The 144,179-nt window shown below is 44.6% G+C and overlaps 1 protein-coding gene across 2 annotated transcripts; it reads right to left on the bottom strand.

Annotated features, from left to right (window-relative positions):
* Positions 1-33,840: 33,840 nt before the first annotated feature.
* Positions 33,841-136,820, bottom strand: LOC138259095 (monocarboxylate transporter 2-like). Of its 2 annotated transcripts, none has more exons than XM_069206574.1 (5): positions 136,712-136,820; positions 132,860-133,089; positions 92,710-92,853; positions 67,733-68,602; positions 33,841-34,934 (listed from the first exon to the last, which is right to left on the bottom strand). In XM_069206574.1, the coding sequence occupies exons 2-5, from the start codon at positions 133,074-133,076 to the stop codon at positions 34,642-34,644; spliced, it is 1,524 nt and encodes a 507-aa protein (XP_069062675.1). In that variant the 5' UTR covers positions 133,077-133,089; positions 136,712-136,820; the 3' UTR covers positions 33,841-34,641. The 2 variants fall into 2 exon arrangements, with proteins under 2 accessions (XP_069062675.1, XP_069062676.1); XM_069206575.1 differs by lacking the exon at positions 136,712-136,820 and adding an exon at positions 136,620-136,707.
* Between the last annotated feature and the right edge of the window lie 7,359 nt (positions 136,821-144,179).

Raw genomic sequence — 144,179 nt, 5'->3', positions numbered from 1 at the left:
GCATCATCGACCTCCATTATGTGGCAGTATCGTTCGGCCCTCTTATGGAAGCCTTGCTTCTGTGCCTCAGCCTTGTAGGCAGCTGAAACATGAGAAGACGCAAGCATCAGTATCAGAACTTGGGGTAGGTTGTACAGACATATGGGCCCTCATTACAACCCTGGCGGTCGGTGATAAAGCAGCGGTAATACCGCCAACAGGCCAGCGGTAAATAAAATGGAATGATGACCACAGCAGAAACCGCTCAGACAGACAGCCACTTTAACACACCGACCGCCACGGCGGAATCAACAAGCACCACAGCGGTAATTGCCGACAGCCAGGCGGAAGACAATGTACCGCACACTCTATTATGACCGGCCTATCCGCCACCTTTTCCGGGGTGGTACCAACGACATCAAAAGCCTGGTGGAAACAGATCTCAGAAGTCAAAGGACTCACCTGTGGAGACTCTGGGAACAACCACGACGCCATGGAGCCCGAGCTGCACATATTCCCCATCCTCGTCTACCTTCTGCTTCATTATGAACATCAACGCCGGCGAAGATGACCACGGTGAGTACTGAGTACACACACATGCCACAAGCAACACCCCCGCCCCCAACACCGTACACACAACCAGATGCAGTAACATTACATATTCACCCCGTACCCCTCAGGAACAATGCAAGGACAAAATGACTTGAAGAAAGGCTCACCTATTAGCCACACCCGGTGCCTCTGGAATTGGGCCATCACATATGGGATGCTGCTATTTCGCAGGATAAAGGCATCATGCTCAGACCCAGGATACTTTGCATTGACATGGGAAATGTACTGGTCCGCCATGCACACTATCTTCACGTTCATTGAGTGAAAGCTCTTTCGATTTCTAATCACCTGTTCATTTCTACGGGGGGGCAAATGCAATTATGTGTACCATCAATAGCCCCAATGATGTTGGAAATATGTCCCCATTGCATAGAAATCAGCTTTCACTGTGGCCAAATCCTCCTCCTGGCGGAAGATGATGTAGCTGCACATGTGTTTAATCAAGGCAGACAACACTCTGGTCAGCACTATTGAGAACATTGGGTGTGTGATTCCTGCTGTCAAGCCCACTGTCACTTGGAAGGAACCAGTTGCCAGGAAATGGAGCACAGATAGGACTTGCACAAGAGGGGGGATCCCGGTGGGATGACGGACAGCAAATATCAGGTCAGGCTCCAATTGGGCACACAGCTCTGTGATTGTGGCCCGTTCCACTCTATAGGTGAGGATATTGTGGCTGTCCTCCATTGTTGTCAAGTCCACCAGGGGCCTGTACACAGGGGATGTCTCTATCTCCTATTCATCCTCAGTGGTTGCAATCTAGGGGGCAAAATGGTGAGTAGCTGTTCAGTGTGCCATATTTCCAAACAGTACACTTCATTGCATGTGGTGACTGTTACAGTATGTTGTTTGATAGGCCCAAATGGTGCTTATGTGTACTGTGACGCAGTTAGGTACCATGGCCTTCCCCCCCCCTGAAATGGCGTCCACCTGTCCCATTAGGAGGGACATGTGGAAATGAGGTAATTCTGCTGACGTTGTGAGCCATTGTGGGAGGCGGTTGAGAACCGCCATGCAACTCCTCATTGATTACCATTGGGCCCTATGGGTTACAGTGGCCAATGGTGATATACGCTGGTGGTGACGGTACGCACCGCTGCAGATGTGACAGCCATTTTCTATCTGTTCACTCACTTGCTACCTGACCTTCACCAGGAGAAATCCTACACTGCAAGTGCTGCTGTGACCGGTGTCTGGAACCAACCATGGCTCGTGTCACTGGGGAAAGGGCCCCTGCATTCACCGCGGCTGAGTTGGAGAGACTGGTGGATGGGGTCCTTTTGGGGCCTCCAGACCAGCAGGTGAGTACACTGGGAGCCCGATTCATGGGGCATGAATGCATGGACTGGTGTGTGTGTGTGAGGGCCTCGTGTAGGGGGGCGTTGGTGGAAGGTCCCGGGGCAGCGTCTTGCATGTATGGTGGGCCATGTCTGTGCGTAAGGGAATGTGAGGGCTATGGTGGGCCATGAGTGTAATGGGCAGAACGGTCTGACTGATACCTTTTCCTATATGTATTTCTCTGCAGGTCAGCACCCATCAGAAAAAGGGTATATGGCCTGCCATCACCAAGGAGGCGCGGACCCTGGGGGTCTACAGCAGGCGGAGCACCCACTGTCGCAAATGGTGGGAAGAGATGAGACGCTAGGCACGGAAGACGGTGGGCGACCAGCTGAGGATGGCCTCCCAACGAGGAAGGGGTGCCCGTCGAACCCTGACCCCCCTGATGGCCCGCATACTGGCGGTGGCCTTTCCGGAGCTGGATGGGCGCTTGGGGGCATCACAGCAGCCACAAGGGGGTGAGTACAGTGCTGCAATATACTACTTGCACCTGGTGGGGTGGCATCTGGGTGGGGGATGTGGGCCTTTGGGGGCCCCTAGGCCAGGCCGGACATTGCAGGGTAGGTCCCATGTTGGGCAGGGTCTGATGTAAATTTTCTCCAACCAAGCTAGTAGGCATCCACTACTGGGCAGGGGTCTGTGGGTCTCAGGTATGCTGCAATTGGCGTTAGGTGTCCCTGTCCATGGTCTGGTGACTGGCATTGTGACTGTTAGTGCATTGCCTAATGCGTAGGGCTGTTCCCTGTGTGTGTGTGTAGTGTACACCAACGGTGGTGGTGTTGCGGCCATTGACCAAGTGTATCCTTTGTCTCTCTCCCCCCCCCTTTTTGTTATGTCACCCTGTCCTTATGTGCATTAGCAACATCTGGCGGAGGAGCAGAGGGACCGGCGATGGGGAGAGCTGCATCCCACAGGGCCCAGGAGGCTGAATCTACCGATGGTGAGGGCACCAGTGGGACGGAGGGCGAGGGGAGCAACACGGCAGAGACAGGAGGGGACATTTGGACAGTGATACTGCCTCCGATGGAAGCTCCCTGGTGGTGGCGGACAACTCTGTGCCTACCCCAACTACAGGTACAACCGCCACCCCCCGTACCAGCACCGTCCTCCCAGCAGCTCCTCAGCATGTTTCCCCTGCCTGCTCACCCAGGAGGGTGGGCATCTCCTTCGCTCCAGGCACCTCAGACCATGCCCCAGTTAGCCCTGCTGCCCTGAGTGAGGAGGCTATTGACCTCCTGCGATCCATCTCTGTTGGGCAGTCAACCATTGTGAATGCCATCCAGGGGCTGGCAGCCCATTTGCAACAGACAAATGCATTCCTGGAGGGCATTCACTCTGCCATGGCAGCCCAACAGAGATCAATCCATGCTCTGGCTTCCTCCCTGATGGCAGCCATTGTCCCTGTTTCTAGCCTCCCCCTCCAACTTCCTTTACCCAATCCCATTCCCCTCAACCCCAACCTATCCCAAGCACACAGGCAGACCAGCATGCACACAGGACAATACACAGGAGTGGTTCAGGCAAACACAAGCACCACACATCATCCCACAGACACTCACACAAACACTATCCAGATGCAGACATACCAACATCCACTGCCTCCACTGTGTCCACTACCACCATCACGCCTATCAGTACACGCCCCTCACTGGCAGTCACCACCCCCACATCCATGCACACATCCCCTGTGTCCTCTCCCACTGTGTCTGTGCCCCCTCCTCCCAAAGTACTCAAACGCAAGCACTCAGACACCCAACAGCCATCCACCTCACAACAGCATCCAGCCCATGCACCTGCACCCAAAATCAGCAGACAGACACCTCCTACAACCACTTCCTCTTCCTCCACTCCCAAACCTTCACCCTCTTCCCACCCCAATGTCCCCAAGAAGCCTTTCCTCTCCACTGTTGACCTCTTCCCTACCACTCCCCCCGTCCTACACGTCAGGCTAGGGTGGTCAGAACCGAGGCGTGCACCTCAGCCACCCAGTCCACGGCCACAGTAGTGTCGACAGCTACTGCAGGAGGGAGAGGATCCTGGGCACCAGTCAGCCACACTGAAAGGTTGCATGCACAAGGTGCTTCCAGGAAGGCGCAAGGAGGATCCACCAGCTCCGTCTAGGAAGGGCAAGTAGACACCACCAGCTGCTACAGGGAAGGGCAAGGATGCACCCCCAGCTGCAACAGGGAAGGGCAAGGAGGCACCCCCAGCTGCTACAGGGAAGAGCAAGGGGCAAACCCCGGCTGCTGACAGGAAGGGCAAGGGGCCTGCACCAGCAGGCAGGAAGGACAGGAGGCATGGTGCTGGGACTCATTTGGAGCCCCCACCACCAACCATGGTGGTTCAGCCGTCCAAGGCTGCAGGGGAAGGACTGGAGCCTCCCCCCACCACTGGCAGCACCAGCACCGCAACCAGCACTACTGCCAGCAGCAGCAGCCCCAGTGGGCAGCCATCTGAGGCTGCAGAGGAAGGGCTGCAGCCTCCCCCCACCACTGGCAGCACCGCCACCAGCACAACTGCCAGCAGCAGCAGCAGCCCCAGTGGACAGCCGTCTGAGGCTGCAGGGGAAGGGCTGGAGCCTCCACCCACCACTGGCATCACTGCCACCAGCACATCTGCTAGTAGCAGCAGCCTTAGTGGGTAGCCGTCTGAAGCTGCAGGGGAAGGGCTGGAGCCTCTGCCCACCACTGGCAGCACTGCCACCAGCACCACCACTGCCACCACTGAGCAGCCGTCACCGCCAGCGGGCAGTGTGTAGTCCTGCATCCATGGGCTGTTGTTTGACCTGGGCCCTGCAAATCCTGTGGGTCTGACACCCAGGTGAGAGACTGTGACCTTGTACTCCCCAAGATCTGCATCACTGGGCACAAAGCCTCCTCCAGAACCAGTGGAAGAAGCCATTCATTCACCACATCCTTCCCAAGATGAAGCACACTGGGCACAATGCCCCCTCCAGAACCAGTGAAGAACCCATCCACTCACCCCATCCTTCCCAGGATGCACACTTGGCACAATGCCCCCTCTAGAACCAGTGGAGAAGCCATCCACTCACCCCATCCTTCCCAGGATGAAGCACACTCGGCACAAGGCCCCCTCCAGAACCAGTTGAAGTAGCCACCCACTTGAGAGACTGCGGCCTTGCACTCCCCAGGACCAAGCAGTGGGCAAACCACCCACTTGAGAGACTGTGGCCTTGCACTCCCCAGGACCAAGCAGTGGGTAAACCACCCACTTGAGAGACTGTGGCCTTGCACTCCCCAGGACAGAGCACAGGGCATGTTGCCCATTCCAGGACCAGTGGCATTGTACCGTCTTCCGGCAGAGGTGCCCCTCCATTCCCCGTTCCCCTGAGGTGCCTGTGTATTTTTGACCTGATGCCCCTTCAGTGTTCTCTCCGTGGTGTTGCAGGAGTGAGGTGGGACCTTGGCCTATGTGATATGGCCCTGTGGCCCAGGGACACTGAGGACTGGGCAGTGTCCCTACATTTGTAAATATGTATATATGTTTGTATTTGGATTCACTTATTCATAGTATTTTATCGTATTACACTCAACAGTGGATGTTGGTGTATGAGTAAGGTGTGGGCCCTAAGGGTTAGTTTCTGTCTAACAGTTGTCCTTCGATATTTGCAGGTGACTCTGGTTACCCCAACCTCTCATGGCTACTGACCCCTGTGCGGAATGCCAGGACGAGGACAGAGGAAAGTTACAATGAGGTGAACAAGAAGAATCATAGAGAGGACATTCCGCATCCTGAAGGCCAGGTTTCATTGCATCCATCTAACAGGTGGATCCCTGTACTACTCACCCAAGAAGGTCTGCCAGATCATCATGCTGTATGTTGCAAAACCTTGCCTTACGTCGATAGGTGCCTTTTCTGTAGGAGGATGAGGCTGGAGATGGGCGTGTTGCAGCAGTGGAACCTGTGGACAGTGAAGATGAGGAGGCAGAGGATGAGGATGAGGACAATAGAAGTGCAATAATTTTACAATACTTCAATGACACGCAGGTAGGACAGTGTAACTTCACTTTTAATTGACAGCTTTGTGTTTGACATTGTCACTAGCAGGCTGATTTTCCCACTTCTATGGCCACTTACTGTACCCTTTGGCATCTCCATTTGCAGATATTTTTGCCTCACTCTCGCTCCTGGTGTGTTGACTGCAGCCAATTACAGATCTGCAGCCAAATACAGTTGTATTACAGTGTTTAAAGCTTGTTAAACAAATAAATAGTTCAATCATTTGACAGACTCCATACTTGTATTTTTAAAAATGGTGTTTATTTAAGTGCTAATAAGTAGAGGGGGATGTGCAATGGGCTGGGTTGATGGTGGAAGAAAGTCCAGGACAGAGTCCAGTCTATGTGGATCACAGGTGCATTGTCCAAGGGGGCATAGGAAGGGGAGCATTGACAGTTCATGATGGACAGGGTGACAGGGTGGGACATAAGGGTGACAATCAGGAGAGTGTTATTTTCTGGCAGGGGTCTTGGCAATAGTCTCTGGCTTCTGCCTGGATCGCAGGGAACGTTTGCGGGGTGGTTCTCCTTCTGTACGGGGAGGGGTGCTGGTGGTCTTTTGGTCCTGTAGCGGGGTATCTAGCGGCAGCGGAGGTGGAGGGCTGTTCCTATGTTTGGCTAGTGGTAGGGGCCTGGTGTTGTGCCACTGCCTACCTCATAGTGTTGGCCATGTCTGTCAGCACCCCTGCAATGGTGACCAGTGTGCTGTTGATGTCCTTCAAGTCCTCCCTGATCCCCAGGTACTGTCTATCCTGCAGCCACTGGTTCTCCTGCATTTTGTCCAGGATCTGGCCCATCGTCTCCTGGGAATGTTGGTATGCTCCCAGGATCTTGGCAAGTGCCTCCTGAAGGGTTGGTTCCCTGGGCCTGTCCTCCCTCTGTTGCACATCAGTCCTCCCAGCTTCCCTGTTGTCCTGTGGCTCTGTCCCCTGAACTGTGTGCCCACTGCCACTGACCCCAGGTCCCTGATTGTCCTGTGTTTGTGGGATGGCCTGGGGTCCCTGTAGTGGTGGGCACACTGCTGATTGACAGAGGTATGGGCCCGCTGGGTGGGTACTGTGCTGGTGTTTCCTGAGGGGGGAGGCTCTGTGGTGGTAAGTGGCTGTGCCTGGGTAACCGACTGTCCGAAGAACCCTGATGGGCCAAGTTGGTCATCCAGATCCAGGCATCCAGATCTGCTATCATCACTGTGGGCCTCTTCTGGGGGGGGGGAATTGGATGTTGCTAGCACCTTCTCTCCAGTGACGTTGGCTGGGGGACCGGTGGGGATGTAAATGCAGTGCTATTGTTTCTGCGTGTGACATCTTGTGCATGGTTGTGTTGCCCTCCATGGTTGTTATTGCCCTGGCAGCTTTGCCTTGTGTGAGTAGCTATTTTGTGATCTTGCTGTTTCCCTCTAGTGTGCATGCTTTAGTGATGGGTGTCCATGCAGGTCTGTGATGGGGGACAATGCATCGGTGTTGCATGCAAGGCTTGGTATTGGGAGGGGTGGGTTGTGATGGTAGGGTGTGTGGGAGGTGGTGGAGTGAGGGTAAGGGTGGGGGTATGTGATGGCATGCAAGTAGGGGAGGTGATAGTTATAGAGATATGACTTACCGGAGTCCAGTCCTCCTGCTACTCCTGCCAGGCCCTCAGGATGCATGATTACCAAGAATTGCTGCTCCCATGTTGTTAGTTGTGGGGGAGGAGGCGGGGGTCCACCGCCAGTCCTCTGTACAGCTATTTGGAGTCTTGCTGCCACGGAATGCACCTTCCCCCGTAGGTCGTTCCACCTTTTCCTGATGTCCTCCCTTGGTCTTGGGTCCTGTCCTACGGCGTTGACCCTGTCCACGATTATCTGCCATAGCTCCACCTTCCTAGCAATGGGTATCTGCTGCACCTGTGATCCGAATAGCTGTGGCTCTACCCAGATGATTTCCTCCACCATGACCCTTAGCTCCTCCTCTGAGAACCTGGGGTGTCGTTGTGGTGCCATCGGTGTAGGTGGGTGAGGGTGTGTGAGGTGATGTGGTGGGGTGTGTGATATAAGGTGCATGGATGGTGTATAGGTGATGGTGGTGTGTGGCTGTGGACTTGTCTGTGGTCTTGCTATCTCTCTTGTGGCACTTAGTTGTAATCGTAAAGGGTTATGGATAATGTGGATGTGTGTTTTATAGTGGTGTGGGTGTGTGGGTGTGGTGTGTGTATGGGTGTCAGGTGTGTGTTATTTGAATTATCCAATGTAGTGTTGTTTTGTTTGTGTGTGTGCATTTTGAGTGCGCCGGTATGTACTGCCAATGGTTTACCACCATATAATGTCCGCCGCAGTGATTCGTGGATCATAATGTTGTGGGCGTAGTTCTGTTGGCGTAACAGTGTGGGTTTTGCTACCACCAGATTATCACTGACCTTTGGGCTGGGGGACTTGTGTGTGTGGCTGTATAGTGATGGATTGCTATGTGTGTGTCATAATATGGATAGCGGTAATTCGCTGTGGCAGCGGTATGTTGGCGCAGTCAGCATGGCGGTAAGCGATCCTTACCCCCAATGTTATAATAAGGGCCATAATGTACACTGCAACTGCAGATAAGACATACAGTCCAACACACATTCTTCAAAAATTACATACTCCTCATCTATGACTATTTCCTACCAGCCATCATCAGTATCATATTCAACTCACTGGGATGACGTAAATGTACTTGAAACAACAGGGCCCAGAGCTTAGTGGACAATATTGTCCATGATCAACATTTGTGTCTTCTAGCTGGGGAGGATCAAGTGCCCCAGCAAGTACGGATTTCCTGTGTCCCTGTGCATAAGGGGGGTTGTGCATGCAATGCATCACCTCGATACACCTGGTGAAACCTCAATGTTTGTCCATTCATCATGGAGGCAAGGTGTGGACCATATGATAGAGGGTGAGGTAACTTTCCACCTGCTAGTCAAAGGTTTGGTTAATCAACATCTACTGAAACGTCACATAAAGTTTGGCTTTAAGCCTCAGCTGCACGTCAGAGTTGTCAACACATTCCAGAACTGAAGCCTCCTACCCCACGCAATTTAGTGCTACATGTGATAAACGGCACACACATGGTGGTTTTATGGGTGCCTTTAGGGCCACTGTGAGTTTGGCACCGCAAAGTACCAGGTACGCACACAGCATTAACATAATATGCATATGTGATGTCACCTACATCACTCACAAATATCATGGTGGCAGGACCATGTTGTGAAAACTGTTTGGGATCTGGTGTGGGAAGAATCATAGACTTTTCATACAACCAACTGGAGGTTAGTTGTCTACTAAATGTGTACACTACTGATTGTTGTACAGCACAATATGGCTCCTTGGAGTACTACAGACTCATTATATCTGAAGGGTACTGAGGCAGCTGTAGTATATGTGTCTCCTACATAAGTCCCCTAGAGACCTCTGCAGATGTCACCCACATATGTACTGTCTTGCCAGTAAGTGTAAGCTATGTGTGACACACTGTGCTGACAATAGTGCTGTGACAAAGTGGCTGTAAACAGGCATGCTATGTACATAGACACCTGCCCTGAGACCTATCATGGTAGACACCAATGACTAACTGGTCAGCCATGACAATTCCTGTTTCACACAATTCCATGCCAGCGCACGTTGCCCCTTGAACTACATGCAAGCCATTCTCATTGAACAACATTCCAACATACATGATGTCACCATCCTTTCTCCAATGATATCAGATCATTGGTTAGACAAAACCATTTTCATGGCTTTCCACACTTCAGACTGACTCACACCAAATCCTAGATTAGCAACCATGACGCACAAGATGACACTTACTGGATGCATCAGGGTCTTTGAATTGTGCAACCTCTCCCACGGTGTAGGGAGCAGGTTCCCCCTGCAAGACATTGATGGAAAACATTGGTTAGTGTGATTTGTACATTTCAGTAAATGGACAACATTGTATACTGTTAACTTGTTAGGTGTGAGAAAGTAGCCTCTTTCTAGCATGGTTACCCCCACTTTTGGCCTGTTTGTGACCGTGTGTCAGTGTGTTTTTACTGTCTCACTGGAATCCTGCTAGCCAGGACCCCATTGCTCATAGTGAAAACCCTATTTGTCAGTGTGTTTTAACTGTCTCACTGGGTTCTTGCTAGCCAGGACCCCAGTGCTCATAGTTTGTGGCCTAATGTGTGTGTTGTCAGTAGTGCTTAACTGTGTCACTGAAGTTCTACTAAACAGAACTTCAGTGCTTATGCTCTATCTGCTTCCAAATTAGTCTCTATAGTTTAGTGGCTTAATTTACCAATTCAAATTGGTACACTGGACCCCCCATATAAGTCCCTGGTATATGGTACCAAGGTACCCAGGTCATTGGGGTTCCAGGAGATCCTTGTGGGCTGCAGCATTTCTTTTGCCACCCATAAGGAGCTCAGACAAACCCTTTCACAGGACTGCCTCCGCAGCCTGCGTGAAATAGTGCACACACTATTTCACAGCCATTTTCACTGCACTTAAGTAACTTATAAGTCACCTATATGTCTAAACTTCATTTACTGAAGGCTAGGAGCAAAGTTACCAAGTGTGAGGGCACCCTTGCACTAGCAAAGGTGCCCACACGCTGTCCAGGGCCAATTCCCCAGACTTCGTGAGTACAGGGATACCAATGCACGTGTGCACTACATATGGGTCAAAACCTATATGTAGCTTCACAAAGGTAACTCCGAATATGGCCATGTAAGGTGTCTAATATCATGGAATTGTCCCCCTATTCCAAATCCGGTACTGGGGGGGCACTCCCATGCATCCTGGGGGCTCCACCATGGACCCCAAGTACTGCCAAACCAGCTCTCTGAGGCTTGCACTGCAGCTACAGCTGCTGCCAATTCACAGACAGGGTTCTGCCCTCCTCTGGGCTGAGCCGCTCAGTCCCAGGAAAGCAGAACAAAGCATTTCCTTTGGGAGGAGGGTGTTACACCCTCTCCCTTTGGAAATAGGTGTTACAGGCTGGGGAGGGGTAGCCTCCCGGAGCCTCGGGAAATACTTTGAAGGGCACAGATGGTGCCCTCCTTGCATAAGCCAGTCTACACTGGTTCAAGGACCCCCAGTCCCGACTCTGTTGCGAATCTGGACAAAGGAAAATGGAGTGACCACTCCCCTGTCCATCATCACCCCAGGCGTGGTGCCCAGAGCTCCTTCAGTGTGTCCCTGGCATTAGCCATCTTGTTTTACAAGGTGTGAGGACACTCTGGAGATCTCTGAGTGGCCAGTGACAGCAGGTGGCATCAGAGACCCCTACTGATAGGTGTATACCTTGGTAGGTAGACAATCCCCCTCTCACGGCTATTTAGGGTCTCTCCTGTGGGTTCCACTTCAGATTCAGCTTGCATGTTTCCACCAGGAATCCTCTGCAACTCCTGCTTCATCAACTGACCGTCGGATCAACCACAGACTGCTCCAAGAACTGCTGTAACTGCAACAAAGTATCAGAAAGTCTACTGTGACCCTGCAACTTCAGCTCCAGCAAGCAAGTGCAACAGTTTCCAAGGAGTGCACGCTCTGTGGACTACCTGTCTTCATCTTGCGCCAGAAGGACCGAAGAAATCTCCCGTGGAGTGACAGAATCACTTCCCTGCTCCAGCAGGCACCTTCTAAGACGACGACCAGTTCTCTGGGACTCCTCTCCTGGCAACGAGCGTGCTCCCTGAAACACAGGTGGTGGACCCCTTTGACACAGACTGTCGTAAGGTCCAGCTGTCCATATTTGGCAGAGGTAAGAGCTTGCCTACCCTGTTTGCGACAGTACCCCTGTGCACCACGTCATCTCTACCTTCTGAGGCTTCTGTGCACTATTTGCAAGAATACTTTGTGCACAGACTGGCCCAGGTCCTCAGCACTCTATCCTGTGATGCTCAACTTGCTGAGTTGTTGTCCGGGGGCGTGGGACCTTCTTTTGTAGTGCTGCAGCAACTGCAATTTGCACCTTCTTTGTACCTGTGTTCTGGGACCTCTGTGGGTGCTGCATGGTCATCTGTGAGTTTCTTCCAGTGTTGGGAGCCCCCTCTGCCTCCTCAGTCCGAGTTGAAGCCCCCCAGGTCCCTCCTGGGTCCAGGCAGCGCCAACATTGCTTGAACCAAGGCTTGTTGGACGAATCTAGCACTGAAACTCATCTGCATCCAACATCTCGACTTGGGACATCCTTTGCATCATGCAGGAGCCTGCAGCCATCTTCTTTGGTGCTCTTCTGCAGACTTCTTCCAACTGGAGAATCCTCTTTTGCACCATCTTCTAGGTTGGCAGGGGCTCCTGTCCTTCCTGGAATCTTCTGCAACTTCTGGACTTTGTCTCCTCTCTCTACAGGTCGTCAGGTCCAGGATCCACCACTTGTAGTTTGCAGTCTTGCTTGGTTCTTGAAATAACTGTAATCATGACTTGTAGTGTGCCCTAAGGAAACTTGCAGTACTCTACTCCTACTTTTCTGGGCTCTGGGGTGGGGTATTTTACTCACCTTTGTGGTTTTCATACACTCCCAACGCCCCTCTACACACTACACTTGCCTTGGGGGAATTCGTGATTCGCATTCCACTTTCTTAGTATATGGTTTGTGTTGCCCCTAGACCTATTTCTTCCTATTGCATTCTATGTTTTTTTCTACTTTTTGCACTATTCTGTGACTATTTACCTACCTGATTGTGGTCTCTAGTGTATATATTGTATATAATACTTACTTCTAGAAGGAGTATTGCCTCTAAAATATTTTTGGCCTTGTGTCACTAAAATAAAGTACCTTTATTTTTGGCAACACTGATATGGTCTTTTATCGTGTATAAGTACTGTGTAACTATAGTGGTATTGCAGGAGCTTTGCATGTCTCCAAGTTCAATCTTGGCTGCTCTGCTACAGCTACCCAAAGACAGCCTAAGCTGCTAGAACACTGCCTACATTTCACTAATAAGGGATAACTGGACCTCGTAGAAGGTGTACCTTAGGTACCCACTACAAAACAGGCCAGCCTCCTACAATGACAATCTTGGGTTGTGACTCCAGGGCCTGGGTACATTTATGTTGATCCCAAAATGATGGTAATGATTTAGGTAAATGGGTTTGTGGTCTGTATTTGAAGCAGTGTTCTATTATTAGATGGAACCTACCACCTCCTAGCACCACAATGGTCTCAGATGTTAAAACACCACAGTTGCCCTACAAGGCCAGACTGTGCCATCCATGTTACCATGTGACAGTACGCATGCAGTGTGACCCTTTGTGGCAGATGATGGTTATGCCAGCCATCAAGTGTACATGAGTGTGTATAACACATTAATAGGGTGATGTAATTTGATGCAGTAGTATCTCCTAGCTTCTAATACATGATTTCTGACAGACACTTTCTACACCTGCACACTGCAGGCTTTGGGGGGGGGGCAGCTTTTTTTAACCTGTGTCCCTTGGTACGGTGCATGTAAGGTCAGGTATGTCCTCTATACTCCTAACGAGTCCTACTATGAAATCCATGATTGTTGGTGTTGTTTTTAAAGACTCAGCACCATGGTGGACCACTTCTGGTATTTGAAACGGAACATGGTGTTGTTCGGGGCACTAGGGGTGAGTATGAGGTGGCCCTCGAATAGGAGCAGCCCCATTTCTCATGATTCAGACCCATGGTCTTTAATGGCAGGTAATTTTGTATTTGGATGTGTGCGACACAATGCAGCAGACAGGTGTATGTGTACACTACAGATATGTCAAGTATGTGTAGCTGACATATACATTTGGTTACGGCACCACTTAGGTGGCATTTGATTTAGGTTCTGCCAGAGGCTTGCACACCATGTTTTATGCCGGACTGTGCCTATGTGTGACTTCCCCAAAATGACCATAGCCTATGCCACAGACATGCCTGTGCGCTTCTTTGTTTGGTGTAATGTGTGTGTGAGATTTGTATTTAGCTGTCAACCTGTGGACACTTTTAGTGGTTTGCGAACAGCTTCTGTATGCAGAGGGAACTTAGTTCTACCTGTCCACACTGGTGTGCCAATCAGGGTGTGGCTGTATTATGAGCATTTGTGTGTATGTGTTTGTGACATGCAATGTATGCAGTGTAGTGAGGCATGTTGCATATGCGTTGTTGCCTGTACATCTCTGTGGCCCTGCCCATGTGTTTTTAGTGTGGTGTTTGTCTTGTTTGTCCTAGATAGTTGGTGTGTTGTGTGTAATAATTGGTATGGTGGCTCACCTATCAGTAGCCCATTCCCATATTGGCCATCCTGGAACTGCTGGTTAATGGGGCAATGATGAAAGATGTATGCATCATGGACACTGCCAGGATATTTCAAAAGGATGTTGCTGAAGAGCCCACGGTGGTCCACGATGGCCTGCACATTGATAAAATGTGTGTGCTTGCGGTTCCTATATAGGTGTTCTGTTGCTGCAGGTGGCACCAGTTGGACATGGGTCCGTTGCACCCAGCTCATGTGAAATCCCACCAATTTGATAGAAACCTTGCTTGGTCTCCTGCTGCAGATGCTGGGTGTTTGGGAAGCAGATGTGGTGGGGTGTGAGGCTTAGGATTGCGTCCAGGATCTTTAAGAGAAAGACAGAAAAGGGTGACTGAGAGATGCCAGCCACTTGCGCACCCGTTATCTGCACGCTATCATAAGGAGGACAGCAAGGAGTTTTGTCATGGGTGTAATGTTATGGGGTGTTTGCACCCTTGCCATGATGGGTGGTGTAATATGGTGCAGCAGGCGTACAATGGACTCCTGGTTGAGTCTGTATATCTGGACCACATCTTGTTTCCTCATTCCAAGGATGGCTGTCCTCTGAATATTCTCTTCCTCCTTCTGTGCTGCCTTTGTGGCTGCTGTGGTGGTGTTTAGGGTTGCTGTGGTGGTGGTGGAGGGATCTGATGTCTTCGCAGATGTCTGCGGTGTGTACCCAGCTGGAGCACTAGACTTCCATGTTGTCCTGGACGTTTCCAAAGCTCCTTCTGTGTGTTTTCCTTGAGTGGTGGTGTGTGAGCCTCTTCTTAACGCATGTTCTGATTAGGCATTAAACCTTGACGCTAATTGGACTTAGTGCCATTTTTTTGAGTCCGCTTCCTTAGTTAGCGTCATTTTTGCATTGGCAGTTATATATGGCTCGAGGAGGTTAGTGCTGTGTTTAGGACAGGAATGCCTACCTTGCTTCTCATTAACACAAGGTGGTTTCTTGCATCCTAGAAATGGCGTTAACCCCAATATTTTGACACTAGACGGGTCTAGCATCAAAATATAAATATGGAATTATGGTTAGCGCTGCTTTGGCATTAAAATAAATGGCGCTAAGGCGACGCTACCCATCCATATATATGGGCCTATATCTCTGGCTCTACTCATTGGCTTTTTTGTCATTTTGGTGTCATTTTTCTTAGAAATAGGGTCTTTGGTTGGCAGTCAGGTTACCCCCTGTCCAAGCAAGGACCCTCACTCTAGTCAGGGTAAGTCACACACAATCCAAATTATCCTGTGCCCACCCTCTGGTAGCTTGGCACTGAGCAGTCAGGCTTAACTTAGAAGGCAATGTGTAAGTATGTGTGCAATAAATCATACAATAACACAATATAGCACCACGAAAATACACCACACAGTGTTTAGAAAAATATATAATATTTATCTGGATATTTGCAGGTCAAAATGATACAAGATACAATAAGAAAATGTAAATATATCACTGGAAAGTGATATAAAGTGTCTTAAGTCTTTTAAAAACAAACAAAGTCTCTTTCAAGCACAAAGTACCTAGTTTGAGTGAAAAATCTCCGCAAAGGGCCGCAGAGGAGGACATGCGTGGAAACTGGTGTGTGCGTTGGTTTCACCCCTTCACACACGGACTTGCGTCGTTATTTTCTATGCGGGAAAGACGTTGCGTCGATTTCCGGCGTGCGGACGGGCCTCCTCTTCGGATTGCGGGGTTTTCAAACACCCAGGGGTCTGTGTGTGGAATCCTGGGCTTGTTGGCAAGCTCTGCGTCGTTCCGGTGGGCGATGCAGGGAAATTTCTCCCTCACTGCAGGCGCTGCTGGATTTCCCCTCTGGGAGTCGAGCGGCGTCATTCCAGGTTGGCTGTGCATCGATCTGGTGGGCCGTGCATCGAAGTTCCGGTCGCACCGCAGGCGCCGCGTCGATCTTTTCCTTGCAAAGTCGAGTGGCGTCGTCCCGGGTCGGCGTGCGGTGAATTTTTCACTGCGGAACAAGCTGTGCATCTAATTTTTCGCCACACAAGGAGTCCAGTTGCAAGAGAGAAGTCTTTTTGGTCCTGAGACTTCAGAGAACAGGAGGCAAGCTCTATCCAAGCCCTTGAAGAGTACTTCTGCAGCACAGCAAAAGAGCAGCAAGACAGCAGGGCAACAGCAAGGCAGCAGTCCTCTGTAGAAAGCAGTCAGATGAGTCCTTTAGGCAGCCAGGCAGTTCTTCTTGTCAGGGTGCAGGTTCTGGTTCAGGTTTCTTCTCCAGGGAGTGTCTGAGGTGGTAGGGCAGAGGCCCTGTTTTATACCCAAGTGTGCCTTTGAAGTGGGGGAGACTTCAAAGAGTGGCTTAGAAGTGCACCAGGACCCCTTTCAGTTCAATCCTGTCTGCCAGGGTCCCAGTAGGGGGTGTGGGAGTCCTTTGTGTGAGAGCAGGCCCTCCATCCTCCCAGCCCAGGAAGACCCATTCAAAATGCAGATGTATGCAAGTGAGGCTGAGTACCCTGTGTTTGGGGTGTGTCTGAGTGAATGCACAAGGAGCTGTCAACTAAACCCAGCCAGACATGAATTGTAAGGCACAGAAAGATTTAAGTGCAGAGAAATGCTCACTTTCTAAAAGTGGCATTTCTAAAATAGTAATATTAAATCCAACTTCACCAGTCAACAGAATTTTGTATTACTATTCTGGCCATACTAAATATGACCTTCCTACTCCTTTCAGATCAGCAGCTACCACTTCAATAATGTATGAGGGCAGCCTCAATGTTAGCCTATGAAGGGAGCAGGCCTCACAGTAGTGTAAAAATGAATGTAGGAGTTTTACACTACCAGGACATGTAAACTACACAGGTACATGTCCTGCCTTTTACCCACACAGCACCCTGCCCTAGGGGTTACCTAGGGCACACCTTAGCGGTGACTTATATGTGGAAAAAGGGGAGTTTTAGGCTTGGCAAGTACTTTTAAATGCCAAGTCGAAGTGGCAGTGAAACTGCACATACAGTCCTTGCAATGGCAGGCCTGAGACAAGGTTAAGGGGCTACTTAATTGGGTGGCACAACCAGTGCTGCAGGCCCACTAGTAGCATTTAATCTACAGGTCCTGGGCACATACAGTGCATCTTACTAGGGACTTTGAGGTAAATTAAATAGTCCAATTAGGTATGATCCAATGTTACCAGGTTTAGAGGGAGAGAGCATATGCACTTTAGCACTGGTTAGAAGTGGTAAAGTGCGCAGAGTCTAAAAACCAGCAAAAATGAGGTCAGAAAAACAGAAGGAGGTAGGCAAACAGTCTGGGGATAACCCTGCAGAAGGGCCATTTCCAACACACTTTTACTATGTTGTGTCTCTAACTTTGTAACTTTTTTAGTACGTCTAAATGCTTCACACATTTTCTCTAAGTCAATTCTATCTGCTTTTGCCACAGTTAACGGGAGCTGAGTTCATGTTTAATGTACTAGAATCTTTGACTGGACCATACAGGTTTGTGACTTTATTAATTGCGGTGGACTACCATCCACCTGAGTTAACAGTTCACTTTCTCACAATTGGATTCAATGGCATTAATGAAAAACATTTGGATTCCAATAATACTAAACACAAGTGTTAATTCGCAAACCTAGCCCATTAAGGCTGAAATGTCCAGAGGGGATGTGGATGCATCAAACACAGTTTTTTTTATAGTAAATTGTAATTATTGATGAAATCTTGGTTAATTACTTGTATGATACATCATATAAAGTTATGTAGTCAAGAAAAACAAAGAAGCCACAAACAATAATGTGGTGATGGCATGGTGTTTTCACAATTATTGAAGTTGGAAAATCTGTGAAATGAATATTAATATACAGTTTTTGCTGTGTGTTAAATTGTGGACTGTGGAATCAAGTGAAGGGAATTTATCAATCAGAAATGATTTTCATATTTAAGAAATGCAGTCCTCAATATACGCAGTAGGTGTTTTGACCACTAAACAGGTGGTTGTGTTTTTTTTTACTAAGACAACAAGTCAGAGCGAACTCAAAATATACTGGTCAAAACCCTAGCATCACGCCTAGCGCCCATGACACCGGGCTTGGTACACCCGGATCAGAACGGGTTTGTACCTGCAAGAGATACATCACACAATATTAGGCGGCTGTTCCGTGCCATGCATTATTTGAGACGAGACTGGCCGTTGGCAGGATGCCTTGTCCTCGACCTTGAGAAAGCTTTTGATTCTTCAGAGTGGCCTTACCTTTTTGAGGTCCTACAGTGGTTTGGCATTGGGCCCCTTTACCTTTGCATGGTTAAACTACTATACACTAATCCTCAGGTCCGGGTTAAAGTGGGGGGGACTATCTCGGAAACAGTGAACGTGCGTAGAGGCACAAGACAGGGTTGTCCTCTTTCCCCGCTGCTGTTTTCCCTTTCCAGGGAACCCTTGGCGGCGGTTCTATGCAACAGGGGCTCCTGTTGGTGAATTGCCTTAGGATATGGCCTGCATGTAGCATCACTATATGCTGACGACCTTTTGCTGTATTTTAGAGATGTCACGCGTGTCCCTCCAGAGGTCGGGACCCTACTGCAGCAGTTTGCCTTGCTCTCTGGACTCAGGGTTAATTGGTCTAAGTCCGGTCTCTTTCCCTTTGATCCCACACTTCCAAATCCAGAGCTTTGCCTCTCCGGTAACACTGTTCCTTGGCAGCCCCACACATTCAGATATTCAGGCATACGCATTTAGCACCATAAGGAAGACTTATTCGATGGGAACCTCAAGAGGGCGGTGTCCTCCATTAGATCCCAAATGGCTTTCTGGCAAACGCTGCCACTGTTGGCGGCAGGTAGGATCGCACTGTTGAAAATGATCGTCCTACCACGCTTATTGTACTATTTTTCCAACCTCCCACACTATATTCCGCCCACTTTTTTCAGGGGCCTGGAGCCCAAGTTGAGAGAATTTATCTGGAACGGGGGGCACTGCAGAGTTGCGCTTAGGAAGTTATACATGCCGCTGGAGAGAGGTGGTCTATCGGATCCTAATCTGGAACATTATTACTTGGCTTCACAGCTCCAGTGGGAGTCCAAATGGCTAGCAGGCCTTCATCTTACTGATACGGCGACTACTGGGGGCCCCTGGTCCCTCATGCAGGTGACCACCTGTTTCACCCTCTCACGCGCCCGGCGCCGCCGGGGCAGATCTTCCTTAGGGTGGCCCACAGCTGCTACCGAAGGTCTCTGTGCCTTGAGGGTGAGACTGTTCCATTCACCCCAGCCTTGGCACTGCTGGGTACTCCTCGTGGCTCCAAAGTCATGTCGGGAGCTGAATTATGCGAGTGGCATGCAGCAGAGTTGTGCACGTTGGGTGATCTGTATGATGGTAGGCTGCTCTCGTTCTCCGAACTGGTTCGGGAAACGGGCCTTCCCGTGGGACAGTTCCTGCTGTATAACTCGCTTTTGCGATCTTTATCATCTAAGTGGGGAGACCTGTCGACCGCGCCCGACCCATCTGCTGGTACAATACATACAGGTGGTGGGGCGAGGACGATACCTGATTAGGTGGTTCACAAATGCGCTGAGTATGCACACGACCCTAGAGTGCGGCACACTGCGCACGGCTTGGGACAATGATTCGGCTACCCCACTCACTGAGGCACTATGGAACTCTGTTCTTTCCAGCCACATTAATATACCCCGCAACTCCAGATCTTGCCTGGTACAATTCTATATCATTCACAGGGCATACTTAACGCCAGCTCGCATTAACGATATTTCTCCCGTTGCGATGCAGCTTGCTCCCGTTGCCATCACATTAATGCAGATATGATTCACATGTTATGGTCCTGTCCCTCCTTACACGGTTACTGGAGAGCAGTAGTAGGCTGCTTGTTAGAGTGCATGACACGTTCAATTCCGTTCACATGGGAGGTCTGTGTGCTGGGCCTCTTCCCTAGGAGCACACGCCACAAGGCTGCTGCAAGATTTTTGGACCTGCTTTTTGGTAACGGCTAGAAGGCTGATAACTCGTAGGTGGAGGTCTGCAGAGGTGCCAACTGAACTGGCTTGGAAGCGTTCGTTTGAGATCTGGGCAGGTGCGAGGGGGGAGCATTGAGACAGGCGGATGCACTGGGGGTACGCAGGTACCCATTGTCAAATAGCTGGGAGATGATGATGGTGCACTTGCAGGGCCCAGGAACAGGCTCAGGTATAGAGAAATCAGACTAGTAATTGTGATGGAAATGCGCCCAATCCAAGCATAGGAGCACACAGTGGTTCCTGCCTGGGCACCAGCCGCTAGTTCTGTTTTTGTCTTTAAAGGTGTAAACGGGGACAGGCAGCAGGTATCTGGTGCTTAACCATGTTTCCATCATATGTTAGCGCGCACATGAGTCATAGAGGGACTTCCGAATGCACGAAGGCATGTTTGTATAACTGTCAACCATTTGAAGATATAGTACTCCATTGTTTGAAATTGTTATTATTGTTCTCTGTTGCTTACTCTAGGACCAGTACTTACATGAACAACTCTGTAAAAATGTATTGATCTTTGCGTAAGGACTAGGGGGGCACTGTGGCATCTATTGCCCTACATGTCGTACCAGAGACCCAAAATTTTCCTTGCATGGATCATCCGCACTTGGTGTGAGTGTATCCTGCTGTATGTAAGATTTAGTAGAGCACATTTGAGAGCTCTGATTGTTAATAGTCAGTGTGTTTTGATACCTGCTTTTCATTGGTATAATCATGTAACATGACTGGCAATAATGAATATTTGCTGTACTAATGTTGATGCAAAAGTCCAAATGTTACCATGTGGCTGAAAAAGACACAATAAACAGATTTCTGACAAAAAAACAAGTCAGAGGGAACTCAGAGAAGCATCCCATAAATTAAGTAGACAGGAGAATCTAGCGTGTTTTAGACAGAAAGATAGTGAAGCAATCGGAGTTGGTGTTTAGGAAAGGGAAAGTATACCTCTACCAGTATGTCATACAAGGCAAAGTCTAAGACATATGAAAATGTATGTGCCAAGTGACAAGAAATGTTACATAATTCACAAATGCAATCCAAACAAATAAAAAACAAATCTGGCTCCTATCAGGCAGTCAACTGTTAAAGACAGACCTGTATTACAGAAATAAAATCAGAATAGTGGTGGAGCCACATAGAGAATCTTCAGATAGGTAGGGGCAAAATAATTTCTTAGAGAAGTGCAGCAAATATTGATTCGGAAAAGGTGGCAACTTGTGGACCAAGCTTCTATGAAAAGCAGTGCCTACTTTATCTGTAATCTAAAATAAGCAAGGCACTGTCTCAGTCTTTTGGCATCTGAATGATGTGAGAGTATATAAAGACAGAATATCAATAAACCTTCATGAAAGATGGCCCTGCACAGGAGGAGCACATCAAAATGGGGAAATGTAACTGTAGGCGGACAAAATGTCAAAACAGTTCAGTAAAAGAAATCTGCACAGCAATTGCTGGCAAATTAGAGCAACATGCAAAGGTGTACAACAACTTTGTAACTACTGTGTGGAGTAACATACCCAAAACCTTTTACAAAAATTTAAAGAGGGCTTGGAATAGATGGAAATGGGGTAGAAAGTGGATTGCCTGCTCTCCGGATCCCCATTGGCCTTCCAGCGCTATTGATAGTGCCAAAGTTGCAGAGTCGTCTGTTACTAGACAGTGTAGTGATCCTGCCACAGCTGGAAACTGGGGAGGCAACCATTTCCTTCCCAACCCACAATTTTGGTGCTAACTGCCAGAATTCCGGCCGCAGCCAACAGCAATACCTGCCACCATTTTGCACAGCCTGTGCAGCACCCAGCAGCAATGCTTAACAGCCTGCCTTGCCTATCCTGACAGCACTGTCATCGCTATCTCCGAGCCCGCCAAGACTACATGAGGGGCTGAGACCTCACCTCCGCTTCAACATCAGCACTAGGTGAGAAGATTCCTGTGGGCTGGCCTGTGGCGGCTTTCCTCGACCGTGATTCCTTAGCGTGGACGCCAGAGAGGGCATGCCTGAAATGGTGGACTGTGCCACCAGTGCACTTAGAGACCCAGCTCTGAGCCAAAGACTGACGCTACACACCTTCAAACCCGGAGCACTGGGTCATCCGCACAGGAGTGGCTCTCCCGTCCGGTGCAGCTAGAGATGCCCGGGTGGCCTCAGCCTGAAAACTCAGGCCTACCAGTCCTTCTTTATCCACTTACACTCTCCTCTCCAGCAGGCCACGAATCGAGGGGGTGAGAACCGCACCACAGAACTGGAGTGGCCCACTTGCTACAAGAGGACAGTCGTGGGCTGCCAACTACTGTTTGATCTGCTGCTGAACGGAGGGCCCTTAACGGTGGTGCCTGAATCTTCCTTATGAGGATTACTCCAGCAACAGCACAGAGCACGAGGTGAGAAGACCCCACAGCTCCCCAGACATCATCTAGTTTAAGTGAGGTGGCATTTTGACTATGCACCACAGGCAACTGGCATTACCAGCACTTCTTCAGAATACCTAGGCAATTACGGGGCACACCGAGGGGGGGATTTATTAAAAAAGAAGCTGAGCTGTCAAATCCTGAACCTACTCTCCTTAGAGAGCAGTGCGGGCTTCTGTTACTCTAGAACTGTACTGAGGTCTATACCCATGAAGGCTGCTCATGCATGCTTACTCTAAGAACTACCCTTACAGCTGGCCCCCTAGGCACCCTCTGTGACACCACTTTCCTGACTGTGCTACTCCTGTGGCATAATAGACAATTTGCAGCTGTGCTGGATATTGCCTGTCACCTATACTGGACCCACCACGGTCCTAAGCACCTGCATCTACTGTTATACTATCTAAGGCTGTGCTAGCAATTGTCCCTTTGGTCCTTAAACTGCCCAATTGCTAGAAGGGAGCAGAAGATGTAAGTATTTCACCCTCATAGTGAAACGGCCTAGCAATTCAACTATGCTGTGCTCTAAATCAACAAAAGACTACCCAGTGACATCTCTCTGGAGCATGGTCTCTGTGACGGACTCTGATACACAGCCCTCCTCTCAGGCACTGACACATTGATGAAATTGAACGCACAGTTGATGCTCAATCCAAGAGACTCTGTGGCGAAAAATTCAAATCCATGAATAGCAAAAAATCAAATTACAAAGCAAGCATAAAGACTTAGAAAATAGAAGCCGCCACAATAACATCTGTATTACTGGGGTACCCCAAGGTGTGGAGGGCATCAACATCATGACCTTCACAGAGGAACTTCTCCACGCCCTCTGAGGAGACGGCGACGGCACTTGCTAGGGCCCATAGAGTGGCATTTGCTCAGGGATCCCCAGAAGCGGTGCCAGACAAACACACAAGAGTACACTTCTTCACGGAAAAAGAGGCTATTCTTAAGGCCACCTGGGGCAAAACTGATCTGCCATACAAAGGGAATGCCATTCAACTCTACCAGGACCTCTCACCAATCACTCTGGGAAAGCGACAATACTTCATGTCTGTCCTCGACAGGCTGTGAGAATTGGAAATACGTTACCAATGGGGTCACCCATTTGTTCTTCTGTTCTCCTGGGAGGGTAAATGCAGCTCTGTACGCTCACTTACTAAAGCAAAACTCCTAGTGGGCCTTGCAGACGACTCTCAAGACAAGGAGGATTCTACCTCCAGAGGATCCAACAGGGAGAACCATCTGGACTTAGGTGAAAACTTGAGGATTTTATTTTGCACCTCCACAATTTGAGATACTTCCACAATGCCTTTCACTGCAGGCTCAGGGTAGTCACTGAGGCTACTCCTTGCCCTGAAGTGATTGTTTATACACAAAGATACTTGTGGGTCACAACTCCTCCTCTGCTGATAGTGGCACTTGACCGTGGGGAGCTGGGGGGCCTTACCACCTATCTACAAACCACAGGCCCTGAACTCCACCAGATCACCAACCCCCGTCAACTTATGCCCCAGGAGGGTGACTCCTCTAGCGGGACTAGAGCACGTTGGTGCCAAACTCCACTGGACATGGAAGTTGTTTTTGGACCTAGTTGGTCTGTTGTAATTGCTTATCTTTCTAATCGTTTTTTTGTTTCAGGTCATCCTACATTATTGATAGGCACCACTGGTCTCCATTTATAACACTCAGTGTCCTGAGTAGGAGGGTGCAGCATTTGTGTATTCCTTACCCCTGAAAAGCCTCCTGGACTACCATTCTTCTAGCTTCTACCTACCTTTCCCACAGCTGGAAGGCCCTGAGATTGGTTGGTGACAAGAGAGACTACACCTAACTTTGCCCCTACACTCCCTACTCTATGAAGGAGGATATACATCCATGATACAGACAATATTTGCCTCTGCTACACATGACTTGACTGGGGAACACTACGGGCCAGATTTACACTTTGACGCAAAACTACGCTAACTGCGCTAATGTACCACCAATAGAAAGTCAGTGACGTCACATTACAACTGGCAAAACACAGACACACTGATTGTACAATATCTCATTGCAGAGGACGATGGCTCTCCTGTGGATTTGCCTGTCCTGGACTACCCTGATGACCTGGATGACCAGCTAACAACCATCAGCCAGGAAACCCTCCAAGATGTCCTGGGAACCCACCAGACACCACCTCTAGTCACAAGGAGGAGCATTCATGTAGCAGCCATACCAGAGGACGCACCCACCACCCCAATAGTATGACCTGCCAGCTCACACACAGCTGAGGACTCTGGTGACAGAGGGACCACCTTTGAGAGGACAGTGGGAGCTGGCCAAGGAGGTGCGGGTGGGGATGCAAACTATGGCAGCCAGCCTTGAGGGGATGCGCATGTGCATGATGACATCTGCAGAACAGACAGCAACCAAACAAGTCACACAATTCCTACTGTGAAGAGTCCAACAGTGTGTGAGGTGCCTAGCCACTGCCGTGAGGGAGTTGCCGCAACACCTGCACTCCCAATCTTGCTGCTGAATGCATGATGACAAGCAGGACTCCATGCACCAGGAACTGGCCTCCCCCAGGGCAGACATGGCTGCCTACCATAGGGATGTTGCTGCCATACTCAATAATCAGCAGCTCCTCCTTGCTCCTGTGATGCCATATGTAGTTCCACAGATGGCAGCTGCTGGGAATTTGGTGTCCACTTCTCCAACCACTGAAGTGTGTGTGGCACCCTCAAACCCACCACCACCACCATCAAGGGCAGAGGATGAAGATGTGGAAAAGATCATCTTCACCCATAGGAGTACCTGGCAGCACCAGCCCATGCCACATAGGCAGTGATTTCCCTTGGTCCTGTGCTTGACAACATGCCAGTGTTGCTACAGTTGGTGACATGCACTCTTCACCGACTCACTGTTAACCATTCCACTATGGATTGCAATTGTCTCTCACTACTCCATTGGCAATTCATGTTCCCCTGCACGGAACAACACTTCACCTCAGCATGTCCAATGACCTGTCCTTCAACCTTGCACTTGTCACAATAGAATGGTTTACACTAATGGGGTCACAGACTTGGACTATGTAAATAATGCTCTACAGCACTTTAAAATAAACAGCACCTACACAACCACTTTGTCTCTGTGTAACATGACACATCTACTCTGCTGGAGTTTTGTGATGCTTGTAACATGTCTATGGTCACAGAGTGTCAATACCAGAGTGCAGAAATAATGTGGGCAGATATCTACGCCCAAGGTATCTACAAGATGGACATCAATGCTGGCCAAATCCCCTACAAGCAAGTCACTGTGTATGTGACATTTGCTTTAAAACGTACATGCCTCACCCACAACATACAGCAGGAATGGCTGTGTAAGAGTGCTCTGCCAATAACGTCCGCTGTGTAAAACACATTGGCATGAAATTTTTATTCTTTACCTCATCTGAAATTGGCACTACTCAGTTTGGCAGTGTTGTCATGAACTTCAGGCTACAGGCAGACGTTCCACAGTGCCCAACAACACGACACAGGATCAAAAAAATTATAACTTAAAAAGCACACCTACCTGTCCAATAAATGTGAACTATGGTCACGTTGAGTGGTGGGTACAATGGATGGCAGATGCATTGGGATTTAGATTTATTGTAGCTGCCAATGTGACAGCTCAGTCGAAAGTGGGAATTAACATGTCAAGAGAGGGATGTGGATGCAGGACGGAATTCACAGGCCAACAGACAATTGGCACTGTACACTCATGCAAAGACCCTGAGCCCCAAGCATATGACACATGCAGTAAGAGAGTACCTAATTTTTTATTATCTATGTACGGAACAGAACTTAAAACTATGTAACACACCTATACTAACCTAATCTATCCTAACTATACATTACCCACAACTGGCCCTAACGACCTTATGCTAAGCTTACTTACCACATTTAACAATGGCCCCCACCTCCCTTATATGACGTATCACATGCAATACATCATCACAACTGTTGAGGACAACCACAAAGGCATGTCCACTTGTACATGGATTTAGTGAGAAAAACACATGTGAGGAGGACTGCCACCTAGGAATAAGGTATCCACAGGTCATTCACATATATATTCATGTGTCCAGTTATAGACAACCATCAATACCAGATCTGCCAACACAATTCCCAAAACACCCACATTGATGCCGGCACATGTCTGGCCTTGATCTGCATGCACACCTATTACATACCACATAAGTGTCACATAAATGGAGTACAACTTATGGGGCTAGATGCTGGGGGACAGTTACCCATACAGTCCTACATGTAAATTACAATACAGGGATGCACAATTTTGTGTGGAAAACTGATGCATCAATGTGTTGTGAGAATGATGGTATGAGGCTGTGCCAATATACTGACACTGGAGCATTTCCAAGTCACATGTGGGCCTACATTTGGCTAGTAATCACATGCTGCTGCCTATTGCACAGCACAAGACTCCCAAGATACGACTCTCTGCCTGTGAATGTGTAACCCTTGCACGGAACACTGTTTCAACATCCAGCCGAGTAAGACATCAGATCAATTGCCAGCTCATCATGTCTTGCAATGAGTGCAACACACAAGAGTCACTCACACAACAGCTGCAATCACTACACGGGACAGACATTATCACACTTACTGGATACGTCTGGGTCCTGAAATTGAGCCACTTCCCCGATGGTATGGGGGCAGGTCTACCTGTAAGACATGGAAAGAAAATATATGCTCAATGTCAGATCACTGTACAAACCGGTGGACAACATATCACAGAATGTAAAATTTTACATGAGGGAGCTGGTGAATCCGCATGTAGACAGTACAACAGACATACCACTGCAAACTCACACTGACACTCCAGTGAGTGATAGCCACACATCTGCACGCATGCACTGGGCCTAACAATCATGTGGTGCTAAACCCTACTACAACCATTTGTGGCTAATTTATTTCAGATGGTCCTCCATGCCATGATTTGTATTTTGGTGACATATTCCTGGTGCACTGCAATACATGTGACTCAGGTATAGTGGCTTGTGCATCAAGGGACAATGAGTTACTGTGTAATGGCCATGTGGCTCAATTTTCAGTCTGCGATTATCATGCATTCAGTGGTCCATGACAGATGTGGCAAAGTTGTATGTAGGTAACAAATGCCCCATTGGCAATGTCCCCTAAGCTGTGTATGCCCCCTGGCAGGGATCATATCTGTGCAATGATGACAATGTAGTGCTAAACATGGATTGCCCACTTTGTTGTCCTGATGCAGTGAAATGTGGTATGCTGATAGTGTCTTACCTGATCATCATTGACAGAATGCATGGGCACAGGTGTTGCCATTGCACATGAAATGTGTGACTAAGGGCCACATGTACAAAGATAAGGTTTTGTGATTCGCACATTGCGAGACTTAGCAACTCGCAATTTGCGAGTAGGATATTCTGATGTACAACACTGTCAATGACACTGTTTGCAAATCACAAATGGGGTAGCAAATGACCTACCTCATGAATATTAATGAGGTAGGCCTCATTTTGCAAACCCCTTGGGATTGGCGGCACTCACAGGGATGCTGGCCTGCTGGGCTCAGCACACCACCATGTCTGTGACTGCTTTCAAATGAAGATGTATTTTCTTTTTTTAAATGCAGCCTTATTTAATTAAGGGTAAACAGAAAGCATGTCAAAAACAAGATTATAACTTTTTTTGAAAGCAGACAGTGGTCCGTAGGACCGCTGCCTGCTCTCAAACAATTTTTTGGCATGCATTCACAAAGGGGAAGGGATCCCATGGGGACCCTTTCCCTTTTGCGAATGGGTTAGCATCAACTTGAAACTGGTGGTAACTGCAATTGTTTTGTGACGGCATTCGCGGTCACCAAACAATCAATCAGCGGACTGCAACTCACAAATAGGAAGGGAACGCCCCTTCCTAAATGCCACTAGCAAACCCTGTTTTGTGATTTAGCGATGTGATTGCAGAATGGAAAGTTGGGTATGTGCATTGGAATAAACATTTGTTCTTGACGTAAACACACAAATTCTGAAAGCTAGGCCATTTGTGACAATTAAAAATAGCTTTGTACATGTACCCCAAGTGAGTGTCGTACATGACTCAGCAAACCTCAGGCCTGCATTGTAAACATGTATAGACATGTGGGCTCCATCTCATTACTGGGACATTAACACTTTGTTCTGCTCGCATTCAAAATGGCCACCAACAGTGCATGCTGCACATTAAGACATCTGCTACTGTCACTCAGGATCATTCTACTGTACACATTTGTCAATGTGATACTCACCAACAGGGCCACCGATCACCATACCCATGTGGTCCAGCAGATCCTGCTCTCTTGCCACCAGGTCAGCCCAGTGATGCTTTAGCTAGTGCTCATTCCTGCTTTTATGGTAGACTCTCTTGAGGTGGTAGAGCACCTTGCCCCACTGCAGCCACTTCGCCTTTGTGTGATACCCCTGTATCACCCGCCCACCCATCTCCAGCATCAAGGGAAGGAACAGGGAACAAGCCTCAGACTGGTGCAAAGGCTGGAACAGGTCTGGAAAACAGAAAGCAGGCTCTGGCAGAAACAAACATGAACAAGGCTGGGAAACAGGGAGCAGGCTCTGACTGGAACAAGCAGGAACAGGACTGGGTAAACAGAGAGCAGGTTCAGGCTGAATCAGGACTGCAACACAATCCAACAAGGGGTCTGGAACACAAAGGAATCACACTCCAATGCACGACGAGGAGCTTCAGGGAATGGCAGCTTATAAGCAGTTCTAGGCAGCAGCAAGGCCTGGGCAGAGTCACATGGCTGGGCTACACAAGAGAGGTCACAGGTGTGTGCAGTTTCAGTCTCTCACAAGCCCTGGAGGAGAGAATCCAGTATAAAGAGACAACCAGACTTTTCCTATAGGAAGCAATGGACAGAAGATTACAGGTCTTACTGACTACCAGGCAGTGCATTATGGGACCTGAAGTCCATGCAAGCTAATGTAGTTCTTCTATAGCATGCCATACGGAAAAGGGAAGCAAACAGGAGTCAGAAAGGGACTCTGGGTGAGTGTTAATGATGATTTCCAGGGTACAGATAGTCCGTTTACAGCGCCCCATGGAGATGGGAGGGCTGAGACGTAACACATGGCAGTGGCAGGACTTATTTCCAGAGATGGACTGCGCAGGGCATGTGTTGTGAACATTGCTTGTAATACCTTGGACACTCATGCTATCCATTTTCACAAATGATGCCCCCCTTGTCACACAAGCTCCTTGCAGAGATTGCAAATGTCACACTTACTAATGTCAGGGGTCTGTTCATACATTCCTGTTTCCACTGATATTTCATATCCACTGCCTCATGTATGGGGCGCTTATTTACATTATGATTGGAGATGTCATAGTTGTGTGTATTGTGCTACAGTAGACCATGTTGGCAACTTGGATGTGAGTCATATACTGTGGTCCATTGATTTTGTCCTTCATATTTGAAATTCAAGAGATGAGTATTTTGTGTATGTGTGTGATGTTTGCGGTACAATCATACGCATCACATGTGATGTTGCATCAGAAGTAATCAGATTTGTCTTTGTAACGTGCTCCCTGAGGTAATTACTCACATTCCTAAGGAACATGTGATGGAGAATGAAGAAACCAGAGGAGGATTGTTTGATCAAGTAAGGTGTTTATTTACATATCTTAACAAGGTGTGTAGAGAGACTATTGAGTGAAAACATTTTGTACAATTTGCTGTCTGCGGTGCATTCCTGCAGCTGTGTTCTGCTGTTTCCCCTCATTTTCCCTGCCACCATCCTGCTCCTCCTCCTCCTCAGGCAGTTCCTGCTCTGGCTCATATAAAGGGATGTTCCTGCTCACACAAACATTGTGCAGGATAGCACAGGTAAGTATACTTTTACACACAATGTGTGGAGCATGTAGGAGGCTGCCTCCTGTGATGTCCAGGCACCTGAACTGGACTTCAGGATGCCAAAGGTCCTTTTCACAATAGTGATTGTCCTCCGATGTGCCTCATCATAGGCACACTCTGCTGCTGTATTGGGTTGGGGAATGGGGTCATGATCTATGGCTGGATCCCGTAACTCTGATCCGCTGCAAAAGATAATAGGAGTATTTTGTTAGTGCTTGCAACAGGAATGTCATGTAGCATGGCAGTTGATATCTTGTGTCGTCTGTGACTCATATGTGTTTGTGGTATTGTGTGAGATCTTGGGCTTCTGTGAGGTTTTTTCTACAGTGGTTGTTTGACTTGACAACTTGTGTTTGGCTCATTGAACTGGGATCTATGATTTTTTTTCCAAACTGTTGGTCAGTATGCATGTACCATGCATTGTGTAGTGTCCAACATGTTTTAGTGTGTTTACACTGGAGAGGACATGATACTTCCACACACACAATAGACTTAGATGTGGTGGTAACATGGTTGCACATGGCCTGGACAAACCATCCACTTAGACATATGTTATTGCAGATGAAATGCAACAGTTAGGCCCTTAGATTTGGCTAGGTGACAATGCACAACACAACTCCATAAGTTGGCAGCACTGAGGTGTTCAGTACTGACAATGCACAATTGTCCCATGTGTGACGTGGTTCTAGGCAAACCTTTGTTGTTCCCTCTGCCAGTAGCTCATGTGCAACCGTGCACCTACAAAACCGAACTTGCTCCAGGGAACCTGGCTAACTGCCTTGTTGAGGTGGATGTATCTGTGCAGGAGGGGCCATCTCCCTGTACATATGCTATTTTGATGTGTGTGCAGCATTGTGCAGTTTGCATTCATGCCACATCAATATGTGTTCTTAGACCAGTCCACTGCCTTATTGCAACCTGGCAACCGCACCTCAGGAGTGATGTATGATGTTGAGACTGCCTCAGTATTTCCGTGTCACCTACATGTGAGTCAGCATCATCATGCTATGTGTCTTATGGTGTTAGACCTGCAGCAACACACATTGCACACACCTTCCACACTACATACTGCTTGGGAGGGTGTCCGATTGACTATTTGGCCTAATGTAATTGTAAATGGTTCATCTTCCAAGTTGTACTTCCAGGGCAGGCCATGGCAATGTCACTGTGGGCTTTGACATTGGTCCCTTGGGGCTCTAGAGTGGCAGCTAATGTTTGTGGCAGCTGTCATTTGTCCAAAGCTCTGTATCCCATTGTGTCAGGGTGTACAACATAACTACCAGAGTCACATCTCAGTTGTGTCAATGTAGTGGTGTATGTTTTGTGTGTCCTGCAGGGTTGTTGTGCTGTGTGTATATTGCTAGGTTTATTGACTTACCAACAAGAAGGCCATTGCCATTTTGTCCGTCCTGGAAGTGCTGATTGATCCTGCTGTGCTGGAATATGAATGAATCATGGACACTCCCAGGATACTTGGCCAAGATGTTAGTGAACAATCCGTGGTGGTCAACTATGTGCTGCACATTGAAGGAATGCGTGTGCTTTCTGTTCCGGAATAGGTGCTATGTTGCCGCAGGTGGGACGATCCGGACATGGGTGCAATCAATTGCACCGAGCACATGCTGGAAGCCATGGATTTGGTAGAAGCCCTGTTTTATCTCCTGCTGCTTCTGCTAGGTGTTGGGGAAGCTGATGTGGTGGGGTGTGAGAGAGATTATGGCGAGAATGAAGGCTGTGATACCCCAGTGACCAGGGAACCCGTTGTCTGGAAGGAGCCATTTGCCAACATATGTAGGACAGGTAGCAGCTTGGTCACCAGTGGTATGCTGTGTGGTGTCTGTAGATTAGCTGTTAGTTGTGGCTCAATATGGCGCAGCAGCTGCTGTATGGCTTGCCGGTTGAGTCGATACCTCCGGATGATGTCCTGATCCCTGAGGCCATGGAGTGTTGTCCTGTTCCTGAAGACCCTCTCCTGCCTTCTTCATTGCCTTTGTGGGCTGCGTTGGGGTGGCAGTGGCTGCTGCCGTTGGTCCTGTGCTCAAGTTGGTTTGTAAGCTACATCAGTAGCACCTCCATGTTGTCCTCTTCGTCTGCAATGTTGCTTGTGTGTGTTTTCCTTAAATGGTGTGTTTGCCTGCCCTGACCCAGGCGTTACATTTTGACACAAATAGAGTTTAGTGTCATTTTCAGGTCACCTCCCACATGTGCATCATTACTGCCCTGTTGGATAAATATGGCGCAAGGGTGTTTGAGTCATTTTTTGGACGGGAACGCCTACCTTGCATCTCATTGGCGCAAGGTGGTTTCATGCATCCAAAAAATGACTTTAACTACAATATTTTGATGCTAGACAGGTCTAGCTTCAAAATATAAATATGGAGTTAAGTTTGTGCTGAATTTGCATTTAAAAAATTGTGCAAATTCAGCACAGAGTATAAATATGCCACTTTATTTTTCAAGACTTATCAGACATGATAGAAGAATTACCCGCTTTACAATTACCTGTATAACCAATGGTTTTTATGTATGTGTTTTTGTCAAAACTATTCAAGATGTTAATAGTATGCTAACCAATAAAATTATAAAATTATTTTTAAATATTCTGACTCGTGAAATGAGTTTGAAAATAGTCTTTTTATCACCAAAAACCCTGTGATTTTGCTGACAGCAGTTTGTGACAGCAAAATTGCTTGCTACAACTTGCCCGTAATACAAGAGGCACAATTAAGCTAATTAAGACAATAGCTCAAGTCAAAAAGTTGAATCAACAGCATATGTTGTTCTATATGCCTTAATTGTGCACTCAATGAATCCGGAACTTGCCATAGCTTGGGTCAAAGTATAAATACATTTTTTATCATTTTATGTATGAGATGAACTACCCATTTATTCAAATTATATCACAACATATGAAGGATATATGTACACTCCCCTAACACTTTGTAGAAAACAGAGTTTACTTTCATTCATCTCTAAATTAACCTGTTTTTGGGAGAGTATCTAAGATTATCCTTAAAGATGGACAAACATTCACTTGCTCTGAAATCTCTATGTTTTACTTATACCAGGGTACGGGGGAAGGGAAGGCAGAAGGTGCCAAAAAGGCTTAGGATGCAAAGCACATTCAACGTCTACATATCACAATAGAACAGAAAGTACAGTTTCTTCAGTCTGTGTTAATTGGTGTCCAGTCCTACAATGTCATATATTAAAATGTTCAAACCTTAACGAACCCTCTTCTTCCACAGTTAAGTAGGTGGAAAGCAAATGGTCATGTTTATGTATTTTTCGAGGGAAAACGTTAACCTTTACCCACCTGCAAACTTAAAAACAGCAGCAATTCAATTGCTATGTTTTATTGTGTAAAAGAAAACAATTTTAGTATTTTTTGGTTCTTTATGCAAGCAACCAGGAAAACCTAAAATAAATCCTAATGTCTACCATAATGATTTTTAAAACAGGTACCGGATTAAAAAAAATATTTGTAAAGGTGCACTTCCGTTTCACACATTTGCATGGGCGCGTATTACAGATAGCATTACTCCACAGACCTTTCCAAAAGTACTCACAGAAACAAGCATAAATTACACATCTCCAGTACTCCTAAAAAAAATTCAAAATTCCTAATTAGGTGCATGCGAATGCCTTTGTATAATTGCAGATATTCTATGAAATGCACACAGGAAAATGGCACAAGGTTTTTGTAGTTGCATTTTTTCCTTCACTTTTTTGCACCCGTGAGGAAAATATTTATGTCCGCGAAGAACCCCCTTTTCCACATCCTCGCCAGCTTTGTGAGCGTTCAGTTGCTAGTCTAGATTTGGAACGGAATAAACTCCTGTTGTGGACAATAGTAAGCCTCGAACCCATTATAGGGGTGGGAATGAGTCAAAAACAAGTAATTAAATACACCAAAACTGTCAAGTTTGTGGGCGGTGCCTTTCAAAGCACTCCAGCTGTGGAGTAGGATTTAGCAAGGTATAATATTACTCCATTGTGGTGTATTGTTAGGAATGTGTAAATCAATATACCAGCGCAAATTCACATTGTCATTTCCTTCCAATCAAAATGGCTGTGTGAAAGCAGTTCATGATGTTCAATTTAGATGGTTTCATTGAGAAAACGTAAACAAGAGACATTTTCATGTACCACTGGCTTCTTTTTGAAAACTCCCCGATTGAGGAACGGCACTTGGCACTTCATTGCAGTTTTGTACATATTCTTTAAGCAGGTGTGTTTCATGTTGGCCAGCCTGCATGGCTTTGCCGTTCTTCTTATATTTTTCCTGGCCTTTCAAAGAGCCGACTTCTTCCTTTTCAAGCATACGATAGTTGTAGTAATTCATGATGAAAAGAAATATCCCAGCAAGCAACATGACCGCTCCACATTTATAGTACAAGTATTTATAATCTCCAAATGTATCCACAAGGGCCCCTGTAAATTAAATAAACATACAAAATTTAGTTTCAAAATGAAAAACTAGGAAAGGCAAAACAATACGTGCCACTATTATGACTACAAGAGTCATGAAAAAAGTTTTTTTTTTACACGAGTAGTCAAACACATAGATATACAATTGTAATTTATCAAGTTTCGTTCTTCTTTTCTTAAGTGTGTAAAAGGCATTCTGAAGTCAATGGTCTAGCACAGTGACTCTTTGTAAAAACGCACACTTGTTTGTTCACACACTCAGCACCAGCACGCTGGAGTTAGGCTGAGTTGACAGGATAATTTTATTAGCGTTTAGGGGCATATTTATGAGCCCCTAGCGCCAGTGGAGCGTCACTTTACGTGACGCTCCAATGGCGCTAACCTCTGCTCCATATTTACAAGGAGGTGTAATGCCATTTTTTAGGGCGTTACACCTCCTTGTAAATATTGGCCCCTTCAACGCAGTTATTTGCATAAGAGGGGTGTGCAATGGGTGTTGCTGTAGGTGTGCCACAGCACCACCCATTGCATTTTGACCTGCCTCAGATTTACAAGATTTTGTAAACCTGAGACAGCAGCAAAATGTAACACCACCCACAGGGTCAGATTAGCAAGGCACAACTAGGAGGAATACTTTTATTCCTTCTTGTTTTCTGCTTTTTCTATGCAGAGCAACATGCCAGAAATTATTTTTCACGTGCGGGAAGGTGTCCCTTCTTGCACATAAACAATCATTTGAAAATGGCGTGATGGCACTTCTGTGTATGCTGCAATCTGAAGCACACACAAAAGTGCCAAAGTGCCATTAGTGATTGTTTATGTGCAGGAAGAGACACCTTCCTGCACATAAAAAAAAATCACACCCCTCAACGCAGACATCCTTGCACGATGGTACCAGGATGCCTGTGTTGGCGCTGGCAGCTAAATTTAGCACCAGAGCAGGGGACAACACAGGGATGTGCCGTATCCACTTAAATACGGTGCATCCCTGCATTGTGAAAATGATGGAGCGCAGCGCTGACAATTTTGGCACAGCGTCGCGCTCCGTCATTTTCCCATAAATATGGGCCTTATTGTCTATCGCACGTACTATTGACACTTCGGATCAGTCCTTTTCTAGTGTTGTTTACAGTATTATTCAACCGAGAAAAGTCAAACACTGTGTTTTGTTTGAAGAGGAGTAATGCTAAAGTGTACGACGTGAATACTGTCAAACGTGCACATGTTCACTAAGCACACACAAAATGCGCCTTGTGTTCCCAAGTAAAGCGTCCGGGGGCGTGTATATAAGGCACCAACAGGCAAGTGTTTCTTCTTTTTCGATTGATTTTGCAAATTGATGAATAGCAGGCTGACAAATTCACCCATCCCTCCATGCCCCCCGCCCAATTTAAAGCACTGCCCCAGATCCCTAGCCCCATGGAAATCCAAGCAATTTGATTCCTAAACTCTCATGCACATGACTATTTGTTTCACACATTTGTTAGATATGCCTAAATCAAACTAATTTACAAAACATACAGATATTGATATTATTAAAGAAAGGCTATGATGCTGTAGGCACTCTCAATCATAAAGCACATGGGTTGCTGCCTTCCATAGTGATTTGTTTGATATTTCGATAAGCACTGAAATTTAAATTTGTTAATGCACTTGCAGGATCAGACTGTCCTTTAGGGCAACCAGGCAGTGCCAGGGTCAGCTTTTGCATGGACAGCGCCCTGAGCAGAACCAAATTTGGTGCCCCTTAATCCCTCCCTTTTCACCCAAGTTGTAGCCTGTAACCTGAGACACACAAGGAGCAAATCATGATCTTCTTCAACTTGGCAAATAAGGGTTTTATGCATCCTGGTATTCGTAGTCCTATATTACTACTACTAGACTAAGTACTAGACTGCAAAGAAAAACAGTAGTACTTTATTTGAACATTTTTATATAGTGCAAACTCAACCCTTTACATGAGTACCAACTACATTACACAAGGTCAGATTTATTTAAGCATGAGTGATTTGCCCAGAATCATGAGATGTTGCACTGACTCTGGGACTCGAGCCTGGTTCGCCAGTTCCGATGCCATAACGTCATATCCTCTTCCTTAATAAACTTAATAAAAAATACCAGTAATCGAGTAACAGTAGTTTTGTATTTACAATATTGTTACCAGAAATATGTAAGATGTTTTACGTTTAGAAAACAATTATTCGAATTTTGTGTTAGAGGATCAGCAGCTACAACTGAGACCTTCCTGGCAGGCTGTCTGCTGTCCTGGCCATCAATTTCCTCCTTATTGTTGTTACTAAGTAAAGTGTTCTGGGAGGGGAGCCTGGGAAGTATTGAACTCAGAGCTCCCCCATTTTCATCTGAATCACCATCAGCTCAGCTTCTTCCTGCCAGATGAGGAGGGATGGAGGGTGTTAAGGAAATGAGAGGGTGACAGAATTCTAATGGGGTGCCTACAGCCTGTACAGGAATAAATCTTGATTAAACACAGTGGGGGCTGAATTGCAGAAGCGAGTTGAGAGTTTGGGTGATGGATGACGTGCATGGAGTCAGTTTCTTGCGCCTCCAGGAGTGTCAACTTATTCAATACCTTGCAAAAACACTTATACGGCATGTCTTTAGAAGTATAAAAGTGCTCCAAAATGGAAATGTGGGTCAGTTTTTTAGCTATCAGATTCACAAATGGTGGCCACTTTTTGTTGGTGTTCAGGGCTTTTTTCTGCCCCAGACTGAATGTTAGAAATGGGATCTCTAGTTGGCAGAGGCATACACCCTTGTTCAAATAGGGACCACAATCCTAGTCAGGGTTAAGTCACAACACAATCCAGTTTATCCTGTGCCCACCCTCTGGTAGCTTGGCACTGAGCAGTCAGGCTTAACTTAGAAGGCAATGTGTAAAGTATTTGTGCAATAAATCATACAGTAACACAGTGAAAACACCACAAAACATACAAACAGGTTTAGAAAATTAGATAATATTTATCTGAATAAAATAAGGTAAAACAATGAAAATCCAATGTACTCAAGCAGAGCTATGAATTTTGAAAAACGAAATCCAATTAAAACGCCTAGAAACACAATAGCTCCAAATGGGGCCATCACGGCGTCGCTGACGGGGTCCTTCCCAATAATCCGACACCACCAGTGACAGGTATGGAGTCATGCTGATTCCCAGGTACACTACCTTTGAAAAACACAGAACAAGGACACTGCACCGAGTCAGAAAGAGGCGTCGATGGAGTCAGTGCGGCGTCAGTCCCTTGTGGCCTCTGAGGAGATAAGGCGTCGGTTCCATCCGGATGCGGGGGAGATAATGCTTCATCGTCCGCAATGCGTCGATCCTTTGTGTCCCAGCGAGGTCGCTGGTTCCGGTCCGTCAGGATGTGATGTGTCAACTTCACAGTGTTGCGAGAAACCTGAGTGACATCAGCAGAGTCGTGGTAACGTCGGACTTGCATTGTAAGCTGCGGTCGTTGGGTGCAGTGAGGTCCACAGAGCGGGAGCAGGCTGTGGCGTCGCTGAAGTCGTTCCAGCTTCACTGAAGTCGGACACTAACAAAAGCTAGATGGATAAGTCTTTTTTAGCCCTGGGACTTGAAAACAGGAGGCAAGCTCAATCCAAGCCCTTGGAGAGCACTTTTGGGGAAGGCAGAGTCCTTTTCAGCACAATTGGAGGCCAGCAGAGCAGCAGGGCAGCAGCTCTTCTCAGCAAAGCAGTTCAGATGAGTCTTCTGGGCAGCCAGGCAGTTCCTCTTAACAGGTTGCAGGTGTAGGTCCGGAAATTGTCTGAGTTGGTGGGTCAGAGGCCCAGTTTATATACCCAAAAATGCCTTTGAAGTGGGGGGGGGGGGGGGGGGGGGGACTTCAAAGAGTGGTTTTGAAGTGCACAATTCCCATTTCAGTGCAGTACTGTCTGCCAGGGTCCCAGTAGGAGGTTTGGCAGTCCATTGTGTGAGGGCAGGCCTCTAGCCTTTGACATGTAAAAGTCATGCTCTCCACCCTTCCATCCCAGGAAGATCCACTCAATATGCAGATGGATGCAGGTGTGACCGAGTGTCCTTTATTTGTGGTTGTCTGGGTGAAATGCACAAGGGAGCTGTCAACCAGCCCAGCCAAGATGTTATTTTGGAAATAGGCTGTAAGGCACAGATGGTTTTAAGTGCAGAGAAATGCTCACTTTCCAAAAGTGGCATTTCTAAAGTAGTAATATAAAATCCAACCTCACCAATAAGCTGGATTTTTTATTACCATTCCGGCCATACTAAATATGACCCGGTTACCCCTTTAAGATCAGAATCTACCACTCCAAAAGTATATTAGGGCAGTCCTAATGCTAGTCTATGAAAGGAGCAGGCCTCACAGTAGTGTAAAAAGAATTTAGGAGTTTTCCACTACCAGGACATATAAAACACTCATTTGCATGAACTACCTTTTACCTACATAGCACCCTGCCCTATGGGTTACCTAGGGCCTCCCTTAAGGGTGAACTAAAGGGGAGTGTAAGGCTTGGAAAGTACTTTTAAATGCCAAGTCGAAGGAACAGTGAAACTGCACACACAGGCCGTGCAATGGCAGGCCTGAGACATGGTTAAGGGGCTACTTATGTGGGTGGCACAATCAGTGGTGCAGGACCACTAGTAGCATTTAATTTACAGGCCCTGAGCACATGTAATGCACTTTACTAGGGACTTATAAGTAAATTAAATATGCCCATTGGGTATGAGCCAATGTTACCATGTTTTTAGGGAGAGAGCCAAAGTCCTAAAGCCAGCAAAAATGAGGTCAGAAAAAGAGGAGGAGGATGGCAAAATGTTTTGGGGTGACCCTTCAGAGAGGCCACTTCCAGCATCGACCCTGTGCACTTGGCATACATGACACTGAATAAACTCTGTTTTAGCCCATCCATTGTGTTGGTTTAGGTAACACCAACAGGAAAGAGTTTTATTTCTTTCATACTTAAACTGTATGAATATGTAGACGTAATGAACTTTTTATAAGTCCAACATTTTGGCACTACCTGATCTTCTGTTAATATTACCTACAGTGATATAGTGCGTGGGTCAGAGTTCCCTTAAACTACAATGTAATGCAATACTCGTATTCTCTAGAAATTATTTGTGGGAGGTTTCTTTTTAGCCCATATGTCTCATTCCTTTATCTGTTCATTACTTTTCCCTCCCCTTTCACTTCCACCTGTCTTGACTCCCCCTACTTTTTTAAAACAAATGGGAAAAAGTGGCTGCAGAAGAAGGCTTGTGGTTTTCCCCCTGAAAATGGCATCAACAAAGGGTTTGTGGTGCTAAACTCAGCAGCTCCCAGCTTTCAGGAACAGGCAGAATCAGACAACCCAATTTTTCAACACAATTCTGGCATTTTACTGGGACATACCCCATTTTTGCAATTTTTTGTGCTTTCAGCCTCCTTCCAGTCAGTGACAGAAATGGGCATGAAACCAATGCTGGATCCCAGAAACCTAAACATTTCTGAAAAGTAGACAAATTTCTGAATTCAGCAAGGGGTCATTTGTGTAGATCCTACAAGGGTTTCCTACAGAAAACAACAACTGAAAAAGAAAAATATTGAAATTGAAGTGAAAAAAAACATAAATTTGTCTCTACATTTTACTCTGTAACTTTTCCCTGCAATGTCAGATTATCGAAAGCAATATACCGTTACGTCTGCTGGACTCCTCTGGTTGCGGGGATATATAGGGCTTGTAGGTTCATCAAGAACCCTAGGTACCCAGAGCCAATAAATGAGCTGCACCCTGCAGTGCGTTTTCATTCTATACCAGGTATACAGCAATTCATTTGCTGAAATATAAAGAGTAAAAAACGCTATCAAGAAAACCTCTGTATTTCCAAAAAGGGCACAAGATACTGTGTTGAGGAGCAGTGGTTATTTGCACATCTCTGAATTCCGGGGTGACCATACTAGCATGTGAATTACAGGGCATTTCTCAAATAGAGGTCTTTTTTACACACTCTCCTATATTTGGAAGTAAAAAATGTAGAGAAAGACAAGGGGCAATAACACTTGTTTTGCTAATCTATGTTCCCCCAAGTCTCCCGATAAAAATGATACCTCACTTGTGTGGGTAGGCCTAGCGCCCGCGACAGGAAAAGCTCCAAAGCGCAACGTGGACACATCCAATTTTTTAAAAGAAAACAGAGGTGTTTTTTGCAAAGTGCCTACCTGTAGATTTTGGCCTCTAGCTCAGCCGGCACCTAGGGAAACCTACCAAACCTGTGCATTTATGAAAACTAGAGACCTAGGGGAATCCAAGATGGGGTGACTTGTGGGGCTCTGACCAGGTTCTGTTACCCAGAATCCTTTGCAAACCTCAATATTTGGCTAAAAAAAAAACACATGCTCCTCACATTTCTGTGGCAGAAAGCTCTGGAATCTGAGAGGAGCCACAAATTTCCTTCCACCCAGCGTTCCCCCAAGTCTCCTGATAAAAATGATACCTCACTTGTGTGGGTAGGCCTAGCGCCTGCGACAGGAAATGCCCCAAAGCGCAACATGGACACATCCAATTTTTTGAAAGAAAACAGAGGTGTTTTTTGCAAAGTGTCTACCTGTAGATTTTGGCCTCTAGCTCAGCCGGCACCTAGGGAAACCTACTAAACCTGTGCATTTCTGAAAACTAGAGACCTAGGGGAATCCAAGATGGGGTGACTTGTGGGGCTCTGACCAGGTTCTGGTACCCAGAATCCTTTGCAAACCTCAAAATTTGGCTAAAAAAACACATGTTCCGCACATTTCTGAGGCAGAAAGTTCTGGAATCTGAGAGGAGCCACAAATTTCCTTCCACCCAGCGTTCCCCCAAGTCTCCCGATAAAAATGATACCTCACTTGTGTGGGTAGGCCTAGCGCCCACGACAAGAAATGCCTCAAAGCGCAACGTGGACACATCCAATTTTTTGAAAGAAAACAGAGGTGTTTTTTGCAAAGTGCCTACCTGTAGATTTTGGCCTATAGCTCAGCCGGCAAATAGGGAAACCTACCAAACCTGTGCATTTCTGAAAACTAGAGACCTAGGGGAATCCAAGATGGGGTGACTTGTGGGGCTCTGACCAGGTTCTGTTACCCAGAATCCTTTGCAAACCTCAAAATTTGGCTATAAAAACACATGTTCCGCACATTTCTGTGGCAGAAAGTTCTGGAATCTGAGAGGAGCCTCAAATTTCCTTCCACCCAGCGTTCCCCCAAGTCTCCAGATAAAAATTATACCTCACTTGTGTGGGTAGGCCTAGTGCCTGCGACAGGAAATGCCCCAAAGCGCAACGTGGACACATCCAATTTTTTGAAAGAAAACAGAGGTGTTTTTTGCAAAGTGCCTACCTGTAGATTTTGGCCTCTAGCTCAGCCGGCACCTAGGGAAACCTACTAAACCTGTGCATTTCTGAAAACTAGAGACCTAGGGGAATCCAAGATGGGGTGACTTGTGTGGCTCTGACCAGGTTCTGTTACCCAGAATCCTTTGCAAACCTCAAAATTTGGCTAAAAAACACACATGTTCTTCACATTTCTGTGGCAGAAAGTTCTGGAATCTGAGAGGAGCCACACATTTCCTTCCACCCAGCGTTCCCCCAAGTCTCCCGATAAAAATGATACCTCACTTGTGTGGGTAGGCCTAGTGCCCGCGACAGGAAATGCCCCAAAGCGCAACGTGGACACATCCAATTTTTTGAAAGAAAAGAGAGGTGTTTTTTTGCAAAGTGCCTGTTGATTTTGGCCTCTAGCTCAGCCGGCACCTAGGGAAACCTACCAAACCTGTGCATTTCTGAAAGCTAGAGACCTAGGGGAATCCAAGATGGGGTGACTTGTGGGACTCTGACCAGGTTCTGTTACCCAGAATCCTTTGCAAACCTCAAAATTTGGCTAAAAAAACACATGTTCCTCACATTTCTGTGGCAAAAAAGTTCTGGAATCTGAGAGGAGACACAAATTTCCTTCCACCCAGCATTCCCCCAAGTCTCCCGATAAAAATGATATCTCACTTGTGTGGGTAGGACTAGCGCCCGCGACAGGAAATGCCCCAAAGCGCAAAGTGGACACATCCAATTTTTTGAAAGAAACCAGAGGTGTTTTTTGCAAAGTGCCTACCTGTAGATTTTGATCTCTAGCTCAGCCGGCACCTAGGGAAACCTACCAAACCTGGGCGTTTCTGAAAACTAGAGACCTAGGGGAATCCAAGATGGGGTGACTTGCGGGGCTCTGACCAGGTTATGTTACCCAGAATCCTTTGCAAACATCAAAATCTGGCCAAAAAAACCCTTTTTCCTCTCATTTCGGTGACAGAAAGTTCTGGAATCTGAGAGGAGCCACAAATTTCCTTCCACCCAGCGTTCCCCTAAGTCTCTTGATAAAAATGGTACCTCACTTCTGTGGGTAGGCCTAGCGCCCACGAAAGGAAATGGCCCAAAACACAACGTGGACACAACATATTTTTTCACAGAAAACAGAGGTGTTTTTTGCAAGGTGCCTACCTGTGGATTTTGGCCTCTAGCTCAGCCGGCCCCGGGGGGGGGGGGGCAGAAATGCCCTAAAATAAATTTGACCACCCACCCCCCCCCCCCCCCAAACCCCCCTGCCCGGGAGCGACCCTTGCCTACGGGGTCGCTCCCCCTGCGTGACATTGGCGCCAAAAAACAAATCCCCGGTGCCTAGTGGTTTCTGCCCCCTTGGGGGCAGATTGACCTAAAATCGCCCAATCTGCCCCCAAGGGGGGCAGAAATGGTCTAAATACAATTTGCCCCCCCATCACCCCCCACCCCTTGCGTGATGGCGCAAAAAAAAGATCCCTGGTGCCTAGTGGTTTCTGCCCCCCTTGGGGGCAGATTGACCTACAATCGGCCAATCTGCCCCCAAGGGAGCAGAAATGGGTCTAAATACAACTTGCCCCTCCAGGGGAGCGACCCTTGTCCAAGGGGTCGCTCCCCATCTGTAAAACAAAAAAAACAAAAAAATCCCTGGTGCCTAGTGGTTTCTGCCCCCCTTGGGGGCAGATCGGCCTCATCAAAATAGGCCAATCTGCCCCCAAGAGGGGCAGAAATGGATTAAATATAATTTGCCCCCTAGGGGAGCAACCCTTGCCTAAGGGGTCCCTCCCCACCTAAAAAAAAAAAGAAAACCTAAAAAAAAGAAAAAAAAAAAAAAAAGATCCCTGGTGCCTAGAGGTTTCTGCCCCCGGGGGGCAGAAAAGGCCTTCCCAAAAAAATGCTGCCCCTGGTGGCTCCCCTTGCGTGAAATTCACGCAAAAAAAAACAAAACTCCCTGTTGTCTAATGGTTTCTGCCCACCTTGGGGGCAGATTGGCCTCATCAAAATAGGCCAATATGCCCCCAAGGGGGGCAGAAATGGCCTAAATATAATTTGCTCCCTAGGTGAGCGACCCTTGCCTAAGGGGTTGCTCCCCTCCTAAAAAAAAAAGAAAACATAACAAATAGAAAAAAAATAAAAAATGTTCCCTGGTGCCTAGGTTTCTGCCCCCCTGGGGGCAGATCGGCCTAATATTAGGCCGATCTGCCCCCGGGGGGGGGCAGAAAAGGCCTTCCCAAAAAAATGACCCCCCCTAGGAGCAACCCTTACCCAAGGGGTCACTCCCTATTGTCAGTTTCAGAGGAAAAAAAAAAATCCTTGGTGTCTAGTGGGGTTTCAAAAGCCGGACTGCAAGCAATCCGGCTTTTGAAACCCTGGGAGAGACTTCAAAGGGAAGGAAATACATTTCCTTCCCTTTAAAGCCCCTCCGGGCCTCCCCCATGGGATTGAAAAAGAAATGCTTTGCATTTCTCTTTCAATCGCGCTGGAAGCAGAGCTTCCAGCGCGATGGGGAAGACCCTGTGACTAATCAGCGCGCGCTGACGTCAAGGGGGGGTTGGGGGGGGTCGAGGGTGGAAGGGGAAGGGCTTCCCCTTCCATCTCTGACTTGGGGGGGGGGGGGGAACCCCACAGAGGGAGCGCTAGCGCTCCCTCTGGGCTCTGTGCACAGGACGTAATGGTTACGTCCTGGGCACAGCAGCACTGTGCCTCAGGACGTAACCATTACGTCCTGGGCACAGAACAGGTTAAATATTCTACATAGGTGTTAGAAATGGGGTCTCTGGTTGGCAGTGGCTTGCATCCCGTTCAAGTAGGGACCCTCACTCTAGTCAGGTTCAGGGAGCCACACAGCTAGGATAAGCCCTGCTCACCCCCTTGGTAGCTTGGCACGAGCAGTCAGGCTTATCTCAGAGGCAGTGTGTAAAGTATTTATACGCACACACAGTAACACAGTGAAAACACCACAAACATACTCCACAACAGTTTGGAAAAATAGCCAACATTTATCTGAGTGAAACAAGACCAAAACAACAAAAATCCAACATTCACAACTAAAGATAAACATTTTTAAAGATTAAATTACGGTAAAGTGCTTAGAAACACAATAGCTCCTACTGGGGCTACTGCAGCGTCTTGATGGAGTCACTCCCAACAGTCCTATGCCACTCATGAGGCAGTTTGGGGGGGGGTCACAGAGCCATATGGACCCCAGGTACAGTACCTTGGAAAACTATGAGGAAACAAAGACGTTGCATGGAGTCAGGGAGGCGAGGCGTCGCTGGAACCAGTGTGCCGTCTGTTCCTTACTACTACCAGGGAGGTGAGGCATCGGTAGTTTATGGTTGCAGTGGTGGTGATGCAGCATTGGTGACGAGACTACAGTTCCTTATGACTCGGCAGGGTTGATGAATCTGGCATGTCAAGATGCAAGGAGTCGACTTTGCGGTGTCACGGTCACACCACTGGGTCACAGGTGCTGCAGCAGAGTCGGAGTTTGATGTCACGGGCATCAGTGACAATGTGGCAGCACTCAGCGGGTACCACTGCTCCAGTGCAGGCAGCGGCACAGAGTCGGACAGCAGCGCCGGTTCTGAAGTTGCTCTTGAATCGATGTACTTGGTTTCTTTTTGGTTGTACCAGCACTCACTCCCAAGGGCCTAGAAAATGGTTTTGGCACCACCGGTCAGGACTCCCAGCAAGTGAACCCAGGTGCTGGCAGATGAAGTCTTTGATGTCCCTGGACTTCTAAAAAGGAGGCAAGCTCAGTCCAAGCCCTTGAAGAACCTTTGGAAGCAGTATGTAGAAAGCAAAATCCAGTCCTTTCACTCCCACAACAGAAGCAACAAGCAGCAGGCCAGCACGGCAGAGTAGCAGTCCCTCCAAAAGCATCCAATTCCTCTGTCCACAAGGATTCTAACTATGTGGTGTTAGAGATCCAGTACTTATACCCATTACTGTCTTTGAGTAGGCAATCTTCAAAGAGAAATCTTTGAAGAGCACAAGACCCTACCTTTCCTGTCCTGGCCCCAGACACACTCCAGGGAGTTCGAGATTGCTCTGTGTGAGGACAGGCACAGCCCTATTCAGGTGCAGGTGTTAGCTCCAGAGCAGCAGCCTGTTGATGGGCCATCAGGATATGCAGGGTACACCTCAGCTCCCTTTGTAAGACTGTCTAGAGTGAATACACAAACAGCCTAACTGCTATACTGACCCAGATGTGTATTTCATAGACAGGCAGAGGCACAAAGTGGTTAAGCAAGAAAATGTCAATTTTCTAAACGTGGCATTTTCAAACCCACAGTTCAACAACCAACTTCACCAAAAGATGTATTTTTAAATTGTGAGTTCAGAGACCTCCAAACTCCATATCTCTAAATGTTCCCCACGGGAAATTACACTTAAAAGATATTTGAAGGCAATCCCCATGTTACTCTATGGGAAAGATATGTCTTGCAACAGTGAAATCCAAATGTAGCTGTTTTACTCTATCAAGACATGTAAAACACACCAGCACATTCTACCTTTTAAATGCAATGCACCCCGCCCATAGGGCTGCTTTGGGCCTTCTTTACAGGTGACTTTCATATAGTAAAAGGGAAAGTTTGGGCCTGGCAAGTAGGTGCACTTGCGAGGTCGAAATGGCTGTTTAGAACTGCACACACAGACACTGCAGTGGTAGGTCCGAGACATTTTTACAGGGCTACTAAAGTGAATGGCACAATCAGTGATGCAGGCCCACTAGCAGCATTTGATTTACAGGCCCTGGTCACACATGGTGCACTATACTAAGGGCTTACTAATAAATCAAACATGCCAGTCATGGACAAACCCATCACAATACAATATCACAGAGAGCAGTGGTAAAGTGTCCACAGTCCTAAAGCCAACAATAACAGGTCTGAAAAAATAGCAGGAAAAAGGCAAAATATTTGGGGATACCCCTGTAGAAAGGGCCAGGTCCAACAATAATAGACATATATTTGCTCACCAGTCTTCATCCATTGGTCTGTTTAATGGTCATTCATATTTTGCTCTCACCCAGTACAACAAACAGCATAAGGAAATGGGTCAGCCCACTTCAGACACTCGCTACACTTGCTGTGAGTGACAGCATGTTCCCTCTGCGCATTATTGGCTATCATATTTTAAGTGGTGCTCTTCCATGCTCAGGCGTGTTTGACATTTTTAGTTTCATTAATTTTTTTAAATATTTATTCTAAATGTTTGTGGTTGTTTATTTTTGTTGGGCAGACCCATCTACTGTGTGCACTTTGCTTACATGCTTCTCATTCCTCGTAATGTCTTACCTTTATTGTACACAAGTTCAGAATAAAGATAGGCAGGACCAGTGATCTCATCAGGAAACTAGTCATGGGCTGCATCCCCTGGTTCTTTAATGGGCCAGGCTAGCAGCAGTGAAGAAATTTGCATTAGTAACACTAACAGCCCTGTGATACTCTCCTTGTCCTGGACTCCTCTCTTTGAAAAATATGATTTTTTTTATTCTTTTATGCCGGTCTTTGCCTTAAGTATCCTATGGAGTCATTCAAATATGTCCAATGTGCTTTTCTTTGGGCTGGCTGAGGCTTAATCCATCTTCAGTGTTCACGTACGTCCGGCAAAAGGGGCCCTTGCTCAAGTTTTATTATTCCTGTGACGCTCCCAAAAGTTATACCTCACTGGGAGAACCATAGAAGCAAGAAGTCTACCAATCGGTAGACACTTGGCAGGCATTTTTATATTTTTCATAATCTTTCAAACAATCATTATTTCTCATTTAATGTGATCCTTCCCCTTCAGTGACCAGGTAGTGGGAAGTGGGTTTATTTATTTTCTTTATTTTATTTCTTACTTCTCTGAGGACTGGGCAGGTCACAAAATGCACAACTGTACACACACTTTGATACTGTCAGTCTCCTGCTGAATAGGCATGACTCATTTGCTACATTTGTTCTTTGCTGACACTTGGATTGTTCCCAGTCCTGGTGACTGCAAAGATGCAATGTTGATAGCAGCAACCCCACTCTGAAAATTGTTCCAGTACCACTGCCTATAATGTTGTAAATAGGCACCTTTTGACCTTTTGCCGTTATAATTATTCACTAGTGTAAGAAATCGGGCTACAGGTTGAAGGGGTGAAACTCCACTCAAGCAGCAACCATAATCATTGTCAGGGTGAGGCACAAGCAAACCCCAAATTGACCTGTGGTCAACTAATTGATAGCTTAGCACAGAGCAGTCAGGCTTAACTTAGAGGCCATGTGTAAAGTATTTATGCAGCCCTTCAAACAGTAATAAAGTGAAACCACAACATAAGAAAAATCCCACACCAATTTAGAGGTATTAGAGTAAAATATAATAAATAAACCAATATTACAACAACAAAAAACAAATCAGTAGAATCAGAGATATGCAATTTTTAAGAGTTCATAGAACATAGTGCAAAAAAAGCATAAAGTGCCAACTGTGGCAATCTGGATGCACTGGACCAGGACAAGGTTCAGCCGCACTGCGACAGAGCACCCGCCAGCTGCAGGGGCCCAGTTAGGCTCACTGAGCAAGAGTACCTCATGTCCTGGCTGTGGAGCATTGTGAGGTCCTTCATCGAGGATGTGTCATGCAGCTGAGCATATGGGTTGATTCTGCGGAGCAATGGTGTAAGGTCTTGCATCGTCATCGAGGAGCCAAATGACGAGGGCTTGCGATGCAAAGTCTGGCACTGAAGATGCGCCACGCAGTCGAGGCAATGCGTCAGTTACAAAGAGCTGTAGTGTGAGGTCCTGTGTCATTGGGGATCCCATTGACAAAAATGTTGCAGAGCAAAGGCCTGCGTTAGTAACCATTGCACAGTAGTAGTTCTGATGTAAACTGCAAGGTTGGTGCAGAGTCCTTGCGCTGAGAAAATCTTTGCAGCAGAGACGATGCATTGGTTTTGCTTGGGTTTGCCCATGCAGCAGTGGAGATAAGTTGGTTCTGCTGGATCCACAGATGGACAGGAAGAGCACCTTCAGGCTCACTTATAAGGGTCCCGGACTGAGGTGGCACCACTTGGCAGAGTAAGCCTCACAGATGACAGAGTGCAAGTGCTGGGGTCAAGTTTGTTGGAGTCTTCTGTCCATGAGACTATTGTCAGTAGGCCAGCCAACTAACCCATGGAGTCACTCTGGGATCCTGGGTTCAACAGATGCAGTCTTTCTCACCCAGGCAAAAGGACAGCAGTCAGCACATCAGGGCAGCAGGCACTCAGAGTAGCAGTTCAGGAGAGTGGCAGTCCTTTCAGCTACTCAGCAATCCTTCTTCCTGGGAGAGTCTCCAGTAGTGTACTTAAGAGTTGGTGTCTGTCATTCAAAATTGTACCTGGGCCTTCCTTTGAAGTGGGAGACACATGTAGAGATTTCCCTTTTAAATCCACAGCCGTCCTGCCTTACCTGTCCTGACTCTGGACTAACAAAAGGGGCTATGCAGCCCTTTGTGTGGTATCAGGAAACAGCCTATTCAAATGTAAGTAATGCTGTGCCCAACTCTGTCCTCTGATCCTGCCAGTGATGGCCCATCCAGTCATACCTAAGCATCATATCATGTGTGGCTGTCTAAAAGGAAGACTCAAAACCCAACTGTCAGCTACACAATGTCATGTGATCTAGAGACAGGCTGCATGCATTTAATGGCTAAGGCAGGAAAATGCCAACTTTCTAAAAGTGGCATTTTCAAAATTGCAATTTAAAATCAGACTTTACCATGAGAAACGATTTTCTTTACAATTCCAAGATACCAAACATGAACTGGTTATATTTGGAAATTATAATTTATTAGGTGCAATAAAGTAATTCAAATGTTAGCCTTTACTAGAGGTAGGCCTTTCAGTACCAAAAAATGAATTTAAGAGTTTGTTTACTAGCAGGAGGTCTAAAAATAAGAAGTGCATGTCCCACTGTTTAAATACACACATATGCAGCAAAAGCAGACCTAAGTAGTGTTTAAGGTCCTAGTTTAGTAGATGGAACAATCAGTGCTGCACACCCACTAGTGGCACTTTACTGGGGACTTATCAGAAAATTAAATATGTCAATTGGGTATAAGCTAATTCTACCATGCTTTAAGGAGAGAGCACAATCACTTTAGCACTGGTTAGCAGGGGTAAAGTGTGGGCACTATTAAAGCCACCAAAAACAAAATCAGCAAAAAAGAGGGTTGAATATGCCAAGGGTGCCAAGGACTAACAACTACCATTTGTCACAGGCGTAGCTTTTGGGAGGAGGAATGGGGGGTAGGGGGAAGTTGGGGTGTTACATCTCCTCATAAATGAATAGTTTGGTACAGGTGCTTTCAGTTGGGTATAGTGAGGTGTCTGTCGAATTTCACCTAGAATTTTCACAAGCATACACAGACAAAAACATACACATACATACACTCCCTCATGTTTCTGTTTTGAAGTTCTTAAAACTGTTCACTTTTTTACAACATATTGTGTTTTATGTAGCCCTAACATTGTGAAATGCTGTCCCTTTACACTACCACTTAAGCCCCCTCACGCCCTGCTTCTCAGGTAAAGTATTTTACCATTATAAGCCTGCGTGATTATTGGGAAATATGAGGCTTACAACCCCCCCCCCACCAATCATACTGACCAAGCTTCACTCCTGTTTGTCCAGTGGGGATAGTTTACAGAAAGGTAGTTAACAAGTTAATGTGTAACAATATGCATTACTGAACAGAGGTATCGTAAGGTAAACCCTGAAGAAGTGTGATGGATTTGAGCTGTCGGACGTGAAGCTCCTGTAGACGGAACTGAGATTTCCTTCTAATATCTTAAATTCCGGGTTCCTGTGGGGCTGTGATGTTGTAGGGCAGCACCACCATAGGTGGTGGAATGAGCTGCAAATCACTAGTCAGCTTACAATACATTGTGAAACAGCAAAACCAGATAATACTCCACCCACATTTGCAAATCTTTGACAGTATCTGTTCTTGCCAATAAATAACTACTGACCTACACTGAACAGAGACAGATCCCAGGACAATGAAACCATCAACTGTGGTAGTGAATTTCTCCCGTCTGTTAAACGAACATTCCTTGAACGAGGCACCTGATTGTTAGACCTGACAGCCTTAGGGTGGTCTTCCCCTAACTTTTTGCCTGCCTCCCTTCATTTTTCTGATCTCTTTTTTGCGGTTTTTAGGACTTTGCACACTTTACCATTGCTTACCAGTCATAAAGTGCTCGTGTTCTCGCCCATAAACGTGATAACATTGTCTCATACCGAATTGGCATATTTAATGTACCTGTAAGTCCCTAGTAAATTGCACTAGATGTGCTGAGGGCCTGTAAAATAAATGTTACTAGCGGGCCTACAGCACTGGCTGTGCCACCCACATGAGTGGACCCTTAACCATGTCTCAGAACTTCCATTGCAAGGCCTGTGTGTGCAGTTTCACTACTTCTTCAACTCAGCATTTACAACTATTTGCCAACTCTTGAATTCTGCTTTTCTTCCATATAAGTCACCCCTAAGGTAAGCCCTAGGTAACCCACAGGCAGGATGTTCTGTATGTAAAAGGCAGGACATGTACTTATAGGTTTTACATGTCCTGGTAGTGAAAAATTACCAATGTTGTTTTTCACTACTGTGAAGCCTGCTTCTCTCATAGGCCAGCATTAGAGATTCTCTTATATGGTTTTAAGAGGTAACTTCTGATATGAGAGGAATAGACTTGCCATATTTGGTATGGTTGGACTAGTAGAAAGTCATCCTTCTTACTGGTGAAGATGGATTCTACATTACATCTGTGCCTTACAGCCTGTCTCGAAAACTATGCTGGTTGACAGCTCCCCTTGTGCATTCCACCCAGATAGCCATAAACAGGACACTCAGTTGCATTTGCACTCATCAGCATACAGATCGTTTTCTCTGGGCAGGAAGGGTGGAGGGACTTTCTCTTACACTTTAAGGACCACTGGCCTGACCTCACACAAAGGACTGATAACACCCCACAGGGCTCCTGGCAGACAGGGCTGGATTGAAAGGGGGACTTGTGTCGTTCAAAACCAGTCTTTGAGGTTTCCTCACTTCAAAGACACTTTTTGGTATATATACTCAGACACTTCTGGACCTCCAACTGGACTTTGTCAGAGGGACCTCTTGGCGCCCAGAGGGCTCATCTGGACTGCCTTGCTGGAAAGAATGCTGGCCTGCTGGTTGCCCTGCTGCTGCTGACCCCTGACTCTGCTGGAAGGACTCTGCCTTCCTCTTCAAGTGCTCTCCAAGGGCTTGGATTGAACTTGCCTCCTTTTCTGAGGTCTCAGGGCTATTAAAGACTTCTCTAAAGAAGAGAAATTCCAGTGCGTCAGAAAATTGACGCAATGCCTTCAAAATTTGACGCCTGCCAGATCGACACAGCGCCTCCTTCGTGGGTGAAAAATCACTGCTTCGCCTGCCAGAGCGATGCAACTCTTGTTGTCTTTGTTCAAAGTGTCTTGGTTTTCCATGCATCATCGTTGGGCATCAAAATATCCCTGCATCACAGTGAGGAATCAAGTCTGTGCTCCTGGAAACAGACAGATCGCCTTGCAGGATGGAAAGAACCAACACCTTGCAGTGTGGAAACAAACAACACACCACCTTTGCCTCGCTAATAAAATCGACAAACCACTTAACTTTTCAACACATCTCCTCCTCTGCAGCCCCTCTACGTTGTTATTTTTTACGCATTCCAGGTACTGTGTGTTAAGAGGATACAACCACTTATTCCTAACGATTGAGACTCATTTAAACTTTTTAAAAGTGATAGCTTGACTTGTACATATTGGATTTTTGTCTTTTTGGTCTTATGTTATTTTGGTAAAAATTATCTATGTTCCTAAACTGGTGTGGAGTACTTTCTGTGGTGTTTTCACTGTGTTACTGTATGAGTTATTGCACAAATACTTTACACATTGTTTTCTAAGTTAAGCCTGCCTGCTCTGTGCTCAGCTACCAGAGGGTGAGCACAGGGTAAATTAGGTTGTGTTGTGACTGACCCTGACTAGGATTGTGGTACCTACTTGGACAGGGTGCATACCTTTTCCAACTAGAGACCCAATTTCTAACACTGATGATCTCTAGCCACCAACAGGGCTTGATGTGAATGGATAATGCCAACTTGTACTTAAAGTGAAACAACTACATGTCAGTTGAACCTCCTCTACTTTTTGTGTACGAGGCTATAGGCTCCCCTTACTGTTGTCTCACTCCACAGACTACCATAGACAGAGATCTTGAAAATATACACAGGTAATAAGTAACAAGATTTCAAATGCATGAAAAGAGAACCAAATGTGTGGTAAATAAAACAACAAGGTTTATATTTCTTGTTTTCAATGTAGTATTGGTGTTTTTGATTAGAAATCGAACAAAGGCACTAGCTGTACGAATTACAGCCATTTCTTCTTGCTGTGCAGACCACGCATGCCTGAACGATGCAGTTGGAACAACGACTGCGTAGTTTCATCTAATGCCTTTACCACGCATGCCTTTACAATGATTTTTCGTTGGAAAGGCATGCCTAGTAAAGGCATGTGTGGAAAAGCATGCATGGTTTTTGCATGTCATCCCTGCCACCGGCCATATTAGCACAACTACCCAGACCCCCCACCCGCCCTAAAAATACAACTACCCAACCCGCCCTAAAAATAAAACTAACCCAATATCCCCCACCCATCCTTAAAAACTACCCCGATACCACCCACCCACCCTGAACCCTAAAACCTACCCCAACCTCCCCACCCGCCTTTAAAACTACTGACCCCCAAGACAAAATTACCCTGACCCCCACCCTGCACTAAAAATAAATCTATCCTGAAAAAAAACAACCAGCTGTAAAAATAAAATTACCCCGACCCTCCACCCACAAAATAGAACTACCCCAACCTCCACCCGCCTCAAAAATAAAGCTACCCTGATACCCCCACACACCCTGAGCCCTAAAACCTACCCCAACCCCCACCCACCCTAAAAACAGCTGATCCCCACCCCCAAAAATAAAACTACCCTGCCCCTAAAAACAAAATTACCCCAACTCCCCACCCCACCCCTAAAAACCCAAGCCCTACCCATCCTGAATACCAAATGACCCCAACCTCCCCACCCCCGCCCCTATAAACCTGACCCCCGCCCCCAAATATAAAACTACCCGACCCCCCAGCCCACCCCTAAAAACCCGACTCCCCCAACTGCCATAAATACAAAATTACCCCGACCCTCCCCCCGACCCCTAAAATCCTGCCTCCACCTGCCCGAAATACAAAATTACCCCCACCCCACCCCTAAAAACAAAATGACATCAACCCCCTCCCCGCCCTAAAAACCATAGTACCTCGGCCCCCCACCCCACCCTAAAAACAAAACTACCCCAAAAACCCCACCCTGCCTCTTAAAAAAACAAAAAAAACAACCACCCACAACCATCTTCCAGCACCACTTACCTGACCACATCCTACCTCGCCCCTAAAAACCAAAATTACCCCAACCCTGCCCCTAAAAACCCGACCCCACCCACCCTAAATACAAAATTACCCCGACCCCCCCACCCCTACCCCTTAAACCCTGACCCCCCACTCGCCCTAAATACAAAATTAGCCCACCCCTAAACACAAAATTACCCTGACCCCCAACCGCCCAAAAATTCAAAATTGCCCCTACCTCCCACCTCAGCCCCTAAAATTAATATTACCCCGACACTCCCATCCCCGCCCTAAAAACAAAACTACTCCCAGTCCCTCTTACCTGACTGCATCCTCTCTCGCTGCTCACTCCCTTTTTCACTGCCTTAACCACGCATGTGCTTTGTTTAGCACATGCGTGGTTAAGGCAGAGAAAAAGGGAGTCGTTGTTAATCCAAGCATGATTCCGCTTGCGTTAACAACATTGTTGTGGTTCCGGCGTCGTTCCGAATGTTTCCTGTGAAAATGGCTTCCAGTGGGCATGATATTGAATCTGACTGAGTTAATGTGTAACTAATATCTCAGGAATCCGACGAGAAGTAAATATGGAAAACAGCTTTAGCAAGGATGAAGTGAATTTAATAAATATGCTTGAGATTAGTTACTTTGAATGCTTTTTAATTATCCATTACAATCTGGCCACCTATGGGTGCAAGTGCATAAAAAAGATTCAGAGATGCCCATCTGTATATATGTGCACCTTGGCATTATTTATTTTTCTTTACCATTCCAGAAATGCTGATATTGTTTATAAATGTGTCAGCTTTCTTCAAACATTAAATAATTTTAAAAGGTGCGATTTTAATAATATAGAATGCCAAAGCAAACAATCCCTGAAAAAGTCAATAGCCTTGTGGTTAGATAATAAACACCAGACCGATTGACTTTGCCAATGCTTGTTTTACAAGTCAATAAAAAGGGACTGCCAACCCCAGCACCCCTTCCCCCACCCACCCAGCAAATTCAATCACGTAAGCCCTAAACTGAGCAATGTCCACTTTCATGAGGGGCCGCAAGGTAAAAATGTCCTTGTGAACTAGTGGGCCACATGAGCGTTAGTAAGATGTGCAGTATTTGTATGCACAGCATGTGTATCTGCAGCTACACATGCCATCGAACATAAGTATACATATGTGAATGGTGCAGTGACTGTGGAAATGATGCAATAGTGCTCTCTCATTCTTCTTGTGTCATCGTTCACTTTTCCTTGTAAATTGACTAGAATGTGAAATAACAATGACTGTTGGGAGGTGTCACGATATATGAAACAAACGCAAGCAAGCTAAAAAATATAATGAGTTTGCACCAAAGTATAACTTAAGAACGCCTACTGGGAGCCAGCACTGTGCAGGCATACTTCTGAGCAGGTAGATTTAAAAAACAAACACAATTAGTTTAGAAGTGGAAGTTGAGCTCTGGGTATTACCTTCACATCATATTCCCTTTTGGCTATTGCTGTGGTTTGATAGGAGGACATGATGGTGCATCGCACTCATAGTCAAACACCCTATCGCCACTCCTTTGAATGAAAGGATACTTACTGTACATGCTGCTAGACACTAGGTCACATATTTTGTGTGTTCATTGAAGTATTTAACTGTGACTGCTGCCAATATGATTCACGTATTATATTCGATTCACTATTTAGAATAAGTGATTTTGCAGCTAAATGAATCAAATCAATGTCGCTGTCTCTTTCAAGACAAATCCACAGTTTTAACATAAAGAAATATATATGTGCTTCCTATGCGTGTGCAAGCATATCCTCGATGTTGTGCTGAGGCAAGTGAGAAAAGTAGTATGTCATTCAGGCTGGAGAGAGAGAAGAGTGTGAGGGAGGGATGGAGCACCCCTTGGAGAAAGCGTGAATCTGTACTTCACCAGATAGGATGCGTAGTGTGGTAGTGCACAAATGGGCGTTGTAAGAAATTTGATAATTAGTTGAGAGGGGTGAGAGCCCCCACTCAAATGATTTACAAAATCCTTGTCAAGGTGAACCATACCAGTAACTAAATATACCTGTGCTTAATCTCTGGTAGATTGGCACAAAGCAGTCAGGATTCGACTTAGAGGCACTGTGAGAAGTATTTATAGAACATTCAAACCGTAATAGAGTGAAAACACAACTCAAACATCTCAAGTCAATTTAGAAAATTAGAGTAAAATAAAATAAATAAAATCACACCAAAACAACAAAAGTCCAATAACTAGAACCAGAGTCATGAATTTTAAAGTTCTAGGTTAAAATAGTGGCCAAAAACACAAAGCATCTTTCAAAGGTATCGATTGCACTCAGCTGGGTCAAAAGTCACAAATTCAGGCTGACAGCAATGAAGGACAGGTGGGATACAAAGACTCGGTCCACTCCAGTGAAGAGTTTTCCCTCTCACAGTCCAAGTCAACGTGAATAGTCTTGGCCGGAGCTTTGCTTTGACAGGAGCTGCAATGAGAGCATGTTAGATTGAGGAGCAGCCATCACTGGAGATATCTGTTGGCTGGAAACATGAGCTGTTGCAGTTTGTAAAGAACAGCAGTTTACCAGCAAAACTTTGCATCAACAGGAAGCGTGTGATCGTCGCTGTGGCAAGGAGCCTTTTGTGGTTACGAAGAGGCCCAAATGTCTGGATTTTCACCTGCAGTCTGGTTTTGAGGCAGGAGGAGTACACTCTGATGGATGACGAGGGTTCTGCACCTGGGGCACTTCTTGAGGATAAGGACTCACTCCAGCAGAGGTCAGCAGCAAGGCTCAGGCAGGTCCAGTTGGCGCTGGTCAACCGGGCAGTTGCAGGGAAGGCATCTGGCAGCGTGTTGTGTCCCTACAGCTCTAGCAGGACGTCTGCCAACTAATCCTTTAAGTCACTTCTGTTGATCCTGGGTTGAAAGCATGCAGGTCCTTTTTTACTTCTTCTTTTTATAGCAAGGCAGTCCTCCTGAATCTTCCACAGGCCCAGGAGTTTTCTGATGAGAGGTTCTGAAAGTGCCACTTTTATACCTAGCACAAATCTTTGTGTGGGGGACAATCTTGGGCCTACCCCCAAACTTGTTCTGGTCCATTCTTCCCCTTGGTTTGGCTCCAAACTGTCTAAGGTTGCAAAGGCGAGGGCAGGCCAGGTGTCAGATCCCTTTGAGAGGTGTAGAAAAGGTCCTTTAAAGTGTAATCACAGCAGGGCACAGCTCCTCACCAATCATCCTCTCAGGAAGTTCCATTCACTCTACTTTTAGGTCCCTTTGGTCCCTGTGTTTAGATAGAATGCACAACACACCACAGGAGAGACATTCACAATCATGCGACCCTGGAGATTTGGTTTAAACAAACATATGCCAACATTCTAAACATGGAATTTTCAGAATAGTTACATTAAATTTGACTTCACAATTGCAAAGGATAATAAATTACAATTCAAATGAGTGGGAGAAACACTGCTATATCTGTTCCCCAGCTTAAGTTATCACTTATTAACTTTCATAAGGTAAACTAGTGTTAGTCTATGGGAGAGATAGCCTTGCTACAGTGAAAACTGACTTTAGAAGTTTGTCACTGTAGTTTTAGTGGATTATTTTTCTAAATGGCCTGAGGTAACTTTTATGAGGGAGGTGAAAGCTGACAACGTGATTGATTTTTGTGAAGAGGTGTTTCACAGAGAAGGTTATCCGGAACGTGTAGTTACTGATAATAGTCCACAGTTTGTGGCAGAACAGTTTAGGGGCTATTTGGAGAGTTGTGGGGTGGAACACTACACTACTGCTGTGTATAATCCCAGAGAGAATGGTCTTGTTGAAATATTTAATAGAGTGCTGAAGGAATGTGTGCAGTTGGGTGATTAACAAGGCATGGATTGTAGAGGGGCTGTCAAGGAAATTATATGGAATTATCGTAATAGTCCTCATTCGGTTACGGGTGAGACCCCTTTTTGCTTGTTAAAAGGAAGAGTGGCTGGCACAAGATTGACACCTGCATGGATGAATAGAGCAGGGGTCAAGACGACGCGCAGAAGTGATATTGAAGAGAAGGTTGAGAAGTATTAGGACAAATATGTTGAGAGACACAATGACGTGTGAGGAAAGTTTGTCATAAGTACAAAAAGGGGGACTGGGTAAGGTCGTTTGTGCCGTACAGTCAAAGAAGGAGTTTATCTAAGTGGTCTAAACCTAAACTAGTTAATGGTGTAAAAGGTAATAGTGTGTGTTTAAGTGATGGTAAAAAATGGAATGTGTGAAGATTGACTAGTTGTAATAAGATGGAAAGTGGGGCAAAGTATGAGGAGAGTACCAAAGAAAGTACTGGTGACGTGGATCGCTGTGTGAGTAGTAGCAGTCAAGTGGATCGCTGTGTAAGTAGTAGCAGTTGAGTGTCATCTAAACCGTCATGGATGAGAGATTATGATTAACAGTGGCCTTTTGTATATAGTGTGAGTGTAGTTTTAGCATATGCAGTGTATTTTCCCGTGCACTTCCTTTGTTTTTTCAGTTTTGTTTCAAAGTCTATTTTGTTGTGATGAATTAAAGGGGGAAGATGTGCTGTATCCTAGCAACTTCAATAGAGTTCCGTTTTAGATTGTTATGTTTGAAGTGTCCTGGCAGACCTCGGACAGCTTGGATGCCTTCGCAGTGATCTGGCAGGGGTTGTACTCGCATGCTTAATAAAGAAGTTTCTAATCTACAATTCGAGTACCTTTTTATCTCTGAACAGCAAGCACTGCGTAGAAAGACAAACTTCCAGTGCATGTTCCAAAGAGCACCAGAGGCACGGAAACACGGGCTGCACACAATGTAAAACCGGTCTGAATGACAGAGACCAGTCACACTCCAATTGCTCCAGGACTGTTGCTCCACAATACTGCATCATGCTTTCACGACACAGCTGCGCTGATAGGAGCGATATCGTTCCTTATAGTTGCGGTGGGGCAGCAATTGCGCATAAAAAATAGCAACAGCAAAACGCCAACTATTATAACTAAAGTTATTGGAAATCCCCCAAAAATAGTGGAGAATATTGAGCGGATGGCTGATGGTATTAAACCAATTATGGAGGAGAAGGTGTGAATGAAACCAGAACCAACCAATGCTTCTTAAATCTACTTGTCACTTAAGTGCCATGTAGTGCGGTGACAAATTATGGCAGCAATCTCATATAAGAGCTCTGATAATAGCCTTTCTATGCCAGGGCTAACACTATAGGAGTGCTTGAATACTAGCAAATTCAAGCCCTACTAGAGCAATTTCCTTAATTTGCCACCTTTCCACAGATCTACAGTTCGACATATGTGGCTGGAGGAAGCAGTAAGCAATAGTTCAAGGGCTGGAATGACTTTTAGGCTGTGCAAACCTACTAACTTGCATGTTTTAATGATTTTCACCAGTTCTTCTCTGATCTTTTCCCAAACTGAAAAAAGGTTGGAAATGTATTCCTGACAATGGCAGAAGCAGAAATTCTTCCAGGGTTGGGAACAAAATGGTTAAAGGTAAAGTGTACTTGTAAATGCTTAATAGATTTTTGCATAAACAAACCTAAACATGCATATTTGCTGGTGCTAAAATACAGTTCACAAATATTTTCTAGGAGTACGATTTCCTGGTCTACTTCTGTAAATTCTTGAGAATCCATGAATGGAAAGACATATACTATGGGGTTCACTTTTGTGACTTTCTTTGAGAATCGGGCCCCAATTACCTCTGGCGTTAACCAAGACATTTTGTTTTTATTAAATTCTATTTACCTCTCTATCAGTCTATCAGCTGACTTTACTGTGAGTGATAGCATTCTTCTCTTCCACAAGGAACATATTGGCACACAAAGTAGTTTTGTTCAGTGCCGGGAACTCCTGTGGCAATGTGTGCTTTTGGAGACCAACAAAACATTTTTATTTTTACTTTTTGCCCAAGTTTGCTGCATTGGTGAGGCCCTGGCAAGTCCCACAACAATAAAGCATTACAAAAGCCACGTCAAAACAAGAAACACATTGACAAAAGACTGACAACCAATCTTGGATTGGTTGGCTTTACCATGTTTTCCAATAATTTGGTTGAAAATAGTTACACTGATTTTCCACTATAAATACTTTTTGGAAATACTAGCATGAATCAGCACATTTAACTAAATGATGCTTCAAAAATTAGTACCTAAAATTTCACAGTAATTTAGCAAAACGTTTTTTTTTTTTTTTTTTTCTGAGCATTTTAATTCGAAAGCAAAGAATCATCAATCTTGCTTACAAGCTTCTGCATACATTTACATCCAATAAGAGAGCGTTCTGGGAGCATTATATGTAGCCTCTTATTGTTAAACGTTTCAAACATGTGAGTACATTTTTTTTTTTTACTGGAACTACTGTCAGTAGAGCAGTGTGACCTTACAGTGTATATTTAGAGTGCTCATCCTAATAAAAAAGCCTTTGCATTAATGAACCATAAATAGAGGTCCGAACAGTTTTAACACATAAGCACAAATATTACCTCAAATGCCGACAGATCCTTTCACTGTAAACTAGTAACCAAAGAGTTTGTGCTGTAGGGAGTTGGGCACACTTGTCCCAAAGACAAAATAAATATGAAAACTTGCTTTCCTTGACTTCAAACAATATGACATGGGCATCAGGCTATCAGAATTCCACAAACTTATTTTAGCGATATCACTCCATATGATGTATACCTTTAGACTGCATTTTAGTACAGTAACTTTCTTTATGGCATTGCCAGCAGGTTCTTAGCCAAAGATGTGTAGACTTCCAAGTGAAGCTTTCTTTATCTTCAAATGCTTCATGCCAGCTGGAGCTACGCTTTGACTCCACATGCCAAATGCTGACTCTGCACTTTGACGGGGGCACAAGTGGCATGCACAAGCAGTGGACCACAGCAAACTCTCTGGGAGAGCACTGTTGATCTTCGGGTTACTTATCTTCTATCTCATCGCCACTTCTAGCATCTTTCCCAACTGGGGTACCTGTCCATAACTACGCCATATGGAGCTGTCTGTTACACATCTTTATTTGTCTGCGTGTAAGTGCAAACTCAACATTCTAAATCTGTATTCACTTCACCACGTTCCAACAATTACGTCCCAATTCTACGGAGTCCTTCAGGGGCCAAGAGGGTTCAATCATTTGTATCTCACACAAATCTAAAGCAATCATTCGTTTATTTCATATTTTTGATTAGCTGAGATAGTTATTCATCCTGGGCTAGAACAGTTTCAGCTGACAGTATTTGAACTTTTCGTTGTAAACGTTGTAAGCAATATTCACGTTTGTTGTAAAAAGTGCTAGACCTGTCTTCCCCACACTTTTTGCATTCATCCTCCCTTATTTTGCAGAGATTCGTTTTTGCTGGCCTTAGGACTCTGTGTACTTTTCCACTACTAACCAGTGCTTAAGTGATTGTGCTCACCCCTTAAAACATGGTAACATTGGTGCACTCCTAATTGGCATATTTAATTTACTTATTAGTGGTATACCGTATACCCAGGGCCTGTAAATTAAATGCTACTAATGTGCCTTCAGCACTTTTTGTGCCATTCTCTCAAGTAGCCCTTTAGCACAAGTCCCAGGACTGCTTTTGCAGCCTGAATGCAGTTTTAAACTGCCAATTTGACTTTCCAATATATACCCTTTGCCAAGCCTTAAACTCCACTTTTATTGCATATAAGTCATTCCTAAAGTAGGTCCCGGGTAGCCCATATGACAGGGTGCATTGTAATTAAAAGACTGGGCATGTACTTTTAAGTTTTACACGTACTGGTAGTGAAAATCTATTTTTTTTCACTATTGTGAGGCCTATCTTTCACAAATGATAACATTGTGTTGCCTTACTACAATTAATAACTGCCAACGTTTAATGGTGAGCAGGTAAATATTTAATGTTTGGTGTCTGAGAAATTGTAATTTAAACCCCTTTTTAATGGCAAATTCGGATTTTAAGTTACTATGTTGAAAACAGCACTTGTAAAAAGTAGGCCTTTTCTTGCCCTATTAGGTGCCTGCAGCCTGTTCCTGGTTCACATAACTGGGTGTAATTGGCAGTTGGGCTTTGTTTATTCCTCACAGACAGCCACACAAAAGAGGGATTAGGTGTGTCTGGATGGGCGATCACTGGCCAGATTGGGGGTGGAGGAGAAGGGTACGGCCCCAATTGGAACTGAATAGGCTGTGCCTTGCCTTCACACCAAGGAATTGTCACCACTTTATTCTTTATACTGACAGCCAACAGCCAGGGTAGAGGAAACTTCAAGTACTTCAAGGGGAATTCTCTAGAAATGTCTCCTACTTCAAAGAAAGAGCCAGATATGAAAACAGGACCCTAAGACCCACTTTTCAGTTTGCTTTCTGGATCGATGAAAGGACTGCCAAAGGACTGCATGCTGTTGTGGCCTGCCATGTACTGCACAAGACTGCTTTGCTGCACCTGGAAGGGCTGCTTTGCTGCCTGGAGCCTGTCTTGTACCACCAGAGGCCTGCCCTACTACCGGAGTCCTGCTTGAACCCAGGACTACCAGAGTGACTCCAAGGGCTAGTTGGCAGGCATCATGATGAATGGACTGGAAATCCGCCAAATTCTAACTCAGGCCCTAGGTCTAAATGTAGAAATCTTTAACATGACTTCATCCAGCGGCTCTCCAACAACAACGTCTCCTCCTCAGACACCACGTACAGCCTTGCAGCACTAAACTCCTAATTTCTCAGAGACTTTTTCTCCAAATTTCTTTTAAGGCCAAAGGTATGCATCATGTGAGCCCAATCCAATTTTTGAATCCAACTCGAGCACCATCGCGGTCGGCCATATTTTACGACTTCGACCCAGACTCACGTGATCAGATGTCTGTCGCTTTGATCTTTTAGGCCCTAGTATTTACTTTAAAATTTAACAATTAATAATTTGTGTTCTCCTTCTTGGATTTTTGCTACTTTGGTGTCATATAATTTCTAAAACTTTACTCTATTTTTCTACATTGGAGTGGGATTTTTCTTTTGTTATGTTTTCACTTTATTACTGCTTGTTTGCTGTATAAATACTTTAACACCTTCGCTGCCAGGCCTTTACCCCCTCAGGTGCCAGGCCTTTTTTTTGGCTATTTGGGGCAGTTCCCGCTTAGGCCTTCATAACTTTTTGTCCACATAAGCTACCCCTGACAAATTTGCATCCTTTTTTTCCAACATCCTAGGGATTCTAGAGGTATCCAGAGTTTGTGGGTTTCCCTGAAGGAGACCAAGAAATTAGCCAAAATACAGCACAAATTGTGGGTTAAAAAAAAAAAAAAAAAAAAAAAAAAAACTTAAAAAAGGGCTGCAGAAGAAGGCTTGTGGTTTTTTCCCTGAAAATGGCATCAACAAAGGGTTTGCACTGCTAAAATCACCATCATCCCAGCTTTCAGGAACAGGTACACTAGAATCATAAAACCCAATTTTTCAAAACAATTTTGGCATTTTACTGGGAAATACCCCAATTTTATGTTTTTTGTGTGCTTTCAGCCTCCTTCCAGTTAGTGGCAGAAATGGGTGTCAAACCAATGCTGGATCCTGGAAAGCAAAACATCTCTGAAACACAGACAAAATTCTGAATTCTGCAAGGGGTAATTCACGTAGATCCTACAAGTGTTTCCTACAGAAAATAACAGCTGAAATAAAAGAATATTGAAATTGAGGTGAAAAAAACAGCCATTTTTCTCCATGTTTTACTGTGTAACTTTTGCCTGTAATGTCAGATTTTTGAAAGCAATATACCATTACGTCTGCTGGACTCTTGTGGACTCTTCTGGTTGCAGGGATATATAGGGCTTGTAGGTTCATCAAGAACCCTAGGTACCCAGAGCCAATAAATGAGCTGCACCTTGCAACGGGGTTTTCAATCTATACCGGGTATACAGCAATTCATTTGCTGAAATATAAAGAGTGAAAAATAGGTATCAAGAAATCCTTTGTATTTTAAAAATGGGCACAAGGTAAGGTGTTGAGAAGCAGTGGTTAATTCCACATCTCTGAATTCCAGGGTGCCCATACTAGCATGTGAATTACAGGCCATTTCTCAAATAGATGACTTTTTTTTACACACTGTCTTACATTTGGAAGGAAAAAATGTAGAGAAAGACAAGGGGCAGTAACACTTGCTTTGCTATTCTGTGTTCCCCCAAGTCTGCCGATAAAAATGGTACCTCACTTGCGTGGGTAGGCCTAATGCTCACGACAGAAAACGCAATATGGACACATCACATTTTTACATTGAAATCTGACGTGTTTTTTGCAAAGTGCCTAGCTGTAAATTTTGGCCTCTAGCTCAGCCAGGCACCTAGGGAAACCTACCAATCCTATGCACTTTTGAAAACTAGATACCTAGGGGAATGCAAGATGGGGTGACTTGTGGGGCTCTCACCAGGTTCTGTTACCCAGAATCCTTTGCAAAGCTCAGAATTTGGCAAAAAACAAACACTTTTTCCTGTCGTTTCGGTGACAGAAAGTTCTGGAATCTGAGAGGAGCTGCAAATTTCCTTCCACCCAGCATTCCCACAAGCCTCCTGATAAAAACTGTACCTCACTTGTGTAGATAGGCCTAGTGCCTGCAACAGGAAATGCCCCAAAACACTATCTGGACACATCAAAATGATCAAATACAAAACTGCCTGTTTTTGCGGGGGAAGTACCTACGTTTTTGGTCCTGGGCTCAGCAGCCATCTAGGGAAACCTGCTAAACCCAGACATTTCTGAAAACTAGACACCAGAGGAAGGTGTGACTGCGTGGACCCCCCAAAGTTTTCTTACCCTGAATCGTCAGCAAACTTCAAATTAGCTTAAAAATCACATTTTTCACACATTTCTGTGTGGGATCACCGCACTGGGACAAATTTCCTACCACCCAATATTCCCCCGAGTCTACCGGTAAAAATTATACCTCACTTGTGTACGTGGGTCAAGTGCCTGTGACAGGGAAGAGCCAAAAACATGTCAAAATTGAGGGGGAACCAAAGCAGGTCCAAAAGGGCAGTTTGAAAAAAAACATTTAGGCTGACAAGTGCAGCAGAATTTTTATCGCTATAGATGAGACAATGTTGGGTGGTAGGAATTTGTTTTAGTAGACTCTCTGCCCCCCAAGCTGTGGATCAGGAGTAATTGCCCAATCTGCCCAATGGTGGGCAGAACACCTTTGGCCCAATTTATTTGGGGTGGGGGTATGGCCATACTCCCAACCTCTTATTTTGAAAATAAATCTTCCCTGGTCTCTGGTGGCCTTTCTGACACTTTGGGGGCAGATGGGCCTTCTAAAAATAGGCCAATTATATGGCCAACAGTAATGTGCCGCCATGGGGAGCGACCCTTGTCCCAGGGGCTGCCCCCCAATCAAAACACACACATACACACACACCAATCCCTGGTGTCTAAAGGTTTCTGCCCCCAAAATAGGCCGATCTGCCTAGAAATGGTCTAAATACAATTTGTCCCCCAGGGGGGCGACCCTTGCCTAAGGGGTCGCTCACCATACATAAAAACATAAAGTAAATATATATATATATCCCTGGTGTCTAGAGGTTTCTGCCCCCCCCGGGGGCAGATCAGCCTAATTATATTAGGGCGATCTGACTCAAGGGGGGCCAGAATAATGTTTTGCCCCCCCTGGGGAGCGGCCCTCGCCCAAGGGACTGCCCCCCTTATGCATTAGTATTAAAAAAATCAAAATTCCCTGATGTCTTTTGGTTCAGAAATGGCCTAAAAATAATTTGGCCCCCTGGGGAGCGGCCTTTGCACAAGGGGCTACTCCCCTATGCGCAAGTATGATCAAAAAATCCCTGGTGTCTAGTGGTTTGTGCCCCGATGGCCTAAAAATAATCACCCCCTCCCCGGGAGCGACCCTTGCCTAAGGGGTCGCTCCCCACACAGAAAAAAAGAAAATGAACCCAAAAAAAATATCCCTGATGTCTAGTGGTTTTCTGCCCCCAGGGGCAGAAATGGCCTAAAAATAATTTGCCCCCCTGGGGAGCTGCCCTTGCCCAAGGGGCCGCTCCCCTTATTGAAATTCACTTAAAAAAAAGATCAGGCAGCAGAAATGCTGTGGGAGATAAGAAAGGAAAGGGAAGAAAAGGTCTTTCCTTTCCTTTCTTGTCTCTCCCACCCCACCTCCCAGTCGGAAGAGAAATGCAAAAGCATTTCTATTCCGGGATCGCGCTGGAAGAATGTTTCCAGTGCGATCCGAGGTGACCTCTGATGAAGTCAGCGCGCAGTTTGCAAGCTGATGTCATGAAATGTCACTGGGGGGGTCGGGGAGGTTGGGGGTGGAAGGGGAAGCGATTCCCCGTCTATCCTTGACTGGGCGGGGGTGGGAGGAAGGCCCACAGGGAGCGCTAGAGCTCCCCCTGTGGGCCAGGTGCAGGACGAGCTGGTCCCATGTGCCTGGACGAGACCAGCTCGCCCGCAGCACCATAGGGGTTAATCATTGCCTCTAAGCTTAGCCTGACTGCTTTATATCAGTCTACCAGAGGGTTAAACACAGGTTCATTTAGACTTTTGTGGTTCACCTTGACAGGGATTGTGGCTGTTGTTTGAGCATAGTTAACACCCCACTCAACCAACAACCCAATTTTTCACAGCTGGTGAATGAAAAACTACTGGCAAAAATGAAAAATAAGGGGGCAATATGGTTCTGCGTAGTGCTAATACAGTGCACTATATAATTGTAACACTTACATATTCGAGGATCGCAGAAACAAAACTGTTTTCGTAACCAACTACCGCCACCAACGGATAACTGTTGGTGGTTGTGACTGGTTAGTTTAGTCTACATTACACTAAGTTTGTGTAGTGAGTTAGTGTACACCAAACTAATCAGTGTAATATAAAGAATGTATCCATCCTAATAACATGGCAATAACTAGCTTTTATCAGACGTCATTGAAAATCTACTAGAAACAATTTAGATTATAATTATCTATACCATCGTACTAACATAAAACATCATATCGGATCCGTTAATATATTCCACAACAAATATAATCAACATTGAAGAATGTGTAAAACTTACCGCCTAGAGGTGGTCCAAGTAGAATAGGAAAGCACTCTACAATTGTCACAAGTCCGACAGCACTTGAAAAACGTTGTGCTCCAACGAGGTCCATTAAGGTTTCAAACAGCATTGCACAAACCATCCCGAAAGCCAAGCCATAAAATATGGCGTATATTATGAAACCCGTATAGTCTGTGGCAAAAGGACACATTAAATGACAAAAGCCATTAAATGCAATTGAAAAACTAAAGAAATATTGGATTCTCGGTCTAACCCATTTACTGTTTGCAATAGCACCTGTGCTCGGTCTTGCAATCATGTCTACGATTCCCATGATGGATAGCAGGAATGCAGAAGAATATTCATCAATTCCAGTATGTTTGGCATAGGGTGCCAAAAAAACTACGGGGGCAAAAAATCCAAACATCATTATCACATTCCCAACGAGGTAAATGAGAAATCCTCTATGTTTAAAAAGTGTTAAATCCAAAAATGTGTTACAATTTTCAAAGCAGGATTGTTTTTTCTTATTTTCACTGGTTGCCAACAAACTAATAGCTTGTTTGTGGTCTTGGTCAGCTTTACCGATTTCTTGTTTTTCAAGTGTTGTACCTTCGCTGGGTTTTTGGTTTTCATGATGGCATATCACTGGCCCAATAGGTCTGAAGAGAGCTCCAGCCACACAACAGTTTAACAAGACTGCCCCCAATATGAAAAAGCTACCTCTCCAGCCAAAGGCATCAAATAAAAACTGGTTAAAAGGTGCAAGTGTGCAAAGTAAAACTGGACTCCCAGCCATGGCAATGCCGTTGGCAATTGGTCTCCTTTTGGAAAAGTATTTGCCAATAACTATGACTGATGGTTGAAGGTTTAGTGCAAGTCCAAATCCTGAAAAAGAAAAGAAGGATTCTTTAAAGAATGTGTCATGAATAGAAACTACAAAAACAGTTATATGATTAAGCCGCACCGATACCTTATCCACAGACTTCAGTTCACAAGTTCATCATTATAGGCCCAGGCATTATATTTCTGGGTATGTGCCAGAGGGTCATTCATTTACACATAGGCTCATGCCTTACAATTACCATACATACATAAAAGGATATAATGTTTAATGCTATCGGGCGAAGGTGATGAGAGCTAACTAAAAAGTAAATAAATGCTTCCACGCCGAAAAACAATGAAAGAGCAACAGCAACACTGGGGAATCAAGTATACATATTTTTTCATTTCAAAATTATTTACGTTTAATGCAAATTTGATATAATTTTTTCTAAAGAAAATACACAAAGCAGCCAATTACACCAATATGATCATTCTTCACATTCATATAATTTTGTAAAAACATTTACAATTATTTTGATGACAAGAACATTACTACTATTCCTGTTATTTTGTCCCCTCTATCCCCCAAAAAATGATCTACTAAAACCCAGCCTTATCTAAAAAATGCCGGGGAAAATATAGTGGGCTATTCACGCACAAGAACAATGACACAACCTGCAGCCATGGACGTCATTTAAGGATCACAGGGGTCGCAGTTGTGACCCCCTGGCTTGTCCCTTGCGATCTCTGGCACTGATTTTGCTGCCCCTGGCCTCAAGAGTGCCAGGAACACAGGGGCAGCTCGTTCGGAGTCCACTCTCCTTGTTTTCTGACAATTCTTCTATTTACACTTATAGTGAATAATATTACATTATTCGCTATTAGTGTAATAAAAAATTAGGTACAATTAGCTGGAATATGACCTTCCGTGGTAGCTGAGGTAAATGAAAAAAATGATTTTAAAAGTAAATATTGTGCATGCTTGCTAGTGAGAATGCGTTTATATGAGAGAGCGTGTGTGAATGTGTGTTTATGTGTAACCATGTGTGTGTGTGAAAGAGAAGGTCAAAGGGCGTATGATGTCACTTTCCGCAACACCTGCCATTTTGGTGAACTGACGTCCATGCCTGCAGCTCTTTTCTTTAAGGTTTGCATAATTCTACAATCTCATGGCCAATACGTTTTAATATGATCAGACCTAAACCAGGTGAACATTGTTCTTACTGCTGGACCTTCAGGTGTGCTCAGATGGTAAAGGAAACACATTTTGAGCATACAATGTTTTAGGACCTAAAGTATATGGATCATCAATATTGGAATATTATCTTCCTGCTGGACCTTCTAGTGTGTTCAGATGGTAACGGAAACACATTTTGAGCACAAGTTTTAGGACCTAAAGTATATGGATCAACAATATTGAAATATTCTCTTAAGGGTTTCTTTGCTTGGCTCTTGGTTTGTTCTCCTATAGATGCCTTTGTTGGTTCTTACAAAAACTGCAGCCTATCATAAAATGCCTTTCTCAGACTCAGAACGCCTATTTAATATGCAATGTAACCTGGCTGAATTCATTCTTGGCAGTATGAGGGACCTGCCAACATTCTTAGTTATGTCCCAGTCCAGCACAAAGTGAGGGATTGACTCAGAGCTGGCTTTTGGCATGGATGAGCTAGTCCCAGGGCTCCCTCCACTCTCCAGAGGGGGCGTAAGCAGGTGTCTGCTTTAAGGTCATACTGACAGCAGACTACCCGTCACTCGTTACAGTGCTGCAAGTGCTGGTTTTAATACCCTATCAACCTGCTTTATTGTCCTGCCATCTCCCTTTCACTTCCTGCTGCCCACACTATTAAAACCACCCCCACCAACAAACAACATGACACCAGTGTGAGAAGAAAATCCTCACACTGTTGACCTATAGAGGTGCTGATATGTTTGTATTCAGGGGTCTGTCACAATTCCGATACAGACACCCACGGACTGTCCTCTGGACACAAAAGGGGATCCCTTCAGTGTTCAGAGGTCATTTTATTCACTTTGCATTCACATTTTATTCACAAGCAGCTGCGAGTGCGCCACATTTCTTTCCTTCCAGGGCTCTATTATGGCAAAGGCTGCCTGGTTTGACGTCTAAACACCCAGGACTTTTCTTCAAATTGCTACATCGAGAGCACCAATGGTATAATATATGTAAAGGAGCCAATTGGGAGTGCATGAGAAAGGATTGTCTTCATCTTGCCATTGTAGCTTTTTGATGAGTAACTTTTTTTTGGATGACAGCTTAAGTTGGATGTGTTCTAAAAAAAAAATGTACCCACACTTTGCCCCCCATTAGGGCCGCTGTCTTTCCCTTGGCCTTTCCTCCATGAAATCCTGCTACCAAAAAGTGTTGCTAATCATTTGCGGGTGTTGTTGCAAATCAGTTTACCACCATTTGAATACATTTCACCTCTAAACCCCGGGGCACTAAAAGTTATGTCTTGATCTTATTTAAATATATTAAGAATTTGTTTACACATGCAACTTTAAATTAATGTGTTCACGGCTAACTGGAGGCATGGAGCAGTAAAGCTAAGACTTGTGGTGGCACTAAATTTTAGGGTGAAGCAGCTATCTCTCTTGAACTCCTGATCAACATCGCACATTGATAAAATTCAAACGGGGAGAAGTAAGTCTAAACCCTAGCAGAACCCGCCATTGTAGCATGATAATTCCCTGACTGGATTTATCAAGCACCATGGGGCTTCAAATTCAATAGTTTTTTCATAGCAAATTACGCCCGATCTTAACAAAGGTGACAGGAAAGTCCATGAATGCACAATGAAACCGTCTGCTCTCAATCATATGGCCCTCCAAGCCACCAACATAGGTGGGAATGCACTGTGTATCATGATCAAACCATACTGAAACCCAGTCTATCGTTTTACAGTAAAGTATTAAGTTCACTTAAAGAATTCTCCAGCCAATATTTTTGCACAGATCTTCGATGAACTATATGGCCCATATATTCTGCACTTCGAGGGGTCAATTTATCGACATTTTATGGGTACATGATTTAAATCTGAACTTGGCCAGTTCATCAAGGGTTTACAGGCTACTGTCACACAGTTTAATAACACCTTAACCAATGGAGCCTAGCTATATAGCTTAGAATTTAAAAAGATGCAAAGGCCATCCAACCCCCAGGCCGAAGCTTTCAATATATCGATCAACTCAGCAATAGCATCAAAGTCAAAATTCTGACCTAGAGGTTTTGAAGTGTCTCTGAAAGTGGTATTTGCAGACCCAGAGCTGCTATAAAAATAGATACCATATGATTACACTAAGGTCTTCATTATGAGTTACAAGCCAAATTCCGATCTCTGTATAAACAAGTTATATAATAATTATCACACCCTCGCAGGTTCCGCTGAGAATGAGAAATTCCGGCAGGTCAAACATGCCGAAAATTATCTGGGGAAAAGGTCAGGTAAAAATTGATTTTGTATGTCCAATTTTCTTTTTTAATAAGTCGGAAAAGAAAGTATTAATCACACATGCTTATTACCACACCCTGGTAAATATCCCTCCCAAAATTCATAATGAGGAGCAACGTGTCTAATGGAACAAGATCACCTGAGCCTCTTAGGATCCCGTTTCCTAACTTAAGACACACCAAACTCCAAAACATCTTAGCATTCTTGTTCGTGATAGCCTCATTGAGTTTCATCCAACCATTGTGTTTCATATGCAACGTTATATATGACCAAGTTTGTATTCATCTTTTATACTTTAAGCAGATTACATACCAACTACCTTATAGCAGAAACAACAACATATCTCAATCTCCTTACTGTTCTCTATAAACCTGTCCAGCACAATAGTACCTCTGCATCACCACTGTATCGTATACTGGGATTTACCCAGCATGCCCTTTTTGTACAGACACGTATCACATTTTACTACTTTAAGGAGGCCCACGTGATACAATCCATTTAGACTTCGAACAATTCTGTGATAATTGTATTATTCTTCAGACCGAAAAAAACACTGGCCATTGACTAATAAAAACCACAGTCGAAACCTAGGAGGCTCAGGATTAATTTAAATAAGCACTGGCAAAGCCAATAGTCCTCAGCGCCAAAAGGTCAAGCTATTGAATTTTCCAATGTTTTTTCCCTAGCTATGGTATACTGGATGGTCAACTTTTAAATATTGTACTACTATAATATTTTAGAAAAAATGTCGATGACCAAAATATCAACAAGGTAAGTACAGATTTACTGTAATTAATTCCACATATATGTATTTACACAATAGGTATGCCTTCAAGATACATAGTTATGGAGTTAGGACTAATAAATATATACTTACTGTAAGAAATTGAGTTATTAGTTGTGAGGCGTGGAAGCCCTACTCAAATAATAAACAATCCTTATCAGGATGAACCACAAGAGTCACTAAATATACATCCACTTAAGCCTCTGGTAGTGACATTTAATAAATAAAAGAATCCTAAAACAACAAAAACCCAAATCAATAGAACAAGAGTATTACATGTTTAAAGTTGCAAGTGCAAACAGCACCAAAACCACCAGCGGGAATCTAGTCACACTGAACCAAGTCAAATTTACAAGTTCAGGCCAAAAGGTATGGAACTTGTATCGGAGCTTTGGAGATGAGGGACCAAAAGGGTGGGGGCGATAAAGAGGGACTACTGGCATACTGTGTTGATTTTAAGAGAACTTTTATAAGATTTGCAGAGGTTCTTATGATATTTACTGTAATGTAAGTCAAAGTTCTTCACAAGCCAATCTAGAGACTGTCACTGTGTTATCTCCTAACAGGATCCAAATGAGGTCAAAAGGAGTCCGCACGCATGGGCTCCCACTGACCTTGGTTTGATCCGTTCCTGTTGTAGACACAAGGCCAGCCATTTCATTGGTACAGGGTAGGCAATGCTGGGTGGCAGGAATTTACTGGATTGCTATAGATTCAGGAAGTATCCATCACATAACTGGAAGAAATATGTGTTGATTTCAGGCAAAGATTGAGGTTTGCAGGGCATTGTGGCAGAACTTGAAAAATGATAAAATGTTACAAAAACTGCCAGTTGGGTAACTTGAATAATCTACTCAACCTAACTGTAATGTACTTGACCAATAAACGGTTCTCAAATTGTGTGATCGTAGGCAAATATTTTAGTTTACAGAGTCACCTTTTTCTTCCTTCTCACGAATGCACCTTCAAATATGTGAGCTCAACATTTCTGCTGTACAAAGAAAACAGTTTTGTTTGAATAAAGAGACTAAGGCCCTCATTACATCATTGGCGGTAAAAGCCACTTACCGCCGTGCAGAAGACCGTCAACACACTGCCACGGAATTCCGCCACAGCTATTATGACCCACAGCTCGGAATCCGCCAAAATTCAGACACCCACACAAGTCCACCACACCAAAGGTTAGTGATAATCTGGCGAAAACAAAACCTCCATCGTCACGCCAACAGAAATACTCCCACACTATCACGACCCACAAATCCACGTGGAGGTCTTTCAACCGTGGTATTCCACTGGCGGTACAAACCGCAGCGCTCAAAATACACACACATTGACAAAACACTGCCACATTGGACAATTCGAAACACACACACCTGATACACATACACACACCACTCCCACACACCCATTACAATATAAAATACACCCACATCACCCACAAACCCCTACGACCACAATTACCGAGAGAAGGCCAGAGAGAGACACCACAAACAACTACCAAGCATCCACAGGCACACAATACCATCACCCACATAACTTCCACGCACCTCGCACAACACACCACTAAATATCACCCCACTTATCACTACACACACCACCCCACACATCACCCACACCACCCCATGGCACGGCAAAGACACCCCAGGTTCTCGGAGGAGGAGCTCAGGGTCATGGCGGAGGAAATCATCCGGGTAGAGCCACAGCTATTCGGATCACAGGTGCAGCACACCTCCATAGCTAGGAAGATGGAGCTATGGCGAAGAATAGTGGACAGGGTTAACGCAGTGGGACAGCACCCAAGAAATCGGGATGACGTCAGGAAGTGGTGGAACAACCTACGGCGTAAGGTGCGTTCCGTGGTCTCAAGACACCACCTTGTGGTTCAGCGGACTGGCGGCGGACCCCCACCTCCTCCCCACAACTAACAACATGGGAGGAGCAGGTCTTGACGATTCTGCATCCTGAGGGCCTCGCAGGAGTAGATGGATGAATGGACTTTGGTAAGTCAAATCTTTACTATTACACCCCCCACCCTACCTGCATGCCATCACATACCCCCACCCTCACCCTCACCCCATCACTCCTACTCCTCACAAATGACCCACTATCACAACCCACCCACCCCAACACCAAGCCCTGCATGTAATAACAAAGCATGGCCACTCATCACCAAAGCATGGCCACAGCACATACTCATACCCCCCCCTAAAAAACCATCACACAAGGTCCCACACAGGAATGCAAGCACTGGGGTACACGGTCACCCACCTATTGCACACCATGGCACACAGAGATATAATAAACATCCTTTTATACCCCTGCAGGACCCCTACCCAATGTCACTGGACAGCAGGGTACACACATGTCCACACCACCAACAGAAGAGGCTCACAGTGATGACAGCAGATCTGTCCAATTGGATCTAGATGACCAGCCCGGCCCAACGGGGACCTTGGGACAGTCTGTTCCCCTGACACAGTCACAGGTCACTACAGAGCTTCCCCCCTCTGGAAACACCAGCACAGCACCCACCCAGCGGGCCCATACCTCTGTCCCCAGGACACGTCAAGCAGCAGTGTGTCCACCACTACAGGGAACCCAGGCTAACCCACCACCCCAACAACAACAGGGACCTGGGGGGAGTGGTAGTGGGCACACGGTCCAGGGGACGGAGGCCCAGGAACACAGGGGAACTGGGAGGGCTGCTGTGCGACAGGGGGAGGACAGGCCAAGGGAACCCACTCTCCACGAGGCCCTCTCCAACATCATGGGAGTCTACCACCACTCCCAGGAGACGATGGCAACAGTACTGGCCAAGTTTCAGGAGACCCAGAACCTGCAGGAGGAACAGTATTTGGGCTTTAGGGAGGAACTCAGAGCCATCAATTCCACCCTGGGCACCATCGTAGAGGTGCTGAAGGAAATACTCAACACCAGGAGGGACACTGTGGCACAACAAGGGACCCCTGACACTAGCCTGGACGATGAACTGCCCACCACCTAGTGGACAGGAGGCACTGCCACAGGACCACAACACCAGCACCCCACCCCCTGCAGAGGGAGAACCACCCCGCAAACGGTCCCTGAGATCCAGGACAAAGACCGAGAACGATGCCAAGACCCCCGTCAAGAAATGAGACCACCCTGAATGTCATCTTTCTGTCCCACTTTGTCACCCTGTTCTTCCTCAAACTGCCCCAGCTCCACTTCCTATGCCCATTTGGGCAATGCACCTGTAAGACTAATAGACTGGACTCTGCCATGGACATTCCTCTACCATCACCCCTCACCATTTTACAAACCCCTCCAATATTGAGCACTTAAATAAACACCCTTGAAGCACAAAACAATCTGGAGTCAGTCTGTGATTTTGAAATAGTGTATTAGCAATTAGAGTAGCAAAATGCTCTTTCAATTTTAATGTCCACATACCTATGTCACACAGCTCTAGTCCATGAGGAAACAAAGCAGATGTCACACTGTAGGACACACATCTGTGATATAGTAAGGGAAAGTGACAACTCAGTGACCATACACTGGGTGAAAACGACAGACAGTAGAGAGGTAGTAGTGTTAAAGTACATGTAGCAGGCAGGTTTGTAATCTTACCTGTGTCTCAATGGAAATATTGCAAGATCACCGAGTTCCTGTTGGCCATGTCCTCTTCTTCTGCTTCCTCATCTTCACTGTCCACAGGCTCCACAGCTGCAACAACTGCGCCATCTGGACCATCCTCCTGCAGAAAAGGCACCTGTCGTCGCAAAGCTAAGTTGTGAAGCATACAGCAGGCCACAATGATCTGGCACACCTTCATTGGTGAGTAGAATAGGGATCCACCTGTCATATGGAGGCACCTGAACTTAGCCTTCAGGAGGCCGAAGGTCCACTCTATTATCCGCCGAGTTCGCCCATGGGCCTCATTGTAGCGTTCCTCTGCCCTTGTCCTGGGATTCCTCACTGGGGTCAGTAGCCATGACAGGTTGGGGTAGCCAGAGTCACCTGCAAATGGCCAGGGACAACTGTTAGACACACACTTACCTGTAGGGATATCCCCAGGCCCAGACAACCATTCCCACTGACTTGTTTCCAGGTGCTCACCTAATAGCCACACATGGTGCCTCTGGAGTTGACCGATCCCATAAGGGATGCTGCTATTCTACAGGATGTAAGCGTCATGCACTGAGCCAGGGAACTTGGCATTAACATGGGAGATGTACTGGTCCGCCAAACACAACATCTGCACATTCATGGAATGATAACTCTTCCGGTTTCTGTACACCTGTTCACTCCTGCGTGGGGGTACCAAAGCCACATGGGTCCCATCAATGGCACCTATGATGTTGGGGATATGTCCCAGGGCATAGAAGTCACCTTTCACTGAAGGCAAATCCTCCACCTGAGGGAAAACAATGTAGCTCTGCATGTGTTTCAGCAGGGCAGACAACACTCTGGACAACACATTGGAAAACATAGGCTGGGACATCCCTGATGCTATGGCCACTGTTGTTTGAAATGACCCACTTGCAAGGAAATGGAGTACTGACAACACCTGCACTTGAGGGGGGATTCCTGTGGGATAACAGATAGCTGACATCAGGTCTGGCTCCAGCTGGGCACACAGTTCCTGGGATTGTGGCACAGTCAAGCCTGTAGGTGATGATCACATGTCTTTCCTCCATTGTCGACAGGTCCACCAGCTGTCTGTACACCAGAGGATGCCGCCATCTCCTCACATGTCCCAGCGGACGGTGCCTATTAAGGACAACAGCGAGCACAGAGTCAACCAACTCAGAGGTACGTACCCAGAGCTTACACAGAACACTAATCAAAATCTGAAATTTGGCCTGTATGAGTGTTGAGGCAAGGCCTAGGTATGTGTGACGCAGTTAAAAATTAAGCCATGTGGGCCCCTGAAATGGCGGCTGCCTGACCTGTAAAGTGGGACAATGGGATGTGAGGTAACTGCGCTGGCGATGTACACCGTTGCAGTAGGCGGTCGAATACCGCAACGCAATGCTGCAATGGTTAACATTGGACCCTATTGGTACCAGGAGCCAATGACGATGTACGCCGGCGGTGACGGTACGCACCGCCGCGGACGTGACCGCATTTTCTATCTGTTCAGTCACTCGATACCTGATCTTCGACAGGAGAGCACCTACACTGCAAATGCTGCTTTGACCTCGGTCTGGAAGAGACAATGGCTCGTGCGTCTGGGGAAAGGGCCCCTACCTTCACATCGGAGGAGTTGGAGAAACTTGTGGATGGGGTCCTCCCCCAGTACACGCTACTCTACGGTCCTCCAGACAAACAGGTAAATACACTGGGAGCATGCTGTATGGGCTATGCCTGTGTGGAGTGGGGTCGATGAAAGATGGGGGGGGGGGGGATTGAGGCGTGCATGAAACGACGGTGAGTGCATGTGCATCATGGCAAGGGTAGGGATAGGGGCCAATGACTGGGACGGTGCATTTGGTAATAACTTTCTTTTCCCGCTGTACAATTCATGTAGGTCAGCACCCAACAGCAAAAAGAGATTTGGCGTGCCATCGCCAAGGACGTCTGGACCCTGGGGGTCTACCACAGACGGAGCACCCACTGCCATAAGAAATGGGAGGACATTCGCCGCTGGAGCAAAAAGACGGCGGAGGCCCAGCTGGGGATGGCCTGCCAACGTGGGAGGGGTGCCCGTTGCACCATGACCCCCCTGATGCTCAGGATCCTGGCAGTGGAGTACCCGGAGTTGGATGGGCGCTTGGAGGCATCACAGCAGCTACAAGGGGGTGAGTACACTCTCTTTCTGCTGATTGTGCGCGCAGTGGAGGTGTCTGGGTGGGGGAGGTGGGCTGTGTGTTTCCCTAGGCCAGGGCGAGTGTGCTAGTTAGGTCCCCTTGTTCTGGCAGACCCTGTGGCACCCCACCCCACCTGTGTACAGTGCCAAAGTACACCTAGCCAGGCTCCTGTGTCATCCATGAGTGCAGATGTCGTCCATAGCCTTGTAGGCCATGTCTCAGGGAACAGTGGAGGCCAAGTGCACGGCGAAGTGCAGGGGGCTTCTGTGTCTGTTGTGTCCGCCAACGGTAGCGGTAATGCATGCACTCAACATGTCTTTTTTCTGTTGTCCCCTCCCTTTTTGTGGTCTCCCTGTTCTTGTGTGCATTAGCATCATCAGGCGGAGGAGCAGTGGCACCGGAGCAGGAGGGAGCCGCATCCCACATGGCCCTGGAGGGCGACACTATGGTCTCGGAGTTCACCAGTGGGACAGAGGGCAAGGGGAGCTCCACGGTGGGGACAGGAGCTGACACCAGTGACACGGACTCGTCCTCTGATGGGAGCTCCATTGTGGTGGCGGCAACATCTGTGCCCCCCACATCTACAGGTACAGTCGCCACACCCCCACCAGCACCGCCCTCCCAGCAGCCCCTCAGCCTTTGCCCTGTGCCCGCTCACCCAGGAGGGTGGGCATCCCCTTCGCCCCAGGCACCTCAGCCCCTGCCCCAGTCACCCCTGCTGCCCTCAGTGAGGAGGCAGTTGACCTCCTCAGGTCCCTCACTGTTGGGCAGTTTACCATTTTGAATGCCATCCAGGGTGTAGAAAGGCAGTTGCAACAAACAAATGCATTCCTGGAGGGCATTCATTCTGGTCAGGCGGTCCTTCAGCGAGCTTTTAAGACTCTGGCCTCAGCACTGATGGCAGCCATTGTCCCTGTCTCTAGCCTCCCCCCTCCAACTTCCTCCACCCAGATCCAATCCCCTCTACTTCAGCCTATCCCAAGCACACCTTCAGACTAGCAAGCACACACATCAACACACAAGGGAAGCTCAGGCAAACATAAGCACCACACATCCCACAGGCACTCACGCAAGCATCACACACATGCAGACACACCAACATCCACTGCATCCACTGTGTCCCCCTCCTCCTCTTCCTCTTCCCTCCCAGTCTCGTCTCCACTCACATGTGCATGCACTACATCTACAGCCACTACTTCCATCACCAGCACACCCACCACCACACCCTGCTCACGTGCACTCACCACCCCCACTGCCATTCACACACCCCCGGTGTCCTCTCCCAGTGTGTCTGTGACGCCACCTCCCAAGATACACAAACGCAAGCACACACAAACCCAACAGCCATCCACCTCACGACAGCCTCCTGGGCAGTCACCTTCACCCAAAGTCACCACGAACACCTCCTACAACCACAACCTCTTCCTCCACTCCCAAACCCCCTCCAGCTACCCGTCCCAGTGTTCCCCAAAAACTTTTCCTGTCCAACCTTGACCTCTTTCCCACACCTCCCCCACCTCGTCCGTCTCCTAGGGCCCGACTCTCCAGGTCCCAACCTAGCACCTCAGCCACAACATCTCCGGGACCAGTGGTGCCTGTAGTCACCGGAATCTGGAGTGCACCGGCCACCAGGGCAGCCAGTGTGTCACAGAGCCACAGCACGGACAGTCTCCCACTTGTCAAGCATCAAAAGTTGGCCAGTGCCCGGCGGGAGAGGGGGAAGACTCCTGCCACCAAAGCCGCTCCCAGGGGTACAGGTGGGAGTGTGGAGTCAGCTGCGACACCTTCCAAGGTGGGGAAGGGCCACAAGAAAGTCAGCAAGTTTGGGAAGAGCAGCATGGCGGAGAAGACCGCCATCAACCCCGCTGCCCAGGAGGCGACCGCCACCAGCCCAGCTGCCCAGGAGGCGACCGGCACCAGCCCTGCTGCCCAGGAGGCCACCGCTACCAGCCCTGCTGCCCAGGAGGCCACCGCTACCAGCCCTGCTGCCCAGGAGGCCACCGCCACCAGCACTGCTGCCCAGGAGGCCACCGCCACCAGCACTGCTGCCCAGGAGGCCACCGCCACCAGCACTGCTGCCCAGGAAGCCACCGCCATCATCCCCGCTGCCCAGGAGGCCACCGCCACCAGCCCTGCTGCCCAGGAGGCCACTGCCAGCACCAGCCCCGCTGGGCCAGACAAGACCACCAGCACCAGCCCCGCTGGGCCATGAAGGACCGCCAGCACTAGCCCTGCAGGGCCAGACAGGACCGCAAGCACCAGCCCCGCTGGGCCATGAAGGACCGCCAGCAGCGAGTCACTGCAAAGGACCCCGCCGCAACAAGCACCGCTAAACAAGGCACCACCGCAACAAGCACCACTGAACAGGGCACCACCGCCACAAGCACCGCTGAACAGGGCACCGCTGCCACAAGCCCATGAGCGCCAAGGGCACTGACGCTACTGAGTCCGTCACAAGCAGGATGAAGCACTCTGGGCACAAAGCCCCCTCCAGAACCAGTGGAGTATCACATCCACTACTTGAGTCCTTGACAGGATGAAGCACTCTGGGCACAAAGCCCCCTCCAGAACCAGTGGAGAAAGGCATCCACTACCTCAGTCCTTGGTAGGATGAAGCACTCTGGGCACAAAGCCCCCTCCAGAACCAGTGGAGTATCACATCCACTACTTGAGTCCTTGACAGGATGAAGCACTCTGGGCACAAAGCCCCCTCCAGAACCAGTGGAGTATCACATCCACTACCTGAGTCCTATGCAGGATGAAGCACTCTGGGCACAAAGCCCCCTCCAGAGCCAGTGGAGAAAGGCATCCACTTGAGAGACTGTGGCTTTGCCCTCCCTAGGATGGAACAGTGGGAAACCCACCCACTGTAGAGACTTGAGAGACTGTGGCTTTGCACTCCCAGGATTTAACAATGGGCATGTGGCCCCTCGTGGATTTGGCGCCATGCACTCAACCGGATCAGGTGCCCACCCTTTCCCTTCCCCCTGAGGTGCCTGTTTTATTGCTATCCGATGCCCCTGCAGTGTTCTCTCCTTCATGGTCGGGGATTGAGTGTGGGCCTCGCCCATACCGTGTAGGCCCAGTGTTCCACGGACTTCAATGGAGCACTATCTGGACTACTATTCTTGGTGTATATTTTGTTGATAGTTTATATATATATATTTTTGCCTACTGAATTTTAAGATATTACAATGGTTACACACATTTTCTTTGGTCTTTGCATTCTTCCAGGGGGGTTGCGGGGTGTAACTGTAATGTATCAATATGTCTTAGTGTGTGTGTTGTTGTGGGTGAGGGTGGGGGTGGGGGAGTTGCGTATTGCATGGGTGTGTCCCTGTTTTTTCCCTCCCCCGTGTCGCAGGTGCAGTACTCACTGTGGTCTTCGCTGCCGGCATTCGTGCTCCTGGTAGAGGAGCAAGAAGATAAGGGCTAGCAGGATCTGCAGCTCTGGTTCCATGGCGTCCTGGTTCCTCGTGGGGTGGGTAGAGTTGAGTGTTTTTGCTTCGAAGTCCTGTTTCTGCCGTGTTTTTGTCCGCGGTGAATCCGCCCCGGAAAAGGTGGCGGATTGGTAGGTTGTGATACTGTAGGTGGTACTTTGTCCTCCGCCTGTCTGTTGGCGGTGACCGCCAAGCTGTTTGTTTGTACCGCTGTGGCGGTCGGAGTGTTAACGTGTCTGTCTTTGTTGCCGTTTTAACACCGTCCGCCAGGGTTGTAATGACCACCTAAATGTTTGTTCCATGTATATTAAGATGTTAGCCCACATATGGGGAACACATGATCCATGACTTTTCTAGTTTACTAATAGAATTGACATCAGGGCAGGAGTGTTTCTCAGTTTGAGTTAAAACATTCACTTTTTATAAATAAATTACTAAAGCATGATGTGGTTGCACACAGTAAATTTCCAAGAAATGTCAAAAAATCTTCCCACTAACTTGCTGCTTTACTGATGAAACTACATAGTGTACTAACAATAATCTGTGAAAATTGGGTTTCAGAAAACATTTATCCTTTGCACATCACCAAGTAAAGTGCTCTGATTTGTTTTGGTCCTTTTAAAATATTCTTTCATCACACAGAAGTACAAAAATGGGCTTTCACAACTACTAAAATATATTGGTTTGTAGACTTGACGTAGTTATTTAAATGTTGTGTGTTAGGAAAAAAACTACACTATATATTCTTTCATTTCACACTCTTTGTACAGCAGGTCAGACAGTTCACCTTACAAAATCCAGGAACTCTGTACTAAGAAGGAAAATTAATTGTAAGAAGGCAAACTGACTTTTGTTCTCTGTCTCTGAACACAGAGCAAATGTGACAAGAACAAGATTTAAATGTGTCTTTATTGCTCCTTCACTTTCTGACTGAACAGAACACCTGTTCTTTGTCAATTCACCAGAAGGGGCGAGTAGGTCCTAAAAATAGATCGGCCTGATAAAATATGACTCGCCCTAGACAGTCGGCGAGCAGATAATAACGAGGCCTGTGTGGGTAAAGAAAACCTTGTGGGACTCACGCAAGTCACCCTATCCTGGATTCTCCTAGGTGTCTAATTTTTATAAGTGTACAGGTTTGCTAAGTTTCTCTACGTGCCACCTGAGATAGGGCTCAAAATCCAAAGCTACCCACTTTGCAAAAAAAAAGGTCAGTTTAGAGTGGAAAAACGTGCTGTATCTACACTATGTTTTGGGCTGTTCCCTGCGCAGATACTAGGTCTATCCACACAAGTGAGGTACCATTTTTAGGTAAAGACTTAGGGGAATGCTAGTTGCAAGGACGTTTGTGGCTCTTCACAGATTCCAGAAGTTACCATCACAGAAATATGAGGACAATGTCTTTTTAGTCAAAGTTTGAGTTTACAAGGGATTTTAGGTAAACTAAACTGGTGAGAGCACCCAAGTCAACACATCCTGGATTACCCTAGGTATCTAGTTTTAAAAGATGTACAGGTTTGCTAGGTTTCCCTTAGGTGTCGGCAGAGCTGGGGCCCAAAATCTACAGCTATCCACTTTGTAACAAATGGGTCAGTTTGAATGGAAATGTGATATAGCCAAGTTGCTTTTTGGGTTGTTTTCTGTCATGGGTATTAGGCATACCAACACAAGCGAGGCACCATTTTTATGAGAAAACTTAGAGGAATGCTAGGTGGAAGGACGTTTGTGGCTTCCCACAGATTCCAGAACTTTCCATCACAGAAATATGAGGACAATGTGATTTTTAGTCAAGGTTTGAGCTTTGCAAGGGTTTCTGGATAAAGCAAACTGATTAGAGCCATGCATGTTACCTCATCCTAGATTCCCCTACATGTCTAGCTTTAAAAAATTTACAGGTTTGCTAGGTTTCCCTTGGTGCCGGCTGAGGTAGGGCACACAATCTACAGCTACCCACTTTGCAACAAATGGGTCTGTTTTTAAATGAAATATGATGCAGCCAAGTTGCGTTTTGGGGTGTTTCCTGTCATGGGTACTAGGCCTACCAACACAAGCAAGGCACCATTTTTATCAAAAGACTTAAGAGGAATGCTAGGTAGAAGGACATTTGTGGCTTCCCACAGATTCTAGAACTTTCCATCACAGAAACATGAGGGCAATGTGTTTTTAGTCAAAGTTTGAGCTTTGCAAGGAATTCTGGGTAAACCAACCTGATGAGAGCCATGCACATTACCCCATCCTAGATTCCCCTACGTGTCTAGCTTTCAGAAATGTACAGGTTTTCTAGGTTTCCCTAGGTGTTACATGCACTAGGGCACAAAACCTGCAGCTACCCACTTTGCAACAAATGGGTCCGTTTTGAAAGGAAACGTGATGTAGCCAAGTTGAGTTTTGGGCTGTTTCCTGTCAGGGGTATTAGGCCTACCAACCCAAGTGAGCTACCATTTTTACCAGAAGACTTAGAGGAATGCTAAGTGGAAGGACATTTGTGGCTTCCCATAGATTCCAGAACTTTCCATCACAGAAATATGAAGAAGTGTGTTTTTTTGTCAAAGTTTAAGCTTTGCTAGGGATTCTGGGTAAAACAACCTGATGAGAGCCATGCAAGTTACCCCATCCTAGTTCCCCCAACATGTCTAGCTTTCTAAAATATACAGGTTGGTAGGTTGCCCTAAGTGCTGGTTGAACTAGGACCCAAAATGGACAGCTACCCACTTAGCAAAAATGGGTCACTTTTGAGTAGAAAAATATGATGTATCCATGTTGCATTTTGGGCCGCTTCTGTCACAGGCATTAGGCCTACCCATACAAATGAGGTACAATTTTTATGAGAAGACTCAGGGGAATACTGGAGGAGGGAAGCTTGTGCCTCTCCAGAACTTTCCTTAACAGAAATGTGAAGGAAATGTGTTTTTTTAACTGAAAGTTGGAGGTTTGCATAGGATTCTGGGTGAAACAACCTGGTGAGAGCCACACAAGTCACCCAATCCTTGACTTCCTGAGAAGGCTAGTTTTCAGATCTGTACAGGGTTGCTAGGTTTCCTTAGTTGCCACTGAGCTAGGGCCCAAAATCCAAACACCTAGCAAAAAAAGAAAATGTCATATTTGAATGGAAAAATGTGATATATCTATGTTCCATTTTAGGCCTTTTCCTGTTTCAGGCACTAGGTCTATCCACACAAGTGAGGTACAATTTCTATCAGAAGCCACGTGGGAGCATAGTATAGTAGGATATTTGTTATTAACAATTAGATTTCTCTGCATTTGTGTCCTCCAAATGTAAGCCAGTGTGTAAGAAAGAAGACATTTTGTAAAATAGCCTCTAAATCATATGCTAGTACTGGTACCCACACATTTAGAGTTGTACTGTTCCTCAACTTCATATCTTGTGCCCATTTCAGAAATACATAGGTTTACTTGATACCCATTTTTCATTCTAACTAATTTCACTATATGAATTGGTCTTTACTATTGCATTGTGAAGCTCAGTTGTTGGCTTTGGGTACCTTGGATTCTTGGAAAACCTACAAACCCTATATATCATCTTGAACAAGAAGTGCCTAAGGGACCGAATGGTATATTGCTTTTTTGACAAAAAGTTACATAAAAACATCACAAATTACAATTTTTTCCTACTCATTTTCAGTATTTCTTTATTTAAACAGTTAGGGCCAGATGTAGCAATCTTCCAAATTGCGACTTGCAATTTGCGAGTCCAAGCGACTCGCAAATTGCAACTCGCAATTTGGAATGCAGAAAGGTGTCTCAGACACCTTCTGCGAGTTGCTATGGGGTCGCAAAGACCCACCTCATTAATATTAATGAGGTGGGTCGCAATTTGCGACCCCATAGCGATTCAGGGCACTCACGGGGATGGTGGCCTGCGGGGAACAGCAGACCACCATGTCCGTGACTGCTTTTAAATAAAGCAGTTTTTTTTTTCAAAGTGCAACCCGTTTTTCTTAAAGGAAAACGAGCTGCACTTTGAAAAAAAAAAAACGAAACCTTTAGTTTCGGTATTTTTCAGGGCAGGTAGTGGTCAATTGGACCACTGCCTGCCCTGAAAAATTATTTTTTGTGCCAGACACAAAGGGGAAGGGGTCCCATGGGGATACCTTACCGTTTGCGCCTGGGTTACCATCCACTTCAAGTGGATGGTAACTGCGCTTTCATTTGCGACCGCAATCGCGGTCGCAAATGAAAATGCATACCATTGCGACTCGCAAATAGGAAGGGAACACCCCTTCCTATTTGCGACTCAGAAATGCATTTTGCGAGTCGGCTCCGACACGCAAAAATGCATTTCTACATATCAAAGTGGCTTTAGCGACTCGCAAACGGCGATTTTCGCAGTTTGCGAATCGCTAAAGCTTTGCTACATCTGGTCCTTAGTTTCTTTGGGAAAGCCCTGAAAGATCTGCACAGATGACCCCTTTCTGAATTCACAATAGTGTCTACTTTTCATAAATCTATAGCTTTTCTGGATCACCCATGGGTTTGCACTGGTTTCCACCACAAACTGGAAATAGTTTGAGAGCACAAAAACAGGAATAATGGGCTAATCCCAAAAACTGTGGTAAGAAAATGTTTTTTTTATTTCAGCTCTGCATGTTCCTGAAAGCTGGGAAGATGATAACTTTAGCACAACAAGCCATTCACTGATGCCATTCTTAGAAAAAAAACAGACACTTTTGTCTAGGACACTTTTTCCTATTTTTACAGGAAAAAAATCTAAATTTAGCTATATTTTGCCTATTTTCTCAGTCCCCTCCATGGGATTCTACAAACCCCTAGGATGTTGGAAAAAAAGACACAAATTTGGCATGAATTCCTTAAGTGGAAAAAAAGTTATGGTTCCCTAAGCCCAAAGTACCCCAAATAGCTTAAGAAAAAAGAACTTAGCACTGGGGGTTTGGGGGTGGGCTCAGCAGCTAAGGTGTTAAAATAGAGTAGAAAAAAGGGACAACTTTCTGTTTTTATTTATTAAAGCAGCTACTCCAATTATATTCCATTGTAACAGCAGAACTCAATTGTAATAACTTATATAATAGTCTGGTTTGACTGTAATAACTTCTAATATTTGAGTTCCAGTGTCTTTTCTGTATAATCAGTGACTGTGTGTGTCAAAAGTCGGCAATTATAAAGAATTTAGGGCCAGATGTAAGAAGGCTTTTGCGCCTCGCAAACGGTGAAAAATGCAGTTTGCGAGGCGCAAAAGCCCTTACGCGATGTTGAAACACATTTTGCGAGTCTGTACCGACTCGCAAAATGTGTTTCAGACTCACAAATAGGAAGGGGTGTTCCCTACCTATTTGCGAGTCGCACCGTGATGTAGAGTTGATTTGTGACAACGAAAGCGGTCGCAAATCAACTCACAGTTACCATCCACTTGAAGTGGATGGTAACTCATTCGCAAATGGGAAGGGGTCCCCATGGGACCCCTTCCCCTTTGTGAATGCTCACAAAAAAGTTTTTTCCTATGGACCTATGGACCACTGCCTACTCTGAAAAAAACCGAAACTAAAAGGTTTCGGTATTGTTTCTATTTGCAGCTCGTTTTCCTTTAAGGAAAACGGGCTGCAAAGAGAAAATAAAAACTGCTTTATTGAAAAGCAGTCACGGACATGGTGGTCTGCTGTCTCCAGCAGGCCACCATCTCCGCGAGTGCCTAGACTCGCTATGGGGTCGCAAACTGCAACCCACCTCATAAATATTTATGAGGTGGGTCTTTGCGACCCCATAGGGAGTCGCAGAAGGTGTCTGAGACACCTTTCTGCATAACATTTTGCGAGGTGCAAATTGCGAGTCGCTGGGACTCGCAATTTGCACCTTGCAAAATGTTTTCTACCTACATCTGGCCCTTAGACACTGCCCTTTATACAGGGATTACAGAATTCCATCTATTATAGCTCAACTAGGGAATAGTCCACAAATGTGATGAACCACAGACAGTGAGTTCCTGTACCAGCAGGCCAGCAAAGTTGAGTACCTTTATTGGGTAATAGTGGCATCTGCAATTTACAGCGCCATATGCTAAAATTATATTATTGTTAAATTCAGATTGCTTGCAGACGTTGCTGCCAATAATGTATGAGAACAAGGAAGGTTGGCTGGTAAGCAGGTGCAAGACTGACACCACGGCGATGAGGTGAGAAGTATGACATTTCCAAATTGTTCTAAGAATTGGGCCCTATGAGTTTGTATCATAACAGATGGATGTGTAGAAAACAGAATTATATTGGGTGTGGCTGAAAGCAAACTGTAATCAAAAGCAACATAGTTTTCTCAACTGATGTGCTCCACTTGGTCAATGGAAGACATTGTTATTTTACCTGAGGCAATCTGGGGATCGTAAGAATCATTTATGTCTTAGAAGCCATACAATGGAGTTTGCGAATTTGCAGAGCCTCATGGCTTGCAATTTTGCATTCTTTTTTTAGGAGTAAAGGTACCTATTCAAAGGGTTTAGATATTTATAGGTTCGGAGAATTTCGAGAATCACACCTCTCTGCACCCTCTGAACCCCTCATTTACACTATATTAGCCTGGCTGTTGAAACGCCAATAAAATTAGCCACATCTGCCGAAACTCAGCCCTCTGCTAAGAGCACCTGGACCACCAGCCCACCTGCAGTAGAGAAGGAAGCTGTTCACGAACAGTTAAAATGGCCTGCTTGAAAAAGACACCCATGTACAAAGATAACACATGGAGGGCTTAATTGGGCAGTCCCGTGGCGTGGTTGTGTTAAATCTGCACCTCTGGATCCAATGGAACTGAAATTTCCATTACCTGCGGTGTGTACAGAAGCACATGGAAATTCAGGTTTTATTGAGGAAATCCCCTTATTAACGAGGAATTGCAGAAGCATTGGTAACCTCAGGTCCAGTTCCTGTGGTGCTTTGCAATTCTCCACATATATTGATCCTCTGAGAGTTTGGCTGATTTCAGCAGAAATCTGCAGGGAAAACATGAGAAGTCTGTGGTAACTCTGCATACTTCCTAATTTCTGAAGGTCCAGGTAACAAACCTAACAGGAATTACAGGCCTTTCATATAAAGGAACAAGGACACAAAGATAAGCTCACATGCACAGCTAATAAGCAGCAAGAGCACCCATTTTCATGTGTGACACCTCCAGCCAGTTCTAAGTATTTGGCCAGAAATTATCATGCTAGAATTTCTAAAAAAATAATAATACTTATAACGAAAAAAGACAAACTGCAAGTCTAAGAAGGCAACAAATGGTCTGTTGCACAAAAGTAAGAACTGACTGAAGGTGCCATACATAGCATGGGACACTAGGCAGCCACACACAAGTGTATTTTAATGTAAAAATACATGCCTGCTTCATGGTCCTGAAACCTGCACTTCTTTATGACTTTATGCTTCAGCACGCCATTGTGGTAAATGCCATTCAGTAGAAAAAAAAAATTTGAGTACCAATTTAACTTTATTCAATCATTCTACTCCTCTCAAAATCTTTGGTGATCAGTCTCTATATTGAAAGATTTTCCAATGCAGTGGAGATGAGTACCTTGCAATAGAACACTGTAGCCATTTGTGTTAAACATAGATACTATCGTTCAGGTAATGCACTGCCTAACTCAAACGATTTCTGTTAAGACTACGAGTTGACAAGCAAAAGTATCTTCATCATACCTGTAAAGAATTCAATTATTATTTAGAGTGGATGCCTGCACTTCACAGAATAATCACAACCCTTGTCAGGGTGAACCCCACTTAGCTGACATGAGCTCAACCCCTAGTAGCTATGGAAAAGAACAGACAAACTTAGCTTAGGGTCTTGTGAAAGATATTTATGCAATACCGAAACAGCAATAAAGTAAAAAAGGCAAACAATAAAATTCCAAACCGAATTAGAAAATAGAGTAAAATGTAATAAACAAAATGACATAAAAATGACAGAAGTCCTATAAGGGGAGCAGAAGATTTGAACTTTTAAAGATTTAAGTAGAAACAATAGAAAAAAGTGCTAAGCACCAATGATAGTCTACGGTCGCAGTAGACCAGGAGCTATGCTCAATTTCAGGCTGAAAGCAATGGGTCAGAGGTTGGATATACCAACTAGGTTCATCCTGCTCAATGATTGTATCTTTTGTCTTTTAGGTTCCACATTTTCAGAGATTGGGCGCAGCTCCTAAGGCTCCCTGGACTTCAGGGGAAGGACCTAGGGGACAGGATTCACTCTCACAGAGGCCACCAGCAAGAATCAGTCCAGGTTCAGTTGCTTCTAGTCAGCTGGGTACTCTAGAGAAAAGGCCTCTTGCAGCTTACTTTATGTTCCTGTAGACACACAGGAGGTTAGCCAACTGACCCTTGGAGTCCACTTCTTTGTCCTGGGTGCAGGGGGAGCAGGTCAAGTCCTTCAGAGCTTCTCTCGGGTTTCATACATCAGGTCAAGCCCTCCTTTGTTCTTCCACAGGCGTAGAAAGAGTTTAGAAGACAGTGCCTGCGGATGCCATATTTATGCTTGTCACCAGCTATTGGGTGGAGATGACTCCTGGCTCTTTCCTAACCAATGCTGTAAAATTTCCAAGGGGTTACCCTACCCAGTTTTGCAGCTTCCAGAAAGCTCAGCGAAGTTAAGGATATGTTTCGAAAAGTTACTTTAGCTTAATATTTATTATAAATCTGACTTCAACATTGAATTGGATTCCAATAACTATTAAAAATAGCAGTTATTTCTAGCTTGTCCTTTTCCCCAGTTAGCAGTACTATGATTTTAATCTGCACTCTGTTTTCCTACATAGGACAGCTAAGCCTAAAACAGTGAAAAAAGTGCTAAGCTAGGTCCTTTCTCAAACGAAACACAAGCAACCCAAGACTGGTTTCAACTTAGTTGGGAATCTTCAGTCGGGTGTAGCATGCTTTGAGTGGCACTGTGAGCACCAGTACACATCAGAGCATAGCCTTGCCACTGACGGCATAAACACATAAAGGAAGAGCCCACTCAGGAAGAAACCGGTCTTGTGTTGCTTGTATTACAATTCAGGGAGGAGCTGGACTGGCAGTCCAGGCTGGACTGATCCTATTGGCGCACGGTCACGAGTGGTTTGCATATGGCTGGGTCTAAACTCAGGTGGTATGGTGGGCAAAAGAATGATAGGGTTAAATGCCCCAAGCAATTACCAGTGGTGAGACTTATTGAAAGGATTCCTCCCCCCATCTTTTTGTGTCTGATGCACCACTGCCCTAATTGGCAACTGTATGCACAGAGGCGGTGCTGTGCTCACTGTGACATTAGAGCCAAGCTACAGGCAACTGACTAGACTCAATCAGGGTGAGACCGGTCTTAGGTTGCCTGTGTTTTGGTTCACAGAAAACCTAGTCAGGCAGTTCAAGCTTAATTGCTCCTCTGGAGCAGAGTTGAGACTGATTTTCATATTGGTGGGTCCAAACTGAGGTGGCGTTGTAGGCAAAAGAACGATGGGTTTGAATGTTACCTCGAGCAACTGCCAGTAGTTCCTCCAATGAAACTTTGTGTGTTTGTGTGGTTGATATTCCGTGCAAAACACCATGCATGTGTTATTTAGCAATCACAATACAAAGAACAATTAATATTATTGAGGCAGTATGTTCCGAAACCCCCTGAAGTTTTGTGACGCAATATATTAGTACATGGGTTGCAGTGCAAAATAACAGACAAAGTCGGTGTAGGATTTGCACACACTACTAACAACCTGGCTGTTAGTTCATCTAATGTTCAATTACAGTACAGCAATGACAAGATGGATTTCCAAGGAGTTGTCTTTTCAGAAATGGCAGTTGCTGGTTATCAACAGCCTCTTTACACATAATGTACTCATTTTGACAATTGAGTGCCGTACACTCCATCTTATTTTTTTTTGCTGCCAGAATGAGTCAATTGACAGCAAATCTGTCAGATTACCCCAAACAATAATAGCACATCGTTGACTGTTTTGGGTGCCATGGATTTTGTGTACATGATGCAAAGGGTAAAGTGGAATTTGCTGAGGAATCTCTAAGAAATCTTTTTTAAGGAACTTTCCCCGTAATTGGATAATGGATATTAAATGTCAAAGTGGTTGTAGGCTCCAATGTTAGGTGACCTAATTTGTAGTTTCAAAGTACAATACTGCAACAGTTATGTATATTAGAGAATTAATAATTCCTATATACAAATTTAAAAACAGTATCTACGAAACAAGTATTGGCTGGGTGGAAGCAATATAGATTGAGGATTGAAGGCGACTGACAGTGGGCCAAACAATATGAACCAAAGCAAAAATGTTTGAATGAAGTAATGAGATATGCACCCTGACTATTGAAGCTGGAATATCGAGGTATAAGAATATCGAGGACAAAATATTGAATCCAAATTACTGAAAGGTAAGTAAGTATAGATTTTTTATATGTAATTCCACATATATGTACCTTGACAATACATATATCATCAAGGTACGTAGATGTGGAGTTAGGAACAGTAAATCTATATTAATTAGCACCCGCACCACTTCAGCGCTACAACAGGAATACATTATGAAGCCAAAATATAATTGCTATATTCAGGGCAAATAGCAGATACAGCATTTAATATAACCTTCTTAGTTATACATTTTCAACATTTTCACAAAGGTGATAGAAAATACAATTAATGGAGATTCTTAGAATAAAACAACTGATTTGGTGAAATTGTTTACTACCTCCAATTAGTCCAACGCATATGTAGAGCTGCAGAATATTTGTACAGAACGATGCAGATATCATCCCTGTTCCACAAAGGAGTCCTCCAAAGATAACAACAGGCCTGCTACCAAAACGATTCACTAAAACACTGCTAATGGGGCCTAGTGAAATGCAAAAAGATACACGTTTTAGTTTGATGTATGCATTTTGTAAATCAATGAATACTTTATTTTCACAGTAATCAATTGGTGGTAGTCGTTTTAAGTAAAGTATTGCAACTTAAAACGTTATAAATGGCATCATCACATGACAAATTTGTAAAATGACAAAATATGAAAAAAGTTCTTGCCTGACAGCCCAATGTACAACAAGTAACACCAAATCTACAGAATACAAAACGTAGCACAGTTCGGCTTAGTCTGCCCCTTTAGACAGCGCACTGATTTCTGCAAATGGTTCCATTGTCATTTTGCATCGGCAACTGATTAAGAAAATAGTCCAAAGTGATTTCTTGCAGCTCTCGCTGGGTGCTCCAATGAAAATCTGAGTGCCAGGCAGACCCCATTATACTGCCACAATACTGTCACCTTGAAGCCTCCTGCTTCCTCAGCTGGACTGCTCCTGACTAATTGAAAACACCCAGAGGGCCCCCTGGTTAGGCAATGTTCTATGGCAGTGCCCTGCTCCAAGGTAATGAGAAAATAATTAATAACAACAGCTAAACCACGGAAGACCTAACAACGAAGGGTTTATAAAAATCAGTCTTTACACCAACTGTTTTTGCAACTAATTTTTTCACTATGAATATGCTTTTACCACGGATATCTTGACAACGAATTTCAAAGTAAAGACATGAATAGTAAGGCATACTTGCGGTAAAATGTTTAAATATATATATATATACATATATATATATATATATACACACACACATATACATACATACACATTTTATATATATATATATATATACACACATACATACACACACACACACACTAACACACATTAGAGGTTAGGGTGTGTATTTTTAGGATTTAGAGTAGACATAGGGTTTTGGGTGCAAGATTATTTTTAGGGTTTTGGTGGGTATAGGTTTTAGGATGGAAAAGGTATTTTTGGGATTTAGGGTGGGTATGTGTTTTTGGGTGGTAAGGGTAATTTTAGGGTTTAAGGGGGGTATGGGTTGTTGTGTGGTTAAAGTATTTTACGGTTTAGGGTGGGTATGGGTTTTTTGGGTGGGAAAGGTAATTTTAGTTTTTAGGGTGGGTATGGGTTTGTGGGTGGCAAGGGTATTTTTCGGTTTAGGGTGGGTATGTTTTTTTTGGGTGGTAAGGGCAATTTTAGGACTTAGTGCGGGTCTAGATTTTGGGATGGCAAGGTTATTTTGGGGGTTTAGAGGAGATAGATATATATATATATATATATATTTACACTTACTTGTTTGTTTTTACCACAAGTACGCCTTTAGCATAGATGCTTTTACAATGGAAATTTATACTCACATTTTATATGTAAATGGAAAAAAAACTTTTTTTATATTTTACAACGGAAATGTAAGTATCCTATAAGTAAAAATAAACTCAACCCACATTTAAAGGTATATCTATATGCTCTATATGTTTTAAAAAGGGCATAAGGGTAAAATACTTACATTTTCGTTGTAAAGGCATTCGTTGTAAATGAGTCCTGATTCTGTCATTCATTCCCAAGGTAAGCTTGGTCATTAGTTTGAATAGCAGTCATGTCCCACACTACTACTCATGCTCCCGCACCCCAAAGTGCCAAAACTGTCTGCTAAGAGCAATGGTGAAGCACGCTCCCCTAAGGGGTCTCACCAGATTCATTTCCTACTACAAGGGCACTCGTTGAGGCCCTCGCATTGTCTAGGCAGCCCTGGTCTACTGCTGCTCCAGGAAGTGTATGCTCAGTAGCACATGTTCACTGTCAGAGTGACTGTAGATCCCTTTTGGAAAGAGGTGGGGGTTCAGGTTCAGCTGCAGGTCTGTTAGATGGCACTGCCTGTGTGTTTTGATTCAGATAGCCCACACTTTTCTGGCATGTCCCCTTCGAGAGCTGATGCCTGCATTAAGGAGGAGAATTGTAGTGCTGAACCATGAATCTACCCCTTCAGGGTAGATTGATGGGGTAGATTTCTGTGCGTTGTGGAGTATTTCATAGGCAGCATGAACTAAGTAAGGTTGTTGTATGGCTATTTTAGTGATGCTTTTAGGCACGTTATTTTAGCAACTAGGCCTGCCGCTTGTGCCCTTTAACCCAATTACATTTTATTATGCTTCATTTTTAATATTTCAGAATCAGCCACACTCACAGCGCTGTTTTATTTTCTTTATCTAGTTGTTATTTTGCCTAGGAAAGCATTGTGTTTCTGAACAAGACATTCTTTTCACTTTGTGCTTTCCTTAAGGCTGCAGTGAGATAGGGTTACGGGTAAAGTGGTACACTGCGTCTCCAACATTTATAGAAACACACACATCTTTACATGGGGACATTTTCTCAGAACAACAGCTGTTTTATTACAAAAACACTTCTCTGTCCCATGCATGTTAGAGGGAGATTCCAACCAGATGACCACAAGCGTATGCTGATTGACTTTGCTACAGCTGCTTGCTGAGACTACCCCTCCTGTAAGATCACATGGGCAATGTGATTGTACTGGACTGAAATAAGGCACACCCAGCCTGGTTGGGGTCAAAAAGGGAACTGCGTCAACGCAGCCCTAACTTTATTAAGAGACCTCGGTTCCGCCCTGCGTCAGGACATGCGGAACCTGGTCCCAGCAAAAGGGAGAGCCCGGGTGGCTCTCTACAGTTCCCTGGCCTACATGGCGATGGTGTCTCTATGGGCAACAGGCTTCCTTGCTCAGGTATGGGAGATGATACCTTCCCAGAGGGTAACCCTGAAGTGCGGATTAGGGCTTATAATGTTGTGCTCTAGCATAACTTAAGTAGGAACCACGCATATTACTCATAGTGACAGAAAGGTGGAATGTTTCACTTTTTGTTGTCTCCATTCTGCTTCTAATATGTTTCATCAATCTAATTATGGCAATTCATGCAATTTTATCTAAGATGCAGCTGATTCAATAAACCTTATTGAACCATTTTCTGCGTCTGTTTGTCTTTGCATGTGTGAAACTAATGTAACTGAGAGAAAAGGATGAGATCTGATCCACCACGATTTCCCTGATAAGTAATGCACCCGGTTGCCACAAATCATCCCTGTTCTTTGGCAGAGATAAGGCACTGCTAGTTGTCAGGAAACGGATTAGGTCGACAGTTGTCACATGGTGAGGGACTGGACTCAGTTCCCCACAATTCAGGTGATGCTGCCACCCAAACCCAGCAGCCTCATTAGTATAATGAGAGCCCACGTGACATCACACTGCCAACGTTTGGTAAGGCACTTACTTTTGGATCCTCTTGATTATCTCGGTCTCACAACGTGCTAAAGGCACCGCAATACTATCTACGGAGACGTCTGTGGTATTGAGGATTTCCTTATTAGCTAGGTAGGTAGTACCTCTCCAACGCTATAGGTTGTTCAAGCTTGAGAAATAAACTGTATAGCTTTCTAAAATACTTGTAGAGGAATATGTCCTCCATTGTTGTTAAGTTTGTCAACTGAGAGCACTCTTTACAGTGCGCAATGTAAGACATGATTTGCTTTAGGATATAATACCCAGGTAGCTATCTCTGACCCATCTTCATATTGCAGTATTATTTAAACATCCAGGCAGTCGTTTTAAAAAGTAAAAATTAAAATGCTGCCTAAGTGTGCAGCCCAGATGGAGGCTCTCATAGGTAAAAAAAAACTGGTTTTGGCAGGCTAGTTTTGTTGATACACCAAAACAATTATAAAAGTTACAAAATAACCTAACCATAAACTGTTCCAACGTTAGGTTTACTTGTGCAGTACAGACACAAACGTTATAATGAGATGGATCGTATCAAATGGAAAAATATTTAATGTAGATCTAGAGTGATAACTTGAAAATGTGCAATTTTCATGGGAATTGGGTGTGGTAACTGTTTTTTTCAGTTATTATTATTTTCTTAAGCACACTCAGGGGACAACACATAATTCAGCAGTATTCTTTCTTCCTGGAGTAACAGATACATGTGGCATCAGTATTTCCGTACAATTTAGAATGAGAGCCATAGAAGTTAGTTGTCATGAGGTCTTCTGGGCACACTTTGGTTCTCCATTTTAGTTTTACATTGTTTAAGCAATGTTATTTTATATGTTTATACTTGCAAAATATTATTCTGGGAAAATGATGTACATGTTGTTTGTTTTCAGTAAGCCTTTCTCGCCATGTAGTCTGTACATTCTGTTCAAGACTAGGAACACAGAACAAGATATCCTAGTGCTTGCGTTTACTGTTTGGAGACAGCTCCCAGAATCTAGACATATCAAAGCATCAGGGCTGTGCCTCTAACACAGTGTGGTTTTGAGGATATAAACAGTGCACTGCCCTACAGAAGACAGAGGAGCACTCTGGCCATGATTGTCCTGGAACGGATCCTGTGTTCGATGTGCTGCTCTGCAGACAGACTCTTCAACTTCTAGAGAAGGCTTGCCAACTTCACCCGAGTCCGACTCCCTGACAAAACTATCCAGGTATGGGGGAGTTAGGCTATCTGTTGAGATCTGGCAGAGGGTACATCCACTATGTTCTCAGAGTGTAGGTAGTGATAGGTAGGAAGATACATAACTAAGATTGCCATGGTTGGACTATTCATTCTTTTTACCATGTAAGTAGTGCTGGTTAGGATGCTTTGTTCTATCTACTTAATAATCGCAGCTCATTCTCTCTACTCAAGAATACAATGGTTTCAAGAAATGTTTGAAAACCTTTAATTGTATCTTTCTTGTGTTTATCCTGGGTATGCATAAGTGAACAACGAAAAGGTAAGATCTGTTTCCACTGCTTCCATGATAGTCAGAGTGTCATGTTCGAGGTTGCCAAAACCATTCTTTACCCTGGAAAGGTTGGAGGTTTTGGTGAGGCATTGTGAGCTAGCCAGGAATTGGGAGGACATCTCCTGGTGGTGTAGATGGGCTATGGGCCAGATGTAGCAAAAGAACATTTTGCGAGTTGCAAATTGCGAGTCAGACCAACTCGCAATTTGCAACTCGCAAAATTGTATGCAGAAAGGTGTCTCAGACACCTTCTGCGACTCGCTATGGGGTGGCAAAGACCCACCTCATGAATATTAATGAGGTGGGTCGCATTTTGTGACCCCATAGCGAGTCCATGCATTCACAGGGATGGTGGCCTGCTGAAGACAGCAGACCTCCATGTCTGTGACTGCTTTTTTAATAAAGCAGTTTTTTTTTTTTATTGCAGCCAGTTTTCCTTAAAGGAAAACGAGTTGCAATTCAAAAAAATAATGAAACCATTTGGTTTCATTTTTTCAGAGTAGGCAGTGGTCCATTGGACCACTGCCTGCTCTGAAAAATAATTTTTAGTGACATTCACAAAGGGGAAGGGGTCCCATGGGGACCCCTTCCCATTTGCGAATGAGTTACCACCCACTTCAAGTGGGTGTTAACTGCGAATTGCTTTGCGACCGCTTTCGCGGTCACAAAGCAATTCTGCATCGCGGTGCGAGTCGCAAATAGGAAGGGAACACCCCTTTCTATTTGCGAGTAGGATTCACATTTTGCGAGTCGGTACCGACTCGCAAAATGTGAATCGGCATCACGATGGTCGTTTTGCATGTTGCAAACTGCGTTTTTCGCAGTTTGCGACATGCAAACCGGTTCCTACATCTGCCCCTTAGTCCCTATTTTATGAAGTTCTGTCATCCCAATATGCAGTCTTACGTTTTTAGTGGGAACAGTAGAACAAAGGAATGCTTGCTTCACTGATATTTCAGTATTTCTATGACCTCATTTCAAAGCATTCCTTAATTACACTTCCTGTTTCTGCATGTAAGTACCTCACTCCACACTAACATTGTCAACCTGGATCATCTTCCAACCAGGATTAAATTCAAATTACTCTACATTACATAAAAGGCTGTGCCCAGTGATAAACCTCATTAAATCACAAAGAAAGTGATGATAAATTGGGCGCACCCACCACGTAAGTAACAGTCACAGTGGACATCAGAACATTCAGAAAACAAAATATTTGCAATAAGGCCTCTTATTTAAGTGTACTAAAATTCTGGAACCATCTCTCCCTTCATATCGGAATGGCCACACTCTTGAGAATTTAAAACCCAATCTACCCTTGTTCCTATTTCCAATAGATTTATTTAAGAGTTTTTTAAGGCATAGTTGTAACTTTAAGCTAACTTGATGCCCTGCACTGGCCTAGTCGAGGGTTGAAAATGACTAACCTGCTTCCTTTGATCTCATTACTCAGAAAACTGGATCTAGGCATATGATTTCTGGAAGCCTCCAGGTTTGCAAAGTTTCTTGAATCAAAAGTGATTGTGTTCAGCCTTGGCATGTATATTCACAGTATTTTGATGGTGGGGGGGGTCATTTGTTGCCAATGGAGCAACATCAATGCTTCTGCTAGATTTTAGGGATGTTGTCAGGTGATGTGCAAATAGGTGGAACGAGGGTTATTGATTGGGGTTGTAGTGTTCAGTAAGCAGAGTTAAATATGCTAGGTCATGGTGCAGTAGGTCTTTTTGATAACACAAAGTGGCTTAGATTTGATTCAGAATATTTTACAGCTCACTTGGCATGGCCATTTATTTGCAATTTGAGAGACATTTTAGAGGTTTAATTTTGAAATCTATCAAGTCTGCTACTTAGGTTCTTTGGGAGGTGTGCAAAGATATCTCTGCATTAGTCTAGGTGACTACTGACACCATAACAAGATCTTTGATTTGGTGGGAAATGAAAGGTCTAACCTGAAAACGTTATTCATAGTTTTAGCTTTCACAGTGAAGTGGGAGTAAGTCCTAGGCCAGACAGGCAATTACATTTGAGAGAAGTAGTGTAATGTAATGTCAGGGATAAAATGCTAATTTTTAAAAGAGAAACCAAGGAAACAGACCAATGCAAACGTTATACAAAAGGGACAGTGTTGCACTTTGTTGGACACCCATTTTAATCGATTATGAAGCATTTGGAAGAATCCACTCTTACATGTGGAGTTCTACCACAGAGGAATTAAGTAATTCAGTTGAAGAACTTTAACAACTTCCAAAGATCCTGAACAATCCTGTCAACCTTTCCATCAGTATGTTGAAATCAATGGTGTCCTGAGCAGTAAAGAGCTCAGAGCATCTTGCTAGACTTGGTTGAGTGGGGTAGGGAGTGCCACTCTGCGGGCCACCAGAGCTGATTCTGCTCCTTTCTCAAGTCAAAGGTGTGGTTGGAAGTGATTCACATACTCTACTACTGTTCAACATATAGCAAAGGTTGCATATTGGGTGATACTTTTTCAGACCTTGGGGTTTGTTGTGGGTTTCTGTTAAAGAGGGGTTATTCTTTTGTATTTCAATTAACTATGGACTAACCTTATCAACATAGACTCATTATTCATCAAGGTCACACCAGTTGCAAGAGTGTAGAAGACTTGCTTCAAGCTGAATTCAGAGCAAGGTTACATTGTCAAGCTACATTATTTAGGGCATGATTACAACTTTGGCGGAGGGCGTTAATCCGTCCCAAATGTGACGGGTATCCCGCCCGCCGTATTACGAGTCCATTATATCCTATGGAACTCGTAATACAGCGGGCAGGGTATCCGTCACATTTGGGACGGATTAACCCCCTCCACCAAAGTTGTAATCAGGCCCTTGATCTTTAATGCCTAGTTATTTCTCACTCTGGAAGGGTTTTCAAAGTTGTGAAGGGGTATTTCAGATTAATAATTGTGAACATGTAACTATGGAGATTAGGGAGTATTATGTACAGTTCAGTCATGGTTCTTTGTTATTTTGATTAAAAAATAAAACTCCAATAGATTCCCTATCTGTACAGAACTGTTAAAATACTTGAGTGAGACTAGGTTTGTTCGCATTTTCAGTTAGATCTAGTGGAAGGCAGTTGTTTTGACTATGAACCCAAATGGTGAAGTCTCCTATTAGCAGGAAATTTGGTGCTAAGATTTGTGTATGCAAAGTGAGTTCTAGTGTTTCATCTAAGAGTTAGAAATTGTGAAATTGTATATTTTGCTTTTTTTTTTTTTAGGGGCTGTAAGAAATGATCAGGGATAATAGTGCTAAACCTTTAAATGAGGAGTAGAATGGAGTGGGTGTTTCCATGCAAGTAAGATTAGCCGAGTCAATCAAAGCAATCTCCCTCTCCATTTTGGGCCCCTAATTTCATGGGCATTTTTTAATCTTAGATGGGTGAGATCACTAGAAAATACACATATCCGTAATTAAACCATTTCTCATTTGTATTATATGACTGTTGATATAGGAAATTATGACACATACATCAGTAGCATGTTTCAGAGGCAAGTGGGTATTTGTAACTCTTAGTCTGAAAGTGGTTGAAGGTTCTCAGAGTTCCAACTATGATATAATTTAAGGCAGCAGCAGTTCCTCCATTGGAGCGGCGGAGCTGAGCACCCCCCCACACTTCTGCTGCAAGCATGAAAAATAAAATGATTTTATGCCCATTTTATTTGTTATGCTTTCTGCCAGCAAGTGAGTTTGAGGGCAAGGTGGGGCCAGTGTGTCACTGCTGCCAGCAGTGAGGCGTGCCCACGTAAATTTGAAGTGTGTATGTCGGTTTGGCCAGCTACCTTGCTACGACCAAGCTGACATGCGCACTTCAAACCTCTCCAACCCGGCTGTTTTAGACAGCTGGATTAGAGAGCAGGCACTGGTGTACAGTGACTTCTGGAGCGTGGAGCCAGCCCTCTCCAACCAATCCTGATGCTTCTCTCATGCTGAAAACATCATGAGAGCTGCTGCAGGGTTGGTTAAGTTCCAGCAGCCTCGAAGATAGAGCGTTGCTGGAGCTCTTGGGAGACAGTGAGAAAGACTATCATCACTGGTTGTCTGCAAGCTTTGCCTCGTGCATGGCTGAAATTCGAGGAACGAAGCAAGGTAAAATGGAAAATTTAAGAAAAGTTACTTTGCTGCATTGTTTGTGTCAATGTGTGTGAGCTCTATATTGCGTGGTCTGCGTTAGTACTATGTTGACTGTAGGGCCCCGTGAAGAACAGGACGCAGTCCAGTCTCTTCACAGGAGCTCTCGGGCCGGATGTAGATGGCCGGGGTGAGGATAGGCTGAGGAGTGGGTGTGGGAGGGTCCTCGGGGAGGGTACAAAGTGGGGTGGGGCTGGAGGATCGGCCTCTTTGGCGGCAGCAAGTCACGCTGGCGCAGAGGTTGGCCACCCGCCTGCCCTACATGTAGGAAGAAGAGAAGGATGGGTCCGGTGTGAGAGTGTATGAACGGGATGGGGGGGGGACTTTCATTGCCAGTTTTAGGGCAGGTTGCCTGGTGCGGGCAGTAGATGGGGGAGGGTGGAGAGTCAGAAGTGGGCTTGTCCACCCTTCCAGGGGCGAAAAAGAAGCAGGTGAAGGATGACAGACTGGGGAGGCCTGAGTCACGCAAGGGATAAAAGGAAAAGGGGGATGTGTGGGAATGGAAGTGGAAATTGGGTGAGTGAAGGATAAGTGGTGGATTGACGTGAGGATGGAACAAGGGGAGTTACAAGGTTAAAGATAAAAAGTTGTCATTTAAGTTCCGGTTACATTGATGTTTTATTATGATGAGCAAGCCTGTCCTGATAAATAGCCTTTTGCACTAAAACAAGGGTGCTGGAGTCTATGTCTCGATGTGTGTTGTGTTATCCCTGCCAGCGTGTCTGATGTGTTCGGTGTGTCCACTGTGACCGCCTTTTTCTGTTAGCATTATTTCTACACCGCGTGGCACTTTATTCACCATATTTTTTAGCGCAAAATAGGGAAAATGTAAGTGTGATAGAATACACAACTGTCTATGTATTTTAAAATTTAAAGTAAGGTGTTAAGGCACATGGCTGGTGAATCTCGTGAGCACATGCAGCCCACACCAGAGGACTGTGTCTTTTGATCATTTGCTGACTCCCTAATAACACTGTTTGTCCCTGTTCCTGATTCTTCTTCGGTTAGATGGGATTGATCTCACAATTATTAAAAATGGATTTTGCAGACACACAGAGCGACAACCTCTCCCGGTCAGGTCACCTGTGCCTGTCATTAATGACATGATTACCCCTTCCAGCGTGACTCTTCCAGTGGAGTCTTCAGTGACACAGCACGAGTCTTAGGAGTAAATATTTACAACTCAGCCAGAAGGAACAGTATGCATTTTCCTACCAGGCTAATAATGTATATTATTATTCATATGGTTACATTATTCACGGAGATAGTGCATGCAAATGTGCTGAATTATTGCATTGAATCTCTTCCTAACTTTGACTTAATTAATAAGTCTCTTTTAGTAAATCCATTACGTAGGCTAATTTATGTTTTTTATCATAATGGCATCTAACAGCGGTTGGGTCCTATGCAGAATGTCTTTGAAGTTCGGCGACTGCTCGAGGAAATTAAGAGAACTTTTCAAATTAACTCAGTGCACTTAGACTTCTTCCTGATCACTTCACCAAATAAAGAGGGCGCGCAGACGCAGATTCCCTGCCTGTGGCAGACCTCTATTGATAAACCTGGAGGCAGATTAGATGTGCAAAAAAACAAGGGGCAGCATTTGAAAGCTGACAGGGAACCAGTTTGGTGCCAATATTGTGAAAAACAGGTTCGGATTCACAAAAACCAGAAACCATGATAGCGATCTTAAAATCCCGTCTGGATTGGAGCACCCCCCCCTTTCTTAATCCAACGTAGAATGAACAAGTATTTTATGTTCCATCGCTGTGCTGTACTTTACAATCATTTTAAAAGTAAATTATTCTACTGGATAATTTGCATGTCTGTTTGTAGCGCCTGTTACCGCGGTGCTACAAAATCTAACATAGGAGCTGTTGGTTTGCACAGAAAACAAGATATTGATAGATCATCCATGCGTTTTTCTTTGCGTCAGGTATATAAAGTGTGACATTTAATGGGCCTTGCAGTTCTTGCCTGCTCTACTACCGCTTGTGATCTTTTCATAGTTGGACTTCCTCACTTCACTCGCTCCCTATATAAAACTCAGCCCCAACTTTTATGCCCCACCACTTTGAAATGTCACTAGCCACCACTGATCTAAGGAATGCTACCCCGAGGACAATGTGATTAGCAAGCATCTGTCTAAATTGTCCACAAACTGCTCAATAGAATGTACATGCCCACGTCTTAGAGTCTTCTTGTATCCAGTAAGTAATTCATCTGACAGTATGAGAAAAGAGAGCCGCCAATGAGAATAATTTGTGATGTGACATAGCTCCCGAGCAGGGAGACTCATATACATACCAAATTCTACCAAGGAATGATCCCCTCTTCATATTTTAGTGATGGAAGCACAATTGAAACACATACACTTTCACAGATGCAAGGTTGCTTAGCAATACTGTAAGAAATGGATTCTATCCATTTAGCCCCTCTGGATTTTTTGCTTTTGACTATCTAGTTTTTGAACTTTTACTGTGAGTGAGTCTCATTCACAATACTTTCACTGTACCTGAACTAAGAATGCTAACTGGCAGTGTGTGACTATTAAGATAAGGGCACTGCTTTGCAGCTGGGATAGGATTTTCTGGGTGGATTGCACACAAACGCAGGCATGTATGCACATGTTCAGTCTGTAAGTGTGAGACTATGGTCTTGCCCAGTATCTGCAGAAGGAACTCTTCAGGGATTGGCGCTTACCCAGGGCAGGCCTTATAATGTGAGTAGGCATTCAGAGTGTAGGTCTGCAGTGCTTACTGAAGGCCCCCGGAGCTTATGCTATGTACATTTTAAAGGCAGAATCAGCCCTAAATTACGGTTTTGCTTCATTTAGGCCTATGAGGTCAAGCAGGGTACTAATATGGTGATAGCATGCATCCCAAATGTGAATTTCGAGTCCCCATCATTCCACATAAACACCTTAAGGCACTTTAAGATTTGTCATATTTTTCTTGCTCTGCTCAGAATCAGATTCCAGGCCTTTGTCCCCCTCTACTGGAACCAGCTAATTAGTCTGTTCTCCAGCAGAGGGATCAAATGTCTCCCCACACAATAAGGAAATTACAGTGCTTAACCCAGTTCCTTGGAAAGGAAGGTGTGGAGAGGAAATCTGCAACTGATAATTAGCTTGTCTCAATGCCCCTGGGTTGGGCCAGCCCAGGCCCAAGAATAAAGATGAAAAGCCAGACCTCTAAAGCCATCCCAAAAGGAGCAGACCTTAGAAGTGTTGGGGGGAAGGGACTGGGCAGCTGTGTCATCAATGGGTGCAGCCGAGGCTCTGAGGGAGCTATTTTTGCAGTCAACTTGATGTTGCTATATTGATTACCCCTCAAATCCTGAGTGGGAGGTCTGGGACAGTGGTGGACAGATCTTAGAATTAGCCAGGGGTGCCTGGCTTCTAAGACTTTCCAACTCCCCATAATTGCCCTTGTACAAGGGACAGACAGATGAGAAGACCTGTGAGGGACGATGGTGAAAGGATATGCCACTGATGCACTGCAAGGATGTACTTTGGGACTTTGACTCTAGCTGATCCCAAAGGCTAGGATGGGTCTCTCCAGTATTAGTGATGCCGGACCACTTATGGCCCCTGAGAAAAGGACCTGCTGGGGGACTCTGAATGGTTCCTCTGGACCTTCTGTGGGCTGCAGGAATGTGAAATACCTATAGCCCAATGCCCTGGACATATTGTTTGGGGTCAAGGACAACATGTTTTCAAGTTTATTTTGCACAAACCCTTTGGCTGCCCATTTACAATACCCCATATACAGAGCAGGGAAAGGTATTGTCTGAAGCTGAGGTAATATTTGTGTCCATATGGTAATGCTATTTGAACCTGTATTTATGGTTCATTAATGCAAAGCCTTTACTTTTAGAGTGAACAGTCTAAATAAATGCTGCAAGCTCAAACTGCACTACTGACAGTGGTTCCAGTAAAAAATAAACGTGTACACATGTTTGCAAAGTTTAAAATATGAGTCTATGTGTAATGCTCCCAGAATGCTGTCTGATTAAATGCAAATATTTGCAGAAGCTTCAATGCAAGCTTGATGATTTTTTGCTTTAAAAATAAAATGTTCACAATAAATGCAACTACGAAGTAAACATTTTGCTAAACTACTGTGACATTTTAGATACAATTTCTTTGAAGCATTATTTAGTAAAATATGTTTTTACATGCAAGTGGTTAGTGACTTGTGGGCATTGGTGGTCAGTCTTTTGGGTTTGTCAGTACGTGTCTGTTTTGACATGACCTTTGTAAAATTTATTGTTGTGAGAGCTGCTGAGCCCTCTGCATTGTAACAATAATAGCAAAAAGCAAAAATATTTTTAAGTCACAAAAAGCACACTTTGCCACAGTAGTTCCTGACACTAAACAAAACTACTTTGTGTGCTGATATGCTCCTTGTGAAACAGCTGATTGTGATTACTGTAATGTAATTTAATATGGATTTGTAGAGCGTGGAACTTGTCACGTGTAAATGTATTCAGGTGATGAGCAGGTGCGGTTTCTAAAAGTAGGATCAGTAACAGTGAAGCCAGCTGAGAGATAGATAAAGATAGAATTTTAATAAAACAAAAAGTCTTGGTTAACACCAGACCTAACTAAGGGCCCAATTCTTAAAGTCACAAAAGTTCATCCATGATGTTTTTGCATTAGTGCAGATGTGCATATTTTAGGAATTCATAAGAATTTACAGAAGTAGACTAGGAAACCGTAGTCATAGAACATATTTGTGAATTATATTTTAGCACAAACAAATATGCAGGTGTAGATTTGCTCGTGAAAATCTGTTGAGCGTTTACAAGTTCACTTTCTCTTTAACCACTTTTTCCCAATCTTGGAAAATGTTTTACTGGTCAGGAGTACATTTTCAACCTTTCTCAGCAGAGGAAATAATTAGAGAAGAGCTGGTTAAAACCCTTAGTTCATGCAAGTTAATAGGCCTGCACAGAGTAAAAAAGGCATTCCAACCTTGGAACTATTGCTTACCTCAGAAGCACTACCTTCAGAACTGCTATCTCCTGCAATTATCAGAACTCTTATATCATGAGATTGCTCACATAATTTGTTGTTGAACTACATGGCACCAAAGGGACAAGTAGATTTTTATACGGGACAAGTAGATTTATGAAGCAACATGGCCCATGGACAAGTAGATATGTTATTACATTCCACACCCCTTTGGGGAAAAAACATGTTTTGAATTTAAAGCTTTATTGGCAAAAGACAATGTTAACAATGTAATGCTTAAATTAAAACAAATGTCTTTGGCCTACTGAAACTGTGCCCATTCATTCTAATGGTGATTCAATGTGGACACATGACATATGGCTGCTTTCACTGATGCTAATATGGGGACACCCTGACAAGGCCCATAGCCTTAAGTACAATGACACCTGCTTGAATTGTGATGTTGTATCTGGTGTAAGTGGGGGTATTTTGGTTACATGGTTCAGGACCCAATGGGGGTATAATGTGAGATATGAAGGTGTCACCAAAGGTATTTCCATGTACCTGATAAACATATTTGCAATTTAGTTTGTAGATTTTATTTCTGTATGTAATAAAAGTATTTTCCTTTTCTCAAAGAACAAAAACACTGACTGGACAATTATTTATTGAGAGTTGTTGTGTACCAGTGAACTGGGGATACTAGCCCACACCGCCTCCCATGAGTAGGCCTTGGTCTGCCCTGCTTCACTACCCTGAGGGAGTCAAGGGCTACAATAGTTTACTTGGTTCCCAGTAAAAAGCTGATTGCATATTTATTGCTTGTGAAGGGCAAAAATCCTTCACAACGTATTACCCAATTTCTTGCAAAAAACAACTCAAATATTAATGCAGGTGAGGAATAAAGAAATTAAAATATGCAAAGGAGTATTTTATAAACACAGTAAACGTGTAAGAATGATATACCTAAAAAATGACAGGTTGTAAAACAGAAGGCTGGAAATCAAAAAAGAAAATAAGTAAGTTTAAATACAAATTGGCAAAGAGTAAAAAATAATGCTTGCACAGGTGATAGTCAGATAACCAGTCTGGCTTTAACAAAAACAGACCCTGCAACCACAAGTGCAAAAAAGGTCTGATTTGGATACACATTTCGTAAGAATTTACTAAGCAATTTAACTGAAATGGACGGGGAAGTTCACCAAGAAAAACAGACTTGACAAAAGTGTCCAATATTAAGGAAGGGAATAGGTAATGTTGCTTGGTCCATACCAATTCCATGGAGGTGGTGATTGAGCAGTAGCTGCTGTACTACTCAAATTATGTTTCAAATACCTTTAATACAGACTATAGACTTTACTAGCAGCTTCAGAAATCCTCTAACCTCTGCCTAGGTGTAGAGCTAAGGGCACAGCTCCTTTCTTAAGGGTCGTCTTTCTTGTGATTTTTCTGTTTCTGTAAGCTTGGACAATTACCAACAACAAAAACAGTATGCCAGGCACCTTAACCCTCAAAGGAAAAAGTCTGGTAACAGTAGGTCAAAGATCTCCACTGGGCTTTGAAATGTGGCAGAGAGCAGGAAGAGGCAACTTTGATATCAAGTATTTAGGCAAGCAAAGATGCAGACAGGAACAGCCCTTCTCTTCATAGCAGGGGGATTTCACAGGTTCCAAAAGCTTATAAGAAGGTGAGTAGGACTTGAATGGCAATATATAAGGAAATACATCAGATTAATGCACATGCTAAGCCAATAATGCAATAATTATTAGCTGGCCTACACTCATCTCTCCACAACGTGACAATCCAAAATTCAGAAAGAGTAATTTGCCGTCACGTCTGTCAACATATTCCACGTTAATTCTAAAAAATGGTAGACATCATTGCTTGAGAGAAAAATCTTTGTCCTCCTTTTTACTTATCCTCTTATTCAACCGGAGAACCACTGACAAATCAGAAGAGAGAGAGAGGAAGCTACATATGAGGATCTTTGGAGCCCCACCCCAGGTTTCAAGCTAGCACAATTGCCTTGGACTCTGTAAGGATGAAGCCTGTACTACTTGGCTAAATAAAGTCTAATTGCTTTCTTACAAAGGTCCATTAATCCAAAGATATTACTATTTAAACACAAACATAGCTTTAATGGGAATACCCATATCTTCATTTGTAATAGATCACCAAACTAAATCCAATCTAAGATATTTAATCAATGTTACATAAATCTTACATTCTCAGGTAAATCAGATCTGCTATGTGGAAAGTCTAAAATATCAGCTGACTCACTGATCTATAGGTTTTAGACACTTGGCATATATATAAAAAGTGCCTCAATTATGGTAAAAGACTAGCATACAGACAGACTAAAGTACAGGAGAAAGAAATAACATTTTTAGGCTTTTAAAGATAGCATTGGGCTGTCAGAGGTCTTGAGACTACTGGTAATTTCATTAGCTCAGGCTTCTAATGTACAGACCAGTAGCTCGAAAGCTACTGGTATCAATAAGTGGTTCATGGATATTGAGCACAACCTTTTACACCAATGAGAGAGTATGGAACTGAGCACGCTCCCTCATGACATATGGAGAAAGCAGCACCACTCAATCTCTAATTCTCCGAATACCAGCCAGCCAAAACAATGGTAGGGTTCCTTACTCATGCAGACTGTACAACTGACAGCAGGTGGCTGTAACTAACCACTTACTAAGCAGGATGCTGAATTGTCATGTTGCATATGGCCATGCGGTCATGGACACTTTGTGGAGGATGCAGTTGTGTAGATGAATGTTGTCATAGCCAGAGAAGCACAAGAGTAGGATTGCATGAGTGAACTGAAAGGGTGCAAAGCAGATGAAGAAGTATCCAAGGAGCAGAGCAGGGACAGGAGAAGAGCATGAATGTAGATATGTAGGTGATTCACTATATGAAAGATGGGTGATGGATGATTATCTGTTGTTACATTATATATACTGGGGCTTACTCCCCTCGTGTTCTCCTATTATGAAAGCCTTTCTTGCAGCATGGCAGAAGTCCCCTCCATGCCTTTGGTGCAGTGGAGGGTGCAGGGCCAGCTCTTAAGCAAATTGCCCTTTGGTTTGGAACATGTCTGCCTTTGTTCTCTCCCTTCTAAGGTATTTTCTGTTTGAGATGTGATTGGTATTTTGCTCCTAAAATATATATTCTCCAAATCAAAACTTTGGACCTTTGCAGACTTCCAAAAAGAGTTTCACCGCTTAAGTGCTGAGGGTTCCTTGTCCCTTTCTAGCTACCTCCCCCCATAGCTGAGCACTTTTTTGTTTTGATATTTGGGCCAGTTTCTGCTAAAGCCTTCAGAACTTTTTTCACACAAGTTATCCAGGAGAAATTTGTTTCCTATTTTTTTCCACATGTTGGGATACCCAGAGTTATGAATTCCCCTTGAGAGAACTTAAAAAATAGCCTAAATTATGCTGGTATTTTGCAGAGCTTGGAAAATGGAAACAAAATGTGCTGTGATAAAAATATGTATTTTCTAGGAATGGCACCAACAAAAGCTATAATATGTTGAGGTCTGAAGCAAAATGGCATAACAAGCTGATTAAAGATTCTCCAGTGAGGCTGCCCTGATCCACCACAATTCTGCCAATTGTAGGCAGCCAGGCACCCTGAGAGCGGCAATGTACAGGAGTCAAAGATCAAGGCCCCAGGAGCCCGCCAGACCAGAGAAGACCTTTGGTGTACAATCAAGATGGTAACCGGAGCTGGGAGCACAAACCGGTCACAGGAACCTTATGAAATCAGCTATGCAGCAGGACAACAACCATCAATGCAGTCACCAGCCCCTGTGAGAGGGAAGGTGAAGGGCAGATAATTGTGGCGCCACCATGGCAGGAGCCAGACAATAAGGCACAACGAAGAAACACCTTCCGGCCCACTGGCCTAGTCTGGAGTGGAGAGGGGGTGGCAGAAAGAACCCCCCCTGAAAAAAAAAACTCCCTCCACCCCCGAGTTTGGCACTGGCAGAGGAACAAGTAGCAGCAGGGACTGTTGGAGAAGAGACCTAGAGATATAAAGTGTAGGAGACTGCAAAATATCTCTTGGGGGCACAGAACAAGGGGGGTGAGGGAGATGAGAAAAACACTGAATTGAGACCCCGAAATGCTAAGTCAAGCAAGCAATAGCTATTGATCCCCCTGCTTGATCAAGAAGGGCCTGTCAGGTAGATGACCCAAGGATGTGAAAATTTGGGCTGACACAAGCAATGAACAAGGAACAAACAAACTAGGGGGTGCCAGAAGGTCAGGGAGTTAAAAGACACCCTGGGTAAGTACTGAGAGACACAGTGAATATGCCTTGAAGGGAGCAGAGAGAGTGAGACTGGGTCCGATGACCGCCACCGACCCATGTGGAACATACACTGAACAGGCAAGAAGATCATATGATCACTCAAGGTTCCTGAGATGCTATCGGATTTTCAAGGCAAATGATTTCAAGGCAATGATCACTGCCCATACATTACCTACTGTATGGGACCAGCCTGTGCAAGTAAGAAGGTCAGGAAGGTTCAGAGTTATTCTTAGCTGCTAGAGAAGTCAAGTCTTTTGGGTAATAGGGCAGGATAGGGAGACACACCAATATGAGAGCAACTAGGATAAATGGCCAGCCATCAGGGACACTATAATTCAGTATACACCAACAACATGAACTTAGATAACATGCAGGCACACATAGCACAAGTAATAAATCACTATAGACTTTTGGTAGAATATCTGAGCTCAGAGTGAACTGGAGGAAGATCAGCTTGTTTCTAATATACGGGGGCTAGCTTCCAGTGACAAGTGTCACAAAGATTAAGATAGGAGGCAACCACATTGAAATATTTAGGAAAACAAATACGTAAAGTGGAGTTAAAAATATAGTAGATGGAAATGTGAAACATCCAATGGCAGCAGCGAGACTAAGGATTCATTTCCGGAACACACCATTTCACTTTGGAATATAGCAATTTCTAAGATGGTGAGCCTTTTAAGTCTTTATACATGTTTACAGCACTGCCGATAAAAATACCTTGAGACATTTTCAGGTAGCAAAATAAAATGTTCACTGACCTGATATAAGGGTGAGCAAAATGGAGAATAGCATTAACAAACTTAAATTACTGACAGAGGAAGGAGATCTAGCAACGCTAGACTATGAATTATATTACGTAGCTGTACAATTGCTATAAGTCACGTAGTGGACGAATGAGAGACTAATGAGGCAGATAGTACATAATGGGATACACTATATCAGACTTAGCACCTATCCCATTGAGCATGAAACAAAAAGCACAAACTCAACCAGCAAACCTAGCCTCTGTTGACTATAGTTGGCGTGTTGCCTAAATATAACTAGAGCACAAAAACCTTACACACCGGATGTCCCACTCCGGAGACTGATGGAGCCTTGACATACGGAAATATGTGATGAGCTGCATAAATGGGATGAAGAAGGAGTGACTCAATTGGGGGATTTCTTTGAAGAAGTCGTGATGGGACATATTCAGGATCTGGTTGAGGAACATAGGCTCCCCATAGGACAGTTCTTGCTGTATAGAGCAATCAGCAATATCATATGAAGAGTATGGAAAACAAGAAATGAGGAATCCCCAATACACAATGGGATGCATGTGATAGGCATAAGAATGGGCAAAACCAAAACACTGTTGCAACTAAATAAAGCCATGCTACAGAAGGTGAATGTGACATTAGGCAACCCCAAAATAAATGGGAAAAGGATATATATGATGGGAGTCAGAGGATGCAGAATTGGGACACACTAGCCAACACTGCCCACGTATCCAAAAATGCCAGGTTCAAGTCAAAACAAGTGACCCCTGAATGAACAAACAAATACTTCCTGAGAATGAAGGCAAGTTGACCTCATGCTGGTTCTTTTCACATGTCAAGGGACTGCCCCAGTTTTCAAAATTATTGGAAGTGGAGCACAACCCCCACACAAAAGCAGCAAGATTCACAAATAAATCAATTGCACTGTCGATCGTGTTGGCAAAAGGCAAGTAGCAATGTCCCGAAAAAGCAGGGAATCTCCATCAGTCATTATGTGGAGACGAGAAGTAGGTAAAAGGACTGAATTGGAGTACAATTCTACAATGGATTTTAACAAAATGCGCGGAAACATAATTTTGCTCAATCATAGGATGCCACACTCCTAGCTTTCAGGGAGGTTGAATAAGTGACTTCAAATATCCCTGGGGGAAAGAGTGGGAACAAGACAGTGAGCTGGTGATCCTGAACACTGTTCACTCCTCTCAGAGCGCATGTGTGTTTAGTGGGCCATCTCCGGCTGATCAAACACACATGTGCAGTGTGCTCTCTATGTTGCAGGGCTGGAGAAAGCAAGGACAGGCTCCCAGTCTGCCTGGAAGTGCCCTGAGTGGGCGCTCCCAGCAAATCCTAATGCTGCTCTAAGAAGTGTCAGGATTGGCTGCAGGGCAGGTTGGGAGCCTGCCTGGCCTGGTTCAGAGATGACAGAGGATCGGGGCGTGGCACGGCACAGGGGTAAGTTTTTAAGAAATTTTTTATTATTGTTATTAATGTTCCCCCTATCCCCCTGCGCGAGCCACATCACCCCCTATAACCCTCCCCAGAGCCGCAACTGCTTTTAAACTAAAGTTTGGTGGCTGTGCTTTCTTTGGCCTTTTAGGTATAATTAATGCCAGATGTCGCAGCACTGCATTATAGGATCTGAATTAATGGGTGAATGCAAATTAAAACGCTTATGTATTATAGAAAACAAATGTTTAAATCCCTATTGTTTTACCCTGAAACCACTCACACCCTAGTGAGGCACAAGGAGCAAGGTATTCTAAGTATTTGTCATCGTGCAATTAAGACCTCTTTTATTGTGGATATGATAATGGGCTAATCCCTACAAAGTAGTTTTCTGAGACACCTTTAAAGAGGTTTAAGATTGTTTAAAAAACATATCTTTCAATCAGGCTCTCCTGTGACAAGCTATGCTCTAGAGATAGGTATGTTGCCAATATTATATGTAAAATGTAAAAGTGGATAGAGTCTTTGAATCTGGAATCCCTTGCATTGACACCTACAGGTAACACTTTGCTCATAAAAAGATACGATGCTGCCAGACTTATTTGGAGACTACAGGTGTCTTTTAGCAGTTGGAGACAGGTTACTCTACTCCATCGGAAACACAATGGATATCCTATCTGCCTTACTACAAGTGTATTATACCCTACAGCACGTGTAATAAGGTGAATGGGATATCTGTATATCCATCTATGCATTCTCTTGCACATATTCACTTTATACTAAACTCAGTCTGGGGTATACCAATTGGTCATGTGATCAGGTAATGGAGCAATGTTCTAACCCAGTCACAAACTTGCTTCCGTCACAATAATGAGATTGATATTACTTACTTAAAATCTCTGTATGAACTGTAAAAGAATTCTTATTGCGAAGAAGAGCTCAAACAAAAGAATGCTTTAGATTTGAAAGTCCTATGCTTTTAGGCTCCAGCTTAGAATTCCCTTAGCAGACCTGTAGGCACTAAACTGGTGGGTTTTCTTCGGCAAGAAAATGTATTGGTTAAGTGTGACCCCAAGCGCAGAGGTGTCAGGACCAATATGATATTATCAACAGATTAAAGAAGAAATGGGATTTGGCTCCGCCCATATGTCTATTGCCTTCAATACATCATTTATTTTGGCATCCCTCCTTCCTGTACAGCTGGCATAGTACTTCCCACATGTCCAGGGAATGCACAGCCTCCCACAAACAACTAATTTCACCTCACACACGAGAACCCCAGGTGCCACCTGACAATACCACTTGGCCTATGTCCAGCTTTGGAGAGAGGAGCCATTACAAAAAAACATGTACACAAGTCCCCAGGCACACCATTACGCAAACCGCCTCTCACAGAAATCAGTAGGCAATAATAATGTCCATGTCCCACAGCACTAAAAGAACACAGACATGCACAAAGACTTGCACATCAAGCTACTCAAAATAAACCACACATTGGGGGTTATTACTACTTTGGAGGAGGTGTTAATCCGTCCCAAAAGTGACGGTAAAGTGACGGATATACCACCAGCCGTATTACGAGTTCCATAGGATATCATGGACTCGTAATACGGCTGGTGGTATATCTGTCACTTTACCGTCACTTTTGGGACGGATTAACACCTCCTCCAAAGTTGTAATAACCCCCATTGTGTCACTTCATCATACACACATGTCCCTCGACCTGAACCATTGCTTATACTGCAGGTTATGGTACAGTACACTCCTGTAGTTCCAGCTTGACACCCATTTGTGCTGAATACATACTGCATAGTTGCTAGGTTTCCCAGGTTCATTGGTGACTAGTTGCTTCAGTTCATGTTTTTTTGCTTTGCATTGTGGGACTTGTATTCCTGGAACTGTAATCAGATAAACAAGAATGCAAGCCCCAGAATGCACAGACAAAACATGGACTGAAGCACTTCAACATTCAACATTCAAGGATCTGGTTAATTTGGCATGGCTGCTACTGTCCATAAAATCAGGTCTCATATGAGCCACTTGTCCTTTGTTGCCATCTTCTTGCCAGCATGATGTCATTTCTAAAGCCAGACCGATGGCCATTGCCAATGTTTGTTAACCCCTTGGATGCCTGGGATGAGCTGGTCTCGCCCTCGGCCACGGTTGCCATGTACCGAGGTTGAGACCAGCTTGTCCTGCACCTCGCCTTTTCTGCCCCCTTTGGGGGTAGATCGTCATATTTTAATTAGGTTGATCTGCCCCAAGAGGGGCAGAAGCTACTGGACCCCAGGGATTATTTACTTTTGTTTGTTTTTTACAGGAGGGAGCAACCCCTTAGGCAAGTGTTGCTCCCCTGGGGGGCAATTTTATTTTTGGCCATTTCTGCCCACCTTGAGGGCAGATCGACCTATTTTTCTTCAGCCAATCTGCCTCTAAGTGGGGCAGAAACCACTAGACACCAGGATTTTTTTTGGCGCAATTTCACGCAAGGGGAGCATCAAATTAGGCAAGTGTTAGAAATGGGGTCTTAGGCTGGCAGTCAGGTTACCCCCTGTCCAAGCAAAGACCCTCACTCTAGTCAGGGAAAGTCACACACAATCCATATTATCCTGTGCCCACCCTCTGGTAGCTTGGCACTGAGCAGTCAGGCTTAACTTAGAAGGCAATGTGTAAAGTATTTGTGCAATAAATCATGCAACATAGTATAACACCACATAAAAATACACCACAGTGTTTAGAAAAATATATAATATTTATCTGGTTAAATGCAGGTCAAAAGTATACATTGAAATATCACTTCACAGAATGATAAAAAGAGTCTTTAGTCTTTGAAAAGCAACAAGTGTCTCTTGCAAGCACAAAGTACCTGGTTTGCGTTCAAATTCTCTGCAAGGGACCGCAGAGGAGGAGATGCGTGGAAAACGGGGAGGTGTGCGTCGGTTTCTCTGGGCGCACACAGACGATGCATCGATAATTTTCCACGCAGGGAAGGCTTTGCTTAGATTTCTGACGTACTGATTTGGATCCTCTTCGGGTTGCGGGGTACTCAGACGATGCAGAGAAATCCTGGGCTTGCAGGATGAAGTCACAGGAGCTGCATCAATCCGGTGGGCGATGCAGGGAAATTTCTGTCGCACGGCAGACGCTGCATCGATTCTTCTCACAGGAAGTCGGGCTGCGTTGTTCCGGCTCAGCTAAGCTTCGATCCAGTGGGCCATGCGTCGAAGTTCCGGTCGCAACGCTGGCGATCTCCTCTCTGGGAGCTGGGCTGTGCCATTCTGGTTCTGCATGCAGTGATTATCTAACCGTGATGCGTAATTTCTGGCGTCACTTCTGGCATCATTTCTGGCAGGCTGTGCATCGACTTTTCACCGCACAAGGGGTTCTTTGCAGGAGGAAGTCTTTTTGGTCCGGAGACCTCAAGGAACAGGAGGTAAGCTCTATCCAAGCCCTTGGGGAGGACTGCTCAGCAGAGCCAGAGGGCAGCAAGGCAGCAGGGCAGCAGTCCTTTTCAGAAAAGCAGTAAGGTGAGTCCTATGGGCAGCCAGGCAGTTCCTCTTGGCAGGTTGCAGGGTCTGGTTGAGAGTTTCTTCAACAGTGGTATCTTGTCCAGAAGTGTCTGAGTTGGTAGGATCAGAGGCCCTGTTTAAATACCCAAATGTGCCTTTGAAGTGGGGGAGACATCAAAGAGTGTCTAAGAAGTGCACAAAGTCCCCTTTCAGTTCCATCCTGTATGCCAGGGACCCAGCAGGGGGTTTGGCAGTCCATTGTGTGAGGGCAGGCCACTGTCCTTTGACATGTAAGTGTCTGGCCCTCCACCCTCCCAGCCCTTAGGACCCATTCAGTATGCAGATGTGTGCAGGTGAGGCTGAGCACCCTGTGTTTGGGGTTGTCTGAGTGAAATGCACAAGGGAGCTGTCAAGTAACCCAGCCAGGCGTGGATTGTAAGGCACAGAAGGATTTAAGTGCGGAGAAATGCCCACTTTCTAAAATGGGGGGGGGGCAGAACTCTACTAGATGCCAAGGAATTTTAAAAAAATAGTGGGGTAGTGGCTACCAACCAGTATGGGCATGGTTATGCCCCCACCCCAACTGAAAGGGGTAACAGTCTTTCAGCTCTCCCCCAACAGCAAACAAGAGGACATCTGATTATTTTGGGTTTTGGTTTTACAGTTACATTTGGGCCATGAGAGCTTGTCTAACTCTCAAAATTGTCCCACTTGCAATGGTGAAGGTTGCACTTTTTGGACTATGGGACACTGCCATGTAGAAAAATATACGAGACCTAGACACATCTGAAAACTAAACATCTGGGTGAGTCCAGGGTGGTGTGCTTCACATGCACCCGTACCATTTTCTTACCTACAATGCCCTGCAAACCTCCAACTTTGCTTGAAATCACATATTTTTCTACATTTTTGTGATGGAACCTTCTGGAATCTGCAGGAATCCACAAAATTCCTACCACTCAGCAATGCCGCATCTATACCGATAAAAATTCGGACCCATTTGTCAGCCTAAAAACGTTTTTTTTCAAACTACCCTTTTACACCCGCTTTGGTTCCCCCTCGATTTCGACATGTGTTTGGCTCTTCACTGTCACAGGCACTTGGCTCACCTACACAAGTGAGGTATACTTTTTATCAGGAGACCAAGGGGAACATTGGGTGGTAGGAAATTTATGCTTTTGCAGTGATCCCACACAGAAATGTGGGGAAAATGTGATTTATTTTTAGCTACATTTGAGGTTTGCTGAGGATTCTGGGTAAGAAAATATTGGGGGATCCATGCAAGTCACACCTCCCTGGACTTCCTCTGGAGTTTTCAGAACTGTCTGGGTTTGGTAGGTTTCCCTAGATGGCTGCTGAGCCCAGGACCAAAAACGCAGACCCCTTCCCCCGCAAACACAAGTAGTTTTGTATTTGATCATTTTGATATGTCCACGTAGTGTTTTGCGGCATTTCCTGTTGCAGGCGTTAGGCCTACCCACACAAGTGAGGTAACATTTTTATCGGGAGATGAGGGGGAATGCTGGGTAGAAGGAAGTTAGTGGCTCCCCTCAGATTCCAGAACTTTGCAGCACCAAAATGAGAGGAAAAAGTGTTTTTTGACAAATTTTGAGGTTTGCTAAGGATTCTGTGTAACAGAACCTGATAAAAGTGCCACAAGTTACCACATCCTGGGTTCCCCTAGGTGTCTAGTTTTCAGAAATGCCCAGGTTTGTTAGGTTTTCCTCAGTGCCATATGAGCTATAGGCCAAAATCCACAGCTATGCACTTTGCAAAAAACAGGTCAATTTTCTTAGGGAATATGTGATGTGTCCATATTGCGTTTTGGGGCGTTTCCTGCCGCGGGCACTAGGCCTAACCACACAAGTGAGGTACAATTTTTATCAGGAGACTTAGGAGAATGCTGGGTGGAAGGAAATTTGTGGCTCCTCTCAGATTCCAGAACTTTCTGTCACCGAAATGAGAAGAAAGGGTGTTTTTTTTGCCAAATTTTGAGGTTTGCAAAGGATTCTGGGTAACAGAACCTGGTGAGATCACAACAAGTTACCCCATCTTGGGTTCCCGTAGGTGTCTAGTTTTAAAAAATGCACAGATTTGGTAAGTTTTCTTAGGTGCCTTCTGAGCTACAGACCAAAATCCACAGCTAGGCACTTTCCAAAAACCACGTCAGTTGTCAAATTTGACATGTCCAATTTGATGTGTCCATATTGCATTTTGGGGCGTTTCCTGTCGCAGGCACTAGGCCTACCCACACAAGTGAGGTACCATTTTTATCGGGATACTTGGGAGATTGCTGGGTGGAAGGAAATGTGTGGCTCCTATCAGATTCCAGAACTTTCTGTCACCGAAATATGAGGAAAAATTGCTTTTAATGCCAAATTTTGAAGTTTGCAAAGGATTCTGGGTAACATAACTTGGTGAGATCCCCACAAGTCACCCCATCCTGGATTTCTCTAGGTGTCTAGTTTTCAACACTGCACAGGTTTGGAAGGTTTACCTAGGTGCCGACTGAGCTAGAGGCCAAAATCCACAGCTAGGCACTTTCCAAAAAACACATCAGATTTCAATGTAAAAATGTAATGTGTCCATGTTGCATTTCCTGTCATGGGCACTAGGCCTACCCAGACAAATGAGGAACCATTTTTATCGGGAGAACACAGAATAGAAGAACAAGTGTTATTGCCCCTTGTCTTTCTCTACATTTTTTTCCTTCCAAATGTAAGACACTGTGTAAAAGAGACATCTATTTGAGAAATTCCCTGTAATTCACGTTAGTATGGGGACCCCGGAATTAGAGATGTGCAAATAACCACTGCTTCTCAACACCTTATCTTGTGCCCATTTCGGAAATACAAAGGTTTCCTTGATACCTATTTTTCACTCTTTATATTTCACCAAATTAATTGCTGTGTACGCGGTATACAGTGAAAACTCATTGCAAGGTGCAGCTCATTTATTGGCTCTGGGTTCCTAGGGTTCTTGATGAACCTATGAGCCTATGAGCCCTATATATATCCGCAACCAGAAGAGTCTAGCAGATGTAATGGTATATTGCTTTCCAAAATCTGCCATAGCTGGAAAAAGTTATAGATGAAAACGTGGACCGAAATGTCTTTTTCTCACCTCAATTTCAATATTTTTTTTATTTAGCTGTTAGTTTCTGTAGGAAGACCTTTAAGGATCCACACAAATTACCCCTTGCTGAATTCAGAATTGTGTCTACTTTTCAGAAATGTTTAGCTGTCCGAGAGCCAGCATTGGTTTCACACCCATTCCTGTCACTAACTGGAAGGAGGCTGAAAGAACCTAAAATAGTAAAAATGGGGTATGTCCCAGTAAAATGCCAAAATTGTGTTGAAAAATTTGTTTTTTTTATTCAAGTCTGCCTGTTACTGAAAGCTGGGAAGATGGTGATTTTAGCACCATAAATCCTTTATGGTTCCATTTTCAGGGGAAAAAAACACATGCTTTCTTCTGCAGCCCTTTTTCCCAATTTTTCTTTAAAAAAACGAAATGTTGGCTGTATTTTTTGCTAATTTATTGGTCTCCTTCAGGGGAACCCACAAACTCTGGGTACTTTAGAATCCCAAGGATGTTGGAAAAAAAGAACGCAAATTTTTGGGTAGCTTATGTGGACAAAAAGTTATGAGGGCCTAAGCGCGAACTACCCCAAATAGCTCGGCACCTGAGGAGAAAAGGCCTGGCAGCGAAGGGTTTAAGTGATAGCCAAAATAAATAAACAGCCAGGGCTGAGTAAAAAAGCTTTCGGATTACAAACAAATGTCTGTCTAAACCAAAATTATAAACTTGGGCTCCTAGTTCATGGTCTGTCAGCAACCCTAATCGACAAAACAAATAACGGCAAATTCACAAGTATATCTCATTTTCCAATAGAAATTAAACAGAGCGAGGCAGACTGTAAGAATGCATTGGGAGCAGTTTTGCTAAGATGCTGAAAACTGGATTGGAGAAAGTTATAACAGATGTGCCATGACTGTCTTGAAAGGCAATACTGGATTTCCTGGACCGTCGGTTGAATGGAAGCAACATTCACCCCAAGAGAGAGCCTTCGACCCCTGTGGTACAAGCCATCTTAAAATATAACAGTAGTAATCAAGAAGGCTGTGAGTTTACATATGTGCAGTCATTTTAAAGTGACAAGCCTTAATTTGCATTTTGTGGTGAATGAATGTGATTTTAAATGGTGTAAATTTGAAGTGCACTGTGCAAATGTGCTGCATTTCACCATTGTTGTATACGGAACGTCCCCTGCTTGGTATGTGGCAGGGTTCCCCAGCCCTCAATTCCCAACTGAATATATATCATGTATCCTGGCCTTTTCTTTTTACCCTGGCATCATTCTAATCTATGCAGGTACTCAGGGGCCTAGGCCACTACCCGACTATGAAACGACCTGGATCTATCTTCTGACCTGGAGGGGCATATCAAGTGTGCCCTCATTGTCGACAGTGGACTACTCGGTCTGTCACTGGTTAGAGCACAGAGCACTGGTGGCAGAATAACATGGCTAACGAAATTAATAGTGGGACCAGGGTTTTATATCTGTTACTCGGGGTGAGACCTACTGGCACAAATGTGTAAAGCTCTGCCTGTAGGCTTTTCCCAGACCCTCGTGTTAACATCCAATGTGGTGCGTTAAGTATGTTTGTGCCTGCAGCCAATATAGCACATGCATGTTCTGTAAGGAGACAAGAGCAATGGAAGCCAGGGAGATCTATTTTGGGTACCCCAGACCTGGATGCTGAGAGCAGTAGAAGAGTACTCCTCACATTGTTGCAGCTTAAGGGAGGAGATCCAGATACTGAAGTGGTAACAGTGCTGCATTTATTCTTGAGGCAGGAGGCCTGCCTTCTAGTTTACCCCAATTACTTTCTCAGTTGGGCTGATGACAGCCATTTGCAGAAACCCCATACCTCTTAGTGCCTCTGTTGGTGGAGGAAGACGCAGTGCAACCTCTGGTGAAAAGTATCGATCTACAAAGGCTGTGCCTGAAGAACAGTCTGGAAACAACAGTTTCAAATACTGGATCCACATTCCCAGTCTGCAAGTTGTGTATAAAATTGGGACACACACCACCCAACTTTGTTCAAGTGCCAAGTCCTCTATGACTAAGGAAGTGAGTGCTCTGTAGAATATTCAAAGGACTACTGTGCAACCAGTGCTAGTAACTGTCTTTTAGCCAGACTCCCAAAGGTGAGGAGACATCACTTGAAGTCTGAACTTCCTGTTGAAGGAGCTTTGCACTTGCCCTGAATCAACTAGAAGCCTGCATGCCTACCGAGAATTAAAAGGAGACTGCCTCGTCCAGCAAAAGAGATTGTCCAAAAAGGAGCGAGGTCTAGTGCATCCATGGTGGATGTGTGGTGCCAGGAAGAAACAGACTTTAAAGACTCACTCTAGTTCCTACAGAAACGATAATACTGAAGGCCTAGTCTGGATTGCAACTGTAAATTTGCTGAAGGACCAGACAGGGCTGTAACTGCTGGATTTCTGAAGGCCCAGTGAAGGGTCAAACTGCCTATTTGTCCAAGTTCCAAGCATGACAGCAGCTGCTGTTTTTTTGAAGGACATGTCAGGGCTACATCTGGTGAACAGTCAACCCAAGCTGTGCCATCAAGGCCTCTGTAGCAGGATCCTCTGTCTCATCCTCACATGACCCTGCACAATAACAGTGAGAGAAAGGCTTAGCAAAGACTCGGAAAATGTGTTACTGAATATGGCCCACATCCGGCTCCAATGAACTCCAATAAAGATTTATCTGTTCTCCGAAGCTATTTCAAGTGTGAAAAGCTATTCTGGATACATGGCAGCAGCGAAAAGGACTAAAGAGAACACATCTAACCCAAGAAAGGGTAAGAGAGAGCGTATTTATGAACTGTAGGTTATGAGATTGCACTTCATTAGTGTAAGGGGGAACCTAGGGAACCAAGGGACTGCACCTGGGAGTAAACTGAAATGGGACAGGGTATGTGTAGCATGTGCATGGGTGGGTGTAGTGGCCAGGATCACTGACTACAGTTATTTAAGTGCCAAGTGTTTTGTGTGTGATTAAAGTACTTTGTTTCATCCAACGATAAGCACTGTGCTGGACGTTCACTTTATTGGGTCTGTTGGTTGAATGATGAGATCTAAGCTTGCACAGCCCCCAGGCTAAGTCCAGAGTACCCTGTAACTGCTCACTAGTCTAAAAGTCAAGTGTGCAAGTGGTTATACTTGGTCCAGTTTGCAGAGTCATAATAGAGCGGGCTCCAGGACATCAGTGACAAATGATCTAAACTTCCACAGTGGAGGCAGAGTCACCCCTGCCTGCATCTTGGCCTTTCAAATGGGGTCAGACAGAATTGGACTTGCTGTGGATAGCAGACATATTTCCAGTGTGCACATACACTTGGAAATAAAAACACTTTTGTTAATGTGTTTTGTCACTCTGTCTTGGCAATGCCCATTCAACAAAAGCAGTGGCAAACGTAATCTCTTCGTTTTAGTTCTGGCACACAGACCACTTTGTATGTTTCCTGAGCTTATTAAAGAATAATGGAAATTAATGATCTTCACAATCTACATGGAGAGGGAGTTTGGTTCAGTCCTCTGTAGTCATTGTATGTTGGAAGGGTCATTCACATTTTGTATGGCCCAGTTTAGACATTCAGTGTTAGAATTCTCAGTCATGACTGGTTGCATGGCGCCCCTTTAAAATTCGTCCACCCAGAGAGGGACAAGCCCTGACAGGCTAAGATGTCCCACCCTAGAGACACCATCTTGAGACCCAAACATGTAAAGGAGTCCATCTCACTGCCATTGCACATTGGCCTTCAATAGACCTGTGACACTTGTGTGCAGGGGATATGGACAAAAGCCACAGTCACAACATATTTAATGTGACTGATTGAGGCAAGAAAAAATGATGCTTTAATCCTTTATAAATTAATAAATACAGTTAAGTTGCAGCACTATAAAGATAATATTGAAAGTCCCACTACAAATTAGTTGCCCAAATATTATTTAAACCTGTTATCTGCAGATTGCACAAAGATGACTGTAGTGGGTATCCATTGCACTATGCACTTTTATGGGTGACTTTTTACTAACTGGAAATACAATTAACTTTTCACTATTAATCTTAGGCCCTCAATTTAAGTGGGGGGAATTCACCTAGATCCATAAACCGGGTGAAATTCCACCAATCTCCATCCCAAGTGTCTCCAGGCCCAGAATTATCAGGTCTGTAAACTCCAGTTTACATGCTCAAGTGGGAAGGGATGTGGACAGGATGACAGCGCAGCGCCTACTGAACACCTGCAGCAGCACAGGAGGAGCCGAAAATGCTCTCCCCGGACAGGATGAAGCTTGCCCTGACGCTCTTAGCCCCCCTCCCCTGACACCATCCCACCCTCCAAAGCCCCTGGTACCGACACTGTCTGCCTGCTTAGAGAAGGTGGGAAAAGTCATCAGTTTTCTCCCCGGAATCAGGCAAAAGGTACATAAAAGGAACTTGTATTACTGTAGTTATTCCCTTTTCCGGGGAGAGAATGTGTAATTGTTGAAATATGGTGCAGAGATACCAGCAAGTGTCTGCTATCTCTGCACCACGACAAGGCACACTCCTAATGAGGGCCATTTTCTTTTGTCAAGCAAGGTGCATGAGAGTAGGGATACCCCTGTACTTGTACCCCTGTACTTGTACTCTAGGTTTCATGTAAATTACTCTATAGCAGAACATGACCTCTGATCATAAGGAGACAAAAAGAAGTACCCCTATTATAATTCATGGGCGGCTCTTACAGATCCAAGAGTCAGGTATCAGCAATCTCTGCATCATTGCCATAAAATCCTAATAATATACCTACACCACTACTAAACATTAAGAGGAGGATTATTTTGTACGCAAGAAGTTGCTCAATATAGTTATTTGCCATTGATTCATACAACACATTCTCTTGACATGAAGGCACAATTTTTAATATGTTTATTACATGAAAGCATGTCATCTCGTCATATCTTCTTTATGAAGAATATAAGTAAGAAAAGATTGCTCTCCCGAACTTCTAAGATGAGACTGGCCATTAAGAACAACAAGAAGTGCCAGAGAATTTAAAATTGTCTCAAAGCAGCAGGAATCCAAAAGGAGGAGATTTGTCAGTACTGTAGAGTGAAAAGGATTACTGATTTAAGTTCCATGACAGTGCGTTTACTGCAAAATTGTGCCACCATTGGCAGTGGCAATAATGTGCAGAAAGAGTGTGGAACACATATGGGACTGGAGACATTTCATAAGTTTGGAGCAGGCATTTGAAGACCTCTGGTGAAATGTAGCTGTCCACTGTATTTCAAGTCACTGTAAGAAAAAAGGGACCACAGGAAAAAGTCTCAGGTCATACCTCAGTTAAAGGGCATTTAACGATTGATATGGCTTCATTAGAAGGGTTGTAGAGTTGCATTAGAACAAGTATTCTACAATATGAAGTTGTGGCATGTTTTGCTCTCTGTCTAACTCCTCTCTGTCTTCAGGGCCACCCTGTAGGCTAGCTATTATCAACAAAGAAAACTTAGAGCGCTGGGAGCAATGAAGAAGCACAAGGCTCCCAGCCCCCGACCTGGTGCCTGTGGACCTTTATTGTGAGGCACCCTATTACTGGGTTAGAGTCCTAAAAAAGGTGTTCCATGCAGCCATCGATAGGCACGCAGCTCCACAGTCCTGGCGCTCTGCCACTATTGTCTCGATCTACAAGAAGGGCGATCAAGGCTGTCTCGCTTATTATCTGCCTATCTCTCTTCTCAATGGAGCCAGGAAGATTCTAGGAAACGTTTTGCTTAATCGCCTCCAGGGGTGGGTCGATGCCCAGGGTGTGCTAACAGAAGTACAAGCTGGCTTTCGGACTCGGTGGGAACTATCGATCAAGCCATTTGACTCTACTTGATCTCATACAAATTCACAGTAATTAGGAGGTCCTCACTGTATCTGGTTTTCATAGACCTGAAAGCTGTCTTTGATTCGGTGGACAGGGGCAAACTATGGAGGTCATTGCTGGGCTCAGCGGTTGATACTTCCCTAGTAAAAGCTAGAGTGTCACTGCACCCCGATAACATGGCCAGAGTGAGATATGGGATGGGTGGGGAGCGTACAGATCCCTTCCAGGTACAAAAGGTGTCCAGCAAGGCTGTGTCTTGGCACCTCCACTCTTCAGTCTTTTTCTGAATGACGTGGTCCACTACCTCCTAGCAGAACAGCGAGATGTCCCTGTAGTGGCAGGCAGGAGGGTCCCAATATTACTATTTGTGGACGATGCTGTACTTATGGCATGCACAAAAAGCACAGCCCATAGGCTGCTCGGTTAAATACTACAAGGAAAAATCACTGGCCATCAACTGTAGTAAGACCCTGGGGGTGACCTTGCTACTATCTCCTAGACTTCGGCGACAACTAACGATCAATGATGTACCAATTGAGGGCACCAAGCACTTTGAGTATCTGGGTGTGCGGTTTTCAGGCAATTTAAATTGGGATAGTCAGGTGTGGAAGACAGAAATAGTACTTAAGCAAGCAGCGGGGCCAATACTGAAGTTCAAGCATAAGGTTGGAGCTAGAAGTATCCATACCAAACTGAAAATATATGCCCAAAAAGCAGTGGCTGTGGCACTCTACGGGGCTAGAGCTATGGGGATATGTAAATACTAGCATGCTGCAAATAACTGAGAACAACATTTGAGAAACTTATTGGGGCTAGGGCGGGGAACCACCTTGAAGGCTTTCTTTGTAGAACTTAGCCTGGTGCTGATAGCAGCCTTACAGCCAATATTGTACTGGGTAAGGTTAGTATGCAACCCCACGGCATCATTGTATCTGGAAATTCTCGAAGACGTCATTTCGAGTGGTAGACCTGGGGAGTGCTTGTGGGGGACACATGTCAAAAAGACCTTAGGGAACCTCCTACGATTAGAGGCTCTTTGGGCGGATCCGGGCAGAGTCAATCAAGACACTGCTGGCCAGGTTAGAGACTGGTATCGAGAATTCAATAAGATGAGGTTCACCAGGAACTCAGGCCCGATTCAATTATAAGTTACTATTTTAATAATCTCTATGACCCTGCCCCTTCACATTACCTGGATCTGTTGTACCCTGAATTGAAGCGGACTCTGTACATAAAATATAGGTTGGGTGTGCTGCCTCTAAGAGGCTATCTGGGGCTATCCCGTAGATTGGCGGCAGGACTGAAGTATTGCAAATGTAGTCCTGGGGAGGTAGACAGTGTCGCCCACTTCACTCTGTTCTGTAGGAAATTTGATGTGGCGTGACATCTGTGGCTCCACCCCCTTTTCAAATCTAGTGGAGCAAACTGTACTAAAGCTGCATTAGCACTTGGTGCTATGCCTGGTAATATCAGTGCACACAATCTGGTAGTTTCATAGATATGGGCTGCCTGGCCCTGTTTGAGGGAGCTACCAGCTAAATTAGGGTTGGTCGCATTATACGATCTTATAAGGCTCGGTTTGGTGTTTGAGAGACAGAATTGCTGCTCCCTCCAGTATAAATGGGGCTGCCTTTCCCCTTATTTTTATGCTCTGCTGCAATAAAAATTATTGTTGTTAATACTAATTGCTATGTGCACAAGCACTTTCTCTATGGGTCCCCCCCTGTAAAGGCCCTGGTATAAATGGGGGTTTGCTTTCTCTTATAGTTATGAATGGTGGGCCCGTACTTGCATAGATGCATGCGGTTTTTATGATTAATGAACTGTTCGGGCGGAGTTGTTTTCTGCTATTATGATTCTTTTAATTACGACTAAGTGTATATGTAATCTAAGTCTTTTTATTGCCCATGTATACTGTTTTATATTATTGTAAGGCTTGTAGCAGTAACAATTAAATTAAAATAAATAAATAACACAGAAAACAGGAAAACAAACAGCTTTTATTAAATGCACAGGATTTGTGGGCAATCGGAATGCCTCTAGAGAGTTTAGGTAGCCAAACTTGCTAACTGGATCCTACTGAATATAAAAATATTTGCTGGGAACTACAAATCACTTTTTTGTAGATGCACTAGTCTACTTATAAACGTGTATCAAATTCTAATATTGAAATAGCATCATCAAACTAACCAGCCTAACCAGGTTTCCCCAGTAGCCCAAATTACTGCAGCAAGTTAGAAATCATCGCAGAGGCAAATACTACATAGAACATATTATACAGTTAAGATTGGCACTGCACCCTACTTTATGAATTAACCTCATATTTAATTTCGTTCTGCTTAAAATGGAAACTGAATCAAACAGGTAAGCATTTTTATTCATCAGTTTATTGTGCACTAAAGGCCATGCCAACAGATAAGCTCTTGTAACTAAGAGAATACAGGAACTTACATGAGGAAAAACAGCTGAACAATCACTTCATATATAATGTTATTAAATTAACTTTCACTTTAAGATCAATTTCCAGTACTCATAGCCTAACAGAAAAGACACTTTTTGGGAACAGAACAATAATTAAAATGCCAGGTTGCCTTGCCATGGTCCTATCAATAATGTAGTCATGAACATAAAAGAAGTGTTTCCCTCATCAATTTTACCGAAAATAAAGGTGTAGCGATTTCTACTCATCTGGATTCTACATTTCCACAACAGTCTGTAGCCTTATACCGAACCAAGTCACAATTCACAATATAATTCCATTCATCTCTCAGTTTAGAATCTGCTGTTATCCAATACTTGAAACTCTGAGTAAATGCTAATAGAATAACATAAAAAACTCATCTGCTTTGGGTCCCTTCTGAAACCATCATGGGTTTAATTAATCCTTAAATTACTAATATTGAGTTTACCTAAATATCTGCCTCAAGTTGTTTGATCATTCAAACACAATATATTATTGTGACAAAGTGGATTATTAGTTTGGTCGTTTGAGAGACATGACCAAGTAATAATGTCACTCTTCTGTACCAGGTCCATTTAGGTTACGTTATTTAAACCTTAGCTCAGACCTGGGTAGTGGTGTCATGCAAGCACTTGTTTCTTTAAAGTTAAGCCCGATTTAATTCAGGGTTAACTTAAAAGGAAATGTGTCACACATGCATATGTACCAAAACAGTCAATAAGTAGAAAACAAGACATAATAAAAATCCCATTCCAATTTATAAAAGTAGTATATATATTTTTTTTTCAAATGACTTTATAAAACAATGTTTTTTACTCAAAAACTACCATAAATCAGTGCTATTCACTTTTAGCAATAGTCTTCGAGTCTTGAACGCAGGGGTGTGGGCCAAAGTGAAAGGTTCAGACTGACCACGATGGGGTGCCAATCAGATACAGAAGATGGGTTAGTCCTGGCCAAGCTTTTGCCTTTGCACTTAGAAAGTTTTCTGGTTCTTTTCTTCATCAAAGGGTGCTGTTGGTGGGTCTTCTTAAGCTGAGATCCAGCGCTGGGCTCCATATCAGTGGGCAGGTGAGAACCAATGAGAGCCTTGTTTTCGACGGCTATTCGAGGCTATCCTTTTTAGTGGATGCAAAATAAAATCAGCTGTCTAGAGAGGATTTGATGACGATGGGGAGCTAACAGTTGAGTGTTAGCCTTTTTCTTTTACAAAAAGCGATCTTTGAGCTCTAGGCTCACAAGTGGCAGTTCTTCTCAATCTCCCAGAATGCACCAGTGGGATGTAGGAGAAATCCAGTTGTAACTGGTCACCTGGGCTCTTGCAGATGCAGGGCTTATTTGTCTTTTGTGTTCCTAAAGCTTAACAGGAGGCAAGTCAACCAACCTTTGGAGTCCATCCTCTGGTTCTAGACAGAAGTGGGTGTAGGTCCAGCCCTTGGGATCTCTCTCAAGGAGGTTAAGAGCAGGATCAGCCCTTCTCTCCTAAGTCCTATCTTTGGTTCAACAGGTGCAGTCCTCCTATCTCCAGTGTTTCTTTCTGAGGTCCATGGGTTCGTAGATGAAGTCCTCCTTCTGTTTTTTCCAAGTCCAGTAGTGTTCTGAGGCTGGTATCCAGGGGTGCCACTTTTATGCCAGTCTCCAGTTTGCAGGTGGTTAGGACTCCCTAACCAATGAGGGTAAATTTCCTATAGGCAATCTACATACTCTTGCATCACTTCCTAAGAGATTGGCACTACTTAATCCCATTGTGCATCTCTCTGCCTAAATCCAAGATGTCAGAATCTTTTGTTACCTTGGTCAGAGCCCTGGGCACATCCCTAATGTGTGTCCAGTATAATGAGAAACACCTCCTGGAAAACCAGTTTGGCAACAGGTTTAACCCACTCTGGGACAGATGCCATCCTGTCTGCCTAGACAATGAAGAGGGCAGGCTACAGTGTGAATTGTACTTGCCTGTGACAGGCTTTTGAAGCTGTGCCACCTACGGGCCCAGCCCTCTGGCCATCCTGTCAGGTGGACGTTAACACCTCTTCCAAGCAACAGGCTTTTTGTTCCATTTCCTGGGAGCAATTCACAACTCCTGGCAGGAAGGCAGCAGTCTGTCTCAGATAACAGCTGCCTGAATTAAATAATAACAGCTACTAGGAATTTTAGGCAAGAAAATTGTGACTTTCTAAAGTCACCTTTATATTACCATTTCCTTTAAATCTGACTTTAGCAATATTGCAGACTTAATGTGACAATTATTTGATACTTTAAAGTCCTACTTTAGGTATTCCCACACTGAAGGTAGCACTTTGCAAATGTAAAAGTGCAATCTCAAGTTAGTCATTGGGAATGCCTTGCATGCTACAGGTAAAATCAGAATGAAGAGTTTCACTATTTGGACATGTAAAGCATAAAATAAACATTTCACTCTTGTTAATGTTCTTCATCTTGCCCTCTTGTTAATATTCTTCATCTTGCCTTGTGGGCTTTTTAAAGGCCTACTTTAGCATTGATTTATAAATATTAAAAAGGGAAGTTTGGGCTTGCCAAAAGGGTTATTTTGCCAAGCTGAATTGGTAGTTTAAAAGCTCCATGACTAGGCTGCAGTGGCAGGCCTAGAGTCACGGTTTCACTCTCTCACTGTAGTGGTGGCACAATAAGTGCTGAGGACGCTGGTGACATTTAAATTACTGGCCCTTGGTGCACCGAGTGCCATATACTAGAGACTTATAGGTAGGTTAAAGATGCCAATGGAGTATTAGCCAATAGTACATATTTTTGTGGGGTCAGAGACCACATGAACTGGGACCTGGACTGCAGAGTTGAAAAACTAGGAGAACCAGTCTAAAATCTGGGGGGGGTGATCATTCAAAAAAGGCATCTCCTTACAATTATATTTAAATATTTATAATTTATGCGTGCCTACGTGTACATATATTTAGAAAACGTACGGCAAATAATAAGTACATCTACTACTGCAATTTCCACAAGTAAATTCTTTTGTGTATATGATGCTCTAGAAACAGAAGGGAGCAAGATGTAAGGAAGAGGAGCAGTTTTTCACGTTATGTGATGATTGGTTCAGCCTTGATCAGAAGGACACCAGCACCAAGATGGCTTTAGACACATCATTGACCAATGTGTGATCTGCTCCTCACAGCTAGTAGCTCAATCACGTGGCTGAGGGCATGGCTTAATGGCAGTGGAACTTGTTGCCTCTTTTGCTTTTGATCATGTTCAACATTCTTGTGATTAACTTCTCTGCAGATGCTATCAACCTACCCGAGACTCTCAAAATCGCTCCAGAAAACATGTGCTCTTACTGTCAGCCACAGTCATTCCCTCCACATCTCTCAAACCCTCCAAAAATCCACACATTTCCACTCCTCTGCTATCACAGAGGTATCTTATTTTACAATACACAACTCAGAAAATATGGCTTACGCTAGTCTCTGGCACTCGATGATCGCACATTTTCCCACAAACACTAACAACTTTCAATTAGTAAAACAGAATATGGTATTTGTAGGGAGGGACACGCTCTGCAATTGTGACTGTAGTGGTGAGGGTTCTTCCTGTGCAACTGATTCTTTTCATTTTAAACAATTTTTAATTTAGACTACAGCCGTAACAAGGCCGATCATTAATAGAGTTGGAAAAATATTTTTTTTATGTTCAGTTTAAAAGAAATGTAAAAAAAAATCTCGCTATCAGCAACAGTCTCAGTTTCCCACGTACACCATTACAACTTCCTTACACAGTTCTTGGGTGAGACATCCTGGAAAGGAAATGCCGCCTCAGAAGGCTGAACCCTCCCATGAGCATTGATATATGGTGGACAGGAGAGCTGGAAAGAGCAGAGAGGGAATCATCAAGGGTGGAGGTAAGCATGGTCAGTGGGCCCTGTTCCAACCCCCCTGATCCAGGGCTGTTTCCAGGCTGTACCGGTCATCCATTACTTGAAGGATGTAAATTTAGGAGTCTGTTTCTTTGGCTTATATCCTTTGGGAATCAAACATCACCGTAATGGTGGAAAAATATTCTGGTATTGCCATTTGTCTGTGGAGATGGGGGGCACAGATACTTTTGAAAAGGTGTGTCATAACCCCCACCTCCTTATAAACCCAACATCTTTCCTATCTGGACACTACGCATAGGGTCTTCCTGGTCTCAGAAGGGATTTGTTCATGCTTTCTTTGACTTTGGAAACCCCATCTAGAAAAGCAAGTCAGGAACTGTCCTCAAGCGACCACAGCTGATCCAAAGCAACTCAGTCAGAATCACTTTTAAAAATTAATATTGTGGGAGAAGTTTTAAATTAAGCAGTATGCACACCTAAGCTGATGTTGAAGGCACAAAAGGCTTTCTGAATCAGGGGAAATGTCTTCAGTTTGTACCATTAAGCAACAGTACAAGATACCCTACGTTATATTAATATTCCTGTCACTTGGAGACTAATGTTTTACTTACTACAATGCACCAACCAAACGTTCCTCCTATCTCACTCTTTCCAAAACCAATCTGCTGCAAACAGCTTCCCCCTCTGGCTGCCACTGTATGGCAATGCCAACTTATCAATAGAACATAGACAGCTCGAAAATGGACATTTATGCATGAACACTGAGGCAGAATATCTAAATTAATCATTAACTGCTAGCATTATTTCCAACTTTGCAAACAAACTTTATTTCACTTACCAGCGCCATACATAGTGGCTAGCATAATGGAAGACACCCATGCAATTTCACTATAAGAGGTACCGAAAAACTCCTGGATTTCCTTGAAGTAGATGGTTATAGCTTTTGGAAAGGCATATGAGAATCCAATGGAAATGAAAGCTCCGAAGACCACCACCCAACCCCATCCACCATCTGGAGGAGTATACCCCAAGTCTGTGATGGGTGATGGAGCCATTTTGTTTCAGGAGCTAAAAGAGAGAAAATCCATACACCCATCAGTCTTGAGCACAATAATCGTTAGCGCTTCCATTACATATTTGCTATTATGATATGGAATGAGCTCAGCAGACAATGACATTAACAGCCTGCTTGAAAGAAGTATTGTTGTTGTTTTTTTTAGAAAGAAACATTAACACAAGAGAAAAGATGAAATTGTACATACATATCTTGAGATATTAAGATTTGTGTTTGCATCGTATGGCACACTTTGCAAACATTGTACGAGCCCCATAATTTATGCATTTAGCATTATGTGATAAAACACTTACCCACGCATCCCAAATCCTTAGTATTGAAAATACACTGGGTTTAAAACACAATGAGTAATAACAGTTTACTGGCCTATAGTCCAAAAACTCACTGTGTATCATCAACAGGCTCTAGGGACCCAAAACCCTAAATCTGCAAACCTTTGCTGTGGTTGCACTCGGTGCTGAAATAGATGGGGTTCAGCTAGACCCAGCAGCTATTACTGAGTATTGTTTTAGATTCAAGCCAGACACTAGATTTTAGCAAGACCTGAGATCCACGCCAGCCCCAGTGAAACATGCTGAATGTGTCCCACTGCAATTTGCCAAAGCTTAGACACTTTCAGCAGCATCCCCACTTAGTGTGCTTTACGTCCAGAATAGCAACCTGCAGGGGGTCAAAGAAGTCGCTTATTTCCAGTTCCAGCTAGGAATAACATAAATGCCACACTTAAAGGGCCATCAGCACCCTTTGGTTGGCTTTCATCTTGGCTGGGAGCTAGCAGATGCCTAACCCACCTCGATGATAGGGATCAATGACAAACAGCTCGTTACTTACCAACTGGTTAAGAGCTAAACTATGATGCAGAGGTCGTTTTTTAAAACTGTGTGTAAGAAATATGCAGTCAGTGTAGGAATGCCAGAGGTATCAGTAATTACACTCTTAGTGTTTATTACTACCGAAAGAACACTGCTTAAAAGCCTGAGAATAACAAAAGATTGTGACGAAGCAGCAAGATTCTAAACATATACCGCACTAAGTTATGTACAAAGAATTACAAAGTGTTACCTGCACGTAACACAGGGATCCCTGCATATAAATCAGCAATACATATATGTATCATGCATTTTATATGCTATTTAATCCTCTATGCTATGTTATCTTGGTTGTAGCTTGTGACCAATCCACAAACAGAACTCGAGAGTGAATGCATTAGCCACTTCATTTATCTTACTACTATTATACTCTGGAACCGGCTCGAGTACACAAAGACATCTGCAGCAGGTGCCCTGACCCCATAAGATACTTTGAAATACAGTCTGTTTCTGACCCATTAAGTAAGCCAGTACAGAGTTAGTATCCAATGTGCCCTTGCTGAAAAAGTGTTTGGAAGCTGCGTTAAAAAAAAACGAATGTATAAATTGACTGTCAGACTAATCATTTTTACTACACCCCTTTTGATCGCGCCCCATTTCTGATACCAATTTATGAGATCCCAGAGTATTTTTTTTTCATTTCCAGCACTGATTCCACTCCAGCAAATCAGCAAGAGTGTTCTCTCGTTATATTGTAGCCCTGCTTACATATATGCACATTTTATCTAGCATATCAATGTTGATTTCTAGCCCACATTCTGAAGAACCAATGCCGTTTGGTGTTTGCAGTTACTTGTGCGGTCCACTTTGCCTCGTATTTTGCTTAATTGAAACTATAAGGCATTATATTTCCATCAGTTTGGGACGGCGACCTATTTGCCTATATAATGAATCCAAAATGTGCGAATGTATTGCATTCAAGTATGAGATTTTAGAAAGTTTGTGCAGGTTTGCTAGTTCATTTATCCTGGTTTTCTCTGACCTTTTCATTAAAGAAATGTGCCTCAAAAACAGGCACTGTTCATACCGGCACCGGTCCTGGTGACAGACAGCTCACCACATGGTGGGACTGTCTTTCTAATCTTGAGATGAGTGTTTCATAAGTCAATATACATTTTTAAAAAGGAGCAGTAGCTGCCGCTCACACAATTATTACAACTTTGAGAGGCTTGTATTAGTCTGAACTGTCACAATTAGTTGTTCTGATACTGTCATTTGCAGAGCTAACAGGGCCAACAGGTGGTGCTGGCTGCAGTGGCCTACCGAGAAGGGCCCTGGCACTTATTGTTTTGACAAAATAAGCCCTGCCTGCACCACAGAAAACATCTCTGCAACAGTACAAATTTCACCAGAGAAGTGAAATGCCGCAAATCACATGAAGAAGCAGTGAGCACGTCCAGTGTATAAGGAACGGCATAGAGGCGCCTCCCTTTTTAATCAGGCTCTTCAAACTGCTCGCTAATCGGGCTCCAGCTCTTTTGCCTAAAATCCCTTCATGGAGCTCTGAGGGAAGGGCATTGACACGCTTTGTAAATTAGTCAAAATAAGAAGTGCCAAAGAATGTTATAAAGCAAGAAATAGTCTACTATATATGTTGGGCCTAAGGATAGGCTAATGATATACACTTGTAGTGCTGCTTTCTAAAAATGACTTTGTTACAAGATTATTCTCACGAAGGATATGTAAGAAATATAATTGCTTTATTGGGGAAAAATGAATATAGGCCAATCTTTGTGATCATAACAGTATAATTTATTTTCTATACTTATTTCTTCTTGGTTGAACTATTTAGCTATCTGTGGTAGCTTTTGGGTAGAGAAAACAGTTTATTAGGATAAGTTTTAACTAAGTCATTTAAAGACTGCGAGCTGTATTTTACCTGCATGCATGCATATACATTTATACAACGCTTATTCATGGTCGCAGGCTACAACGTGAGGGGCTTATGGCTGGCAGTGAGTTTGCTTTGTCTTCAGCCTAATCGAGAAGCGGTTTAGTTACGTGACTAACGATCCTCCACCGGCAGACGTGTCTACGAGAAGCATAAACAATGCGAAAGGTCATGGCCGGACTATATTTCCCCAGCTTGACCTAAGGTTCCTTGACCCTGTTTTCCAAAAACAGCACATGGGTTACACTTTGGCTGTGTCCTTCCCCAGGATGATTTAATGTTGCACAGGGTGTAAGGTCAGTGACGCCGATTGCATCACCCTCTGTCACTTCAAATATCAGCAAAGAAATATAACACGAAAAACTCCTTGAACTCTAGTCGAAAGCACCCATTTTTGGCACATGCTTTACGTTTAAGACAGAGAACCGTGGTTCACTCGGAACGCTTTTACTGCAATGAACGTATTTTCTACAAAGTTTAAAACTCTCTGTTGAGAGTTTGTTATTGGGTGTGTGGGGGAGGGGCAGGATGCATGTGTACTGATGAGTTCGTTATTAGTTATGCCTCTGGAGATATACCCACAAGTAGATTTCCGCGTGCTACAGAGGGGAAGGGCTCCGAATGTTCATAGAGAAGCCTCCTAGTTTTCACCTCACCGGCTAATTGCATTTCATTCATGAGTCTTGGGAACCGGGCAGACCACATGCTCAAGGATGCAAACCACGAAATACGTGCAAGGCAGAAGTGCCTAAGGACAACTCACCTCTTCTTCCTGCAAAACCCCTCTGATACCCGCTGTACAGGGACCCTACCTGTCCCCTGAGAGAGAAAGATGACCCCTTCGGAGAAACTCACCCTCGCAGATCAGGATGGCAGTTCTTCGTTTAACAACTGCGCTGCATTAGGTTTCAGATGTAAAGGAGCCCCGCGCTCATGGGGCCCCGCCCATGTCTTTAGGGGCGGAGCTGCCTGCTAGGAGGAGCCTAGGGTACCATCCCAGGAAGGAATAGCTCCCTACTTTACCGCCACAGGGGCTAAAGGTTGCCAATGCAGTGTTCAACTCTTATTAACTGTGAGCACTTGCGAGCGGGCTCTTCTCTGTGACTAAAGTAACTTTTGTTAACAGGCCTGCGAAAAATGATGGTGGCACATGTTGTATACCCCATGTATGAAACGACGAATACTTTGTCCTGCGCTTTTTGTAAGTCTATCAAGGATACGCACACCTCGACACCGACTCCGTTCTAGCCCGACTCTAAGTGAGATGATCATAGCTGCCACGTTTCAGTATGCCTTTGTGCGAAATTTGCACTGGTGGTGTGCGCTTATGTGTGACATTTGCGTACTTCAAGTGTGATACTTTGAGTGACACTTTCGCAAAGTGAGTAGCAAGGTTGGCAGGCAGAATCGAGAGTGCAGTGCCAGCAGGCGTGATATCATGTACTAAAGACCATTTAATGATCACAGTGCTGGTAAATCAGTGCAGCAAGGACCCGTACTTCATTCTCAATGTGTGCTCGTCTCAAAATCACAGGTATCCGCTGACCTTACTGACTAGAATACCATATTTAAAAAAAAAAAACTTGTGACACTCTACAAATATAGCAGCAGGAATACAATTTTACATGAACCAAGGGGCACATAATCACTTACCTGACATCGTTCACCAAACAGAAAGCAAAGAGGCCCTAGGGCAGTGGTCCCCAACCTTTTGACTTTCATGGACCCCCACTTTATCATTACTGGAACCCAGGGCCCCCAACTGAATCATTATTGGAATCCGGAGACCCTCCCACTGAGTCATTACTGAAAGCTGGGGACCTAATCTGCTAATATTATTTAATTTTCCAAGCAGTCGCGGACCCCCTGAGGAGGCTTCCCAGACCCCCAGGTGTCCCCGGACCACAGGTTTGGAACAACTGCCCTAGGGGAAATTAAACACAACTTTGAACACATCTGTGTTAATTCCTCTGCTTTCTGAAATGGGCCAATAGCTAATCTTACACTGAAACATATGAAAAGTTGTTATCATTGGTGTTCAGTTTATCCTCTGAAAACGGAGACACGTATTGATTTTTGTTTTTAAATTTACCAGTTCAGGTGAGAAAAAAAGTAGGACTGTCCCAGAAAATCAGGAACACCTGGCAGTCACTCAGCGTGCACACACACTCCTGACGTCCCTGAGGAGTAGTGCAGCGCTGCTCACATCTGAAAACCAGCAAAGGGAGAGGACTGAAGACAGTACAGAGGCCCAACCACCCGCTGCGTTCCAAAGGCTGAAAGTGTTGTCAGTTTTCTGTTTGTGGACCGTGCAGGCAAGGGAGTAGACAGAGAATTAAAATACCTCCCACTTTCAACTAAAGCTTTAGTGTCACTAAGCGAGCGAAACATGTGAGCCCAACCCTCCCTAGAAGAGTTCCTTTGTCTCTTCGGTCCAAACATCTACCCGTTCATCATTTCACTTTCCATCCACCAGCTAATATCCACTATTTTATCTTTACATCCGGCCACCCATTCATTCTTTCCTCCATCGGTCAATTTTTCCACATCCCATCCATGTATCCACTCTGCCATTCATCCATCTATCCATTCTTCCATTCTTCCATCCTTCCAGCTATCTACTCTGCCATCCATCTTCTCTGTCACCCACATGCCTTGCCATCCACCCACTCTGCCAGCCATTCATTCATCTGTTCTGCGATCCAGTTGCTCTGCCTTCCATCCGCTCTGTCATCCATTCATCTATCCATCCAATCTACCATCCACTCTGCCATCTGGCCATTCACTGTCCCATCCATCCTTACACTCTGAAACCATTCATCAATTCATTCATCCATCCATTTTGTTATTCATACATCGATACATCCACTGGGCCATCCATTCATTCATCTTTTTCACCCACTTGACAATCCATCCCTTACTCTGCCACCCTTTCGTCTGTTCACCCATTTACCCCATCTATCCATCCCTTTATTCTACTATCCTTTCACCAGTCCATCGACCTATCCATCCACTCACCCTTTCACCCACTCACCCATCTAGCAACACATTCATCCACCCACTCACCCATCCATCATTCCTGCCTTTCACCCTTCCTCTCATTCTGTATTACCCCCTTGTCTATTTATCCAGATTTCTCTTATCCTTGCCCCTGCTTGTTCTTCAAATGGTGCTGAATTCCTTTACAGAAATATTGAACTTTTGACTGTGAGTTGCAGATAGGGGAGGCCTTTAAAGAATCCCACCCCGCTTGAGCTGATTTACTAAGGTTAAACGCTTTTACATGTTACAAAACTACTCCTTTTCAAATATTTTAGGAGACTTTATCATATTTTTACATTATGTTTCTTGCATGTTTTGTGTGGCAAACATTTTCATGGATAGGTTGGTGAACAGGCTCTTAGAGTCACGCCAGACTCTTGGATTGGCTTGTTTCGGCTCTCCCTTCGTTGGCTCGCTCATATCTACGGGAAGAAAAGAAACAATAAGGAAATGGTGATTAAAACAGAAAAGCCTGCAAATGACAGAAAGAAAGATATGGGTGGTCCAAAGAAGTGCAGAGAGTGAAACTCAAAGAGCAGAAGTAAGGAAGAGAGAGTGCCAGAGGAGGAAGGAAAGAATTGGAAGAGGGATATGGAGTCACACCACACAAGAAAGGAGATAGTACAAGAGGGAAAGGTGAAAAAGGATGAAAGAAAGAATAGAAGACAACGGAAGAAAGAAAAAAGAAAGAAGAGAGAATGAAAAAGACACACATAAAGGTGAAGGAGAGAGTAGAGGTGTGTGGGTGAAACTATCATCTGAGAGAGAGAGTCAAATGGAGGGGACGCATGACCATGGGTTTTCACTCTGTGCAGCCTTGCCCCCTCACGCAACAGACTGAGAGTTAGTCATATCTTATTTATTTTTCTTACTTTTAGTGTGTGGCGTCCAAGACTAACTCACCATTGGTCAGCAGATTGCCTGCTAAGGCCACATGCACTCAGTTTTGGCTCAGCCAGCCAGAGACAGCTCTTCTTCCACATGATTCAACTCTCAATTTCGAGGTCCCAGGCATACTTCACCTGGAGCCAGCCTGGCCATCCTCCAGGGTGATCATAAACACACTGCTGGCCAGAGAGTGTTAGTCCCTCGGCCACTGTGAGACATATGACACTTTGACATGGAACCGCCCAGGCAGCACTTAGCCGCCATTGATAATACTAAACTGAGGAATAAATATTAGGGGTGGGCATAACTCGTGTAATTCAATGTTGTGTAATCATGCAGGATTACCTACAAATTATGCAATATTATACAGAATTACACAAGAAGAGTAATTCTGCATTTAGTGCCATTTTCGTAGCACAGAAATGCCCCCATGCATCATAAATGGAAGCAAGGGTGTATTTTGTGCTAAGAAATAGTGCTAAAGGCAACAAAACATAAATAGCAGTGTAAGCAGCCGCTCCCGCTTGCTAATTATGTATTTGTGCTAGGATTTTTCACTAACTAACTTCCAGCATTTAGCACTAGTTTCTTAATGCAAAGTAAACCCTTCCATCCAAAATGGAAGTGAGGATTCATATTGTGCTAAGAAAATAGCACTAAATGCAAAAGAACATTAGCAGGAGCACAAGCACACACTCGCTGAATGTGCTCTTGCAGTAGGATTTTTTCCCTCCATAATTCAAATTATTCATCATCACACACTATTATCAGTACTCCCACATTAAAGATTAACATGGAATTACTAAAATTATTCTGATTAGACCAGCATAATTAAAATTACTCCCAGGCCTAATAAATAATAATAATAAGTTAGATCAAGCATGCGCACCAGCACAAACACACAGATCAAAAGCACTTTGGTCAGCTTAAATAATTGCATGACAATATCAGCTATTTGCATTGTTAAAGTGAAAATGATCAAAATGCATGCATCTGACCCATGTGGCATGGCACATGGCAGAACAGGTCGAAAAAATGGGGGTCTCTGTGAGAAATGTGGCCTAAGAAACATATCTAGGAATTCTTTGCAGAGATTTGGCTTATGTAATTAACGTGTCGCCTGAAAGCATACAAACTAAAATCCAGAGTTTTCAATAGCATGCTACGTGACCAGTATTTTGGTGTACTTCTATGAGTTTTCTGGTATTGCATCTGGACATGTAGCAAAACAACAGATTTTTACCTAAAATAAGCCAGACCTTTTGGTTTTGCAAATTTTGGGTAGCAGTATCAGAGAAATGAGTAACAACAATGATTTTGTTGTGAATAATTATATTTGCTAATGTTTCTATTCTGAAAATATGAAACTGTGAGTTACTTATTACTGATGACTATGCAAAGGTTGGTGGGCTTCAGAATGCTGCAACCACTCCTGTTCCCCTCTTCACATCGCTTTCCTCCATACTCTGTGTGTGGAAACATCGTTTTCTCACCACATCTTTCTGAAATCCTGCATCTGCATATTTCATATCTCATCTCTTTCCTCTCCTGCACCCTCCTTTCACTCTCACCCCCATACACCTCCTTGCATCTCCTTGGCTTCACCATCCCTCTACATACACTCTGTGCATTGTAAATAATATGACAGCTGTATAACTTTCACACACCTTTGCTTGGAATCACAATTATAATTGGCATTCAAGACCTTTGCTCTGTGCGACTAGCACAGAGGCCAATGACTGGATGAGCCGGTATCCTGAACACTTTTATGTCCCACTGACGGCACTGTAAGAAACTCACCCTGGCTTTAGCTTCACATATAAAGCTCTCAAACGTGACCTGAAGCGTCTCACGTGCCACTTTAGCTGAGCGCACAGTTATGGCAGAAAAATGTTCCAGTTCTCTTTTTTGTGAAATTCATGGCGTGTAACTATTCACAAAAAACTGTGATAGCTTATAGAAGATCGTGACTGACAGGGCATGAATTGCTATCTTGATGTAAGATCGGCATCTTTTGTCTTTTTAACTCAAAACACTGTAAAATTGGTAAAATGTACAAAGAAAAAAACTGATTTACAATCACAAAACCACAACCTAACACAGACCCCTACAGGCGACCCAGTTCACAGCAGTATTAACAAGCATTTTCAATGCAACAGGTCTTGCATTTGCTTGAGTTAGACCTATTGGCTGTGTAAAGAAAAAAAAAACTCGTGCTGCGTGGAAAATAAACAGATAAAGTAGTCCGGACCCCAGGCTCAAAACATCGAGCCTCGTATGTTTCTAGTAGTTTACCGGTGCTGTGTAGGTGGGCTAAACACCGGAAAAGGCATGACATATGCATGCCTTTCACAAATGAAAGCAAGCGGATTTTAAAAGGCAAGCCCACAAACCAATGCAAGTGACTGACGTGACATGGGCGTGGTTTGAAGCCCAGAGAGATATTACTGAATGGACTGAGCGCTTTGCGCTCACCCATAAAAAGGGGTACGCTGTTTGAAAAATACATACAGAAAAACAACGTCGTGAAAAAAGCACACTCTTTGGAAAGAAAATTAAGTTAAAAGTGAGAAATAGAAACTAGAGCTACCTCAATACCGTTTATACAGACATTGTTGAGAAAATGAACAATGTTTCCCCTATAAAGTTACGGACAGAATATAGGGCCCGATAGGAGCAGTTGCCACGTCGGCTTTCAGCTATTGCCAGACCTCAGACCCGGAGGCACCCGCCCCAGGTACAGCCCTGGTTCTATTGCCAGTGCTGACAACAGGGGCATGCCATGCCAGTCGTACACATGCTTGCTGGCAACAAAAATTTACCTATGCTGCCTGCTTTACTTAACTATTCCACCCATTGTGTTCTAACACAAATTGTCAGCAATGTCCGAGGAGCTGAACCTGGTGTTAAAGCTTTGGGTAAGCACTTAGCAACAGTTGTGCTTAATTAATTACTGGGACAGTGAGTGGCTTCACGAGGGTGCCATGGGCACCTTATAAAACAAGGAGAATAGTCCCCCATCTTTCAGTTTGAAAATAAAAAAAACTATTTTTGGGGTGCATAAGGCTACTAAGATACTTGGCCCCGGATGCCTGCACCTGCTTTATTTTGCAGTTTGATATGACCCCGTGTATCACAACAAATGCACAAGCATGGACAGCAATCTTGGAGTGTGTTTTGCTCCGAAGAAAACCCTTTCCACGATGACCTTACCTGTATGTCATAAAGCATACATGCATATGAGCCCAAATGAGTCTTGACGCATAAGTGCACACGTGTAGTGATGCATTGCAGCATTTTATTGTTAGGGTCGAGCCTGCGTAGCATGCGCTTGCGCATGCGTATTGCTTGCGAGACGCTGTAGTAGTGAGAAAAGGGCTCAGAGCTCATTCCATGTCTCGTCAGTGTCTTTCATTGGTTCGTGGGCTTGCCTTTTAAAATCTGCTTGCTCTCATTAGTGGAAGGCATGCATATGTCATGCCTTTTCCAGTGGTTAGCCCTCCTCGAGCGCAGCAACCAAGTACTGAAAACATACAAGGCTTGCTGTTTTCCGTCCGGATTGTGGACTACTTTTTCTCTTTTTTCGCAGCGTGATCTCGCTTTTTTAGCAGCGCGATCACCCTCATTTTTTTTTTCTTCCATTTAATGAGGCAAGAAAAGTCCGGTTGGGAGTTTACAACTGCTAATAGCTCTAACTCTGAGAAATGAGAGACCCGTTGCATTGCAAATGCTTGTTTCTAATTTACCTTTTTAACATGGTTGACATCCATAAAAGAAAGTTAAAGAAAGAAAGAAAGTGCCCGGCAGCATACGTCATGAAACAAGCACCTACCTGGGCCTTGTACAAATATAAACAAATAAAAATAAAGAAGTAACAAAGAAAGCAGGACGGGAAGACAAGCGGGGAGCTTCAGAGGGAGGATTTAGGAGAGCACATATAGGGGGCGAGGAACAAGTGGGGAAGAAAGCAAGAAAACACATTCACTCCCATGGGATGCTGAATATAAAAGTAAAAAAAAAAAAAAAAACACACACGCACAATCCTCTCAAATGAGCAGTGGTAGCGTACAACTCGCCCAGTCTGAATACCGTGATGCCAAATTATACCTGTGCGGGACAAACAAAAGCATAGATAGGGAAGCATTAAATGAAGACCAGACAGATGAAATAGCAAAGCCATCCAGTCAAGAGCAAGTGGCTGACCCAAAGTGTACTCTAGGATATAGGTTCTGTTTCGGAAACAGTAGGTATGCCAACACACCTATAAAGCTGTATGTAGTTTAGACTTTCCAAAGGGGGAGGAAAATTGTTAGAGGGAACATTCCATATACATGAAAGAAAAAGAATCTGTTTCAAAGACCAAGTAGAAGAAGTCACGTTAGATGTTAGTAGC

Source organism: Pleurodeles waltl, chromosome 9 (assembly GCF_031143425.1).
Source record: "Pleurodeles waltl isolate 20211129_DDA chromosome 9, aPleWal1.hap1.20221129, whole genome shotgun sequence".
NCBI classification, from domain to species: domain Eukaryota; kingdom Metazoa; phylum Chordata; class Amphibia; order Caudata; family Salamandridae; genus Pleurodeles; species Pleurodeles waltl.
This window is presented reverse-complemented; position numbering and strand designations above follow the sequence as displayed.

Excerpts from the sequence above, each read along its gene's own strand:
- LOC138259095 (XM_069206574.1), bottom strand. The coding sequence starts at position 133,076 with ATGGCTCCATCACCCATCACAGACTTGGGGTATACTCCTCCAGATGGT. Across the intron at positions 92,854-132,859 it reads AGCCACTATGTATGGCGCTG|GCCCCATTAGCAGTGTTTTA; the intron begins GTAAGTGAAATA and ends GCATTTCACTAG. Across the intron at positions 34,935-67,732 it reads ACTTGGACCACCTCTAGGCG|GGGCCCTTGTGGATACATTT; the intron begins GTAAGTTTTACA and ends TTTAATTTACAG.